We start from the raw sequence: 144,179 nt of genomic DNA on the forward strand, positions 1-144,179 counted from the left end.
TATTGTGAACTGAGCCTTCATCTGATGCAAGTCTTGGGATTTATTTGAATTCATCTACTACATTGTCTTAATGCAAACTATTATTTTGATCTTGTGCCTAATGCTTTATTCTTAGTTGATCAAGGAGTATTTCATCTGATACATGAGAAGACAAAGAAGACTGCTAGCTATGGAGTTGCTTGCTTGGATATGGATATCTTTATTTGATGCCTTGATCTTCATGATGTATGATATTGCTAATTGCTTGATTGATTATTGCTTGATTCAAAGTCCAAAGGGAAAGTGGATTTTCTATATGACATTCTTGTCTGTTGGATTGCATCCCATTGGTCAGATCTATTCAACTCTTAACTTTTAATTTTATGCTTAGGGTAGCCTCTTCATCTTCTCTCACTTCTTAAATTTTAAAATCTCTCCCCCTTTTCAAAAACTTTCTTTGCTTGTGATTTCAAACTTAGATTGTGTTTTAATAATTAGAAACTTTGGCCTTATGCCATTGAATTTTCAAACTCTTTCTTAAATCAAAATTGTAAATAAACTTAATCATATTGACTTAAAATTTCAAAAGACAAAAAGAACTAACAACTTCATTCAATTTTTTTTGGTCTTTGTGCCCTTCTCAATTAAACTTCTAATTAAAAGTAATTCACACATTTTGAAATTGTTACCATGGACTATGAGGTTTTGATCCCTCATTTTCATGTTGGTACGTAGGCACAAGTCCGAAGGTCTTGTCAAACACAAAAATATAATCAATGAATTCTTTTCTCATCCCCACACTCTATTTTTCTCAAACATCTTTTATACCAAAAACACATACACACATAAAAAAGGGCTCCCTAGGAGTACATAGGACACTTTGGATGCTAACACCTTCCCTCAGTGTAACCAACCCCCTTACTTGTAATCTCTGGCATTTTATTAGTTTTAATTTGAAAACTTCTTATCTTTGGGTTTTGTTCATAGTTTTCCCTTTTTCTCTAGAAACAATAAAAGTGCGGTGGTGACTCTAGTTTTATTGACGTTAAGCTTATCCATAGCTGGATGGTCATGAATTTACCGCTACATCCACCAACCCAACTAAGCTCCTTATCGAAACCCACTAGTTGATTCTCCAAGTATAACTCCTCCTAGGATAGATCTTCTTCCTTATAAGTTTACTAACCAGGCCCAATCAAGTAGTGACCTTAAGTCCAATACTTAATGGAAGATGCCTAAACAAGATGAGGGAGAACCGAGTTCTAAGCAAGAGATCTTTGCATGAACCTCCCAAGTCAGAGGAGTAACTAGGTAAAAACAATCATTGAAATCCTTCATGCTCTTAGAATAAGCTTCAAAGCACCAGATATACCACCTCCAGGAGAGAAAACCAGAACCGTTGCATAAATGGGTCTGTTTTGAATCTTTAAAAGATGAAAAAACAACACCACAATCAACTTACCTCTTTTATACTCACACCAATGCTAAAAGACCATTACAAATGCCCAACTCACTAGATGAAATTGTAAATGGGCGATCAAGAAATGAATCAACATGTCGACTTCAAATTCATCAAAGGTAAAACGATAGCCTATGATGAAGAGCATATAGTAATGGAAAAGGTTATCACATCCACCATATTGGTTGCATATCCTTTAATCTTCATTTGAGAAAACACACCATAATCGGTTGCGGGACCCACGTTCATCAAAGCCAAATCAGAGGTGTCTTACCCTAAATTTTAACCCTAAGATCCCACATCTCATTTGAATTTTTTCATACAAGCAAGGTCACATTTTGGCCTTTCCCTTTTTCTTCTTTGGGTTTGCTTCTTGCAAGGATCACTAAGCACCTCTTTGTTGATGTTTTACCTTTGTGTTTATTTAGTTCATTGCTTATATAACAACTAATCAAATACCAAAAACATGTCTTGTTTCTCTTAAGTCTATTATGCAAGGTATGGCTTCTCAAATCAAGGGCATCTCAAAGTTTGGTGGCTTACTTCTCAAGGAAAGTCAAAGGTTCATGTGTTTATTTCCATGCCTTCTTCAACAAGTAACTTCAAGCTTTGAGAAATTTAATCAAGATATAATCAAGGACACCTTATATTGAGTTCATATGATCACCCATGTGCTTTGAAATGCAAGAAAGGTCCAAGAATACAAGCTTGTTCCAAGAGGTTTGACCTAAAAGTCAACAATATGAAGTCAAAGTTCCAAGGATCACAACTCTTGCAATTATTAACATTTTTGAAAGCCCCTTTTTGTATATGACTCTTGTCAACATCCTCTAAAACTTCTCTTCACATGACAAGATCCAATTATGCTTGGAGGATCATCAAAAGTTTGGAGACATTATGGGTCATTTGCAGACTTAGTGAAAATTTGACCTATTTTCAAATGACTTTTTCCCAACTTTCAAAGGTCATAAATTCTTCACTTTTCAACATATGAAGCTGATTCTTTTTGCACAATGCCATTGATGATACCCTTTACAAGTTTGCTTAAAGGGACAAAGTTAAAATATGCTTGGAAGGCCATGGAATTCATTGGGACAATATAGGTCATTTTCAGCCATGAAACACTCAAATTTTTCTAAGTTACATAACCGGTTTTTCATGCCAACTTCAACATGCCATACCTTTGTGCTCAAGCATCCAAATGCAAAGTTTCTTGGCACATTTCAATCTTGGCCATGATGTTAACATATTGCAAAAAGAATGGGATCAAAAAGCCTCTTGAGTAGGATGCCCCATTGAGTTGAACATGGTGACTTGAAACTGAAGAAATCACCATTTCCTGAAATTCGATCATGACTAATCTCAATTCCAAGCCAAATTAGCAAGTGTTTTGGTCCTAAACATGTTTTAACAAGTCTCCAGAAGTTAATTGACACTTAAAACGCATCATTTGACTGAGTTTTGATGAGTTTCAAGTCACATTTTTCACACACTTGGATCAAATTCGTTTTGAACGAATTCAACATCATTTCATATGTATTTGGATCCAAACACATCCCTTATAAATAGAGGAATTTATTGGCTTTATTTGCAAGCTTTGGAGAGCCAAGAAACCCCTACTTCAACTTGAAATTTTTCCAGAAAATTCAACTATCGTGTTTTGAGTTTCAGTCTGTTTCAATCCAATTTCTTGATTCTATTAGTTCCATCGGCTTCATCTGAAACTTTTGCAACAATTCCCAAGCTCTAAGACCTTTTGAATTGCTCTAACCATATCGAGCTTCATCAACTTTTGATCACCATCTAGACAAGGTAGTTTTGAGCATCATTTGAACTCAAACAAGTTGCCACAATGTAGCCCTTTACCCTCTGATGCTTTCCCCTAACTTATCTGGTGTTGATTGATCATTTTCATCATTTAATTTTATTTTTCGTAGTTTGCTTGTTTTTGAAACTTCTTTGAAATTCCCTTTGCTCACTTCACATAAATGAATTTGGAGTATGAGGTTGAATTCGGGATGAGAAGATAATCACAATGATGGTGGTCTCGTGTCTTGAATTTACCAAATGATAAAACTCCGGTGAGAGCTCACCGAAGAAGACGACCAGAGTTTTCTCAGGTTGTCTGAGTTTGAATCATACACGTTGGCAAATTGAAATGTTTTGATTGACTGGATTTAAATTGGATGTCGTGTTTGGCTTGCACCGTGTTCAACCACTCATCCCAACCTTTGGAGTGTTGGATCTTCTACGTCAATTAATGAGGCATGATTCAACGCTTTGTGTTTTTTCTGATTTTAATTCTTTTTCTTTTATTATTTTTAATTGTTTTCTCTTTAAAAATTCATAGTAATTCCATTTTTTACCCAAAAAATCCCAAAATAATTTCTAAAATTCTCTTTCATTTTTCTCCATCTGATTTGTATTTTTCCATATTTTATTTCATTGATTTCCTATTTTTCATGAATTTTCTCTTTTCTCCTTTGTTTTAATTAGTTTAAAAATTATTTTCTGCATTTTAAAATTCTGAAAATTTTATTATATGTTTCTTATTTTATTTCTAACCTTCCATAATTTTCTTGGCCATTTATTTGGTGTTTTGAAGGACTTTGTGAATTTTCCATTTTATTTCTATTTTAAAAATCATTTAAAAATACCTTTGATGCATTCTTATTTCATTTAATTGCATTTTATATTTGTATAACCTTGAAAACTTCTGTTGGCCTTGGATCATGATGGTTTGGACTTCAAGTCTCATCAAACTCAATGGATCTTGGGTGTTGATGGGGTAAAAACCCTAATCCACCAAAATGGATGATTGATTTTGATGATGACTTGATCAATTTTTGATCCAATTTGGGTGTGACTTCTCTTGTGTCTCTCTTCTTCATCTCATTCTTTTCCCTTTGATCAATTGGATGGTTTATGTCCATCTTGTTCATGATGTATGGATTGGTGCTTGATAAACTTTCATTATTTCAAATCTACCTCCTATTTGATCATGGATCATTTAAGGTACTTTGGATTGATGCATAAGTTCATCCTAGGTATCATGAAATGTGTATTGAAGTAATGTACCATCCTCTTAGCCTTTGTGCTTGATCATCTCCCCATTTTCTTTTCTTGTGTGGCATGACTTTAGGAGAATGATTTACATATCATTTCTCTAGCATGTATTAACACAAACATTATTATTAATTGACTTTAAATAGTTGTGACTTCTATATAAGTCCAATTACGATTGCTTAACATAGCGCTAAATTTGTCCCAAAAGCAAAGGAATTTTTATAAGTGAGATTGTAAGTCCCATATTCCTCATGGTATTGTGTGAAAATGTTGCTCCTTTTTCATTTGTGAGAGCTAGTGGCATACTTGTTGATTTTATCCAAGTTGGAACCCTTCTCATAAATGATGTATAGATTCATGTTTTCATGCTTGTGAGTGGATACTTGTTGATGTTCTCCAAAAAATGACCAAAAATAATCTTTTCATCTTTACTAATATCCCTTACTAACTCTTCACTTGTATTAACTTCTATTTTAATGTCATTTACTTTATGAATTTATTTTATATCATTTACTTTATACTTTAAGTTTAACATTTCATATCATATTGTTTGTGATTATGTCATTTTGTTTTTTGTCCATTTGGACGTTTCCTTTATATCATTGTAAAAAAAACACTAATAAGAAACCTAAAAACAAACTTGTTTCTCCTAACACATGGACTTGTGGTTACTATCCTTGGAATCATTATGGAGTTATGGACTAAGAATTAGGATCTTGACCTTTGCTTTGGGACTTGTGGTTTGAGACCTTGGAATTCATCTGATACCTATGGCTTTGGATTTCTCTGTGGAGACTTGGTTTGGTTACTTTGGTTTCATCTGATACGTGGATTATCATTTTCTTATTTTGGCTTGCTTGAGGCTTAATTCAAAGGGGGAATTCTTGCTTGACTTATGTCATTAAGGTTTCTATCTCTTGGTTAGATCTTTCCTCCATAAATTTTATTTTATGCTTTAGGATAGTCTCTTCTTCTCCTCCATCTCTTTAATTTTCAAAATCTTCTCTTTTTTTTCAAAACCTCCTTATTTTCTAACTTGAACATATTTCTCAATAAACCTTGACTTTTTTCAAGTAATTTTAAAAACCTTTTTCCTAATGAGTGCTAATTCATCTTAAGCATATTTAGAGCAATTTCAAAAGACTAAAAAATGCATAACTCATTCAAAGCATTTTGTGCCCTTGTGCCCTTTTCCTTTTAAAACTTTTCTCAAGGTATTAGACATAAGTTATTTCCATACTTGAGTTATAATTCTCCTATCTCCTTAGTATTGATGATAATTCTTTTCCATCTGTGGGAGCTAGTGGCATACTTGTTGACCCTTATCCAAAATGGAGCCCTTCTCATGATGATGCAAAGTTCTCATACTTGTGGGTGACTAGTTGAGTATTCTCCTTAAAATGACAAAATGCCTTTTCCATAAAAATGAATCAAAACAAACTTCTTTTGTTATTTTTACCATGAACTACAAGGTTTTGATCCTCCATTGCACTTTGTTGGTACGTAAGTGTGAGACTTCAAAAGTCTTGGCAAACATAAAAGTAAAGAAAATATACTTCTTTTCCCATCCCTCCAATCTTTTAACAAATAACACCCTTTTTCAAACCAAAGTGTACATATTTTCAAAGAGGTTCCCATGGAGTACCATGGATGTTTAGGGTGCTAATACCTTCCCTTTGCATAACTATCCCCGGATCCTTGTTCTCTTTTATTAGTTTTATATTAAAACTTCTTTGGGTTTTGTTCGTACTTTTTTGCATTTTCCTTTGGAAACAATAAAAGCGCGGTGACGACTCTTGCTTTGCGAGTTAAGTTAATCAATAGCTTAATCTCAATTTTTTTTACCGCTACAGGAAAATGGCGACTCTGCTGGGGAGTAGTCCCTAGTGGGTTAAACCCATCTTTGTTTTTTGTATATATTGTGTGTGCTGCTATTTGTGATTTTGTTTGTTTCGTCTAGTGCTTGGTGATAGGAGGGTGGTATAGTCATGTTTGGCTTACGTGGAGTTAATCCTTAATAAGATGACTTGAGATCCCCCACTCAATGGATGCCCCTTTAGGATTACTAATGTCACACGAGTAGTCCTAGTTGGCATTACTTTTTCCGACCTGGGAGTCCGAGAAGTTAGGGACCTTAGAACCCTCAACCCATCTTGTCCTTTTAGGACGTAGTGCGGTGGCTATTCATGTGTAGACTTGAATTAGTTGTTACATGATACTACACTCCGACGAGTTTCTCTTGAGAATATTATTGGTTGACGAGTAGTCATATAAACCGATAATATCCAAAATATGTAATTATGACTCTGGTAACTTTTTAGAAACTTGTTCTACAAGTGATTATATCATTAGTACATACATTGTGGGTTGGTTGTTACCCCTAGCTCTATGATCGTGACTCCGAATCTTTGGACCTTGTTTGTGTGGTTTGTGTGACATTGCTTGTGATTGTTGCATAATGCATTCATGACATTCATAAGAATTTTACTCAATTTTTAAAGGAACTTAGAGACTCTTGTTGCAATCATGGATGTTGGAAGGAGGAACACATGGAAATACAATTTCGGATGTCCTGATCTCATGGAAGTAAGGAAGTTAGCATCTTTTATGGATGATCCTAAGGGTTTCAGAGACCGTTTTGGAAGACTTTTATCCGTGCTATCTACTGATTTTGAGGATGGTCTTCTCTATACTTTGGTTCCGCTCTACGATCTTGTTTACCGGTGCTTCACTTTCCCCGATTATCAGTTGTTGCCTACCATGGAGGAGTATGCTCATCTTTCGGGTGTACCGGTTTTTGATAGAGTTCCTTTTAGTATGGTGGAAGGAATTCTTGAATCTCGGGTTATTTCCGAAGCTATTCATCTGAAGAAGGAAAAGACATTCAAGGATTGAAAGCTAGGATGGTGCATGCTTGGCACAATATTCATAGGAAAGGGAAAGGTGAGCTTCGATTTAGGAATTGTGTAACTTTGGAGCCTTACACTAGTTGGGTGAAGAAGAGAGCAAAGGAATTCAAGATGCCATATGCTTATGAAAGACCTATGTCCTTAGTAATGGTCAAATGTCCCACTATTAAAGGCATAAAGGAGTTTCAAGAGGCTTTGGAAAGGATGAAGCAAGAGAGGGACGATTGGGAAGAAAAATTTCACACCTCACACCTTGAGAAAGCAGAATTGTAGAAGCAGCTAAAGAAAAAGGACGACTTGATAGAATTACTCGAGCGTCATGCTGTGAAGAGATCTAGAGGCCAAGAGGATTTATTTTCTCTAACAGTTCATGATCTACTCATCTTCCTACTTCCGACGTTTGGAAAGGCATTGTAGACCTGCTCGTGATAGAGAAGGATGCTATGAAAAGAAGCTACGAAAAGAGATCAAAAGACTTCGCAAGAAGTGTCACCTTAGAGTTGGATCGTCATCGGACATGATCCCATAGATATGGCTTATTTCTGTTTATAATCATCGAAATTGTATTTCTGATTGTAATCCTTTATATTATTAATAAAATGAGATTTTTAGTGCATTGAAATGTGTTATCCTTATGTTTGCAACTCATGTCTTAAAGTTCCTTGGAAAATAATAATAATAACATTCACATTTGCATATCATGCATCATGTTGCATCTTGGTCTTGCTTTGAACATGTTCGCCAGGGGTCTTATTTCTTTCTTACTCTTCATTTAGACAAGTTGTCTCACTGGTACAATACTCGAGCTAATCAGTTGAAAAAGATGGGCTGCCTAGAGCGGGAGAATTGTGAACTCTGTGAAGAGGTGACAACTTTGAGGGATGATTATGAGATGCTTACTGCTATGATGAAAGCTTTGGCGGCTGCTGAGAATCAGCCTCCACCTTCTCCTCCTTAGACTCCGCTTCAAAGGACCATGATTTCCGAGATTGTCTCTACGCCCATCTCAGTGGCTCCCATTAGTGCTCCATAACACCGCATGCTTTCTGGTTTCCCTTGGGGCATGCCTCCCAACTTTGTGCCTGAAGGGTACCAACCTGAAGTTTCGGTGGCTCAACCTGTGATGTAAGTACCACCTCCCATGGTTCATGTTGTTCCTTATGTCGAAGAACCTATTTTTCACACTGACCAAAGCGAGATTGTTGGTGTTTATGAGAGAATGGACGAGTTCCAAGATCAATTTCTGGCTATGCAGAAAAAGATTCAGGCTTTGAGGGGGAAAGACTATTTGGGAAGAATGCTCATGATTTGTGTTTGGTTCCTAATGTGAATATTCCGCACAAGTTTAAGGCTCCAGATTTTGAAAAGTATAAAGGCAACTCCTATCCTCTGAGTCATCTAGTGATGTATGCTCATAAGATGTCGACTCATACTGATAATCATCAATTGCTGATCCACTACTTTCAAGATGATTTGACTAAGGCTGCTCTGAAGTGGTATATCGGGGTCGATAGCACTCAGATCCAAACGTTCAATGACCTAGGTGAGGCATTTGTTCGCCAGTACAAATATAATATCGACATGGCATCGGACAAGGATCAACTCCGTGCTATGTCCCGCAAGGAAAAAGAGACCTTCAAGGAATACACGCAGAGGTGGCACGAGATCGCTGCACAGGTTAGTCCTCCGTTAGAGGAAAAAGAAATGACAAAGTTGTTTTTGAACACGTTGAGTCCATTCTATTACGACCGAATGGTTGCAAGTGCGCCTAGTGACTTTACTGAAATGGTGAATATGGGTTGAAGATTAGAATAATGTGTCCATGAAGGAAGGTTGAAAGAAGGTAGTTCATATGATGGTTCCAGAAAATATGGGAATGGTTTACCCAAGAAGAATGAACATGATGAAAATGCTATCTTGCAAGAGAAACATAGAAGGCTTCCTAAGAACAGTCAACGTCATCGGCATGTGGTGTCTATAACTCCAGTTATTAATTCTGCTCTAGTTTCTCAAATGACACCGAGTTATCAACCACGTTTCCAGCAACACATAAATCAATAGAATCAACAGAATCGTGCCCAGAGGCCTGTACAATTTGACCCAATTCCAATGACTTATATAGAGTTATTTCTTGCTTTAATTCAGAAGAATTTGGTGCAAACAAGAACTCCATTGGCTGTTCCGAAAGAGCTTCTGTGGTGGTATAAACCTAACCAGTATTGTGAATTCCCCCAAGGAACACCTGGCCATGATATTGAGAATTGTTTCACTTTGAAGGCTGAGGTAAGAAGGTTAATACAAAGTGGTATTTTGTTGTTTGTAGATTCCAGTCCCAATGTATAGGCTAATTCACTGCCAAACATAGCAATGCAACTGTGAATATGGTCGAAGGATGTCAAGGAAAGTACCAAGTTCTTAAAGTCAATCTAATCAAAAGATCTTTGGTTGAAATACACGCCACTGTAAGACCCCAATTTTGACCCTAAGATCCCTCATGCAATTTCATCATAAGCATTAGCATTGGGATCATACCTTGGCATGCTCCTTACCCCTCTTTCATTGGGTTTATTTTGGGAGAGATCACCAAGCACTATGTGATTGTATCATACTTGTATATTATCATTTTACTAACCAAAATACCAAAAATATGTCTTTGCATTTGCCTAACTCTTTTGTAGGTAAGGCATGATCCCATTGATTTATCAAGTTCATATCTAGGGTTTGAGACCCTCATGACAAAAAGAACAACCATGAATTGATCCAAGAATGGTTATGAGCATCATATATGAGTTCCATTAATCCCTACATGTTATATTGATCAAGTATTCTTCAAGAGTTTGAGGGTGATTTGCCTTGGAAACCCTAGTTTGACTGGGTATCTTGAGTAACTTCTCCAACAAGATATCTCACCAATTGATCAAATTTCTCAAGGGACACTTCAAAATTCATCATCTTATGCATATATGATCTACCATGAGCCAAGAAAGACAAGATAATTGAAGGTTAGCAAGTTGGTTGATGGTGGTTGGCCAGATGAATTCATCTGATCAAAATTGGGTCTTCCTAGACCCTATCTCCCACAATTTTCACCATATGAAAATGATTCCAAGAGAAAAGTTACTCTAAATGACATTAAAAACAACTTTCATGTTGATAACTAGAGCTAGTTTTGCTTGGAAAATCATTTTCTATGTTAAAACATTATAGGTCATTTTGTCTAAACCCTAATTTCAAAGTCAACTTCCCAAGGACATAACTTGCTCAATTTTTATGAGATAAAAGATTTCCAAGTTTCACAGTCAAATTCAAGATGTCTACTTCAACTTTTATGTTTGGAGTGAGAGCTAATTCAAGTTTTTTGAGCATGTGATATGAGGAAACATTGTAGGTCATTTTTGACCTATACCATTGAACAAATGATTTTTCTCAACTTCCAAAATGCATAACTCTATTATTCTAAATCAAACTGACATGAAATTGGTGACCACTTTGAAGGTATTTGAAAGAGCTACAACTTTTATGAAGACACTTTTCTCATTTGAAGTTCACATAAAACGTTAAGCAAAGTGGAATATTGAAGTATATAGCTTGACACTTAGTAAATTTTTCAACATGTTGAAATTTCTAAACTTCAACCTCAAAATTCTCCATGTTCCAAGCTCCAAATGAAAAAGTGTTGAACATCAAACTTGTTCCCCTTGATCCAAGCTTTCCAAAGAACCCAAGTTCATGCATTTTGGATGAAGATTGCTAGGTCTGCGCATGGCTTTAACAGGGCTACATCATTGGAAAGAATCAAATGAACAAGCTTCAATTCACATTGCCTTGCCATTCAAGCTTCATTCAGACTTCAACATGAATCATTTTGGACCTTAATGCATTGCATCATGGGCCTGTACATGCCCATGCACTCGTGCCATTCACATTTCCAATTTTGGACAGATTTTGAAGTGTGCAAATATCATTCCCTTTGGCTATAAATAGAAGGCTTATGAGCTCATTTGAGACACACCTTGTGCGCCAACTTTGCCCCCCAATTCAAACCCTCCCATTCTAAAGGAAAACATGAGAAATTTCAATTTGAAATTTGAGTTTGAATCTCAACTGTTGGAGATTCAAGAACTCCAGGATCCACGACCTTGCAACCTCTCCAATCACTTCCTGCTAACTTCTCAAGTGTGATCAGATCGTGTTTGAAGCAAGCAACATCAAGTTCTGCATAACATTGAAGGTAATTTTCATAAAACTTCATCTCTTCAATTCTCACTCAATTCTACTCAATTCTCTTGGATCTTTGGTTGTCTGAAGTCCTACCAATGTAGGCAAGAAGATTGAGTTGCTTAGAGGTCAAATCGAAGCAACTCAGTTGACACATCTTAAAATTCAACTCCTCATATCTTTTTATATATTTGGAGTTAGTTGAAATTGAGGGCAGATTCGTGCTCTACGACATTTTTTTCTTTTAGATCATGTCCTCCTTTTTTATTTTGGTGATGGTTGAGGGTGGACCAGTCCGGTGAGGTTCTCCGGAGAAGAAGAGCGGAGTTACAGCTCCGGCGGTGCGTTGGCATGTCTCCCAGCCATAAGATCCATCCAATTTGTTTTAATCCTGAGCGCTCATTGTGATTATCATCCCTGCAGCGCGCTGAATCGTGTGTTTGGTGGAACGCGCATTTCAGGCCACTTGATCTGTCACCTCAATTAATGAGGGAGATCAAGTGGCTCACATTTTTTTGATATTTTCTGATTTTCTTTTATTCCTTTTATTTTCATTAATTCATATTAATTTTAATATTGAGCCAAAAAATATGAGAGTTTCACCAAAAAATTTCAAATAATTTCCTCTTTCATATTTTGAATTAAAATTATTTTTTGGATCATTATTAATATTTTTCATGTTTAATTGATTTTGTATTTGTTTTTAATTGTTTAAAAATACTTTTAAGTCTTTAAAAATTCTGAAATTTTTTCTCCAAGGTCCTTTGACCTTGTTTGACCTATGATAAATTTCATGGCCATTTCTTTGGTGTTTTGATGAGGTTTTAGGAATTTGACAAACCATATTTAATTTAAATGTATTATTTTAGTCTTTTTAATTTGAATAAATGCCAATTAATTGTGTTGACCAATTGTGATGACTTATTTGAGTTTGACTCTTGTTGTTGGACCATGGTCAAGGTTGATTTGACTTTGTCAAGTTAATATCATTCGATTTAGGGGATTGATGGAATGTACATTCCATCTCCCAAAGTGAATGAATGATATTAATTTGGTAAAAGTCATCCTTTGACCAATTTGAGTTTTGATCCATTCGCCTCTCTCTTCATCTCATTCCCATTCTTTATGCATTCATCTCATTTGGCCTATGATATCTCAAAATCCTAAGGCTAGTTGATTGAAAAATCAACATAAGTATGGATGAGATTAGACCACCTCTTTTGCATATTCTTTTAGTGTGTGGTATGTTTCATGAGCATAGTCCATTATATTATGTCTCTAACATGCATTAACACCAAAATTCTATTGCCCGACCTCAAATAGTTGTGACTTCTACATAAGTCCAATTACGATTTCTTAACATAGCGCTAAATTTTTGACACAAAAGGCATAACATTCTAGTTAGTGAGATTGTAAGTCTCGCCTCTTTCATGGTATTGTGTGGAAACTTGGCCTTTTTTTCCTTCCTTTGGAAGATGTCTTGGTTCAAGGATCCATGCTTGTGATAAGTGGGTTGAGTGTTCTCCAAAGAATGACTTAAAAATGAAAAGCAAAAGCAAAACAATACTAACTTCTAACTCATTAACAACTAACATTTAATTTCAATCCATTTACTTTAATGTCATTTAATTTTAGTCTTTATTCATTTGCCATTATTCATACCATTCTAATTGTTTATGTTAATGCAATTTTCACTTTGTCCACTTGGATCATATTGTGTGATATATTCCATTTTGTGTATACTTTGTTTGTTTATGTGGTCTTTGACCATTAATGTACATAATAACAACAAAAATCTTAAAAAACTTTTGTGTGGACTGTTGACTTGATCTTGGACAAATGGACTTAGAACTTAGGCAGCATCCATATGCTAAAGGACTTGGCCAATGCCAACTTTCTATGAAACCAAGTGCTTGCAATTTAAAACTTCATCTGATACATCTTTGAAGATTCCTTTGAGTTCATCTGCAAGATAATCATTGTGAAGCTGTTATTTTGAACCTGTGACTTGTGAATTCATCTGTTACATGGGCTATCTTGAAGAAGATCATGGAGTGGCTAAAGCTTGGATGTGGCTATCTTTATTTGATGCCTTGCTCTTCAAGATTGATATGATTGTGCATTTGTATGTTGCTTGATTCTAAATGTCCAAGGGAATTTAGGTTTCTATTGACATTCTTGTCTATTGGATTGCTACCCATTGGTCAGATCTTTTCAACCCTTAACTTTTAATTTTGTGCGGAGGATTAGTCTCTTTATCTCCTCCCTATTTCTTTAATTTCAAAAATCTCTCCCTCATTTTTAAATTTTTCTTTTTTTGAACTAGTTTTGTTCTAAACGTTGACCACTTTGCAAAAAGATAGAAACTTTGGCCTTATGCCATTGAATTTTTAAACTTCCTTTTCTTAATCAAACTTGTAAATAGACTTAATTATACTTGACTTAAACCTTCAAAAAGACCAAAAAAACTAACTCATTCAAACCATTTTTGGGTCTCTGTGCCTTTCAAACTTAATTTTTGTTAAAAGCAATACATCCACTTTGAAATTTGTATCATGAACTACGAGGTTTTGATCCCTCATTTTTATGTTCGTACGTAGGCACAAGTCCGAAGGTCTTGCCAAACACAAAAATATAATTAATGAATTCTTTTTCTCATCCCCCCATTCTATTTGTTTGTAAACATCATTTTGTACCAAATACACACGCACACAAAAAGGGCTCCCTAGGAGTACCTAGGACACTTTGGGTGCTAACAACTTCCCTCTGTGTAACCAACCCCCTTACCTGTAATCTCTGACATTTTATTAGTTTTGATTTGAAAACTTCTTACTTTTTGGTTTTGTTCGTACTTTTTCCCTTTTCCCTTGGAAACAATAAAAGTGCGGTGGCGACTCTTGTTATTTGATGTCTAGCTTATCCATAGCTTGATGATCATGAATTTACCGCTACATAAATTAAGTGGCGACTCTGCTAGGGAGTAGTCTCTAGTGGGTTTAGCCTACTTTTTGTGTGTATATATTTGTATATATGTGATGTTTGTATATATGTATGTGTGATATAATCTGCTTGTTGTGCTTGGTGATCTCTGAGTGGTGAGATAAGTTCTAACCCGAACTTGAGTGAAATTAAGATAGGAGGATGGTATAGTCATGTTCGACTTGTGTGGAGTAGTCCTTAATAAGTTGGCTTGAGATCCATATGCTAAGTGGAGACCCTTTTGGATTTGGAAATGTCACACAAGTATTTATGGTTTTGCGGAGACTGTTCAAGTGTAGACTTGATCACAGTTGTTATGCGATACTACACTCATACGAGTTTCTCTTGAGAATATTATGGGTCGATGAGTCAGTCATCTTAACCTGTAATATCCGATAGATGGAATTAAGACTCTGGGAACTTTTTAGAACATGATCTACAGGTTTATATTCTTAGTTCAGTCCTTTGGGATGGTTCTTACCCAAACTTCATGCTCGTGACTTACAACAAACCCTTGATTATTGGTTGATCCAATCAAGTCTTGTTAATATCAATGGAACTTGGGTGTTGATAAGGTGTAAACCATAATCCACCAAAATAGATGATTGATCTTGACAATGACTTGATTCATCCCTTGACATTTGTTTGTTTGCCGTGTGTGTGATCCCTTATTTGTGATTGTTGCATTCATGCGCATCATAACATTCATAACACAAAAATTTCAAGGAACTGAGGTATTATTTGCAAATATTTTCAGACCATGGATTGTGGACGAAGGAACACTAAGAAGTACAGTTTCAGATGTCCCGACTTGAAAGAGTTAAGGAAGCTAGCATCTTTTGTATTAGATCCCTTGGACTTCAAACAACGCCATGGGAAGCTTCTGTCCATCTTGTCTACTGATGTAGTTGAAGGACTTTTGAGTGTATTGGTATAGATCTATGATCCTCTCTACCGTTGTTTCACTTTCCCAGATTTTCAGCTTGTGCCTACCTTGGAGGAGTATTCTCATCTTTTGGGGATATTTGTTTCTAATAGAGTACCTTTTAGTGGATTGGAGGAGATTCCCCGATCTAATCTTATTGCTGAAGCTCTTCACTTGAAGAAGTCTGAGATAAGGGCTCATTGGGTGAAGAAAGAAGAGTTATTTGGGTTGCCATCTGATTTCCTCATCAAGGAAGCTACTGCTTTTGCTCAAGCTGGTAGTGTGGATGCTTTTGAAGCTATCTTTGTGTTGCTCATCTATGGATTAGCTTTGTTCCCTAACATTGACGGTTTTGTTGATGTTAACGCCATTAGACTTTTCTTGATTGGATGTGCCAACTTTGTTGGGTGATATGTATTTCTCTTTGCATCTAAGGAATTCTAAGTATAGATGAACTATTGTCTGTTGTATTCCCCTTCTATACAAGTGGTTTATTTCGCACTTGCCTCAGACACCTGCTTTTATGGAGAACAAACAATGTCTACGGTGGTCTCAGAGACTTATGTCTCTTACTAATGATGATATAGTTTGGTATGATCCGTCTTTGAGCAATTTGGAGATTATTGATAGTTATGGTGAATTCTCTAATGTGCCTTTCATTGGTACACAAGGAGGAATTAACTACAACCCTGCTTTAGCTCGTTGTCAACTTGGGTTCCCCTTGAGAGACAAACCTAATAACACTTTGTTAGAAGGTCTTTTCTATCAAGAGGGTAAAGATCCCCAACATTTGAAGCAGAAGATTGTGCATGCTTGGCATAATGTGCATTGGAAGGGAAGATCCGAGCTTGGTCCGTGCAATTATGTAGCTTTGGAAGCTTACACTCTTTGGGTGAAGAAGAGAGCTTTGGAATTGAAGATGCCTTATCCTTATGAAATACCTATGTATATGGTTGTGGTTGAGCCATTAAATCTCCCTAACCAAGATGTAGAGGAGTTAGAAGACGCGCTCATCAAGATGAAGCAAGAGAAAGATATGTGGGAAGAGTGTTTCCATGCTTTGAGCAAGAAGCATGAAGAGTTGTAGTTGAAGTTTAAGGACAAAGATGCACTTATTGAGCTATTTGAAGACCGAGTGACAAAAAGACAGAGAGAGCCAGAGTTTTCATCCTCTAGCATGCCTCAACCTTCCGTTGCTTGGAAGAAGATTATTCACCAGCTTGTCCTCGAGAAGACTCAGATGAATGCTTCTTTTGAGACCGATATTCATCGCATTCGAAGGAAGTACGCGCCTTCAGCTAGATCTTCTGACATTGTTGTTAGGGATCCTTAGGATGACTAGTCTCCTTTTCTCTTGTATTTTCATTTGGTTTCTGAAATTGTACTCAGTACAATCCTTCCAATTATATAAATAAAAAGAGATTTTTGGTCATATAAAAATTATTGCAATTGTTGATATATATGCAAGTGATATAGTACGTTTCTTGAGAATAAAAATAAATAAATAAGAATTGCATTTCATGCATCATTTGCATAAGCAGGTTTCTCTTTCGCCAGATGTCTCGTTGGTGTTTCTTCTGTGCTTTAGCCAAGTTGACTCATCGGTATAACACCCGCGCTAATCATCTCAAAATTATGGAGCATATAGAGCAAGAGAACAGAGAACTGAAGAACGAGATCATCCGACTGACTGCCATGATGAAGTTAGTGTTGGCTGCTCAGAGCCAAGCTTCTCCAACGCCTGGAACTCCTCCTCCTTAGAGAACAGTTATTTCAGAGGTGGCTACCTCTACCATGCCCGCTGCTGCCTCTTACTTCGCGCCTACTATGCCTGCCGGATTCCCGTGGGGAATGCCGCCCAAATTTATGCCTGAAGGCTTCGCGCCTACCTTTGCTTCCATGCCGGCATCTAGCCCAGTCATGTCTGTGCCACCTCCCGTTGTGCACACCTTACCTCGTGTAGAGGATACCATTTATCACTCCGAGCCATCTGAGGGTCCGGATGTTTACGAGAAAATGGATGAAATGAAGGATTAGTTTCTTGAGTTGCGCAAGGAATTGAAGACGCTAAGGGGTAAGGACTTGTTTGGAAAGAGTGCTGTTGAGTTGTGTTTAGTGCCCAACGTCAAGATTCCGGTGAAGTTCAAAGTGCATGACTTTGAAAAGTATAAAGGGAACACATGTTCGCTCTGTCATCTAGTGATGTATGCTAGTAAGATGTCTACTCAAACTGACAATGATCAACTGTTGATTCACTACTTCCAAGACAGTCTGACCGGTGTTGCGCTCAGATGGTATATGGGGTTGAACGGTGCAAGCATTCGTACCTTCAACGACTTGGGAGAGGCTTTTTCCAAGCAATATAAGTACAACATGGATATGGCGCCAGATAGAGACAAGTTGAGGTCTATGTCTCAGAGAGATAAGGAGACATTTAAAGAGTATGCACAGAGATGAAGGGAATTGGCTTCCCAGATCACTCCTCCCTTGGAGGAAAAAGAAATGACAAAGATCTTTCTGAAAACTTTGAGTTCATTTTATTATGAACGTATGATTGCTAGTGCCCTCAGTGACTTTACCGAAATGGTAAACATGGGGATGAGGCTTGAGGAAGGAGTCCGAGAGGGACGTTTGCCGAAATAAGAAGCATCGTTAAATAAGAGGTATGGCAGCAATGTTGGGAAGAAAAAGGACAGTGAAGCCAATGCAATTTCTAGTAAGAGGCAGAGGAGGCCTCAGATCAGAAGGAATCAACCATCCCATCAACATCACCATCAAGTATCTTCACTCATTCCAGTTTTCTCTAATAATCAATCAACACCAGTTCAACAACAACAACAACAACGTCAACAACAACAACCGCAACAACGAACAAACACCTACAACAACAGCAATACCAACAACAATCATCATCAACAAAACTTCGAGAGGAAGAAGGTCTCTTTCGACCCGATTCCTATGTCATATGTAGAACTGTACCCATCTTTGGTTCTCAAGAACCTAATCCAACCAAGAAACCCGCCACAAATTTCAGAACTACTTCCATGGTGGTACAAGCCTGAGCTCCGTTGTGCTTTTCATTAAGGAGCACCCGGACATGATATAGAGAACTGCTATCCGCTCAAGTATGAGGTTCAGAAGCTAATGAAGAGTGAAATGGTGTCCTTTGAGGACCGCGCGCCGAATGTGAAAGCAAATCCATTACCCGCCCTTGGGAATTCTTCTGTGAATATGGTGGATGGTTGTCCTGGCGAGTTTAAGGTTTTTGATATGCGTTTTATCCGGAGATCCTTGGTGCAGATGCATAAGGACATTTACATGGTGAGTGATTGTGAGCATGACCACGTTGGTTGTGCTGTTTGCAACATTAATTCAAGGGGTTGTGAAGTTGTGAAAAGGGACATCCAACGACTGATGGATGAAGGCATGATTCAAATTGTTCAATCCCGTCATGTAGATGACGATGTGAATGTCATAATGCCCATTTTCAAGCAGCAAGAGAGATTGGTAATTCAATACGACAACAACAACAATAACAATGTCAGCAATAGATCAGTATCGCTGTTGGTTATACGGTTAGCGGGCCCAGTCCCGTATTCATCTGATAAAGCTGTGCCATATCAGTATAATGCTACCATGATAGAAGGTGGTCAAGAGGTCCCGTTGCCTACGACTAGCTCTGTAGTGAGCATTACTGATGTTACCAAGGTGACCCGCAGTGGTCGAGTGTTTGGGTCGGTGTTCCCAAAGGATAAAGAAAAATCAGTTGTTGGAAAGAAGATGGAAGTGCCTGTTGTAGATCCAATTGGTGCTTCAAAGGGTAAGTCTGGTAAATCCAGCAACTTAAAGGCTAACGATGATGATGAGGTACTTCGTTTGATCAAGAGGAGCGAGTTCAATGTGGTGGAGCAGCTGCTCGAAACCCCCTGAAAAATCTCAGTGTTGTCTCTGCTCATGAATTATGAAGCACACAGAGAAGCACTGCAGAGAGTTTTGGAATAAGCGTTTGTAGAACATGATGTTACAGTGGATCAATTCGATCATATCGTGGCTAACATCACTTCTTGCAATAATCTTAACTTCTGTGATGAAGAACTCCCTGAGGAGGGTAGAAATCATAATATGGCTTTGCACATTTCTATGAATTGCAAAGAAGATGCTTTGCTAAATGTGCTAGTTGACACCGGGTCGTCACTGAATGTACTGCCGAAGTCAACTCTATCCAAGCTATCATACCAAGGAGCGTCTATGAGGTATAGCGGTGTAATCGTCAAAGCTTTTGACGGTTTGCGCAAAACGATTATTGGTGAAGTGGACCTTCCGGTCAAGATAAGTCCGAGTGATTTTCAAATTACTTTTCAAGTAATGGATATCCACCCGGCCTACAGTTGCTTGTTAGGAAGGCCATGGATCCATGAGGAAGGAGTTGTTACCTTCACTTTGCATCAGAAACTCAAATTTGTGAAGAATGGGAAGCTTGTGATCGTTGGCGGGGAGAAGGCGCTGTTGGTTAGCCACCTGTCATCTTTCTCTTATGTTGAAGCTGAGGATGAGGTTGGAACTCTGTTCCAAGCCTTATCTATTGCTGTTGAAAAGAAAGTTGGGGAACCTATGTCCTCATTGAAAGATGCAAGGAAGATTATAGAAGAAGGCAATATCGATCAGTGGGGGCGCGTGGTAGAGGTCTCCGACAACAAAGGCAGAACCGGTTTGGGGTTCCAGCGAGGTTCATCAACCGCAAGGTCTGAAGATATGCAACTTAGCTTCCGTAGCGGAGGGTTCATTCATGGCAATGAACAACACTTAGCTGCTGTGCTAGAGGATGACGAAGAGGAAGACTACACCAATTTTGTGACGCATGGAAAGGCTTGCAACAATTGGACTGCTGTTGATATTCCCGTTATTTTGCATCGATCTAAGTAATTGCTTTTATATGTTTTAAAAATCCTTCTCCTATGCCTAAGGGATAAGCGAACATTGTTGGGCATTTTCAAATTGATCATTAATAAAATTAATTCTATTCATCCACATCTATGATGTTTTGTTTTTACTTTTTGCTTTATTCTGAAAATGGTAATCACAAAAAACACAAATAAACAATATAATTATCCATCTACATAATATTTGGTCACAAATCCACTTCTCTAAAATCAAAATATCAAATCATTATGAAGGTTGGTTTCTAACCCCATTGAATACAATGATCCTTCTCCTTCTCCAAATTTTGAATTCCCTGTGTTTGAGGCCGAGGAGGAAAGTGATGAGGAAGTGAGTGATGAATTATCTCGTCTTCTTGAGCAAGATGAAAAGATCATTCAGCCGTTTGAAGAGCAAATTGAGCTAGTCAACTTGGGTACCGAGGATGATGTGAAGGAAGTCAACATTGGGTCTCGACTGTGTCCAGATGTCAAGAAGGGGTTGATTGATCTTCTTCGAGAATATTCAGATGTGTTTGCTTGGTCCTATCAAGACATTCCTGGTTTGGATTCTGAGATTGTGGAGCATAGATTGCCGTTGAAGCCAGAATGCCCGCCAGTCAAGCAGAAGTTGAGAAGAACGCATCCTGATATGGTTGTGAAGATCAAAGAGGAAGTGCAGAAGCAGATTGATGTCGGTTTCCTTGTGACCGCTGAGTACCCGCAATGGGTGGACAATATTGTGCTTGTGCCGAAGAAAGATGGAAAAGTCCACATGTGTGTCGACTATAAAGATTTGAATAAAGCCAGTCCGAAAGATGATTTCCCTTTGCCACACATTGATATGTTGGTAGACAATACTGCTAAATTCAAAGTCTTTTCGTTTATGGATGGATATTCCGGATATAATCAGATCAAGATGGCACCCGAAGACATGGAGAAGACCACATTCATTACACCTTGGGGAACATTCTGTTATAGAGTGATGTCTTTCGGTCTAAACAATGCTGGTGCAACTTACCAAAGAGCAATGACTACTCTTTTTCATGATATGATGCATAAAGAGATTGAAGTATATGTCGATGACATGATTTCTAAATCAATTGATGAAGAGGAACATGTTGAGCACTTGTTGAAGCTATCCCAGCGTTTGAGGAAATATAAACTCCGCTTAAATCCCAATAAGTGTACTTTTGGTGTTCGTTCTTGTAAGTTGTTGGGCTTTATTGTCAGCGAGAAGGGTATTGAAGTTGATCCTGCCAAGGTCAAAGCAATACAAGAGATGCCTGCGCCCAAAACCGAGAAGCAAGTCAAAGGTTTTCTCGGCCGCTTAAATTATATCTCCAGATTCATTTCCCACATGACTGCCACATATGCGCCTATATTCAAGCTTCTTCAGAAAGATCAGTCTTGTGATTGGACCGAAGACTTCCAGAAAGCTTTTGACAGTATCAAGGAATATCTGCTTGAACCTCCGATTTTGGCTCCGCCTGTTGAAGGAAGACCGTTGATCATGTATTTGATTGTGCTTGATGAAAGTATGGATTATGTTCTTTGTCAGCAAGATGAGACTGGAAAGAGAGAATTTGCAATTTACTACCTCAGTAAGAAGTTCACTGATTATGAGACTCGGTATTCTATGCTTGAGAAAACTTGTTGCGTATTGGCTTGGGCTGCTAAGCGTCTGCGCCAGTATATGTTGAATCATACCACTTGGTTGATATCCAAAATGGATCTGATCAAGTATATATTTGAGAAGCCTGCTTTAACTGGGAGAATTGCCCATTGGCAGATGTTGTTATCAGAGTATGATATCGAATACCGATCTCAGAAAGCGATCAAAGGTAGTATCTTAGCTGACCATTTGGCACACCAACCGATTGAAGATTAGTAGTCAGTGCAGTATGATTTTCATGATGAAGAGATTTTGTACTTGAAAATGAAAGATTGTGATGAACCATTGCTTGAAGAAGGGCCAGAACCTGGTTCCCGTTGGGGCATGTGTAAGACCCCAATTTTGTCCCTAAGATCCCTCATGGCATTATATCATAACATTGCATTGCCTCAAGGATCATTGGACACCCTTACTTCCTTCCCTGTGGGTGGGACCTTTTTGAGAGTGGTTCTTGATCACCAAGCATTGCTTGCATTTGTATATCATTGCTTTTCTTTTAATCACTAACCAAAAATGTACAAAAATATGTCACCTAACATTTGTTTTGTAGCTTAGACAGTCAACAGGTCAAGGCATCAGGTGAATTCATGGTACAAAGAGCAGATGGTATTTTCTTGGTATGAGGACCATTTGATCATCTTATTGAGCTTATATGAGCTAGAGGTTCATTTTGGAGCAAATTCCCAAGTGGCAAAGGCCCCAAATTCATCAGGACATTTTCAGGACATCTAAGGACCAATGCAGTCAACTGAAAAGTCAACTGTGGACTTTGAGTGTGGGAATTGAGTTTCTTCATCCCATTCATGTCCAAACAATGCTTATTCATCATTTCAAGTCTCTACATTGAAGAATTTGAAGCCAGTGCAAAAGTTTCCAAAAATGGAAGGTGACTTGTAATTTCAACTTTCCAAAAATGGAAAGTTTTTGGTCCAACTTCAACTCAACTTTCCAACATTAAAGAAGCTTCAAATGAATTTTTGTTCAACATGAAAGTTGAAGATCTCTTTCTCCCATTTCCAAAAAGTCCAAGATCATGAGCATCTGATGAATGGTTAAGGAGATATGATCCAATCATTGCCAAGTGTGCTTGAAACTTCAAATGGCCATATCTTTTGATTCATAACTCCAAATTGAGTGGCTCTTCTTGCATTTTTCTTCTCATGACATGAAGTTTCCAAACCATTCATCACATTGCATGAATTTCCATCATATGATCATTTGCTATTTCAAGTCAATTTTGGAGGGAAAATGGCCAATTTAAAAATGGTGCATCATGGGAACTTTCCACCATTGCCATTGTGTTTGGAAGATGATTTTGAGTGAAAATGATCAGCCTCTTGGTACTGTTCACGTGGAAATAGCCATGCACCCTCCAATTTTAAATTTTTGGTCATAACACCTTATCTTGATTAATCACAACTAAACCATGCCTAATTTTGATTAGTATGTGATTAGGACTTCATATATATTGATAATCATAACAGAATTTCACTGGAGCTTCATCAATTCTAGATCTAGATTAAAATTCTCTCTCCCTCCAAAATTTCTCCTAATCACAATTCAAATTTCTTCAACATAGCACCTTGTTTTTATTGAAGATTCATGATCAGTGAGTTGGATAGAGTGTGAATCCAGTGTTTGTTTGAAGAATTCGAGCATAATCAAGTAGTTAAAGCTCAAGAACTCAAGAATGGAAATGGATTGTTAAGCTAGATCTACACGGTTTCAAGCTTCAATTTCTTCACCAAACTTCATCACAAGTATTCTGGAGGTGATTTGGATCATTCAAGGCCTTGGATCGTGCATTTCAAGAAGCTGCTCTTCAAGAGGTTAATTTTTCGAACTTCATAATTCTCAAATCCATGCACATGTTCATGTAGATCTACTCTTGCTGATGATTCTGGTGAAAATTTCATGAAAAATGATGCACTATAGCAGGAGATATGTGTGATTGAAGTTTTGCATTCATTAATGTTTTTGCTCGATTTGATTTACACATGATGAATTACTGTGAATGATTAGTGGATTCTTATTCCTTGCATGATAACGGTTCGTTTGGTATAAGCATCTTTGATTTCTGCAAAAAAAATTGTGTGAACGTGTATTGTTCATCATCGTCTTCGCGAGGAAGACGATGTAGCGTCCACCTAGCGACCGTTTTGTGTCCGCCTGGTTCGTGCTGACGCGGCTAGGGTTTGGTCCCACTTAGATTCCACATGTGCGCTTTGATTGGTCCTCATGCTTTGACCACGTCCACTTGTGCCTTGACTGGTTGATATGGCCTCCACGTCGTTTAATGAAACGACTGCGTTTCATGTGTGGCGCGCTTCATTTGAATATGCAACCTGGTTCGATTCCGCCTGATGTAGTTTTTCAAATTCATTCACATTTTTGCCTTTTCCCTCCATATTTCATATATATGATCCATTTTCATTTCAAATTTTTTTTGCCAACTTTGAAAATTCATAACAATTTGAAAAATGCTCCAAATAATCCCTGGTTTTTTGCTACTTGTTCATTGAGATGTCCTCTATTTTATGATGTTAAATTCTGAAGTTGTGCATGGCTGGATTTTGAATTGTGTGAGGATGATTGAATATATGTGCTTTTGTGACCATGCTTCATTCATGCTATTGTGAAATGCTTGGTATTAATCCAATTGCCATGAAATTTTGCATGATTGTTCCTAACATGTTGATGGATGTTTGAGGCTTGATTGTGCATTTTTCTCATTTGCCATTTCTGTTTTATATACATGTTTGCATGGTGTGACAATTTGTGTCACACAATTGGATGTTCAACTTGTGCAATTTCATTTCCATATCAAATGACCTCTGTTGATTCTGATTTTTTGTATGATGATCATGTTGGATGTGCTGCATGCTCATGAATTTTTCTAGAATTATTTGAATCATTTCTGTTTTGATTTGGAATTTTCATTCTCAATGTCCATTTGAATGCTTTGAAATTGTCTTTGACTTCTCTTGCACATGAAATGCCTTTGCTTGATGATTTTGTTTTGGTCCTTTTTAGAACATATTCGTATGTGTTTGAAGTTGCATTGTGTTGAATATTAGCTCCTGTTTTGAATTTTTTCTTCACCTTTGACCCTAGGCTTTGACCTAAGGGTTTGTACTTACATGTGAGCTTTGAATTTCAGGACCAAACACCTAATCTCCATGGTTGATGTTGCTTCATCATTTGAATGTTGATATTTTCTATTGATTGCTAACATTTGGTTGTTTTGTAGGCTTTGATGATAATTCACTTGAGTTTGCCTTATGGCTTATATGTTGTACGTTGGGATTGTCTGTTTGTTGTTGACTGTTGTCTGTTTGTCTGAATACTGTACTGATTTGTTTAGTTGTTTACACAGGTACCTAAGTTGCTTTAAGTTCATTTGAACTTTGCTTTGCTTTGCTTGTGGTTGGCATACCACTTAGGTATAATCCCTATTCTCCATGTAGTCTGGAAGACCTGTCATGTTATTTTGGCAGGCACCTGTCTGAAGCCCTCCTTAAGAGGCCATGTTCTTGTTTGTTTAATTTTGTGCCAAGCAGGTTAAGTCCTCTTAAGAGGCAATTGGCAGATAAAAGGGATGTGTAATCCATCCCCTGCTACTCAGTTATGTCTTTCATCTTGCTCACACCCTGTGTTGATGCACTTTGAATAAAAAACCAAGAATCTTGTAGTGTCAGTCATGTGGAGAAGAGTTCCTTCATTCTGAACTCCCACACCTTCTATTTGATTCAAGCTCTCCCAGGCCAGGGATAAGAGCTATGAGGTACACCCCTCATTCCCATTTCATCTGCTTCACCCTAACTCTCAATGTTAGGGTTAAGAGCTCAAAATACCCATAACAGTAATGGTTTGTTTGTCAAGGTCGATATGACCCCTTGACTAAAACCTAACCTTGATTGAGCCTATTGATTGTGTATAGTGTGTGATAATTGACTTGTTCGTTTGCTTACTTGTCCATCTGTGCATAATTGTTTGTGTGTGCCTCTGTAAATTGTTTTCATCTTTGAGCATTAATTGTATATCATTTCATGATCATTGTTCATACTTTGTGACATTTTGTTTTGTCCATTGAGGAGTCAATTGTAAGTCCAGCTATTGGCAGTTGTTTCCTGTGATTTGGTAGGAGTTGGAACTAAGACCATTGATTGGCATTCCATTTCCTTGGAGTCGAGTGTAAGACCATTTATTGGAAACTTGTTTCCTCTTGCTTATTGCATTTGTTATTTGTTTGTTGTGAGGAGTCAGACGTAAGACCATTGATTGGTCGTCTGTTTCCTGTGATCATTTTGTTGTGAGGAGTCAGACATAAGACCATTGATTGGCCGTCTGTTTCCTATGATCATTCCTTGGAGTCGAGTGTAAGACCATTTATTGGCAACTTGTTTCCTCCTGCTTATTGCATTTGTTTTCTTTGAGACTAGTGTAAGTCCATTGATTGGCATCTGGTATCCATCTTTGTTTTCTTTGAGGCTAGTATAAATCCATTGATTGGTATCTGGTTTCCATGTTTTCTTTGCTTTGTGAGGCTAGTATAAGTCCATTGATTGGCATCTGGTATCCACCTTGGCTTTGCTTTGTGCTTGTTGCCTTTTCCAAAGGAGTCACTTGGATCATCTACATATGATCTCAAGAGGTGAACACCTAAGAAGTTTTACTTCCTCACCCTCCCACCTTTTATTTCTTTAAACCTCCATTTGCATGTTAACCCAAAACCTGAAAACTATTGTGCAAACATTTCATCTGTTTTTTTCAAACTAGAAACCTAGGCCTTAAGCCTCTGATTTTCAAACTCCATTTTTACAATACTTCTTTTGAATTGAATTCTAATCATACTTTGACTTCATTTTGTAAATACTCATAATTGGCTAATTCCACTCATTCAATTGTTTTGTGGTTTTGTCCATTCTTGATAAGTTTTCACACATTAGCCATAGGTTTGAGTTATTCTAGTGGTTGATGTGAATCTCACCTTTTGTCCTTAGTGATTGAATTGTAAGACTTCCTTGCTTATTATAGGGCATGGTCCCTCACTAGCAAGTTGAAGCTTTTCTCACATGGTGGACTTGTGTTTGTATAGGTTGAGTTTTCTCCCGTGGATAACGAAAGACCTTAGGGCTTTTGTTTAAAATCAATCCACTCACTTTTTGGAAATCTTTTAGCCGAACTACGGCGTTTTGATCCTTATCTTTCATGGAAAGGTACGTAGGCAACGGGTTCATCCGTTCAAACACAAAAATAATAAAAATTGTATATTCTTTTCTCACCTCTTCCCTCATGTTTGCACAATAAATATTTTCATAAACAATATCTTTTTACAACAAGTTGTGAAAAGGGTTCCCTAGGAGTATCTAGGATGCTTTGGGTGCCTAACACCTTCCCTTTGCATAATTACCCCCTTACCCAGATCTCTGACCTTTTCATTAGTTTTCTATGTGTAAAACTTCTTAGGCTTTTGTTCGTTTTTTAGCCATTCCTTTGGATAAATAAAAGTGCGGTGGCGACTCTATCTTTGTATGCTTTGCTTTTGATTTAGTCAATAAATCATAAAGTGATGAATACACCGCTACAACATGGTATTTGATGGAGTTGTTAATCAGTATGGTAATGGCATTGGGGCAGTGATTATTACTCCTCAAGGCACGCATCTACCATTTACAGCTAGATTGACTTTCAAGTATACAAACAACATGGCAGAATACGAGGCTTGCATTATGGGGATTGAAGAGGCTATGAATCTCAAAATCAAGTATTTAGATGTCTTCGGAGATTCCACTTTGGTTGTGAATCAGATCAAAGGTGATTGGGAGACAAATCAACCTGGTTTGGTACCATATAGAGATTATGCGAGGAGGATTTCGACTTTCTTTACAAAGGTTGAGTTTCATCATATTCCTCGAGATGAGAACCAGATGGTAGATGCTCTTTCAACATTGGCGTCAATGATTGTAGTGAAGTATTGGAATGAGGTTCCCAATTTGTCGGTGATGCGTCTTGATAGACCAACTCATGTGTTCGTTGTTGAAGAAGTCAGAGACGAGAAGCCGTGGTATTATGACATCAAATGTTTCCTCCAAAGTCAAATTTACCCATCTGGGGCATCTTTGAAAGATAAGAATACTTTGAGAATATTAGCCGGTAATTTCTACTTGAATGGTGGTGTACTGTACAAGAGAAACTTCGATATGGTTTTACTCAGATGCGTGGATAGACACGAAGCAAACTTGTTGATGACTAAAGTGCATGAAGGTTCCTTTGATACTCATTCCAATGGACATTCAATGGCAAAGAAGATGTTGCGAGCAGGTTACTATTGGTTGACAATGGAATCTGACTGTTGCAAGTTTGTGAAGAAATGCCACAAGTGTCAAATATATGCTGATAAAATTCATGTTCCTCCGACACTATTGAATGTTATTTCTTCCCCATGGCCCTTCTCCATGTGGGGAATTGATATGATTGGGATGATTGAGCCTAAAGCTTCGAATCGACATCGTTTCATTTTAGTGGCAATTGACTACTTCACAAAGTGGGTCGAAGCGGCATCGTATGCAAATGTAACCAAGCAAGTTGTTGTAAGGTTTACCAAGAATCAAATCATATGCCGTTATGGTGTGCCAAGAAAGATCATTACTGATAATGGATCGAACTTGAATAATAATATGGTGGAAGCTCTTTGCAAATACTACAGGATTGCACACCATAATTCTTCTCCCTACAGACCCAAGATGAATGGGGTTGTTAAAGCTGCGAATAAGAACATCAAGAAGATTATTCAGAAGATGGTTGTCACATATAAGGATTGGCATGAGATGCTCCCATTTGCTTTGCATGGGTATCATACATCCGTCCGCACTTCAACAGAGGCAACCCCTTTTTCTCTTGTATATGGTATGGAAGCAGTGTTCCCCGTAGAGGTTGAGATTCCTTCATTACGTGTGCTCATGGAAGCCAAGTTGACTGACGCTGAATGGTGTCAGACCAGGTATGACCAGCTGAATTTGATTGAAGAGAAGAGATTGACTACCATGTGTCATGGTCAGTTATATCAGCAGAGAATGAAGAAAGATTTTGATAAGAAGGTCAGACCTCGGGTATTTAGAGAAGGTGACCTTGTGCTCAAGAAGATCCTGTAGTTCAAACCAGATTCTAGGGGAAAATGAACTCTTAATTATGAAGGCCCATATGTTGTTAAGAGAGCCTTTTCGGGCGGTGCTTTGATTCTTACAACTATGGACGGAGAAGAGTTCACTCGTTCGGTGAACGCAGATGCAGTCAAGAAATACTTCGCCTAAAAAAAGAACAACTCGCTAAGTGAAAACCCGAAAGGGTGATCCAGGCAAAAATTAGAGACATAAAAACAGAAAGAATTTCCCGATAAGTTGAGTACCCCACCTTGGGGCAACTTATGCAAAAATTAGGGATCATGGCAAGTAACTGCAGTCTGCTGATTGAACAGTATCAGAAAGACCTTAGTTGAGCACAAGGGTTGACGTCGATTCATCATCCCAGTGGCGGTCAAGAGCACAGTGGATATCAAGAGTTGGTAGAAGGATTAAGGATCATTTGTATTCAATATAACCCTTTTCCATGTAAATTACCATTTTCAACTTTGTAAAAATCTATGCAGTCTTATCATTTACAGACTACCATCCCATTAAATAAAGTTGAGCTTTTGTCCAATTATTTCTACTCTTATTTACTTCAGCCAATAGTTTAAATTTTATTATGATCATTTTGGAAATTTAATTTTTTTTATCAAAATCATTTTTCTTAAAACATATAAAAACAAGAAATTTTGAAAGCAATTAAAAGGAAGTATCAACAACACCTCAAAGAGCAGCAAGTCCTTAAGTGCTAAACATCAGAGGTTCCCCAAGCTATTAACCCTTCGGGTATCCCTAGTTGTTTATGTTAATCCGGTTCCCCTACAGAGTGTTTGTTCCTTAGCGAAGTTCCGATTCTTTTCCCCAGCTGAGTTGGTTAATTCAGTACCTTGCGACATGTTATTTCCCCGGCAGAGTTTCTGTGTTCCCCAATGGAGTTCGTGCTTCTTCAGCAGGGTTGATTTTCAGTAGAGTAAGATGTTATTCCCCAGTAGACTGCGTTGGTTTCCCCACTAGCCGCCACCCGACTCGCTCCCAAGCGGAGTTTCCTCCTGGTTTCTGAGCAGCTATTTGTGTTTATCCTCTGTATGGATGTCCCCCATTTGATATGGCGTCGACCTAAAATTTCCTGCAGACTTGATAATGTTTCCTCTCCTTAGCAGATCTCCTCTTCCCTCAGCTAGATTTGAGCTTTTAGGTTATTGATCTCTCTGTTCCCCCGCAATTGCCTTCCTCTTTTGTGGATTGACCGAGTATTGTACCGATGATTCAAATTCTTTGCGACACCTTTGTATCCTTTGTGATCGTTTTGTCAGCATAATCATCATATATACATATACATATACATTCATATAATTTCAGAATTGCATTTTGGCACCATCATATTTGATTGATTTGTTGATTTGAGATTCTCATTCTCTGTTATGGCGGTACTTTATCCCCATACGAACCTCGGTGTCTGCCCTCCCTCAATTGTAGAGCGTCAGCCTCTTAGGCAGAAAGACTTTAACCTTTCTCCTCTTCCCTATTGAGTTGTTTCCTCGTGGATGATTATTACTTTAGTTTCCTCTCCAGTTGTTTATCTGGATGGAACCACTCCCCTTTAGTTATATCCTCATTGGGTTGAGTCTTGATTGACTGTTTCTTTCTAGATCATGCCTAGATAGATGCTTTGAGTCTTCTAAGAGTTTGTTACCCGGTAACTGGTAATATTCTTCTTAGTTGGCAATTTGTTACTTCTAGCCCAATACCCGATAAAAGTATCCCAGTTTTCCCAGCAGTGGAATCCCCGATGGATTCATTTTTTATGATTCCCCAGGAAGTATATCCTTGATATGTTCATCCTAACCGATGACAGATATCTTTCTTCCCCCTGCCTGAGTCTATCCTTGATATGTTCATCCTAACCAATGACGAATATTCTCATCCTTGGTATTCTACCCAGTAAAAAGGTAGTTGTAATCCCTATTGTGTTCCCCAAAGAGTTAATCCTTGATATGTTCATCCTAACCGATGTCGGGTTTCCTTCTCTTTGTAGTATTCTACCCAGTAGTCGGTAGTTGTAAACCCTACTTTCTCCGGCATGGAAGCAAAAGTAGGCACAAAGCCTCCAGGCACAAAGTTGGATGGCATTCCCCACGGGAACCCGGCAGGCATAGTGGGTGCAAAATGAGCGGCAGCAACATGCATGGTAGAGGTAACCACCTCTGAAATAACTGTCCTCGCAGGAGGAGTTGTAGGCATTGGAGAAGATTGACTCTGAGCAGCAAGAACTGACTCTATCATGACAGTCAGGCGGGCGATCTCGTCCTTTAGCTCTCTGTTCTCTTGCTCTAGATGCTCCACAATTTTGAAGTGATTGGCGGGGGTGTTGTACCGGTGAGTCATCTTGGCTAAAGCACAGAAGAAACACCAATGAGACATCTAGCGAAAGAGAAACCTGCTTATGCAAATGATGCATGAAATGCAATGCTTGATTATTTTTTTTCTTCTGATTTCAAAGAACTTACTATATCATTTGCAAACATATATATTAACAATTGCAATAATTTTTTATATGACCAAAAATCATTTTTCATTTATATAAATTGAAGGATTACACTGAGTACGATTTCAGAAACCAAATGAAAAATACAAGAGAAAAGGAGACTAGTCATCCTAAGGATCCCTGACAACATCAGAAGATCTGGCTGAAGGCGCGTACTTCCTTCGAATGTGACGAATCTCGGTCTCAAAAGAAGCCTTCATCCGAGTCTTCTTGAGGACAAGCTGGTCAACAATCTTCTTCCAAGCAATGGAAGGATGAGGCATGCTAGAAGATGAAACCTCTGGCTCTCTCTGTCTCTTTGTTACTCGGTCTTCAAGTAGCTCAATAAGTGCATCTTTGTCCTTAGACTCCAACTGCAACTCTTCATGCTTCTTGCTCAAAGCACGGAAACGCTCTTCCCACATATCCTTCTCTTGCTTCATCTTGACAAGCGCGTCTTCCAACTCCTCTATATCTTAGTTAGGGAGAGTTAATGGCTCAACCACGACCATATACATAGGTCTTTCACAAGGATAAGGCATCTTCAATTCCAAAGCTCTCTTCTTCACCCAAAGAGTGTAAGCTTCCAAAGCCACACAATTGCGCGGACCAATCTCAGATCTTCCTTTCCTATGCACATTATGCCAAGCATGCACAATCTTCTGCTTCAAATGTTGGGGATCTTTACCCTCTTGATAGAAAAGACCTTCTAACAAAGTGTTATTAGGTTTGTCTCTCAAGGGGAACCCAAGTTGACGACGAGCCAAAGCAGCGTTGTAGTTAATTCCTCCTTGGGTACCAATGAGAGGCACGTTAGAGAATTCACCCTTAGAATTCCTTAGATGCAAAGAGAAATACATATCACCCAAAAAAGTAGGCACAGGATTCCCAATCAAGAAAAGTCTAATGGCGTTAACATCATCAAAACTGTCAATGTTAGGGAACAAAGCTAACCCATATATAAGTAACACAAAGATAGCTTCAAAAGCATCCATACTACCAGCTTGAGCAAAAGCAGTAGCTTCCTTGATGAGGAAATCAGATGGCAACCCAAACAATCCTCCTTTCTTCACCCAATGAGCCTTTATCTCAAACTTCTTCAAGTGAAGAGCTTCAGCAATAACATTAGATCGGGGAATCTCCTCCAATCCACTAAAAGGCACTCTACTAGAAACAGGTATCCCCAAAAGATGAGAATACTCCTCCAATGTAGGCACAAGCTGATAATCTGGGAAAGTGAAACAACGGTAGAGAGGATCATAGAACTGCACCAATACACTCAAGAGTCCTTCAACCACATCAGCAGACAAGATGAACAAAAGCTTCCCATGACGTTGTTTGAAGTCCAAGGGATCTAATACAAAAGATGCTAGCTTCCTTAACTCTTTCAAGTCGGGACATCTGAAACTGTACTTCTTAGTGTTCCTTCGTCCACAATCCATGGTCTGAAAATATTTGTAAATGATACCTTAGTTCCTTGAAATTTTCGTGTGATGAATGTTATAATGCGCATGCATGCATGAATGCAACAATCATAAATAAGGGATCAAACACAAGGCAAACAAAGGTCAAGGGATGAATCAAGTCATTGTCAAGATCAATCATCCATTTTGGTGGATTATGGTTTACACCTTATCAACACCCAAGTTCCATTGATATTGACAAGACTTGATTGGATCAACTAAGAATCAAGGGTTTGTTGTAAGTCACGAGCATGGAGTCTGGGTAAGAACCATCCCAAAGGAGTGAACTAAGGATAAAAACCTGTAGATCATGTTCTAAAAAGTTCCCAGAGTTTTAATTCCATCTATCCGATATTATAGGTTAAGATGACTGACTCATCGACCCATAATATTCTCAAGAGAAACTCGTCTGAGTGTAGTATCGCGTAACAACTGTTATCAAGTCTACACTTGAACAGTTTCCGCATTACGTCCTAAATAGGCCAAGAGGGGGTAAATGTTCTAGGGTCCTCAGCTTCTTGGACCCAAATTAGAAATAGTAATGTCTAACCACAAATACTTGTGTGACATTCCCAAATCTAAAAGAGTCTCCACTAAGCAGATGGATCCCAAGCAAACTTGTTAAGGACTACTCCACCCAAGTCGAACATGACTATACCATCCTCCAACCCTAATTGCACTCAAGTTCGGGTTAGAACTTATCTCACCACTCAAAGATCACCAAGCACAACAAGCAGATTATATCACAGATACATATATACATACATCACATATATACAAATATATACACAGAAAAAGTAGGCTAAACCCACTGGAGACTGTAAGACCCTAATTTTGGCCCTCAGATCCCTCATGGCATCATAACATTGCATTTGCATAGCCTCAAGGATCATAAGCATCTTGGTTCCCTTTGCCTTTGGGTGGGATCCCTTGTGAGTGGTTTGAGATCACCAAGCATGCTTGAATTGTATATTATTGCTTTTCTCATTTTTTATTTACTAACCAAAAGCACAAAAATATGTCACTAACATTTCTTGTTTGTAGCTTAAGCAATCACAAGATCCAAAGCTTCTAGGAGATCCTTTGTGCATTGATATGGTCAATTTAAGATGAAAGCAAGCATGGTAATGGTTCCCAAAGCTCTCATCCATCAAATATTCCTCCCAAGTATCTCAATTTATCATTTTGATCAAAGCAAGTCAAGGGGTTTGAGGTTTGTTTCCCAAGGAAACCCTAATTCATCTGGTCATCAACTGTGCCTTGCTCATGAAGCAACCTCAACCCATGGTCAAATACAATCAAGGGAAGTTCTCTAGTTCATCATCTCATGCATATTTGAACTTATTTGAGTGTCCTCAATCATCAATTCATCAAGATATGAGGTGTGGACTTGAGAAGTTAATCAGTCAATTCATCTGACTATTTTGAAATACACTGAGACCTAACTTTTTATGTGTTGGTCAAATGGAGATGACACCAAGAGAAAAAAGGTTCTTAAGGAAAATATGAACAACTTTCATGTTCATCAAAATTTGATTTGAATCTTGGAAGGTCATCATCCATTCCAAGACATTATAGGTCATTTTGACTGAAACCCTAATTTTGGGTCAACTTCCCAAGAACATAACTCATTAATTTTTCATGATTTTGAGGTGAGACCTAATGCATGGGAAATATTATTGTGTCTAATTCAAATGTTATTTTGAGAAAAATTGCAAAATCTCAAAAGAAATACATGTGATAATGCAAAACATTATATGTCACTTTGGACCAAATGCATTGAAATGTGAAAAAGTCCAACTTCAAGTGCCCATAACTTCTTCATTAAAAATCCAAATGATGAAAAATTTAAGTCCAAATTTATTGTCTTGAAAAGATATACAACTGATAAAATCTTGAAGATTTTATCATTGGGAGCTTGCATCATTGAAACAGAAGGGCTTGAACATTGGCCAAATTTGGAAACTTCACAAATGCATGTTTTGCACCCTACACTTCAAGCTCCAATTTCATCAATTTCCAAGGCCCAATTGGAGTTTTGATCAACATAGCATTTGTTCCTTATGCAACAAGCTTTCTAACCATTACTCATAAGGTTGTATTTGGAGTTTGAAAGCATCATTTTCGAAGACATGAAGAATTAAATGCATTTTGTGAAATTCATTTCAAACACATTGCATGAGCTGTTAACATTTAATCTGCACGACCATTTCTCATTTGGTGATGTATAGCAATCCATTCCAATCAGAATTGGGCCCTCCATGCGCCTGTACAGGGCCATGCATGGAGGCCCTCTTCTCCCATGCACACTTTGTTCATTGCATTTCAGATGGTTTTGGCTATAAATACAAGTGCTATGCTCTTCAATTCTTCAACCTAATGGCGCCTAAATCCCTGCTGAATTGAATCCCCACCCATACCAAAGGAACAAACTTCATTTTTCTCTAAAAATTTCAGATCTGAAATTCAATTGCATTGATTGAATTTTAAGATCTAAAGTTCCTAGACCTCTTCACCTTGATCCATTGAAGCTTCTATTTGCAAAAGGAATCAAAGAGAGTGACTCAATTCTTCACAATCCAAAGGCTTTGCTCAGCTGAATTTTGCTTCGAATCTCATCATACATTGCTCCATTTGCCTTGATCTTGTGTTGTCTGAGGTCCTCTGTTTAGAGGCATCATTATTGTGTTCTTAATTGTTGAAATCGAGCAAGTTCAGTTGAACACCACCAAAGTTCCATCTCTGATTTCTCTCTTAATAGGAATCTAGAGTGGAATTGAGTGGCATAGGAGTGATGTACATCACTTCACCTTTCGAATGGTGCCTGGATCGTGTATTTTGATGCACATTTGAATCTCTGTGATTTTTGATCTTCATCGGAGCTTGCCGGAGAAGACGGTGGCGCTGGCCACCGTCTGGTCTCCAGATCAGATCTGGACCGTCCCTTTCCATTTCCAGATTAGATCTAGGCAGTCCATTGTTATGACTTTCTTTTATTATTTGTACTTCTCATTGACTGAGGTTCATGGTTCGCGCATGCCAATGGCATTGGATCCTCCACGTCATTTAATGAGATATAATCCAACGCGTGTGGATTTTCCATATTTTCCATTTCTGATTTTTATTTCTATTTTATTTTTTAATTCCATTTTAATTTCTAAAATTCATATCTCTTTTATTATTGGTCCAAAAAATATGGGACCAATTGCATTATTTCTCTTTTAATTTCTAGTTTCTAAAAATGATTTTTAATATTTTTTATTTTACCATTTGCTATTTTTTAGTAATTTTCTCTTTTCTGGTTATTTTTAATTCATTTTAAATAGTTTTTGATATTCAAAAATACAAAAATATTTTCTCAACCTCTTTGAATGATGATAGATCTATGAAAAATATTCTCATCAATTTATTAATTGATTTGAGATTTATTTGAGATTTTAGTTCAATTAGGTTATTTTTATGCATTTTTAATTGATTTAAAATAGTTTCTGACTTTTAAAAATGCTGAAATTTTTTGTCAAACTTTGTTTGACCTTGTTGAACTTGGGATAATTCACTTGGACTTTTCAAAGTTGATTTGAAAGTGAGTTTGAAGTTTGACCTTACTTTAATATTTTAATTCAAGTTTTATTTTAAATATTAAAAATGCCAAAAATATTTTGTTTATTTCTTGACTTCTAATATTCATTTTGCTTCTATTTTCTATTGTGTGACCTTGATCTCCTCTATCTTTGGTCAACATTTGTTGATTGATGCATACCATTTCATTTAATGCACTTTATCTCTTCATTTCTTTCTTCTTATTCTCCTTCTTCTTTTTCTTTTTTTGATCAATGAGTTAAAGATTGGTGGTTAGCATTGATTAGGGAGGTTTAATCTTCCTTGATTCAAATCTAATTCATCTTGATCATGGATCAAGTGAATGGCTTTGCATTAAGGATAGATTGCTTTCTAAATCCTGCAAAGGACCTAAATCAATACAAGATCATTTCTCTTCTTCTTTTTGGCATGGCAAGTTGTTGAAGTTTGATTCACTAATCAAGACCTCTAACTTGTGTTGTTGCCTACATTATTATTGACCGGCCTCAGATAGTTGTGACTTCTACATAAGTCCAATTACGATTGCTTAACATAGCGCTAAATTTGCCTTATGGCACACTAACTACTAACACTAACCATTAACCATTGACATTTACTTCTTGCTCTTTACATTTATGCAATTTACTATTCTTGTACATATTACTCATTTGCTTTTGCTCTTTGCTCACTTGAGCACATGTTTATGCTAATGCATTTTGCCTTTTGCTCACTTGAGCACATAACTGTGTATATATTATTGTGCTTGTGTTTTGTCTTGATTGTTGTGGACCAAATGCAAAGAAATGGACAAATGGACTTAGTTTCTAGGATTTTCCCTATGCAAATTGGAGTAAAAGGACCTTAATGTTGAAAATGGATTAGAAGGACCAAATCTCTAGACTCACTCTTGTCCATTCTTGATTTACTTCATGGAACTTTTGATGTGTGTGCTTTTGTGCTAGGGAATTCTATGAGAGCTCAAATTGAAGAACCATTGCCATGTTCATCCAAAGTGAAAGATACAAGATACATTGAGGATCTCTTAAGAGGCTTGTTTGATTATGTTGATTGCTTGAGCTTACCATTATTGTGCTTACATATTCCAAAGGATGGGAGCTACTTGGATCATCAATATGATCTCAAGAGAGGAACTCCATTTGTAGTCTTGTTTCTTATCCCTTATCTCTTGTATGATTAGGACTTTAGCCATTCTTCTTCTTCCCTCCACTCTAACCCAAGCCAAAACTTTTGTGCAAACATTTAACACATGTTTTCAAACATTAGAAACCTAAGCCTTATGCTTTTGATTTTCAAAAACTTCCTTTCATAACACTTATTTTGAATTGAACTTTTAAATCCACTTTGACCATATTTTTGTAAATACTTTTCATGGGTAAATACCACTCATTCAAATACCTTTTTGTGGTTTCAATGGCCACTTCTTTAATCAAATTTTTCATAACCTTTAGCTATTAGGTTTAAGTTATCCTTGAGGTAGATGTAATACTCACCTATATCCTTAGTGATGGACAATGAGTCTTTCATGCTTATTATAGGGTTAACCCCTCACTAGCATGTTGAAGCTATCCTCACCTGGTGGATTTGTGGTTTTAGGTTGAGTTTTCTCCCTTGGATAACAAAAGACCTTAAGGCTTTTGGACCAATCAATTCACCAACTTGTTTTGAGATTTTTACCCCGAACTACGAGGTTTTGATCCTAATCTTTTTTTTAAGATGGTACGTAGGCAATGGGTTTATCCATCCAAACACAAATTGTAAATAACTTGTATATTCTCTTCTCATCTCTTCAATCATGTTTGCACAAATAAACTTTCACAAAATACCAACCTTACAACAAGTATGAAAAGGGATCCCTAGGAGTACCTAGGATGTTTTGGGTGCTTAAAACCTTCCCATTGCATAACCAACCCCCTTACCCCGATCTCTGACATTTTTACTAGTTTTTGATTCGATAAAACTTTTAGTTTTTTGTTCGCTTTCTAACCATTCCTTTGGATAAATAGAAGTACGGTGGCGACTCGACTTGTATGGTTTATCTTAGATTTAGTCAATATCTCTAATGGTAACGAATACCCCGCTACAGAGACTACTCCCCAGCAGAGCCTCCACTTAATTTCTGTAGCGGTAAATTCATGATCATCAAGTTATGGATAAGCTAGAGATCAAATAACAAGAGTCGCCACCGCGCTTTTATTGTTTCCAAGGGAAAAGGGAAAAAGTACGAACAAAACCCAAAAAGTAAGAAGTTTTCAAATCAAAACTAATAAAATGTCAGAGATTACAGGTAAGGGGGTTAGTTACAAAGAGGGAAGGTGTTAGCATCCAAAGTGTCCTAGGTACTCATAGGGAGCCCTTTTTGTGTGCATATGTATTTTATACAAAAATGATATTTACAAACAAAATAGAATGGGGGGATGAGAAAAGAATTCATTAATTATATTTTTCTGTTTGACAAGCCCTTCGGACTTGCGCCTACGTACCAACATAAAAAATGAGGGATCAAAACCTCGTAGTTCGTGATACAAATTTCAAAGTGGATGCATTGCTTTTAACAAAAATTAAGTTTGAAAGGCACAAAGGCCTAAAAATGGTTTAAATGAGTTAGTTCTTTTTGGCTTTTTGAAAGTTTAAGTCAAGTATAATTAAGTTTATTTACAAGTTTGATTTAAGAAAGAGAAGTTTGAAAATGCAATGGCATAAGGCCAAAGTTTATACCTTTTTTCAAAGTGGTCAAAGTTTAGAACAAAATAAGTTTAAACAAAGAAGATTTTGAAAAGGGAGGGAGAGATTTTGAAATTAAAGAAATGGGGAGAATATGAAGAGACTAATCCTATACACAAAATTAAAAGTTGAGAGTTGAAAAGATCTGACCAAATGGGTAGCAATCCAATAGACAAGAATGTCAATAGAAACCCAGAATTCCCTTGGACATTTAGAATCAAGCAACACACAAATGCACAATTATATTATCTTGAAGAGCAAAGGCATCAAATAAAGATAGCCACATCCAAGCTTTAGCCATTCCACGATCTTCTTCAAAAATAGCCCATGTAGCAGATGAATTCCACAAGTCACAAGTTCAAAATAACAGCTACACAATGATCATGTTGCAGGTGAACTCAGAGGGATCTTGAATGATGTGTCAGATGAAGTTTCAAATTGCAAACACTTGGTTTATCAATAAGTTGGCATTGGCCAAGTCCTTTAGCATAGGAATGTTCAAAAGTTCTAAGTCCATTTGTCCAAGATCAAGCCAATAGTCCACACAAAAGTTTTTTAGGGTTTTTGTTGTCATTGTGTACATTAATGGTCAAAGACCACACAAACAAGCAAAGTATATACAAACCAGATATATCACACCATATGGTCCAAGTGGAAAAAGTGAAAATTGCATTAACATAAACAACTAGAATGGTATGAATAATGGCAAATGAATAAAGACTAAAATTAAATGGCATTAAAGTAAATGGCTTGAAATTAAATGTTAGTTGTTAATGAGTTAGAAGTTAGTATTGTTTTGCTTTTGCTTTTCATTTTTAATTCATTCCTTAGAGAACACTCAACCCACTTATCACAAGCATGGATCCTTGAACCAAGACATCTTCCAAAGGAAGGAAAAAAGGTCAGGTTTCCACACAATACCATGAAAGAGGGGAGACTTACAATCTCACTAACTAGAATGCTATACCTTTTATGTCAAAAATTTAACGCTATGTTAAGAAATCGTAATTGGACTTATGTAGAAGTCACAATTATTTGAGGTCGGGCAATAGAATTTTGGTGTTAATGCATGTTAGAGACATAGTATAATGGACTAGGCTCATGAAACATACCACACACAAAAAGAATATGCAAAAGGTGTGGCCTAATCTCATCCATACTCATGTTAATTTTTCAATCAACTAGCTTTAGGACTTTGAGATATCATAGGCCAAATGAGATGAATGCATAAAGAATGGGAATGAGATGAAGAGAGAGGCGAATGGATCAAAACTCAAATTGATCAAAGGAGGACTTTTATGAAATTAATATCATCCATTCATTTTGGGAGATGGAATGTACAATCCATCAATCCCCTAAATCCAATGATATTAACTTGACAAAGTCAAATCAACCTTGACCAAGGCCTAACAACAAGAGTCAAACTCAAATAAGTCATCACAAATGGTCAACAAAATTATTTGGCATTTATTCAAATTAAAAATACTAAAATAAGGCATTTAAATTTAATATGGTTTGTCAAATTCCTAAAACCTCATCAAAACACCAAATAAATGGCCATGAGATTTATCATAGGTCAAACAAGGTCAAAGGACCTTGGAGAAAAAAATTCAGAATTTTTGAAGACTTAAAAGTATTTTTAAACAATTAAAAACAAATGCAAAATCAATTAAATCATGAAAAATATTAACAATGATCCAAAAAATAATTTTAATTCAGAATATGAAAGAGGAATATTTGAATTTTTTTGGTGAAACTCTCATATTTTTTTGGATCAATATTAAAATTAATATGAATTAATGAAAATAAAGCAATTAAAATGAAATTCAAATAATCAGAAAAAACGTGGACCGCTTGATCTCCCTCATTAATTGAGGTGGCAGATCAAGTGGCCAGAAGCGCGTGTTCCATGATGCGATGCAGTCAACGCGGCATAGGCTTGGTATTTAAAAGCAACACATGAGATTAAAACAATTTGAACCGGATCAATGGCTTGAACACATCCAGCGCATCGCCGATGTCCAAAGGCCGGTCATCTTCTCTGGTGACCCTGGTCGGACTGGTTCACTCATCACCATTAAGAAAATGAAAAAGGAGGACATAATCTGAAAGAAAAACTGGCGTAGAGCACGAATCTGACCTCAATTTTAACTAACTCCACATATATAGAAAGATAAGAGGAGTTGAATTTTGAGGTCTGTCAACTGAGTTGCTTCAATTTGACCTCTAAGCAACTCAATCTTCTTGCCTACATTGGTAGGAATTCAGACAACCAAAGATCTAAGAGAATTGAGTGGAACTAAGAGAGAATCGAAGAGATGAAATTTTCTGGAAAATACCTTCAATGAAGGTCTAGATTCACTTGTTCTTGCTTTGGCTCATGCTTGATCTTGTTCAGGATGCTTGCAGAAGTATATTAGAATGCATAAGAAGTCTTGGATCCCTGGAGTTTTGAATCTCAAAATAGTGAGAATTCAACTCAATTTCCAAAGGAAATTCTCAGGATTATCCTCTCAAATGGAAGGGTTAGATGTTTGGGATCAAAGCTGGCGCGAAGGGGTCCTCAACTCTGAGCATATGGAGCTCTATTTATAGCTGGATCATGTGATATTTGCACCTTCCAAATGACTTTCCAAAATTGGCAATGAGTGATGCATGTGTGCATGGGCGTGTACAGACCCATGAAATCATTCCTTTAGGTCCATAATTGAGTGTGAGCATGTCTAAAATCAACTTGGAATGCAAGGCAATTGTACACAGCTGTTTGAAGTTTGATCCTTGCCAATTGATGATGCAATGTTCATGCCATACGCAACCCTAACAATTCTTATCCAAAATGGATGAAATTGGACTTTTTGGAAAGATTAGATCAAGAGGAAAAACTTTCATGTTCAACATGTTTTCATTTGGAGCTCGAAACATGGAGAATTTTGAGGTGGAAGTTTGGAAATTTCAACATTTTGAAATTTTTTCTAAGTGTCAAGCCATATATCTCAATATTCCACCTTGCTTAACTTTTTATGTGAGCTTCAAATGAGAAAAGTGTCTTAATCAAAGTTGTATCTCTTTCAAATACCTTCAAAATGGTCACCAATTTCATGTCATTTGGATTTGAAATGATAGAGTTATTCATTTTTTAAGTTTGGGAAAATCACTTGTTCAATGGTATAGGTCAAAAGTGACCTATAATGTAACCTCATATCACATGCTCATAAAAGTTGAATTAGATCTCACTCAAAATCTAAAAGTTAAAGTAGACACCTTTAATTTGATTGTGAAAATTAGAAATCTTTCATCTCATAAAAATTGAGCAAGTTATGGCCTTGGGAAGTTGACTTTCAAATTATGGTTTAGACAAAATGACCTATAATGTTTCAACATAGAAAATGATTTTCCAAGAAAAACTAGCTTTAGGTCTCAACAAGAAAGTTGTTTGGAATGTCATTTAGCGTAACTTTGCTCTTGGAATCATTTTCATATGGTGAAAAATGTAGGAGATAGGGTCTAGGGAGACCCAGTTTTGATCAGATGAATTCATCTGGCCAACCACCATCAACCAACTTTCTAACCTTCAATTCCTTTGACTTTATTGGCTCATGGTAGCTCATATATGCATAAGATGATGAATTTTGAAGTGTACCTTGAGAAATTTGATCAATTGGTGAGATAGCTTGTTGGAGAAGTTACTCAAGATACCCCGTCAAACTAGGGTTTCCAAGGCAAATCACCCTCAAACTCTTGAAGAAAACTTGATCAAAATAACATGTAGGAATCAATGGAACTCATATATGATGCTCATAACCATTCTTGGATCAATTCATGGTTGTGCTCTTTGTCATGAGGGTCTCAAACCCTAGATATGAACTTGATAGATCAATGGAGATCATGCCCCACCTACAAAAGAGTTAGGCAAATACAAAGACATATTTTTGGTATTTTGGTTAGTAAAAAGATAATATACAAGTATGATACAATCACATAGTGCTTGGTGATCTCTCCCAAAACAAACCCAATGAAAGAGGGGTAAGGAGGATGCCAAGGTATGATCCCAATGCTAATGCATATGATGAAATTGCATGAGGGATCTTAGGGTCAAAATTGGGGTCTTACAGTTGCCCCTATTTAAGGACATTCTAACTGAGGAGGCAAAGAATCTTCATGTAGACTCAGTAGAATGGGCTTAAATAACAACATATAGAAACAAATTTTGGTCCCTAAGAGACCTCATGATGCATATGGTATGAATGTAAAAGTTAATGCTCTGTGGGGAAATATTGCCACAAAGGAAAAGAAATCAGATAGACCGAAAGTCCACAGGAGTATAACATATTCCATAAGGAAAACTCACTGGGGAGACAGAGACTCTGGGGGAAAAAGGAGTTATGTGTAGGCCAGGCTACAACTTAAAATTATTGGGGACTCGAGGAATTCCATACAAACATGGAAAAGACTCAGCCGGGGAACAACAATATCTACAGGGGATACGAGTAAGTCAGGATAAAACTGAAGTACTTGAATCATGCAAGAAAAGCGATTTCACTAAGGAAATGCGCACTCAGCTCAACTGGGGAAGAAATAAACTTCAACACACAAGGAGCAAAAATCTATTATCTACTACCTGTTACTGGGTAAGGAGATAATAAATATCTGACAGAGAGGACATCCGTCACCGGTTAGGGTGAGCATATCAAGGATGACTCACTGAGAACCCACAGGAGGGAGTATTCATTACCGGTTACTGGGTAAGAATAGCCTTGCTAGGGAAAACTGCATAAAATAGGATTTATAACTATCAGTTACTGAGCAGAAGACCAAAGGTGAGAATATCCGTCATCGGTTAGGATGAACATATCAAGGATAAACTCAACAGGGAAGAAAATCCGTCATCGGTTAAAATGAACATATCAAGGATAGACTTGCCTGGGAAATGTCAAGGAGGATACCCGTAATCGGTTAAGATGAACATATCAAGGATAAACCAACTGATCAAAAAGTAGGAATTACATCTATCGAATACCGGATAGAAAACCAATCAAAGAGAAAATCCGTCACCGGTTAAGATGAACATATCAAGGATAGACTCTGAAAGGGGAGAAAGTAGGAATTACATCTATCAGTTACTGGATAGACTACCAAGAGAGAGAATCCGTCACTGGTTAAAGTGAATATATCAAGGATTAACTCTGCAGGGGGGGGGGGCAAAAAGCAGGATTTACAACTACAGGTTACTGGGTAGAAGACCGCAAAGAGAAGGAAACCCGTCATCGGTTAGGATGAACATATCAAGGATTAACTCTCTGGGGAACAAAATAGGGATTACAACTACCTTTTTACTAGGTAGAATACCAAAGGTGAGAGTATCCTTCATCGGTTAGAATGAACATATCAAGGATAAACTCAGGGGAAAGAAAGATATCCGTCACCGGTTAGAGTGAACATATCAAGGATATGCTTTCTGAGGAATAGATCCACTAGGGATTCTACTGAGGAGAAAAAACAAGGGTACTTTTGCCGGATATTGGGCAAGAAGTAACAAACTAAGAAGAATATTGCCAGTTACTGGGTAATAAACCCTCAGGATACTCGAAGCATCTATCTAGGTAAGAGCTAGACAGAAACAGTCAATCAAGACTTAACCCAATAAGCATATAACTCAAGTGGAGTGATTCCATCCAGATAAACAATTGGAAAGGAAACTAAAATAATAATCATCCACGAGGAAACAAACACGGCGGGGAAAGAGGAGAAAGGTTAAAGTCTTTCTACCTAAGGGGCTGACGCTCTACAATTGAGGGAGGACAGACACCGAAATTTGTATGAGGATAAAGTACCGCCATACAGAGAATGAGAATCTCAAATCGACAAGTTAAACAAATATGCTGGTGCCAATATGCAATTATGAAATTATGTGAATGTATATGTATATGTATATATGACGACTATGCTGACAAAATGATCACAAAGGATACAAAAGTGTCGCAAAGAATTTTGAATCATCGGTACAATCCACGATCAATCCACAAAAGAGGGAGACAACTGCTGGAGAATAGAGAAATCAACAAACCAAAGGCTCAAACGTGGCCAAGGAAGGAGATATGCTGAGGAGAGGAGAAGTTATCGAGTCTGCAGGGAATTTTAGGTCTACGCCATATCAAATGGGGGACAACCATGCAGAAGATAAACATAAAAACAGCTGCTTAGAAACCAGGAGGAAACTCTGACTGGGATCGAGTCGGATGGCGACTGGTAGGGAAACCAATGCGATCTACTGGGGAAAAGATCTTACTCTACTAAAGATCTACCATGTCGGGGAAATACAGAAACACTGTCGGGAAAAAACACGCCGCAAGGTACTGAATCGACCAACTTAGCTAGGAAAAAGAATCGGAACTCCGCTAGGGAACAAACACTTCGCAAGGGAACCGGATCAACACAAACAACTAGTGATACCCGAAGGGTTAACTTCCTGGGGAACCTCTGATGCTTAGCATTTAAGGACTTGCTGCTCTTTTGAAGTGCTGTTGATACTTCTTTTTTTTTAATTTGCTTTGAAAATTTCTTGTTTTTATATGCTTTAAGAAAAATATTTTGATTAAAGTTTTAAATTTTCAAAATGATCATAATAAAATTTAAACTATTGGCTGAAGTAAATAAGAGTAGAAAACAATTGGATAAAAGCTCAACTTTATTTAATGGGATGATAGTCTATAAATGACAAGACTCCATAGATTTTTACAAAGTTGAAAATGGTAATTTACATGGAAAAGGGTTACATTGAATACAAATTATCCTTAGTCCTTCTACCAACTCTTGATATCCACTGTGCTCTTGACCACTGTTGGGATGATGAATCGACGTCAATCCTTATGCTCAACAAAGTCTCCAAAATTGGACGATCAATAGACTGCAGTTACTTGCCATAACCCCTAATTTTTGCATAAGTTGCCCCAAGGTGGGGTACTCAACTTATCGGGAAATCTTTTCTATTTTTTATGTCTTTAACTTTTGCCTGGACTGCCCTTTCGGGTTTTCAATCCACCGAGACGCTCTTTTTTGCCTAAGTCGCCCTTTCGGGTTTTCAACTTAGTGAGTTGTTCTTTTCTTTTTTAGGCGAAGTATTTCTTGACTGCATCAGCATTCACGGGACGAGTGAACTCTTCACCATCCACCATTTTAAGAATCAAAGCACCACCTGAAAAGGCTCTCTTAACAACATATGGGCCTTCATAATTAGGAGTCCATTTTCCCCTAGAATCGGGTTTGAACGACAAGATCTTCTTGAGCACAAGGTCCCCTTCTCTGAACACACGAGGTCTGACCTTCTTATCAAAAGCTTTCTTCATCCTCTGCTGATATAACTAACCATGACACATGGTAGTCAATCTCTTCTCTTCAATCAAATTCAACTGGTCAAACCTAGTCTGGCACCATTCAGCTTCAGTCAACTTGGCTTCCATGAGCACACACAATGAAGGAATCTCAACCTCTACGGGGAACACTGTTTCCATACCATACACAAGTGAGAAAGGGGTTTCCCCTGTTGAAGTGCGGACGAATGTACGATACCCATGCAAAGCAAATGGGAGCATCTCATGCCAATCCTTGTACGTGATAACCATCTTCTGGATAATCTTCTTAATATTCTTGTTCCCAGCTTCAACAGCTCCATTCATCTTGGGTCTGTTGGGAGAAGAATTATGATGTGCAATCTTGAAGTCTTTACAAAGAGATTCCACCATATTGTTATTCAAGTTCGATCCATTATCAGTAATGATCTTACTTGCCATACCATAACGACATATGATCTGATTCTTGATAAACCTTATAACAACTTGCTTGGTTACATTCGCATACGATGCCACTTCAACCCATTTTGTGAAGTAGCCAATTGCCACCAAAATGAAATGATGTCCATTAGAACTTTGGGCATAATCATCCCAATCATATCAATTCCCCACATGGAGAAGGGCCACGGGGAAGAGATAGCATTCAAAAGTGTCGGAGGAACATGAATCTTATCAGCATAAATTTGACACTTGTGGCATTTCTTCACAAATTTGCAACAGTCAGATTCTATTGTCAGCCAATAGTAACCTGCTCGTAACATCTTCTTCGCCATTGCATGTCCACTGGAATGAGTACCAAAGGAATCTTCATGCACTTCAGTCATCAACAGGTCTGCTTCGTGTCTATCCACGCATCTGAGCAAAACCATGTCGAAGTTTCTCTTGTACAGTATATCACCATTCAAGTAGAAATTACCGGCCAATCTTCTCAAAGTCTTCTTATCTTTCAAAGATGCCCCAGGTGGGTAAATCTGACTTTGGAGGAAATATTTGATGTCGTAATACCACGGCTTCTCGTCTTTGATCTCTTCAACAGCAAACACATGAGTTGGCCTATCAAGATGCATCACAGACAAATTAGGAACTTCATTCCAATACTTCACTACAATCATTGATGCCAACGTTGCAAGAGCATCTGCCATCCGGTTCTCATCTCGAGGAATATGATGGAACTCAACCTTTGTAAAGAAAGTTGAAATCCTCCTTGCATAATCTTTATACGGTACCAAATCGGGTTGATTCGTCTCCCATTCACCTTTGATTTGATTCACAACCAAAGTTGAATCTCCAAAGACATCAAAATACTTGATTCTGAGATTCATGGCCTCTTCAAGCCCCATAATGCAAGCTTCATATTCTGCCATGTTGTTTGTACACTTGAAACTCAATCTAGCTGTAAATGGTAGATGTGTGCCTTGAGGAGTAATGATCACTGCCCCAATGCCATTTCCATATTGATTAAGAGCTCCATTAAATACCATGCCCCAACGGGAACCAGGTTCTGGTCCTTCTTCAAGCAATGGTTCATCACAATCTTTCATTTTCAAGTACAAAATCTCTTCCTCAAAAAAATCATACTACACTGACTGGTAATCTTCAATCGGTTGGTGAGCCAAATGGTCAGCCAAGATACTACCTTTGATCGCTTTCTGAGATCGGTATTCGATATCATACTCTAATAACAACATCTGTCAATGGGAAATCCTCCCAGTTAAAGCAGGCTTCTCAAATATATACTTGATCGGATCCATTTTGGATATCAACCAAGTGGTATGATTCAACATATACTGACGCAGACACTTAGCAGCCCAAGCCAATGCGCAACAAGTCTTCTCAAGCATATAATACCGAGTCTCACAGTCGGTGAACTTCTTACTGAGGTAGTAAATTGCAAATTCTTTCTTTCCAGTCTCATCTTGCTGACCAAGGACACAACCCATACTGTCTTCGAGCATAGTAAAATACATGATCAACGGTCTTCCTTCAACAGGTGGAGACAAAATCGGAGGCTCAAGCAGATATTCTTTGATACTGTCAAAAGCTTTTTGGCAGTCTTCAGTCCAATCACAAGATTGACCTTTCCGAATAAGCTTGAATATAGGCGCACATGTGGCAGTCATGTGGGAAATATAATTCAAGCGGCCGAGAAAACCTCTGACTTGCTTCTCAGTTTTGGGCGTAGGCATCTCTTGTATTGCTTTGACCTTGGCAGGATCAACTTCAACACCCTTCTCACTGACAATAAAGCCAAACAACTTACCAGAACGAACACCAAAAGTATACTTATTGGGATTCAAGCGGAGTTTATACTTCCTCAAACGCTGGAATAGCTTCAACAAATGCTTAACATGTTCATCTTCATCAATTGATTTAGCAATCATGTCATCGACATAAACTTTAATCTCTTTATGTATCATATCATGAAAAGGAGTAGTCATTGCTCTCTGGTGAGTCGCACCAGCATTCTTTAGACCGAAAGGCATCACTCTATAACAGAATGTTCCCCAAGGTGTAATGAATATGGCCTTCTCCATATCTTCGGGTGCCATCTTGATCTGATTATATCCGGAAAATCCATCCATAAATGAAAAGACTTTGAATTAGCAGTATTGTCTACCAACATATCAATGTGTGGCAGAGGGAAATCATCTTTTGGACTGACTTTATTCAAAATTTCTATAATCGACACACATGCAGACTTTTCCATCTTTCTTCGGCACAGACACAATATTGGCCACCCATTGCGGATACTCAGGGGTCACAAGGAAACCGAGGTCAATCTGCTTCTGCACTTCTTCTTTGATCTTCACAGCCATATCAGGAAGCGTTCTTCTCAACTTCTGCTTGACTGGCGGGAACTCTGGCTTCAACGTCAATCTATGCTCCACAATCTCAGAATCCAAACCAGGCATGTCTTGATAGGACTAAGCAAACACATCTGAATACTCTCGAAGAAGATCAATCAACCCCTTCTTGACACCTGAACATAGGCGAGACCCAATCTTGACTTCCTTCACATCATCCTCGGAACCCAAGTTAACAAGCTCAATCTGCTCTTTGAACGGCTGAATGGTCTTTTCATGTTGCTTAAGAAGACGAGATAATTCATCACTCACTTCTACATCACTTTTCTCCTCGGTTTCAAACACAGGAAATTCAAAATTTGGAGAAGGAAAAGGATAATTATATTCAATGGGGTTAGGAACCAACTTGCATAGTGAATTGATATTTTGATTTTAGAGAAGTGAATTTGTGACCAAATATTATGCAGATGGATAATTATATTGTTTATTTATGTTTTTTAAGATTACCATTTTCAGAATAAAGCAAAAAGTAAAAACAAACATCATAGATGTGGATGAATAGAATTAATTTTATTAATGATCAATTTGAAAATGCCCAAACAATGTTCACTTCTCCCTTAGGCATAGGAGAAGGATTTTGAAAACATATAAAAGAAATTACTTAGATCGATGCAAAATAACAGGAACATCAACAATAGTCCAATTGTTGCAAGCCTTTCCATGCATCACAAAATTGGTGCAGTCTTCCTCTTCGTCATCTTCTAGCACAGCAGCTAAGTGTTGTTCATTGCCATGAATGAACCCTCCGCTACGGAAGCTAAGTTGCATATCTTCAGTCCTTGCTGTTGATGAACCTTTCTGAAACCCCAAACTGGTTCTACCTTTGTTGTCGGAGACCTCTACCATGCGCCCCCACTGATCAACATCGCCTTCTTCCACAATCTTCTGAGCATCTATTAATGAGGACATAGGTGCCCCAACTTTCTTTTCAGCAGCAATAGATAAGGCCTGGAACGGAGTTCCAACCTCATCCTCATCTTCCATGTAAGAGAAAGATGACAAATGGCTAACCAACAACGCCTTCTCTCCACCAACAATCACTAGCTTGCCATTTTTCACAAATTCGAGCTTCTGGTGCAATATGGAGGTAACAACTCCTGCCTCATGAACCCATGGCCTTCCCAACAACAAACTGTAGGCCGGGTGGATATCCATTACTTGGAAAGTAATTTGAAAATCACTCGGACTATTCTTAACTGGAAGGTCCACTTCACCAATAACTGTCTTGCGCGAACTGTCAAAGGCCTTGACGATTATACCACTATACCTCATAGGCGCTCCTTAATAAGATAGCTTTGACAAAGTTGACTTCGGAAGCACATTCAGCGACGAGCCGGTGTCAACAAGCACATTTGGCAAAGCATCCTCTTTGCAATTCATGGAGATATGCAAAGCCAAGTTATGATTTCTACCATCCTCAGGGAGTTCTTCATCACAGAAGCTAAGATTATTGCAAGAAATGATGTTAGCCACGATATGATCGAATTGGTCTACTGTAACATCATGTTCTACAAAAGCTTTCTCTAGAACTCTCTGCAGTGCTTCTCTGTGCGCTTCAGAATTCAGGAGCAGAGACAACACTGAGATTTTTTCAGGGGGTTTGGAGCAGCTGCTCCACCACATTGAACTCACTCCTTTTGATCAACCGAAGTACCTCATCATCATCGTTGGCCTTCACATTGCTGGATTCACCAGACTTACCCTTTGAAACGCCAACCGGATCTTCAATAGGCACTTCCACCTTCTTACTCACAACTGATTCTTCCTTATCCTTTGGGAACACCGGCCCAAACACACGACCACTGCGGGTCACCTTGGTAACATCAGCAATGCTCACCACAGAGCTAGTCGTAGGCAACAAAACCTCTTGACCACCCTCTATCATTGTAGCATTATACTGGTACGAAACAACTTTATCAGATGAATACGGGACTGAGCCCGCTAACCGTATTACCAACGACGATACTGACTTATTGTTGTCATTGTTACTGTTGTTGCTATTGTACTGGATTACCAATCTCTCTGGCTGCTTGAAAACGGGCACTATGACATTTACATCTTCATCTATATGACGAGATTGAAAAATTTGAATCATACCTTCATCCATCAATCGCTAGATGTCCCTTTTCACAATTTCACAACCCCTCGGGTTAACACTACAAACAGCACAACCATCATGGTCATGCTCACAATCACTTACCAAACAAACATCCTTATGCATCTGCACCAAGGACCTCTTGATAAAACGCACGTCAAAAACCTTGAATTCTCCAGGACAACCATCCACCATATTCACAAAAGAGTTCCCATGGGCGGGCAACAAATTTGCTTTCACATTCGGCACGCGGTCCTCGAAGGATACCATCCCACTCTTCATAAGCTTTTGAACCTCATACTTGAGTGGATAGCAATTCTCAATATCATGTCCGGGTGCTCCCTGATGAAAAGCTCAATGGAGCTCAGGTTTGTACCACCGAGGAAGTGGTTATGGAATCTGCGGCGGGTTTCTTGGTTGAATCAGGTTCTTGAGAACCAAGGATGGATACAATTCTACATAAGACATAGGAATCGGGTCGAAAGAGACCTTATTCCTCTCAAAGTTTTGTTGATGATGATTGTTTTTGGTATTGTTGTTGTTGTAGGTGTTTGCTCGTTGTTGCGGTTGTTGTTGTTGACGTTGTTGTTGTTGTTGAACTGGTGTTGATTGTTGATTAGAAAATACCGGGATAACGGAAGATACTTGATGGTGATGTTGACGGGATGTTGGAGTCCTTATGATCTGAGGCCTCCTCTTCCTCCCACTGCTTATTGAATTCGCTTAATTGTCCTTCTTCTTGCTGAAACTGCTGTCATACCTCTTACTTGTTGATGCCTCATCTTTTGACAAATGTCCCTCTCAGACTCCTTCCTCAAGCCTCATCCCCATGTTTACCATTTCGGTAAAGTCACTGGGGGCACTAGCAATCATACGTTCATAATAAAATGAACTCAGGGTCTTTAGAAAGATCTTTGTCATCTCTTTTTCCTCCAAAGGAGGATTGATATGGGCAGCCAATTCCCTCCATCTCTACGCATACTCTTTGAATGTCTCTTTATCTTTCTGAGACATAGACCTCAACTGGTCTCAATCAGGCGCCATGTCCACGTTGTACTTATACTGCTTGACAAAAGCCTCTCCCAAGTCATTAAAAGTGTGAATGCTTGCACTATCCAATCCCATATACCATCTGAGCGCAGCACCGGTATGACTGTCTTGGAAATAATGGATCAACAATTGATCATTATCGGTTTGAGTAGGCATCTTGAGAGAATACATCACTAGATGACTGAGTGGACAATTATTCCCCTTATATTTTTCAAAGTCAGGCACTTTGAACTTCACCGGGATCTTGACGTTGGGCACTAAACACAACTCAGCAGCACTCTTTCCAAACAAATCCTTACCCCTCAATGTCTTCAATTCCATACGCAGCTGATAACACGAAATTATATCATATTTTAGGACTTAATTCCATTAAATTCTATGACTATTTATTTCGGTTTACTGCATTTTATGAGATATTACGTGGTATTTTCTTCCTATTTGTCTCAGGTAGTCCATTTTGAAGAACAAGTGAAAACGGAAGAAAAGAAGGTGCAAAAAGGAGAGAAAAGGAACCAAATGCCAAAGCCCAGCCCAAAGCGCACAAGTCACCAATGCTGCGCCTGTGACGGACGTCACAGGGTGCGTGACGAGCGTCACGCAAAACAGCCTTGTGACGGACGTCACACATGGTGTGACGAGCGTCACACCATTCCACTACCTTTTTGGCGAAAGTAACGCCCTCAGAAGACTTGAAGAAGAGACGTTGAGGAGTTGGTCTCCTATATCCACGCCGTGTATTTAGCCACGTTGAAGAACTGGAGAAACGGAGCAGTTACCAGCACCAATATAAATAGCCATCTCAAAAACCTAAAGGCCTCTCGGTTTTTCCACGCTCATATTGCCGAAGCTCTGCCAATTTTCTTTTCACGCTTTTGCTTATTTTCTTTTCCAGCAACTTAACATTGTTTATTTTATTTATTTCTTTTGCAAGTTCTACATTCTTTTTCCCTTGCAATTTACCTTTCCCTTTTTAGCATTTAGATATTTTTCGCATAATAGTTTCTACACCGGAAACTATTGTGCAACTTTTTATCGGATCTAACCTTACGTTAGATTCTAGTTTTATTTCCTTGGTTTAATTTATTGTTTAATTGAAGAATCGAAGAACAAATCCTACCGGCTTGTGGTGGAGTGTTCAAGACTATTGTATTACGCATTCAGGTTCTTTAATCATTATTTAATATTTTGTTTTATTACTTATCTATATTATCTGCCTGGAATGAGTCTGTTTATGCATGATATGTATTCTTGTTTATTTAGCATGTCTGGCTAATTCGCCTAGGTATCGGTATGTAAAGTAAGCAGAATAAGGGATCAAGACTGAGTCGGTCTATCTAAAACTTAAAATTAAAATCAATCTTTTTACGGTCTCAACTTACAGGTTTGATAACAAGATTTTTTACAAAAGTAAAGGACATAAAGAAGTTAAAATCAATAGAGCGAGAGTTTGAGGTTTTAACTGGACAGTGTAAGTTAGGCATTAATTCTAGATCAGGGCGAGAGCAAGTTTTAGAGTTAATTAAATTCTGACCTTTTCCAAAAAGTATTTTTAAAGATTGAATGTGAGGACGAGAGTTAAGCATTTGGATTTGATTATATAACCTAAGTCAACAGAGCGAGAGTTTGAGATAAGGGTGTTTAAAACGGTCAGTGTTTTCTTAAAAAGAGTTTCTGCAACTTTATTGTTTTCAAAATATGGTTTTTGACTTAATTATAAGTGACAACTACATTAATATAAAATCATGGTTTATTCAACAGAGCGAGAGTTTGAGATAAAACCTTTAACCAATAAAGTTAACTGAAACGATTTATTTTAAAAAAAACCAAGAAACCGACAAAGACTTGATTCCCTAGTTTTGACGAACTACATACCGATATCCGTTTTATTAATATTTAATCTAGATCTTAGTTTAGCCTTTAGTTTTTCCCCAAACAATCAAACATTTTTAACCTTAGATTTACGTAGTAACCTTAGATAACGGTATATCGATTCATAAGTCCCTGTGGGATCGATATCTTTTAAAACTACGCGATAGAACTGTGCACTTGCAGTTTGTATCCCATTCTCGACTCACACAGTCGAGCGATCAAGTTTTTGGCGCCGTTGCCGGGGACTTTTATTCAATCGATATCGTAACTCTTCCGTTACGCTGTAGAGACTAAGGTTTTTTTTTTTCTTCTATTCTTTCTTTCGTTGATTTGTATGCCACGCACTCGCTCACAAGGTGAACCGCTCTATCTACGAATCAACGATATCGAACTATATCTCCGAGTCTTACGACGAATTCGGGAATATCGTGCTGCAAACAATCTCCCTCCTATAGACTTTCCTGATCTCAAAGATCTTCCTTCTTTAACCGAGATGGCAGAACCAGCTCGTGCTCTTAGAGATTACGCCGCTCCATCGCAAGATGAACCGCATTCAAGTATTGCTCCGCCCGCAATTGAAGCAAACAACTTCGAACTCAAACCTTCGCTGTTGCAGGCTGTGCAACAGAACCAATTCTCTGGAAATCTTACCGAAGATCCAAACCTTCATTTATCCGTATTTGTTCAATACGCTGATACTGTTAAAGCTAATGGTGTCACTTCAGAGGCAATTCGACTTCGTCTTTTTCCTTTCTCATTAAGAGATAGCGCTAGAAGATGGCTTCAATCTCTTCCTTCCAACTCAGTCACCACATGGAACGAGTTGAAGAAAGTTTTTCTTGCCCGATATTTTCCGCCAAGCAAAACAGCTATGTTAAGAGCCCAGATAAACGGATTTAAACAGAAAGACAACGAGTCTCTTTTCGAAGCATGGGAAAGATACAAAGACATGATGAGACTTTGCCCACACCATGGTTTGGAAGACTGGTTAGTAATTCACACATTTTATAATGGTCTCTTATACAATACAAGGTTAACAATAGACGCCGCTGCAGGTGGTGCACTAATGAACAAACCTTATGCTGATGCTTACCAGCTTATCGAGAGCATGGCCCAAAACCACTATCAGTGGGGAACCGAACGAACAACGGTGGAAAAACCTCAACCGAAAACTGGCATGTACGAGATAAGTAACCTTGATCACGTTAATGCAAAAGTGGATGCTTTGGTCCAGAAAATTGAAAGTTTAAACGTATCACCTCCAGCCGCCGTGGTTGCTATAACTCAGAATTGCGAGGTCTGTGGAATCCAAGGCCACACTCCTGCGGAATGTCAACTCTTGACTGGAATCCAAGCAGAGCAAGTAAACTATGCTCAAGGAAGCCCCTACTCGAATACCTATAACCCAAATTGGAAGAATCATCCAAACTTTTCATATAAGAGTAATAATGCTTTATACGCACCTGGACAGTCTCCAAATCAAGCCCCATCTATACCTCCGGGATATCAGAAACCGAATCCTAACAATAATACCCCTAGAAAATCCAACTTGGAAATCATGATGGAAAACTTTATAGCTTCCCAACAACAAACCAATAAAGATTTCTTAAACCAGAACATACATACTGGCGAACAACTTAAACAACTAGCAAGCAAAGTAGATGCCTTGGCTACCCATAACAAAATGCTAGAAACACAAATATCACAAGTAGCTCAACAACAAGCACCTACTTCTGCCCCAACTGGTACATTCCCTGGACAGCCCCAACCTAATCCGAGAAGCCAAGCTCATGCAATTATATTAAGAAGTGGAACGGAGGTGGAAGGACCGTCTGACCCAAGGATAGAAAACCAAAACCCTAAGAAATCAACTGAGGAAAGTGAACCTAAGGAAAAGGAAGAGAGTAATAAGGAAACCCTAGAAAAGAAGGAACCTTATGTACCTCCACCACCTTACAAACCACCTATACCGTACCCTCAAAGGCTTGTTAAAACCAAAGATGCGGGCCAATTTAGAAAATTTGTTGATCTCCTTAAACAATTAAACGTTACAATTCCGTTTACCGAAGCTATTACGCAGATGCCCTCATATGCTAAATTCTTAAAAGAAATTCTTTCTAATAAGAGGAAACTTGAGGATAGCGAAACCGTTACACTCCCTGCCGAATGTAGCGCTATAATCCAAAACATGCCTCCTAAACTCAAGGATCCGGGTAGTTTCTCTATACCCTGTCACATAGGAAAATTTGTCATCGACAAAGCCTTATGCGATTTAGGAGCCGGAATTAGCGTTATGCCTTTATCCATATGTAAGAAACTGGAAATGGGAGAATTAAGACCGACCAAAATGTCCGTGCAACTAGCAGATCGTTCCATCAAATATCCTGTAGGAATCCTTGAAAACGTTCCCGTACGCATAGGTCAGTTTTCCATTCCCACTGACTTCACAATTATGGACATTAGAGAAGATGATACTACACCTATTATACTAGGAAGACCATTCTTAGCAACTGCCGGTGCAATCATAGACGTAAAACGAGGACGACTCACCTTCGAAGTAGGTGAAGAGAAAATTGAATTCATTCTTTCCCAATTCTTGAAAGCACCTGCAATAGAAGATACATGTTACTTCATGGATATCATCGATGAATGCATAAAAGAAGCAGAGTTAGGAGAAGACAAATCATCAGACTATCTTTTAGAGGACAAATCTAAACAATGCTTAGCAATAACACCGGACCCTACGCAATGTCTTAACAAACCAACCCCTGATTTGAAAACACTTCCCAAAAATCTGAGATATGAATTCCTAGACTTAGAACTTGAACGACCTGTGATAGTTAATGCAGATCTAGGAAGACTCGAAACAGAAAAACTCTTACATATCTTAAGGAAATATCCAACCGCACTAGGATACCACATCACCGATCTTAAAGGAATAAGCCCTTCTATTTGTATGCACCGCATCATGTTAGAAGAAGACTGTAAAACCTCTAGGGAACACCAGAGAAGACTAAATCCGATCCTAAGTGAGGTAGTAAAGAAAGAAATAACCAAGTTATTGGAAGCAGGTATTATATATCCTATATCTGATAGCAAATGGGTCAGTCCTGTACACGTTGTACCAAAGAAAGGAGGCATAACCGTTATTGAAAACGAAAAAGGAGAAACTATAACTAAACGAATCGAATCGGGATGGAGAATGTGCATTGATTATAGGAAACTAAACAAAGCAACCCGAAAAGATCATTTCCCTTTACCATTCATTGACCAAATGTTAGAACGATTAGCTAAACATTCACATTTCTGTTACCTAGACGGTTATTCAGGCTTCTTTCAAATACCAATTCACCCTGATGACCAAGAAAAGACAACGTTCACATGCCCTTTTGGTACCTTCGCTTATAGACGAATGTCGTTTGGTCTGTGTAATGCCCCTGCAACTTTTCAAAGATGCATGATGGCAATATTCGCCGACTTTCTCGAAAACATCATGGAAGTATTTATGGATGACTTTTCTGTATACGGACAAAGTTTCGAAGAATGCCTTGAAAACCTGGAAAGAGTTCTTGAGCGATGTGTAAAAGTAAACTTAGTACTTAATTGGGAAAAGTGCCACTTTATGGTACAAGAAGGAATTGTTTTAGGACACATCATCTCGAACAGAGGAATTGAAGTAGACAAAGCCAAACTAGAGGTAATCGAAAATCTTCAACCCCCAAGAACCGTGAGGGAAGTACGAAGCTTTTTAGGACACGCCGGTTTTTACCGACGATTCATCAAAGACTTCTCTAAGATAACTAAACCCTTAACCGGACTGTTGATGAAAGATGCTGAATTCATATTCGACGATAACTGTTTAAAAGCATTTCAAACTCTTAAACAAGCATTGATCTCCGCACCCATTATGCAGACACCAGACTGGAATGAACCATTCGAAATAATGTGCGATGCCAGTGATTATGCTGTAGGTGCTGTTTTAGGACAAAGAAAGGATAAAAAGCTTCACGTTATATATTACGCTAGCAGAACCCTGGATGAAGCGCAAATGAATTACGCCACTACCGAGAAAGAACTCCTAGCAGTGGTATTTGCGCTAGATAAATTTCGTTCTTACTTGGTAGGAGCCAAAATAATAGTTTACACCGATCACGCTGCTATCAGGTACCTTTTAACAAAAAAAGATGCTAAACCTAGACTCCTAAGATGGATCTTGTTGCTACAAGAATTCGACTTAGAAATCAAGGACAAGAAAGGAACTGAAAACGTAGTAGCAGACCACCTCTCTAGACTTGAGAACCTTGAACCGGAAAGAACATCAATTAATGATGATTTCTCGTACGACAAACTTATAGCTACTTTGGAAGAGAACAACTCCGACATACAAGTAGAAACCACCTTAGCTATATCTGTCACACCATGGTACGCTGATCTAGTCAATTATTTAGCTGCCGGAATAGTTCCACCTACTTTATCTTACCAGCAGAAGAAACGATTCTTCCACGACATAAAACACTATTACTGGGATGATCCCTTACTTTTCAAAAGAGGCCCCGATGGTATTTTCCGTCGATGTATACCCGAAGAAGAGGTAGAAAATATAATCCAACACTGTCACTCCGCTCCTTATGGTGGACACACAAGTACATCCAAGACCTGCTCCAAAATCCTACAAGCTGGCTTTTATTGGCCAACTATATGGAAGGACGTACATGCGGCTATTAAGGAGTGTGACAGATGTCAGCGCACGGGAAACATATCTAGACGCGACGAGATGCCACAAAAAGGTATTTTGGAAGTAGAGATTTTTGACGTGTGGGGGATAGACTTCATGGGACCTTTCCCATCCTCTTTCGGTAACAAATACATACTCGTGGCAGTTGACTACGTATCAAAGTGGATCGAAGCTATAGCTTCTCCAACAAATGACACCCGAGTAGTAACTAGACTCTTTAAAAATATAATATTTCCGAGATTTGGCATCCCAAGAATAGTAGTCAGTGATGGTGGATCACACTTTATATCCAAGGTACTCGAAAAACTACTACTTAAGTATGGAGTGAGACATAAGATAGCGACACCTTACCACCCTCAAACCAGTGGACAAGTGGAAGTGTCTAACAGAGAAATCAAGCAAATACTAGAAAAAACGGTCGCCACTTCAAGGAAAGATTGGTCATTGAAATTACCAGAAGCTTTGTGGGCATACCGAACTGCTTATAAAACCCCCATAGGGACGACCCCATTTAAGCTCATTTATGGAAAATCCTGTCACCTCCCGGTAGAATTAGAACATAAAGCCTATTGGGCTATTAGAAATTTAAATTTGAATTATAAAGCCGCCGGTGAAAAGAGAATCCTTGACATAAACGAACTAGAGGAACTCAGAAGAGACGCCTATGAAAATTCCAGAATCTATAAAGAAAGAACAAAACAATGGCATGACAAGCGTATATCAAGGAAAGTCTTCAAGCAAGGCGACGCAGTACTTTTATTTAACTCTAGACTAAAGTTATTCCCGGGAAAACTACGATCCAGATGGTCAGGGCCTTTTCATATCACTAAAATCTTTCCCAGTGGAGCGGTAGAAATAAAAGGACAATCTACAGAACCATTCACCGTAAACGGGCAACGTCTGAAACACTATCACTATGCGGAAACCAACGAGGATTCGCAAATTCTACACTTAGACGAAACGCCCCCAGGACTTATAGACTATATTTAACAGTTTCTTTGTCGAGCTTGCGACATTTAAACAAAGCGCTTAGTGAGAGACATCCCACAAATTAATTTGTTATTTTATTATTCTATTATTATCATTTCCCTATTTCTTTCTTAATTATTCTTTTAATTTCCGTTTAATATTCATTCTTGATTTATTCAAAAATAAAAAAATAAAATAAAATAAAAAATAAATAATAATAATATCTTTTTCTTCTTTCGGCATTTGGCCAAATCCTGACTTAAACTCATGTTTTCTTTTCTCTAGTTAACACTAACCAGATGGGACATTTTGATCGTATGGGTATCAAGTTCAGAGGAATGGCTCAGAAACAAAAGTTTGAAGAACTAGCCGCTAGAGAGATGCTACCTAGTTTATATGCTGATGATTGGGCTATGACTGCCCTTGGACTGAGACAGAGTGTCCTGTATTTGCTGAATCAGATAGGATGGGAGACCTCCCCTTTCCTGAGACATTTCACCACCTACCGGAGACTCACACTAGAATTCCTTAGCTCACTAATCTATCTACCCAGCCATGGAAAAGGAATTAGCAGAGGTTTTATCCAGTTCAGAATGTTCAATATGGAGTACCAATTTAATATTAGAGACTTCACCAACCTTTTGGGTTTCCCTACCTCCTTTGATACATTCACTGTAAGCCAGGAAGAACTTTTTGAATATAGAGAGCTTGAACACTTTTGGGGTAAGCTGACTGGAAATGATGAGCCCGAAGAACATGAGTTTCTCTCTGGAAACATACATAACCCGGCTTTTCGCTATTTCCATAAGATCCTGACCCACACTTTATTTGGGAAGAAGCCAAACAGTACTTCAGTTTCACGTGATGAACTTTTCATCATATTTTGTGCTTCCCAGAACCGTCCAGTAAACGGTGCCACTTTTATGTTAGCTAATTTGGACCACCTTATCCAGGATGAGCGAGCACCCATTAGAATAGGCGGTTTGATAACTATGATAGGTAATGCCATTGGATTACGTCAGCCTATGCTTGACCTTAGCCCTTTTTGTGGCATTACTACTATGAGTATACCTTTCCTCTTCAACACTATGTTTATAGCAAACCTAGGGTCTGATGAGTTTGAACTTATTATTGATAACCAGGTTCTCTGCCTATTCACCATGCCCGATCCTAGGACTAGTGTTCATAACCAAAGGAACTGGCTCTATAACCTGAATGAAACCCCAACTCCTGCTGGATCCACTGAATCCATCCAGGATTATGAGATTTGTAACGACTATGAGAATTATGTTAACCAGATATCTCATGCTGAATCTGACCCTCAGACACCATCCGGCTATCATGATATTGACCCTCCTCCTCAGCCTGTTCCGACCGAAGAATCAGCCATACCTGGCCTCCGACATCACATGCTCGGAACTGATTATAACACCGCCATTGAAGCTTTGATGTCAGAACAAGACGCCCTCAGAGGAGAATTTACTAACATGAGAGACGAAGTTCTAGGATACATGAGCAGTATGACGAATCAGTTTCACGAATTGCTACATCATGTTAACTCTTTTGCTCCTCCGGCCAGAGATCGTACAGAGGGATAGAATTTAGTTATCTTTCTAAGTTATTCAGTTTTACGTCAGATTATTTATTAATGTTATTTGAATTCATGTTTATTTCTCTTTCATTTCATTGTTTTCCTTTCCTGTATTACATTATGATCATTTTTATTGAAGCTGTTTAGTTAATTTTATTATGCAAAAGCTATTATGCTCTACTGTTGCTACCTATGAATTATTACTATACAAAGCAGATTAAGCGTGCACAATAAATTAAATTGCAGACTAAACTGATCATAAGCAAAACAAAACATTAAAATACACTACCAAAATAATCATGTGAAGCGCCACTAAGCCTTTCCAAAAGGGAATGCGTGACGAGCGTCACACTACCCATAACGGACGGCACGCTTAGTGCCTGTTACGAGCGTCACATCCCTGTGACGAGCGTAACACTCCTCAGACTAGTGAACGTTAAGGAGCCGTTGGAGACGAACGTTACACCTTTAACTTTTTACCTTCCCCATTCATTTTTCATTTAACCACACTTAATTACTTTTCAACCACTTTTTCTTTCCACCTTCCAAATTCTTCTCCTATAAATACCCACCAAACCTTCCTTCATTCACCACAAAACAATTCTCTCCTATCAAATACACTTCTTTTTCTTTCCAAATCATCCCTTCAAAAATTCATCACAATGGCGGGAAATCAGAATTTCGGAAATATCATCTTCCGATCCGTAGATGACAATTATCAGAGGGAGCAATTCGAGCGTTTCCAACAGCGAGGCGTCGTTTCCACCAGGTACCCCGATTTACCTTGTTTACAACAATTAGGCTTACTCCAAGGTATCGAATGGATGCTCCGTCAAGCCAACTTAACCTTCCTTTGCACTCATAATCAACCCACCTACCCATCCCTAACCTTAGAATTCTTAAGTTCATACGACTACACCACCCCCGCCGGTGAAGACGAATTTCTAACCGGTACGGCAACCTTCCGTATGTTTAACACCGAGTACTCTCTAACCCAAAACCAATTGAGTACCATGCTACAATTTCCCACAGAAGGTCTGCTGCATGCCAGAATCCCTCCAACCTCAAACTGGAACACAGTTGGCGTTTTTGGCCTTTTTAAGAAAATTTCCGGTATAGATACCTACAACTGGGAAGAACTCCTTCTCTCCCATATACATAACCCCACTATCCGGTACTTTATCCGCATCTTGCAAAACACAGTTTTTGGAAGGCCAAACAACAGCAAGGTCAACTCAAAGGAACTATTTTTCCTCCAGTGCGTCTTCGAACCAGATACTCAGGTAAACGCCGCCTCCTTTCTCTTTCATCACATCCGCACCTTATGTGCTAGAGGCAGGCAACCTTTTATAATTGGTGGCTTAATCACCACCATCGCACTTGGCCTACACCTAGGAGATAAACTCCAAACTTTAGAATCCCTACCTCCCCTATCTATGGATACCAGCTACTGTCGATCCAGCCGCTTGATTAAGAACAGAGTAGGCGGAGGATATTATCTTATGGTGAACAACCAGGCAGTCCCAAGCGTTGTTCTACCAAATACTGCCCTCACTGATGTCACAAACCCCGACCGCCACCTCTATGATCTAAACGCTCCTGAAACCACCGAGCCTTTACAAACAAACCCACAAACAGATGAGTTTGAAGAAATGGAACAAGGTGATCATCCGCCTACACAACAGTCAGTCCCGCTCAACCCTTCCGGCAATACAACTGGCCCATCCTCCCAACGTCGTCGACGAAGAAGGCCTGCAACCAACGACGACATTATGGATGCTATCGATGGAATGCAGGCACAGAATGTCGAGATGCTGCAGATGATGCGTCAAATGCAACAGCAACAGGACGCTAGGAATGCCATAACCGACCAGCGGTTTACTGAGTTGTTCAGCAGGTTCGACAACTTAGACTTACGTCAGAGATCACCAGGTCCAAGAACCAGAGGCGGAAGACAACCTTAGTTGTAGTTTCCTTCTCCTTTCCTTATTGTATTTCATTTCCTTAAAACATTGGGGACAATGTTTAATTTAAGTATGGGGGGGAAAACTTGTCCTTCCTATTTCCATTTTTCAAGTATGTTACCTTCCCTTTCATTGTTATTTCCCTTTCTTATGCAAAAAAAAAAAAAAAAAAAAATTATTATAATTTTAAGTTAAGTCCCTAGTGTGAAATATTTCTATTATCTATTCCCCTCAATTTTCTTGAGCCATAACAAAACAAATTTTAACACACCCAATAAGTATAAAGGTTGCTTACTTTATAAAACTTGAGTGAAATCAAAAAAAAAAAAAAAAAAAAAAAAAAAAAATCATTACCATAACAACGCTTTGAGAACCTCAACATGTTAGATCAAGATAAGTACCTATTATACCGATTCCTCGAACTTTTAGCTTTAGAGTAACCCCGAGTAGTTTATACGAGAAGTCAGCACCATCTTAATAGCAAACTACGTGGAGAGCCGATGAATATAAGTGAATGATCCCCAAAGTAACATAAAATATATGAATATATCAGGAAATGCACTGATTAAATTAGGTGATCCTTACCAGATCATTTAATCTAAAGGTTGCAGATCATGCAAAAACACAATATGAAAAATCCATTATGAGTTGGTTCAGTAGGTATCTGGTACTGAACTCGGTAGGGCAGACTACGGTTCGATCCCCCACGATTTGCAATGGACTGAATAACGAAGTTATCCGACTTATGTACCAGAACTTCTAGCTAAAAGCGGATCAGAATCACTAACCGGTCACTCCACTATGTGCGCGAAAAGATAAAGGGCTTAATGTGATTTCGCTAGAATGAAAGCGGGTGAAATAAAAGTAAAGGAACTCGGATAGCTATAATGGCATTACTTGAACTGATTTGCATAAAGTAGGGTTATCTAAGTTGTAACGGTAGTTGTTGATGTCAAGATTAAACTCAAATTGCTTCTAAACAAAATCCATTTGCAACCTATTACGAATTGATGTGTGTTTTGAAACTTCGCCTGGCTAAATTTTTGAAAACGATTTCTATACTGAATTTTGCTTGAGGACAAGCAAAGATCTAAGTATGGGGGAGTTTGATAACACGAAATTATATCATATTTTAGGACTTAATTCCATTAAATTCTATGACTATTTATTTCGGTTTACTGCATTTTATGAGATATTACGTGGTATTTTCTTCCTATTTGTCTCAGGTAGTCCATTTTGAAGAACAAGTGAAAACGGAAGAAAAGAAGGTGCAAAAAGGAGAGAAAAGGAACCAAATGCCAAAGCCCAGCCCAAAGCGCACAAGTCACCAATGCTGCGCCTGTGACGGACGTCATAGGGTGCGTGACGAGCGTCACGCAAAACAGCCTTGTGACGGACGTCACACATGGTGTGACGAGCGTCACACCATTCCACTACCTTTTTGGCGAAAGTAACGCCCTCAGAAGACTTGAAGAAGAGACGTTGAGGAGTTGGTCTCCTATATCCACGCCGTGTATTTAGCCACGTTGAAGAACTGGAGAAACGGAGCAGTTACCAGCACCAATATAAATAGCCATCTCAAAAACCTAAAGGCCTCTCGGTTTTTCCACGCTCATATTGCCGAAGCTCTGCCAATTTTCTTTTCACGCCTTTGCTTATTTTCTTTTCCAGCAACTTAACATTGTTTATTTTATTTATTTCTTTTGCAAGTTCTACATTCTTTTTCCCTTGCAATTTACCTTTCCCTTTTTAGCATTTAGATATTTTTCGCATAATAGTTTCTACACCGGAAACTATTGTGCAACTTTTTATCGGATCTAACCTTACGTTAGATTCTAGTTTTATTTCCTTGGTTTAATTTATTGTTTAATTGAAGAATCGAAGAACAAATCCTACCGGCTTGTGGTGGAGTGTTCAAGACTATTGTATTACGCATTCAGGTTCTTTAATCATTATTTAATATTTTGTTTTATTACTTATCTATATTATCTGCCTGGAATGAGTCTGTTTATGCATGATATGTATTCTTGTTTATTTAGCATGTCTGGCTAATTCGCCTAGGTATCGGTATGTAAAGTAAGCAGAATAAGGGATCAAGACTGAGTCGGTCTATCTAAAACTTAAAATTAAAATCAATCTTTTTACGGTCTCAACTTACAGGTTTGATAACAAGATTTTTTACAAAAGTAAAGGACATAAAGAAGTTAAAATCAATAGAGCGAGAGTTTGAGGTTTTAACTGGACAGTGTAAGTTAGGCATTAATTCTAGATCAGGGCGAGAGCAAGTTTTAGAGTTAATTAAATTCTGACCTTTTCCAAAAAGTATTTTTAAAGATTGAATGTGAGGACGAGAGTTAAGCATTTGGATTTGATTATATAACCTAAGTCAACAGAGCGAGAGTTTGAGATAAGGGTGTTTAAAACGGTCAGTGTTTTCTTAAAAAGAGTTTCTGCAACTTTATTGTTTTCAAAATATGGTTTTTGACTTAATTATAAGTGACAGCTACATTAATATAAAATCATGGTTTATTCAACAGAGCGAGAGTTTGAGATAAAACCTTTAACCAATAAAGTTAACTGAAACGATTTATTTTAAAAAAAACCAAGAAACCGACAAAGACTTGATTCCCTAGTTTTGACGAACTACATACCGATATCCGTTTTATTAATATTTAATCTAGATCTTAGTTTAGCCTTTAGTTTTTCCCCAAACAATCAAACATTTTTAACCTTAGATTTACGTAGTAACCTTAGATAACGGTATATCGATTCATAAGTCCCTGTGGGATCGATATCTTTTAAAACTACGCGATAGAACTGTGCACTTGCAGTTTGTATCCCATTCTCGACTCACACAGTCGAGCGATCAGCAGCTCAAGAAACTGATCCTTCATTTCATCCATTTTCTCGTACACATCAGGGCCCTCAAACGACTCAGAATGATAAATGATGTCCTCTGCACGAGGTAAGGTGTGCAAAACGGGAGGTGGCACGGACATGACCAGGCTAGATGCCGACATGGAAGCAAAAGTAGGCGCAAAACCTTCAGGCACAAAGTTGGATGGCATTCCCCACGGGAATCCAGCAGGCATAATGGGTGCAAAATGAGCGGCAGTAGTAGGCATGGTAGAGGTAGCCACCTCTGAAATAACTGTCCTCGCAGGAGGAGTTGCATGCGTTGGAGAAGATTGACTCTGAGAAGCAAGAACTGACTCCATCATGGCAGTCAGGCGGGCGATCTCGTCCTTCAGCTCTTTGTTCTCTTGCTCTAGATGCTCCATAATTTTGAAGTGATTGGCGCGGGTGTTGTACCAGTGAGTCAACTTGGCAAAAGCACAGAAGAAACACCAATGAGACATCTAGCGAAACAGAAACCTGCTTATGCAAATGATGCATAAAATGCAATGCTTGATTTTTTTTTTCTGATTTCAAGGAACTTACTATATCATTTGCAAACATATATATTAACAATTGCAATAATTTTTTATATGACCAAAAATCATTTTTCATTTATATAATTGGAAGGATTACACTGAGTACGATTTCAGAAACCAAATGAAAAATACAAGAGAAAAGGAGACTAGTCATCCTAAGGATCCCTAACAACGTCAGAAGATCTGGCTGAAGGCACGTACTTCCTTCGAATGCGACGAATCTCGGTCTCAAAAGAAGCCTTCATCTGAGTCTTCTCGAGGACAAGCCGGTCACCAATCTTCTTCCAACCAACGGAAGGCTGAGGCATGCTAGAAGATGAAACCTCTGGCTCTCTCTGTCTCTTCGTTACTCGGTCTTCAAGTAGCTCAATAAGTGCATCTTTTTCCTTAGACTCCAACTGCAACTCTTCATGCTTCTTGCTCAAAGCACGGAAACACTCTTCCCACACATCCTTCTCTTGCTTCATCTTGACAAGCGCGTCTTCCAACTCCTCTACATCTTGGTTAGGGAGAGTTAATGGCTCAACCACGACCATAGACATAGGTCTTTCACAAGGATAAGGCATCTTCAATTCCAAAGCTCTCTTCTTCAACCAAAGAGTGTAATCTTCCAAAGATACACAATTGCACGGACCAATCTCGGATCTTCCTCTCCTATGCATATTATGCCAAGCATGCATAATCTTCTGCTTCAAATGTTGGGGATCTTTACCCTCTTAATAGAAAAGACCTTCTAACAAAGTGTTATTAGGTTTGTCTCTCAAGGGGAACCCAAGTTGACGATGAGCCAAAACAGGGTTGTAGTTAATTCCTCCTTGTGTACCAATGAGAGGCACGTTAGAGAATTCACCACAACTATCAATAATCTCCAAACTGCTTAAAGACAGATCATACCAAACTATATCATCATTAGTGAGAGACATAAGTCTCTGGGACCACCTTAGACATTGTTTGTTCTCCACAAAAGCAGGTGTTTGGGGAAAGTGCGAAATAAACCACTTGTACAGAAGAGGGATACAATAGAATATAGTTTCACCACCCTTATAATTCCTTAGATGCAAAGAGAAATACATATCACCCAACAAAGTAGGCACAAGATTCCCAATCACGAAAAGTCTAATGGCGTTAACATCAACAAAACTGTCAATGTTAAGGAACAAAGCTAACCCATATATGAGTAACACAAAGATAGATTCAAAAGCATCCACACTACCAGCTTGAGCAAAAGCAGTAGCTTCCTTGATGAGGAAATCAGATGTTAACCCAAACAATCCTCCTTTCTTCACCCAATGAGCCTCTATCTCAGACTTCTTCAAGTGAAGAGCTTCAGCAATAAGATTAGATTGGGGAATCTCCTCCAATCCAGTAAAAGACACTCTACTAGAAACAGGTATCCCTAAAAGATGAGAATACTCCTCCAATGTAGGCACAAACTGATAATATGGGAAAGTGAAACAACGGTAGAGAGGATCATAGAACTGCACCAACACACTCAAGATGCCTTCAACCACATCAGCAAACAAGATGGACAAAAGCTTCCCATGACGTTGTTTGAAGTCCAAGGGATCTAATACAAAAGATGTTAGCTTCCTTAACTCTTTCAAGTCGGGACGTATGAAACTGTACTTCTTAGTGTTCATTCGTCTACAATCCATGGTCTGAAAATATTTGCAAATGATACCTTAGTTCCTTGAAATTTTCGTGTGATGAATGTTATGATGCGCATGAATGCATGAATGCAACAATCATAAATAAGGGATCACACATAAGGCAAACAAAGGTCAAGGGATGAATCAAGTCATTGTCAAGATCAATCATCCATTTTGGTGGATTATGGTTTACACCTTATCAACACCCAAGTTCCATCGATATTGAAAAGACTTGATTGGATCAACCAATAATCAAGGGTTTGTTGTAAGTCACGAGCATGGAGTCTGGGTAAGAACCATCACAAAGGAGTGAACTAAGGATAAAAACCTATAGATCATGTTCTAAAAAGTTCCCAGAGTGTTAATTCCATCTATCGGATATTATAGGTTAAGATGACTGACTCATCGACCCATAATATTCTCAAGAGAAACTCGTCTGAGTGTAGTATCGCATAACAACTGTTATCAAGTCTACACTTGAACAGTTTCCGCGCTACGTCCTAAATAGGCCAATAGGGGGTAAATGTTCTACTGTCCTCAGCTTCTCGGACCCAAATTAGAGATAGTAATGCCTAACCATAAATACTTGTGTGACATTCCCAAATCTAAAAGAGTCTCCACCGAGCAGATGGATCCCAAACCAACTTGTTAAGGACTACTCCACCCAAGTCAAACATGACTATACCATCCTCCTACCTTAATTGTACTCAAGTTCGGGTTAGAACTTATCTCACCACTCAGAGATCACCAAGCACTACAAGCAGATTATATCACACATACATATATACAAACATCGCATATATACAAATATATACACACAAAAAGTAGGCTAAACCCACTGGAGACTACTCCCCAGCAGAGTCGCCACTTAATTTCTGTAGCGGTAATTCATGATCATCAAGTTATGGATAAGCTAGAGATCAAATAACAAGAGTCGCCACCGCGCTTTTATTGTTTCCAAGGGAAAAGGGAAAAAGTACGAACAAAACCCAAAAAGTAAGAAGTTTTCAAATAAAAACTAATAAAATGTCAGAGATTACAGGTAAGGGGGTTGGTTACACAGAGGGAAGATGTTAGCACCCAAAGTGTCCTAGGTACTCCTAGGGAGCCCTTTTTGTATGCATATGTATTTTGTACAAAAATGATGTTTACAAACAAAATAGAATGGGGGGATGAGAAAAGAATTCATTAATTATATTTTTGTGTTTGACAAGCCCTTTGGACTTGTGCCTACTTACCAACACAAAAATGAGGGATCAAAACCTCGTAGTTCATGATACAAATTTCAAAGTGGATGCATTGTTTAAAAAAAAAATTAAGTTTGAAAGGAACAAAGGCCTAAAAATGGTTTGAATGAGTTAGTTCTTTTTGGCTTTTTGAAAGTTTAAGTCAAGTATAATTAAGTTTATTTACAAGTTTGATTTAAGAAAGAGAAGTTTGAAAATGCAATGGCATGAGGCCAAAGTTATACCTTTTTGCAAAGTGGTCAAAGTTTAGAACAAAATAAGTTTAAACAAAGAAGATTTTGAAAAGGGAGGGAGAGATTTTGAAATTAAAGAAATGAGGATAAGATGAAGAGACTAATCCTATACACAAAATTAAAAGTTAAGAGTTGAAAAGATCTGACCAAATGGGTAGCAATCCAATAGACAAGAATGCCAATAGAAACCCAGAATTCCCTTGGACATTTAGAATCAAGCAACACACAAATGCACAATTATATTATCTTAAAGGGAAAAGGCATCAAATAAAGATAACCACATCCAAGCTTTAGCCATTCCATGATCTTCTTCAAAAATAGCCCATGTAGCAGATGAATTCCAGAAGTCACAAGTTCAAAATAACAGCTACACAATGATCATGTTGCAGGTGAACTCAGAGGGATCTTGAATGATGTGTCAGATGATGTTTCAAATTGCAAACACTTGGTTTATCAATAAGTTGGCATTGGCCAAGTCCTTTAGCATAGGAATGTTTCAAAAGTTCTAAGTTCATTTGTCCAAGATCAAGCCAACAGTCCACACAAAAGTTTTTTTAGGATTTTTGTTGTTATTATGTACATTAATGGTCAAAGACCACACAATCAAGCAAAGTATATACAAACCAGATATATCACACCATATGGTCCAAGTGGACAAAGTGAAAATTGCATTAACATAAACAATTAGAATGATATGAGCAATGGCAAATGAATAAAGGCTAGAATTAAATGACATTAAAGTAAATGGCTTGAAATTAAAAGTTAGTTGTTAATAAGTTAGAAGTTAGTATTGTTTTGCTTTTGCTTTTCATTTTTAGACATTCTTTGGAGAACACTCAACCCACTTATCACAAGCATGAATCCTTGAGACAAGATATCTTCCAAAGGAGGAAAAAAAGCCAAGTTTCCACACAATACCATGAAAGAAGGGAGACTTACAATCTCACTAACTAGAATGCTATACCTTTTATTTCACAAATTTAGCGTTATGTTAAGCAATCGTAATTGGACTTATGTAGAAGTCACAACTATTTGAGGCCGGGCAATAGAATTTTGGTGTTAATGCATGTTAGAGACATAGTATAATGGACTATGCTCATGAAACATACCACGCACAAAAAGAATATGCAAAAGGTGTGGCCTAATCTCATCCATACTCATGTTAATTTTTCAATCAACTAGCTTTAGGACTTTGAGATATCATAGGTCAAATGAGATGAATGCATAAAGAATGGGAATGAGATGAAGAGGGAGGGGAATGGATCAAGACTCAAATTGATCAAAGGAAGACTTTTATCAAATTAATATCATCCATTCATTTTGGGAGATGGAATGTACATTCCATCAATCCCCTAAATCCAATGATATTAACTTGACAAAGTCAAATCAACCTTGACCAAGGTGCAAAAACAAGAGTCAAACTCAAACAAGTCATCACAAATGGTCAACAAAATTATTTGGAATTTATTCGAATTTAAAATACTAAAATAAGGCATTTAAATTAAATATGGTTTGTCAAATTCCTAAAACCTCATCAAAACGCCAAATAAATGGCCATGAGATTTATCATAGGTCAAACAAGGTCAAAGGATCTTGGAGAAAAAATTTCAGAATTTTTGAAGACTTAAAAGTATTTTTAAACAATCAAAAACAAATGCAAAATCAATTAAATCATGAAAAATATTAACAATGATCCAAAAAATAATTTTAATTCAGAATATGAAAGATGAAATTATTTGAATTTTTTTGGTGAAACTCTCATATTTTTTGGATCAATATTAAAATTAATATGAATTAATGAAAATAAAGCAATTAAAATGAAATTCAAATAATCAGAAAAAGCGTGGACCACTTGATCTCCCTCATTAATTGAGGTGGCAGATCAAGTGGCCAGAAGCGCGCGTTCCATGGTGCACTGCAGTCAATGCGGCCTAGGCTTGGTATTTAAAAGCAACGCATGCGATTAAAACAATTTGAACCAGATCAATGGCTCTGAACACATCCAACGCATCGCCGACGTCCAAAGGCCGGTCATCTTCTCCAGTAACCCTGGCCGGATTGGTTCAATCATCACCATCAAGAAAATGAAAAAGGAGGACATGATCTGAAAGAAAAAAATGGCATAGAGCACGAATCTGACCTCAATTTTAACTAACTCCGCATATATAGAAAGATATGAGGAGTTGAATTTTGAGGTGTGTCAACTGAGTTGCTTCGATTTGACCTCTAAGCAACTCGATCTTCTTGCCTACATTGGTAGGACTTCAGACAACCAAATATCTAAGAGAATTGAGTGGAATTGAGAGAGAATCGAAGAGATGAAATTTTCTGGAAAATACCTTCAATGCAGGTCTGGATTCACTTGTTCTTGCTTTGGCTCGTGCTTGATCTTGTTCAGGATGCTTGCAGAAGTAGATTAGAATGCACAAAAGGTATTGGATCCCTGGAGTTTTGAATCTCAAAACAGTGAGAATTCAACTCAATTTCCAAAGGAAATTCTCAGGATTATCCTCTCAAATGGAAGGGTTAGGTGTTTCGGATCAAAGCTGGTGCGAAGGGGTCCTTAATTCTGAGCATATGGAGCTCTATTTATAGCTGGATCATGTGATATTTGCACCTTCCAAATGACTTTCCAAAATTGGCAATGAGTGATGCATGTGTGCATGGGCGTGTACAGGCTGATGAAACCATTCCTTTAGGTCCATAATTGAGTGTGAGCATGTCTGAAATCAACTTGGAATGCAAGGCAATTGTGCACAACTGTTTGAAGTTTGATCCTTGCCAATTGATGATGCAATGTTCATGCCATGCGCAGCCCTAGCAATTCTTGTCCAAAATAGATGAAATTGGACTTTTTGGAAAGATTAGATCAAGAGGAATAACTTTAATGTTCAATACATTTTCATTTGGAGCTTGGAACATGGAGAATTTTTAGGTGGAAGTTTAGAAATTTCAACATGTTGAAATTTTTTCTAAGTGTCAAGCCATATATCTCAATATTCCACCTTGCTTAACTTTTTATGTGAGCTTCAAATGAGAAAAGTGTCTTCTTCAAAGTTGTATCTCTTTCAAAGACTTTCAAAATGGTCACCAATTTCATGTCATTTGGATTTGAAATGATAGAGTTATGCATTTTTGAAGTTTGGAAAAATCACTTGTTCAATGGTATAGGTCAAGAGTGACCTATAATGTAACCTGATATCACATGCTCATAAAAGTTGAATTAGATCTCACTCAAAACATAAAGGTTGAAATAGACACCTCGAATTTGATTGTGCAACTTGGAAATCTTTCATATTATAAAAATTGAGCAAGTTATGGCCTTGGGAAGTTGACTTTCAAATTAGGGTTTAGACAAAATTACCTATAATGTTTCAACATAGAAAATGATTTTCCATGAAAAACTAGCTCTAGGTATCAACAAGAAAGTTGTTTTTAATGTCATTTAGAGTAACGTTTCTCTTGGAATCATTTTCATATGGTGAAAATTGTAGGAGATAGGGTCTAGGGAGAGCCAGTTTTGATCAAATGAATTCATCTGGCCAACCACCATCAACCAACTTGCTAACCTTCTATTCCTTTGACTTTATTGGCTCATGGCAGCTCATATATGCATAAGATGATGAATTTTGAAGTGTCCCTTGAGAAATTTGATCAATTGGTGAGATAGCTTATTGGAGAAGTTACTCAAGATACTCAGTCAAACTAGGGTTTCCAAGGCAAATCACCCTCAAACTCTTGAAGAAAACTTGATCAAAATAACATGTAGGAATCAATGGAACTCATATATGATGCTCATAACCATTCTTGGATCAATTCATGATTGTGCTCTTTGTCATGAGGGTCTCAAACCCTAGATATGAACTTGAAAGATCAATGGAGATCATGCCCCACCTACAAAAGAGTTAGGCAAATACAAAGACATATTTTTGGTATTTTGGTTAGTAAAAAGATAATATACAAGTATGATACAATCACATAGTGCTTGGTGATCTCTCCCAAAGCAAACCCAATGAAAGAGGGGTAAGGAGGATGCCAAGGTATGATCCCAATGCTAATGCATATGATGAAATTGCATGAGGGATCTTAGGGTCAAAATTAGGGACTTACAGCTGTCCCTATTTAAGGACATTCTAACTGAGGAGGCAAAGAATCTTCATGTAGACTCAGTAGAATGGGCTTAAATAACAACATATAGAAACAAATTTTGGTCCCTAAGAGACCTCATGATGCATATGGTATGAATGTAAAAGTTAATGCTCTGTGGGGAAATATTGCCACAAAGTAAAAGAAATCAGAGAGACCGAAAGTCCACAGGAGTATAACATATTCCATAAGGAAAACTCACTGGGGAGACAGAGACTCTGGGGGAAAAAGGAGTTACGCGTAGGCCAGACTACAACTTAAGGTTATTGGGGGACTCGAGGAATTCCATACAAACATGGAAAAGACTCAGTTGGGGAACAACAATATCTACAGGGGATACGAGTAAGTCAGGATAAAACTGAAGTACTTGAATCATGTCGGAAAAGTGATTTCACTAAGGAAATGCGCACTCAGCTCAACTGGGGAAGAAATAAACTTCAACACACGAGGAGCAAAAATATATTATCTACTACCTGTTACTGGGTAAGGAGATAATAAAGATCTGACAGAGAGGACATCCATCACCGGTTAGGGTGAGCATATCAAGGATGAGTCGCTGAGAACCCACAGGAGGGAGTATTCATTACCGGTTACTGGGTAAGAATAGCCTTGCTGGGGAAAACTGCAGAAAATAGGATTTACAACTACCGGTTGTCGCATCCGCGAAAAACAACCGGCGGGCCAAAACAAAAACAAACAGAGCCGCCACCGTGCGTTATTTATCCCAAAAGAGGGAAAGGAAACGCTCGAAGTAAACCTGGAAAAGACATGGTCTCGCGACCAAAGAGAATGTGATCGGGAGTCGGTTATGCGAAGGGAAGGTATTAGCACCCCTACGCATTCGTCGTACTCGACGGGATCCACGCTCTAAAGAAAGAAAAGGTTGCTAAAACAAACACCAAACACACACACACACTGAAAATAACACAGGTGGGGGAAGAGAGGAATGGGCTCGCTAGGATATCGCATCCTATGCCTACGTATCTCATCTGGAATGAGAATCAGAGCTACCGTAGTTCGGCTCGCGCACGCCAAACAAAACAAAACACAGACAGGCAAACATGGAAACTGAATGCCAATCGCTGGACTTATATCGGACTCCGAACCAACAAACCCACACTGGAAACCAAATGCCACTGACTGGACTTATATCGGACTCCAAGCACACAACAAGAGGATACGGAATGCCAATCGCTGGGCTTACATCCATCTCCTACTCACACAGGAAGAAACAAGCAACAAGTTACTAAGGAGTCGGGAACTCGAGCCTAGCAACTGTCAAGAAAACACACACAAAAAAGAAAAAAAGGGTGCCCGGAGAGATCTCGTACGACCTCCTGCCTACGTACCTCATCTGGTATGAGGATCAGGGCAACGTAGTTCCCCTGAACAGGGGAGAAAGACTAGCCTAACCAGATACAGAGGGAGACACAACTAGGGAGACTATGACTCGAGCCTAGATGTTATCATGCATATCATCCCTAAGTTAAGGTTGCTATCTAACTTGCTCAGGCAGCAAGCTAATCCTAAACAGGCAAAGCAAAGCATGCAAGCATAATCAGAACAAAGCAAACATTCACAATTAGCACACACTATATACAGACAAAGTGGGCTCACACAAGGGTTAGGCTGCAAAAGCAAACCAACTGTATCAGGTGATGTTAGCTCTTAACCCTAACATTGAGAGTTAGGGTGAAGCAGATGAAATAGGAAGTGAGGGGTGTGCCTCACAGCTCTTATCCCTGGCCTGGGAGAGCTTCAGACAAAGGAGGTGTGGGTTCAGAAAGTGGGAACCCTTCTACACTTATGACACTGACTCAACTGTACAACTGTACAAGGATCTTGGGTTAATATCCACAATGCATCAACACCAGTTGTGTGAGCAAAGGGATGACTCAACAAGAATATCAGGAGATGGATTGCACATCTCTTGTATCTGCCAATTGCCTTGACCAAGGTCTTTTCCTGCTTGGCACAAAGATAAACAAGCACAAGCATTGCCTCTTAAGGAGGGCTTCAGACAGGTGCCTGGCCAAGTAACAGGCCAGGTCTTCTAGACTACATGAAGTCAGTGAGTTCTACCTCAATTGGTTAAGCAACCAAGCAACAGCAAAAGCAAGTTCAAATGAACTATAGCAACTAATGTACCTGAAAACAATCTAACACAATTAGTATTCAACTCAGAAAGTCAAATAGACAGTTACAAGTTAACAGCACAAACAGATAACAAGCATCAATGCACATAGGTGCAAGCCACAAGGCCTAAGCATAAATCTCAATGCCTACAAAACAAACTCAAGGTTAGTCATAAACAAGCAATAAACCAATCCCAATTGAGTGCACATCATCAAGTATAAGCAACTGTGCTCTTTGACCTGAAACAAAGCTCAAACATTAGGCACTAACCACTAGGACATGGCCTAGGGTCAAAATGAGAGTAATAAACCAAAACAGAACATGAAACTTATCAAAAATCAAGATCAATCAAATAAGAATCAAATCCAAGTGGTCTCATCTTCATATCATCAACCATTATCATTTCATGAGGCAAAGAGTACAAAGCATGCAATTTAGAACCTCATAGGACCAAACAGAAAGATCCAATTCAAATCACCTCAAAAATATTTCAATAAATTCCCAAAAAAATTCATGGCTAAACAGCACTCATTAAAGGATCATCACACCAAATTTCAGGCCATTTGGACAAAAGGAAGCAAGTAAATTAAATTCATAAAGTCAAGGCATGTTCAAACAAGCTCATACAAGGCACCAAATCATGTATCCACTTCAAGCAAGCATAAAACAGAATTGGCATAAGATAAATGAACCAAATCAAAGCCATGACAAACTTCAAGATGTCTATAATACACATGCCAAATTTCAAGTCCATCCAATTAACAACAAGAATTTCACAAATCATATGAAATCATGACTCACAAAAAGTCCACAATTGGTCAAACAGGGGAGAAAATCTCAATCAAATTGGAAATGCACTCAAAAAATCCACAAAAATTCACATTCAAGCTAAACATCCAGAAGATCCAACATGCAAAATTTCAGGTCATTTTGAATTAATATGGTATGGTAACAAAAATCAAGAAGTTGGACATGAAATGGTGTGACACAAATTGTCACACCTTCAATGATCATAGCATATCTCACAATCCAGGAATGAAAAAATCACAAACTATATACCAAAATTCTCCTTAAGGTGTCTAGATTACACATGTAGAATTTCAGCTCCATCTAGTTAAGCATCGTCATTTCATGATCAAAATACCAAGCAATGTGCAAGAAAGAACACACCTAAACAAACCCTAGGCCATGTTAAAAACCACACGTGCACAATTTTAATAAAAGTCACCAAAAAAATAGAGGACAGGACAAGGATCATAGCACAAAAAATTTCAGTCGATTTGGACTAATGGTTATGAAGTTATGAATTTTCTAATGTTGAGAAAAAATATAAAAACATGAATGAAGGCATGTGAAATATATGAAGCATATGGAAATAAATGTCAAAGCCTAAATGAGAAATGCTTGGGCGAAGGATCGAAGCCGGTTGCCATTCAAACCCAGCGCGCGCTACTTTAAGTGAGTGGACACATGGCACGGCTTAATTGGACGCATGGGCCAAAAACACAAAACACATGCAAATGAGTGAAATTATGGATCTACAACGTTCTGGAAATGCGTTCTTAGAGTTCATCATGTGTTCATCCCAAGTTCATCACTCAAGAACAAATGTTCACCAAATTTGACAAACCTTATATCAATGGAAAGGACTCTCAATGTACATTCACAATCTCAAACTAATTTAACCTAATTCTTCCTAACTTAAAAGATTCGATGAAAAACATATTGGTGCATCAAACTTCCAATCGACATAACTTTATCATTTCTCAACCAAATTCAGTGGTTCAAAGTGCAGATTACTCTACTCTCAAAGATCTATCTAAATCATATATCAATTTCATGAATGGTTAAAATCGAAATCTGACCTTAATTGGATGACAGTTATGAATTCGCGCGAACCAAGCCTTGTAAGTGCAAAACAGAAGTTCTTTGACGCTTGAGTTGATGAATGGAACAAGGTTTGTTGCTCAATTGCCTTGGATCTAGCTCAAATCTTCATTTGCCATTGTTGAAGCTTGCTTTAACAGTCCTTGAATTGGCTTGGAAATGATGAGATCTTGCTTCCAACAGCTTCAATAATGCACATGGATCATGGATTGATGAAGATCTTGGCAAGGTTTGTGAAGAAAATTGCAGAAAAAGTGAGAGAGAAAGATGAAGAGTTTTGTGATTTTCAGATCTAGATCTCAATTCTGTTATGGTTAGCACTGAAACAGATCTGATTTAGCTTATATATGTGATGTTAATGATGTTGTTAATCATGATTAGTGTAATGGCAAAGGATTAAGTGGAATGCAAGTTTCATGCTAAATGGTAATTGACCAATCCACCCTCACTTGTACAAAACCAATGTAACAGTGAAATTTCTGTTTTGGAGCAAGTTTCAAATGATATTTGTGAGCTAATGCAAGTGGAATGGAGTGAAAACAATGAATATTTTGCAAAATGACCTTTTTCCCTCCAAATTCAAAATTGGTTCACTTGAAAAATGCACTTTTTGTGTGAACAAAATTCATGAAATGTAATGCTTGTTTTGGATACAGGGGATCAAAAGAAATTTGCTCAAAAAAACCTCACTCCATTTGGCCTTGTGAATCAAAAGTTATGCAACTTTGAAATTCAACTTTTTTGGACAATGATTTGATCATAACTTGCCAACCACAAATGAGAAATTCATGTTCTTGGACTTTTTGGAAAGGTGAGAGCAAGATCTTCAACTTTCATGTTGGACAAAATTTCATTTGAAGCATTTTTGGACATGTAATTTTGAGGTGAAAACCTTTCCATTTTTGGCAGTTTTGAATTACAAGTCACTTTCTATTTTTGGAAAGTTTCCATCTGACTTTATTTTCTTCATTCTTGATGTTTGAAATGTCAAATGAAACTTGTTTGGACATGAATGAAGTGTATCTAACCCTCTCCCACCTCCAAATCCATCAGTTGACTTGTGGTTGACTTTTGTTGACTGACAGATGAATTGGCTATGCACTGATGAACTTGAGCTTCAAACTCCTGATGAAATGGCTCAATGATGAAACCCTAGCTTCCACAAGCTCATTAAAACCATAAAATGATCCCCACATCCATTGAAAACCCCATCTCCTTGACAAGCCCTGATTGGCACAATGCAGCTGATTAGGGTTGACCAGAGGTCAAAACCCTAATCTCAAGGTATCTGATCAAGCATAATGAAACCTCTTGGTGATGATGAAACCATGATGATGATGTATCATTGCAACCAAGACAAAGCTCAACCCCCTTGAGGAATCAAGAAACCCTAATTTGAAGCACACATTCTCAGATGATTAGTGATCCATTCAATGAAACCCTAGCTTGCATCTCTAAACCTCTTTATCTTCTGACCAAGACTTAGGAGGATGACTTGCTTGATGTAGCCACATGATATGCAAAAATGCAATGCCTAATGACCTAAGAAATGAAATGCAATATGCTAAGCTAGTCCCAAGAGAAGAGGGCAAATTTTGAGGTATTACAGCTGCCCCTATTCAATCCACTGTGAACCTGTCGATATGAATAGCCTCGACTTTCAGATGATCAGGGTGAAGAGTGATTGAATACCAAGAATAGGCGAACAATTTGCACTCTGATGGGAAATAATTAACAATGCCTGTCAGAATCGGCAAAGAAGCAATTTTGAAGAAGAATCCGTCTGGTACGGAGAAAGTTGGCCTGAATACCGAAACAGGAATATGTCTGGATAAACGGAAACACAAAGAACCATGGCCTGAACACCACTCGTCAGTCTGCATACTGAGCATCAGAATATGATAGAGTTGATATCGGTCTAAACACCGAGAGATTAGCCTGATCGCCAATTTCAACTGGCCTGAACACCACTTTGGTCTGAACACCACTTCGGTCTGGATACCGCTTCGGCCTGGATACCGGGAAATTGGCCTGAACACCACTTCGGTCTGGATACCGGGAAATTGGCCTGCATACCACAAGCTGCATCGATCTGAACTTCGGAAGCTTCTTCGACCTGAGAATCGGAAAGTTGGCCTGACTGCCGTTTCGGTCTGAATATCCGCCTCGGTCTGAACACCGGAAGATTGGCCTGGATGCCACAAGTACTTCAACATGATTTGTTGGAAACTTCTTCGATCTGGAAATCGGAAACTGGCCTGAGCGCCACAAGTTCTTCATCCTGATTGTTGAGAACTTCTTCGATCTGGAAATTGGAAACTGGCCTGAGCGCCACAAGTTCTTCGTCCTGATTGTTGAGAACTTCTTCGATCTGGAAATCGGAAACTGGCCTGAACGCCACCACGGTCTGGATACCGCCTCGGTCTGATCACCGGAAGGCTGGTCTGAATACCACACAACTGGCCTGAGCACCCATTCGGTCTGGATACCGGACGATTCTTCCTGCCTATCAGCCTCGGCAGAGATAACAAAACAATGATACATGAGGAACTCTTCTGGGGAGCTCGAGATACTCTGCTGAGGAACTCGCCAACACGCTGATTCCACCCTGCTGGGGAATAGCACTACTGCTGGGAAAAGGCAACCCTTGCTGGGGATAACCTCCTTTGCACCCGATCCGCTTGGGGACATCGCTGGGGAAGCACCACCAATGCACTCTGTGGGGATACAACTGTCTTTGACTTGCTGGGGATATCAATCCCGACTCTGCTTGAGACACCACCACACACAGATACTTCCGCTGGGGAAACTGCAACCTTCAGACCTGGCGACTGGAGAATCATCGATCTAAAACCTGCTGGGGATAACCATCCGGACCCTGCTAGGGAGGCCACAGACCTTGAATCTGCTGGGGAACCAGTCATTCTGACTCTGCTTGGGGAGATGAGGAAAGTCTGGTACTGAACACCCTTCGACTTATCGAACCTTGGCATTCAATGTCCAATCCCAATGTCAGCTTTCCACCTTTGAGAGCTCCCAGACTCGTCTGGACCTTTTCTGCTCCATCATCTTGTATTTCAAACCGCTCCGTTCTCGACGGAAAGCGAACTCCTGGGATTTATACAAACTTTTCAATCTTCCGACTTTGAAGAGTCTTCTTGATTAATTCCAAGGATCGTCGTACGTCCTCGCCGTCTTTTCCACCACGCTTCTATCCTTTCGTCCCTGATTGGACTCCGTGGGGATTGTTTTGTCAACAGCTTCCACACCACAACCTGCAAGTGAGTGAAAATATCTAACAGTACCTGCAAAAGAGATCGTTAGATAAAACCATGCCCCAGGCGTGTCAAGACTTCAACACTTGGGTCACTCAACCTTCCGAATAAGATTTCAAGCTTCAATCTTATAAGCATGCATTGGAAGGGACCTGTACGTCTTAAAAATGCAAAATTCTTTATCACAAACAATTGGATGTTTTTACAATCAAAGCGGTAATGAAAAACAAAAACAAAATTATTTGACTGAATATGCATTTTATTGATTGAAAAGTGTGGCTCAAATTGAGCAATACAAAGGAAACAATTCTTGAAAAGAGGTAATTGCACACAAAAGGAAAAATCTATCCTAATGGCAATGTGAAACCCGTGATCTCATCGAGTTCCAACTCGGTTACACCCCATATGTCCTCAGACTCTCCGTGCTTTCTGCCTTCTGAACCAGACGTTTCTGATTGATCCCTGCCGGGTATTATCCACGATGCTTTCACCAAAGCAAACGATCATGCCGGACGCAGTTGTTCGTTTCAATCCCTCTTTTTCCTGGACCGCCCTTTCGGGTTTTCAGTCCACCGGGATACCCTTTTTTGCCCAAGTCGCCTTTTCAGGTTTTCGACTTGCCGGGTGTACAGTTTTTTCATTTTATCCCTATTTTTTGCCCGAACCTTTTCTTTCTGTTTTTTTGGTTCGCCGGGATGCCCATTTTTGCCTGGACTATTTTATTCCTTTCGTCCAGCGGGTCTTTTTATACGAAGTATTTTTTAACTGCGTCCGCATTCACAGGGGATGGAAAATCCTCGCCATCCATGGTAGTTAGCAACAAGGCTCCGCCAGAGAAAACCTTCTTGACCACGAATGGACCTTCATAATTGGGAGTCCATTTGCCCCTTCGATCGTTTTGAGGAGGAAAGATCCTTTTCAGCACCATATCACCTACGTGATATACCCGAGGTCGTACCTTTCGGTCAAAAGCACGCTTCATTCTCTGCTGGTATAACTGCCCATGACAGATGGCTGCCAGCCTCTTCTCTTCAATTAGGCTTAACTCCTCATACCGAGTCCTTACCCATTCATCCTCTTGTAACTTCACGTCCATCAGGACTCTCAAAGAGGGAATTTGAACCTCAACCGGTAGCACTGCTTCCATTCCATATACCAATGAGAACGGTGTTGCCCCAGTAGATGTACGCACCGACGTTCGATACCCATGCAATGTAAATGGCAACATCTCATGCCAGTCTTTATAGGTTACCACCATTTTCTGCACAATCTTCTTTATATTCTTATTGGCTGCCTCAACCGCCCCATTCATCTTCGGACGATAGGGAGAAGAATTGTGATGCTCAATCTTGAATTCCCGGCACAGTTCTGCCATCATCTTATTGTTCAAATTAGAACCATTATCAGTAATGATTCTCTCGGGAACCCCATATCGGCAAATGATGTCTCTCTTGAGAAATCTGGCAACGACCTGTTTCGTCACGTTCGTATAAGAGGCTGCTTCTACCCACTTGGTGAAGTAATTAATAGCCACCAATATGAACCGGTGCCCATTCGAAGCTGTAGGCTCAATCTTTCCAATCATATCAATGCCCCACATAGCGAACGGCCACGGAGACGACATTAAGCTCAACGGATTTGGAGGCATGTGCACCTTGTCAGCATAAATCTGGCATTTATGACACTTCCGCACGAAATTGAAACATTGGGCCTCCATTGTCATCCAATAATAACCTGCCCTCAGCAGCTTCTTTACCATTGCATTCCCACTGGCATGGGTACCGAACGATCCTTCATGAACCTCTTTCATTAATTGGCTTGCTTCTTTATCATCAACACATCTGAGCAAGACCCAATCAAAGTTTCTCTTGTACAGAACCCCATCCTTATTCAGATAGAACACCATGGCCAACCTCCGCAGAGTCTTCCGGTCCTTCTTCGATGCTCCCTCAGGATACTCTCGAGTCTCTAGATAGCGCTTGATATTGTAATACCACGGCTTCTCATCATCAGGCGCTGTATCAACAGCAAACACATAAGCCGGTCTATCCAGACGACCTACCTCAACACTGGGGAACTGATTCCACCATTGTACCTTAATCAAGGCGGCCAGAGTAGCCAAAGCATCTGCCAAAGGATTCTCCTCTCTAGGCACATGATGCATCTTCACTTTGGTGAAAAACGTCAACAATCTCCTCGTATAATCCCGGTATGGCACTAAATGAGATTGATGCGTATACCATTTTCCGTTAACTTGATTTACAACCAGAGCTGAATCTCCATATATGATAAGGTTTTTGATTCTTAAATCAATCGCCTCTTCAATCCCCAATATGCAAGCTTCATATTCAGCCACGTTGTTGGTTCACTCAAATGTTAGCCGGGCAGCAAAAGGAATATGGGATCCTTTCGGCGTAACCAAAACAGCACCAACACCGCTTCCATTCACGTTAACGGCCCCATCAAACATCAGAATCCATTCGGATTCAGGGTCAGGCCCCTCCTCCGGGATCGGTTTCTCACAATCTTTCGATTTGAGAAACATGATATCCTCATCAGGGAATTCAAACTTCATCGGTTGATAATCCTCAATGGGTTGCTGGGCGAGGTAATCAGACAATACACTCCCCTTGATTGCTTTCTGAGAGGTGTACTGGATATCATATTCAGTCAAAATCATTTGCCACCTCGCAACCCGTCCGGTCAATGCTGGCTTCTCAAAAATGTACTTGATTGGATCCATCTTGGAAATCAATAAAGTGGTATGAACCAGCATATACTGCCTTAGTCGGCGAGCAGCCCAGACCAAAGCACAACAAGTTTTCTCGAGCAGTGAATATCTTGTTTCACAGTCGGTAAACTTTTTGCTAAGGTAGTATATGGCATGCTCTTTTCGACCAGACTCGTCATGCTGCCCCAATACACACCCCATAGACCCCTCGAGGACTGTCAGGTACAAAATTAACGGTCTTCCCTCCACAGGAGGCATCAGAATCGGAGGCTCCTGCAAATACTCTTTTATTTTTTCAAATGCCGCTTGGCAATCATTATTCCACCGGACCGTTTGATCTTTTCGTAACAACTTGAAAATTGGTTCACACGTGGTTGTTAGATGAGATATGAACCGTGAAATGTAGTTCAATCTACCTAAGAAACCCCGAATCTCCTTCTCGGTTCTTGGTTCAGGCATTTCTCTTATTGCTTTTACTTTAGCAGGATCAACCTCGATTCCTTTCTCACTTACAATGAACCCCAGCAATTTACCGGACCGCACTCCGAACGTGCACTTATTCGGATTCAACCTCAGTCTGAACTGTCTCAGCCGGTCGAACAACTTGGCCAGATCTACCAGATGTCCCTCTTCTGTCTGGGACTTTGCTATCATGTCATCAACATAGCATTCAATTTCATGATGAATCATATCATGAAACAAAGTCACCATGGCCCTCTGATAAGTAGCACCGGCGTTCTTGAGACCGAATGGCATCACCTTGTAACAAAAAGTGCCCCACGGTGTAATGAACGATGTTTTCTCCATATCATCTGGCGACATTTTGATTTGATTATAGCCAGAAAAGCCATCCATGAAGGAAAACACCGAGAATTGAGCTGTATTATCTACCAACACATCGATGTGAGGTAGTGGGAAATCATCTTTCGGACTAGCTCTGTTCAGATCTCGGTAGTCCACACACATTCTTACCTTCCCATCTTTCTTCGGGACTGGCACGATGTTCGCGACCCATGGCGGATAATTAGTGACAGCTAGGAAACCAGCATCCCACTGCTTCTGCACTTCCTCTTTGATTTTCATCGCCATGTCAGGTCGAGTTCTGCGCAACTTCTGCTTCACTGGAGGACAATTTGCTCTCAACGGCAGCTTGTGCACAACGATATCGGTATCCAACCCTGGAATATCTTGATAAGACCAGGCAAAGATGTCGACATACTCTTTCAACAATGCCACCATTCTGCTCTTGACACTTTCCTCCAAAGCAGCCCCGATTTTCACCTCTTTCTTGACCTCATCGGTACCCAGATTCACAATCTCAACCTGCTCTTCGTGCGGCTGAATCACCTTCTCCTCTTGTTTTAACAACCTGGCTAATTCCCCTGGCAGTTCACCATCTTCTTCGTCTTCTTCTTCAGCATGATAGGTTGGATTGTCGAAGTCATACGGAGGTGTAACAGGATTGTTATCAATGAGATCCGAAGAGGAATCGCATCTGCATGAGTGTTGATTCATGCATTGCTTTAGAACCGGAGCGAGACAAATTGGAAAAAGGAAAATGAAAACATTGCCATTTTTATTTTGTTTTATTTTTAAACTGCAAAAATAAATGAAAAACAGGGAACGCCGCTTTTAATTGAAAAAAACATCCGTTTATTGATGATGATGCAAAATTTTGCAAATTTTAGACATGAGGTGGCCCTTACAATGAACCATTACGTGTCGGGCAACACGTAAGGCTTTCATGCAAATAAAATCAAAAACAAAAAAATATTACTTATCGAGCAGAGTGACCCGGATGATCTTTTCAGCCTTCCAGTTCTGGACTCCCATCCCTGGTGCGCACGACTTTATCCATCGGTCTAATTCACAGTCACTATCAGTTTCGTCACCCACCATGCAGATGTGATCCGGATCCAGCATTCCGGCACTAGTGAATGTGACTGGCGTACGACGTCCTCTGCCTTGTCCTGACGAGCCTCTGTTCGGCTGATACCCCACTCCGAAGCGGTCCTTTTTGGCGGAGATATCCATCATCCTACCCCAACCAGGAGCCTCTCCATTCTTCACCACCTCGGCGGCCTGTTTGTACGAAGATATGGACGGTTTCTCCTCCTCTTTTGCAAAAAGAGCATTCTCTACCTTAACGGTTTCAAATGCTTGACTGGGCGTCTCCCATATTTCGCCGTCCATTTCAACGTATTTGAATGAGGACAGGTGGCTGACAAAGATGTCTTCTTCTCCACAGACGGTGACAACCTGCCCCTCCCATATATACTTCAGTTTTTGGTGCAAAGTTGAGGTCACTGCCCCAGCAGCATGAATCCATGGGCGACCCAACAGGCAACTGTATGCCGGCTGAATATCCATGACGTAGAAAGTAGACTTAAACACCTCAGGGCCTATCTTCACTGGAAGCTCAACTTCTCCAAACACGGCCCGCTTCGACCCATCAAAAGCCCGCACTATCAAATCTGTAGGCGTCAGGATCAAACCCTCACAATTCAGCTTCGCCAAGGCCTTCTTTGGCAACACATTCAAAGAGGAGCCAGTATCAACTAGCACATGCGAAAGCATAGCCCCTTTGCATTCCATGGCAATGTGTAAAGCCCGGTTGTGATTTCTTCCATCTACAGTCAGATCCATGTCGGTGAAACCCAACCCATGGCTGGCATGAACGTTAGACACCACTGTCTCCAACTGATTGATAGTTATCTCTTGAGGAACATAAGCTTTCTTCAGGATCTTCATCAAATCCTCTCTATGACCCTCAGAGCTTAACAGCAACGACATAATCGATATCTTGGAAGGAGTCTGTTGCAGATGGTCCACAAGCTTGTACTCAGACTTCTTGATGATTCTAAGAAATTCTTCTGCATCATCATCAAGTTTTTCCTCCGACCCTCCAGGCGCCGGTGTCACCACGGGAGTACTATCATTCACCTGTTGTTTTCCTTTTGCCCTGGCTAAAGCCTCGGCCTTTTCTTTTTTCTCTTTTTCTCCTTCCCCACCTCTCAGAGCATCGGGAACAAACAATCTTCCACTACGAGTGAAACCACTGGGTCCGGCATTATCCACCTTTGAAACGGTGGTTTCACTTGCAGTCTGATCCTCTACCTTCTCTCCATTGCAATAAACCTCTCCACCATAATGCCATGGCACGGCATCATCTTTGTCATATGGAATTGGTCCAGGTACCGTGATAGTAACTGGAGCCGCCTCCGCCAGAGTTGACAAATCCACCGGATCAAAGTAAATTGTTATGGTGGAGACCTCATCTTTCCCCACATCAGCCCTTTCAAACTGGATACTTCCATCGTCCATCAACCTCTGGACCGTCTCCCTCAACAGTGTACATCCCTCAGGAGAACATATGCACTCAGCACAATCATCACCACAGCCCGGGTAAACCCCATTCAACAATAACTGCCGCTTGACCTCAACCAACGGAGTCTTCAACTGATCAACTCTCAATAACCCGATTCGGCCCTCCTCAGAGATAGCATTTACCCCCCCCCCTCTGACCATGCGCGGGCATGGGATTAGCATTAACGTTGGGAGATGGTGCAAAGTTGATTGCCTTTGAATCCACCAGGTCTTGAACTACGTGCTTAAAAGCTTTGCAGTCCTCTACATTGTGCCCGGGAGCACCTGAATGGAATTCACATTTTGCATTCTCATCGAAGTTGGCTGGCCTCTGATCAGGTCTCAGAGGTGCCAAAGTTCTCAACTGTACCAGCCCCAGATCTGTCAGCTTCTTCAAAAGGAATGAGTAGGTCACTGGCGGCCTGTCAAAATGCCGATCATTCATCCTCCCCTTGACCTGATAACCATCCCTCTGAGGCCTCTGCTGAAATGGTTGTCTTTGTTGTTGCGGTTGTTGTTGTTGCTGTTGTGCAGGCTGATTGTCAGCAGGAATAGTTACCGCAGCGGTGTGCTGAAAGTAACGATCCCTACTGGGTCCTCTCTGAGTGTATACTGCACTAGTATCACCCTCTTTCTTCCTCTGGCCGTTCCTGAAAGGCTTCTTCGACCCAGACGACGAAGCATTACCACCCTGTATCTTTCCGAGCTTCAGCCAGCTTTCTATCCTCTCTCCAGCCACGACTATGTCAGCAAAATTAGTCACTGGACAACCCACCATCCTCTCGGCGAATGCCCCTTGCAGGGTACCCATAAAGAGATCAGACATCTCTCTGTCCACTAATGGAGGTTGCACTCTGGAAGCCAACTCCCTCCATCTCTGAGCGTATTCTTTAAACCCTTCGTTATTCTTCTGAGACATACCCTGCAGTTGGGTACGACTAGGAGCCATGTCAGCGTTGAATTGGTACTGTTTAAAGAATGCGTCACCAAGATCCTGCCAGTTCTTTATATCGGAAGACTTTAGCTTGGTGTACCACTCCAGGGATCCTCCAGACAAACTGTCTTGGAAAAAGTACATCCACAGCTTTTGGTCCATCGTGTATGCAGAGATCTTTCGGACAAATGCTTGCAAATGAGTTTCCGGGCAGGAACTCCCATTATATCTATCAAATGCGGGCGCTTTAAACTTCTGCGGGATCACAATCCCCTCGACTAGCCCCATATTTGACATGTTGACCACCCCAGGAGTGGCATAGCTTTCCAAAGCTCCGATCTTTTCAGTCAGCAATTGAATCTCTTTATTCTGTGGTTGGGCACCGTACTGACCGAACGGTTCGTTGTGCATGGAAAACTGATCTGCCTCTCGGTCTTCCTCTCTGTCATCATCGACACCGAAGAATGGAGGGAACAGACTGTCCTTCATATTCTGACCCACCGGACCAGGTTGACCACCTGTGGCGACGCCAAACCCACCAGCCATATTAGTCACTACAGGCGCCGTCGTTCTCTTGCCACCATCTCTGGAACCACCGAGCCCCTGGTTGGAGACACCATCCAGGTTAACACCACTATTTGCCGCTGAAGCCCGCTTGAGCTTCTCAACTTTGTCAGCCAAAGCTTTCTGACCAACTGCAAAACCTTGCATGATGTTGATCAGCTCGTTCATTTTGTCCTTTAGCTCGAGCACATCTGAATTAGGGAGATCCATCAGCCTTGGAGTGTTGCGTCGAGTGAAATATTTGTGCGGGCGTGTTGAGTGCAAAGGTACAACTCTACGAGCACGAGCAATGATTCCTGAAACAATCAAGCACGTTAGAACTGATACCTGCAAAATAAAACATAAGTTATTATGATCATGCATGAATGTAGTGTTTATCCACATGAGGAACACTTTGTCTCTCGATCCTGGCTTCATCGAGACATATAATAATTCGGCAGCAATATTCTGACATTCATCATTTGATTTCATCATACAGATCAGAGATATATGATTAACAAAGATATCGCTCAACCATGTGTGTGCTGTGTGAGTGCATACGGTAAAGCAAATAAAGCTTGAGGATCGATCACTGAATGAAAACAATCATCTCATATCAAAATGCACAAAGAGCGCCATAGTCATACATCACAGCTGATACAAATCAAATACAATTCTCCAGAATCAGGAAGGAAATACAAGCAAGTGAATTCCGTCAACAGGCCTGACGGTAATCCACACAAACAAGGAAAGCTATCCTGATGAGGGTCCCACAGACGGCCCTATATCATCAACCATCTTCGCAAACTCTGCGACGAACCTGAGCTCGGTGTTCTCCTACTGTAATCTCCCCACCTCCTTCTGGTGAATCTTCATCTGCCTGAAGTAATGATCTTTCTCAGCAATGTAATGATCTCTCTCGGCAATATAATGATCTCTCTCAGCGGCGATCTTCACACTCTCTGTTTCCTTAATCTTCAGCTTTGCTTCCCACTCAGCGACGAGGACTCTGACTCTGTCTTCTCTCTGATCCCTCACGAGAATTTGCCTCCTCTTCTCATCTTCAATGACCTTTGAAGCTCTGGCTAGCTTTTCTTTAGTGATGTCGTGCTCCTTTGTCGATGACGATAGGGCTTGGCTGATCTTCCCATAGTAGGCAGTATCCATCTCAAAGCGCTTTGCTTCCAGGGCATGTCGCTTGTGTAAGAACAAAAATTGTTCTACAACAGATTCCATGATTTTGATGATAACAAAGGATGAAACCAAAATTGGCACCCTAACGAAAAGTTTCTAAGTGTGCAGGGTTCTAAGGAAAGAAGAAAGAAATCTGTTGACGCCATCAGATACAGAATCATATCAGATACAAATTATCAGAAGATCAGAAGCATCTGAACAAGAAGTACGCTCTAGAAGTGCTGACTCTGAACAACGGTATGTCAACTCCAGAAGCTCTCAGCGCTATCTGAAGAAACCATCAGAACTCAAAAGAGATCAACATCAGAAGTAAGATTCCAAGATAACAAGAATTCCAGAAACACGAAGACTCTGATTATGGAATTGCTAAATAAGGAAGAGTAACGTTAACTTCAAATAAAGTTTTGGAAATGGATTTCCTAATACAGAAAGAGACGTTAAACTCCAAATTCAAATGAAAAGGATCTGTAGCGGTGTATTCGTCGCTATATGATCTATCGATTAAATCATAAGCTAAGAGATACATTGAAAAATTTCGAGTCGCCACCGCACTTTTATTTATCCAAAGGATTGGCTAAAAAGCGAACAAAAGCCTAAGAAGTTTTACACGTAGAAAACTAATAAAAAGATCAGAGATTCTGGGTAAGGGGTAAATTACGCAATGGGAAGGTGTTAGGCACCCACTACGTCCTAGGTACTCCTAGGGAGCCCTTTTCACACTTGTTATGCAAAAATTATTATTTATTATGACAAAAATATTGTGCAAACATGATTGGGATGATGAGAAAAGAATATACATTTTTTATTATTATTGGGTTCGAACGGATGAACCCGTTGCCTACGTACCTTCCATCAAAGGTAAGGATCAGAACGCCGTAGTTCGGCTAAAAGATTTCCAAAAGTGGGTTAGGTTCAATTTTAAACACAAACCCTAGGTCTTACGTTATCCACGGGAGAAAACTCAACCTTATACAGACAACAACGTCCACCATGTGAGAACAGCTTCAACTGGCCAGAGAGGGGTTAACCCTATAATAGGCGAGGAAGACTTACAATTCAATCACTAAAGACAGAAGGTGAGATTAACATCAACCACTAAGATAAATCAAACCTATAGCTCATGTATGAAAAGATTAATGGACAAAGCCAAAACAAGTGAATGGGTGGAGTTACTGATTATGATTATAAAAATGGAGTCAAAGTATGATTAAGATCAATTCAAATAAGTATTATGAAATGGATTTTGGAAAAAGGTCAAGGACTTGAGTCCAGGTTTTTAGTTAGAAAACATGAAGACGTTTGCACAACACTTATGTCAAGTTTGAAAGGTATAGTGTGAAAAGGTTTAGGACATAATGAATGATGAATGGATGAGGATGGATAGTAAAACTTCTTAGAAGGTTCACTTCTTGAAATCATATAGCAGATGATTCAAGTGTGTCCTTTGGAATAGCAATTAATAATAACAAACAAACAAAGCAAGCAAAAGCGGATATCGGATGCCAATCACTGGTCTTATACCAATCTCCTAAAACAAAACGGGATATCAGAAGCCACTCAATGGTCTTACACCGATCTCCACAGGAAAAGAAATAAAAGCGGATACCGGATACCAATAGATGGATTTACACCAGTCTCCTAAAACAGAATAGGATATCAGATGCCACTCAATGGACTTACACCAATCTCCTCAAAAGAAAAACAAGAATGAAACAGGGAAATCAACTGCCAATCTATCTGGACTTAGGTTAACTCCACAGTATGCTCACAGGAAATCCAATGCCACATCACAGGGACTTACAATGGTTCCTCACACACAAGAACAAAAGCAACAATATGATCACAGGAATGCAAATGCCAACTTACAGGGACTTATAATTGCAACCTCTCACACAAAACAGAATGAACAAGCTATGATCACAGGAAAGCAGATGCCAACTTACAGGGACTTATAACTGCAACCTCACATACAAACCAGACAGATCAAATTATGATCACAGGATAACAGATGCCAACTTACAGGGACTTATAACTGTATCCTCACATACACACAGATAAACAGAAGATATGAGTGACCAATGAGGTCTTACACTCTATCCTTCCATATCATAGGAGCAAATGCCAAGGCAATGGACTTACAATTGTCCTCCATGGGCAAACAACAAATGATAGCATCACAAAACAAATGAGGTGATCATGCATTAATGGCAATTGATGATGATGATAAATGCATAGCATACAGGCAAACAAGTGCACATGAAGCAATCAATCAAGCAATGAATATCAAACAGCACACTCTATAGCCAAACAATGGGGGCTCACACAAGAGGGTTTGACTTTGAAAGTCCACTGTAATGGGTAAAGGTCGCTCTTAACCTGGCCATTGAGGGACTCAGGTGAAGCAGATGAATAGGAGATGAGGGGTGTGCCTCATTGCTTCTATCTCAAATCAGAGAGAGCATCAAAGAAAGTGTGGGAGTTCAGAAAGTAGGAACTCTCTCCACATTATTGACTCGATTAGATCTTGGGTATTTATCTCATTGCTTCAACCAGGTACTGGGAGCAAAGAGAGGACACACTGAATAGTGGGGGATAGATTGCTTATCCCTACCTTCCACCAATTGCCTTACTTGAAGGACTTTTCCTGCTTAGGACAAATATAAACAAACACAGGCATTGCCTCTTAAGGAGGACTTCAGACAGTTTGCCCGGTCAAATAACAGACCGGGTCTCCAGACTACATGAAGAAGAAGTAATTATACCTCAAAGCAAATGCTAAAAAGCAAAGCAAGCAATCAAGTTCAAAGAACTTAGGCAACTAAAGTACCTGAAAAAATCAAACCAATTAGTAAACAGTTCAACAATTAAAACAAAGAGAAATGAACCAAAAGTCAACCAACAGAGGGACCAATTGTGCAAGGCACAAAGACTCAAGCATATGAGTCACCTACAAAACAAATGTTAGCACAATATAAACAATTCAAATCAATCACATTAGAATGATCCTCAAGGCATTGGTGCTTAACCTGAAACAGATGAACTCAACATAAGCTCAGAAGACCACTAGGACTAGCCTAGGGTCAAAGATGAAAGAAAAAGTCAAGGCAGCAAGCAATGTTCAATCAAAGTCAAATTCAATCATGTAGGAAAGTAAACACAATTGGATTCATAACCAAATCATGCATCATGGTCATTTCATATGCAAATGAATACAAAGCATGGCAAGAGAAGCATACAAAAGTCAACAGCAAAGACTTCATTCAAAAGTCAACTTAAACAATCTCAAAAATTATGAAATAAATCACATTCAATCCTAACATCTAGCATAGCAAGCATGTAAAATTTCAATGCATTTGGATGAGAGGAAGGCAGTCAATTAAAATCATGAAGTCAACATAAGTTCAAGTAAGCATGATGAAAGTCAACAAGCATGGGTCAACTTCAAAAAATCATATCAATTTGAAAACAGAAGAGAAATGAATGAGATTAACACCAATGCAAAGCTTGAAATGTCTAGTTATCACATATGAAAATTCATGGTCATACAATATGATGTGAGAATTTCACAAAAGATTTGGCAATGTGTATCACAAAAAAGTCAACAAATGACCAAGTATGGAAGAAAATTCACAATCAAATGGAAAACAGCATGATTAATTCCAAGAAAATTCATACACAAACTAGACATGTGATAAATGATTCATGCAAAATTTCAAATGATTTGGATAAGAGGAATCATGTGAACAAAAATTGGGAAAATACATGATCATGGTATAGCACCAAATGTAACACATAACTTCAGAAAATCATAACTCTCAATCCACAAATGATAAATGCACAAACCTTATATGGAAATGAAGGTCAATGTGTCTAGTTTCACCACAAAAAAATTCAGGCTCATTGGATGCAACATGAATATTTCACAAAGAGAATGGCACAAGGTATCATTTATGCATACATGTTGGAAAAACAATTATCATTTAAAATCCAGAACATGGAAAATTAATTAAAATTCATCATAAAATACTAGACTCAATTGTGATCATGATGGAAAAAATTTCATAATTTTTGGATGAAAAAGGAATGAGAAATTAATTGTGGAAGATGAGGAAATAATTGGATGCAATATGAACAAATGGCATGAACTAGTGGTCAAACAAGGAAGTCAGCAATGGCAAAGTAGTAAATAAGTGCATCACTTATTCAAACTGCAGCGTTTTGAACGCAGAAACCAAATAAGGTGATTGGTTGGATTCCAATGTAATAGTACACGACCAATGGGGCTATATATTCCTAAGTTTCATGCAACACTAGGGTCGGCAATGGCAGCATGCATTCAAGCATCATTGAGGCAATTGAAATCTCAACATAGCATACAAACAATCATGACAATGATGCAACCATACTCATGAACATCTAAACAGCAACACACCAATGCAAAATTCAGGCAAAATTCTGGACAGGACAAACGATTTTAGAAACAACAGCATACAAACATCATCATCATGTTTCATCAATATGGTAACAGCCTGGTATTAGTGTTCAAGCGGCAACCAAAGCACATGAGCTGAATTCCTAGAAACAGTATAAGGGTTTCAAAATAGCAGTACTCATCATCCACATGCTCATCAATCAATATCAATCGAAATTCCAACAGATAAACAACCAATCAAACATCATTCAAACATGATTCACATAGATTTTTAGGACAACTTCTCAAGGAATTTCAAAACTGCAGCAAGGTTTCGTCAGCAGGGCAACAACATGTGGTTCATCAACATGTTCATTAATCAAAGAACCAATAACATACAACTAGCATGGCATTGATGCAATCACACTCATGCACACCTAACCTCAAATATTCAAACAAAACAAAATCTGGTTCAGTTCTAAGGTAAAAAACAAACAAATTGCAGTAGGGCATATACAGCAAGGCAACATCAGTGGTAGGGTTTAGCATAGCGTGCTCATCAATCATCATATCAAATAACAGCAACAACATGTTTCACATAGATCCCAGGGCAATGTTCAGAACAGCAGCCGAGCAGCTCAAATGCTCAACCTCAATCGATTATCATGGCCAATCAGATCCCAAACAAAAATCATGCAGACCAACATGGTAACACCAATGTAATGCTCATGCAGCAAGAACAACAGCAGCCAACAAGACAATATGGGAAATGGCTCTAAGGCTTCAACAGCAACATGTATGTGTTCATCATCATAGAAACAAACTTCAGGTCACCTCACATAATAACATGGCATCAAGCACATCAACCAACAACTCAAATAAACATTACTCATGGAAATTCCAGACAGGGAAGACTTAAACAATCAGCAACATGTATACATTCATCACCAATTGAAACTTGAACAGCATTTACAACAGCATAGCAGCAGGGCATTAGCAGCCTCAATTTCATGTTTATGGTTCATCAACATCAAAACAACACACAATGACAATAGCACTAGCACTTATGTAGCATCATGACACTAACACACACAACCTATTTCATGAGGATTTCTTGGCAGCCTAGAAAATAGCAAAACAGCAGCATAGCACAGTATGGCAGCACATTCATGTTTATCATCATCATGTAATCATCATCATTCAACATTTCAATGGTAACAGCATACAATATATTTTCACATGGATTTTGCTGAGCATGTGCCTAAAGTTTCAAACACTGCAGCAGGCTTAATCAAGAACAGCATTCATTATCATGTAATCATCATCAAAGCATCAACCATAAAACAAAGCAATGTAACCTCATCACTAAGTAATATCAGCTAACAACCAAACCAACACAAACATGGGAAATCTAGGCATAGTTCTAGGGTTTGAGCATAACTGCATATATTCATCATCATAAGCTCGAAAAAATCAATGTGCTCAGAAATTAAGTATGAGCATACCAATAGCATTAACAAACTTTAAGCAACAAGAATATATCATCACTTTTCACTAAACCATTGCAAACAAAACAAATCGAACCAAAATGCATTTATACACAAAAATGAAAATCAAGTTTTAAGACAGCATAGTTCACCATTTTGAGCAAACTAGCACTCATTGGAATCAGCATACAACAAGCTATCTAACACATATCAGGTCATGGTAAAAGGAGGAAGTCGAATTACTTACTTGTTTTTGAAGACAATGTGAAACAGGGTTGTGTTGAGTGATTCAGAGCAAAACAGATGACCACACAGCTACTAAATGATGGATGATGGAGCTTTTTCACCTTAAGAATACCTGGAACTCTTCACAGCTTGAAATGCCATTAGTGGTTCTTGAAGGAAAAAGAGCAACAGGCCATGCTACAGTTGAGGTTTGGTGGTTCAAAGGGGCTCCAAAGATGGTCCAGATAAAGGAACAATGAAGTTTGTTCAAGGGTTTTTAGTGTTGGTGCAGAAAAAATTCCAAAAATGCCAAAATGCAAAATGTGAAGGTGATGTGTATTTTGTCTGTGGCTGCCGCTTCTAGGGTTGGCCAATGTCAGAAAAAGACTTTATATGGTCTGTTCTAGGTTGGTTTAAGGAATGATATGCTGGATTAGCTTAATGAGCTCCATTTGCCAAAATTGCTAACTATGCATAAGTGAAGAAGGGAGGTATATGGCTGGTCGAGTTGGGCCTGTGGAATGCTGCAGAAAGACCATGCCAGTTGCTATTTGTTGTTGTACAAAAGCTGCTGTACCTTGCTTTTACTTAATGCTACCAATTGTACAATTTGCCAACATTGCTCTTTGGTCCAAAATGGTAGTAACATGGTGATATGATGATGGTTTAAGGCTTGAGACAAGTCCCAAATATGATATGAAAGCATTTCCAATTGGCAAAATGGTGAAAAAGTCCATAAATCAAAAAGTCAAAGTTTGGTCAAACTTTGAATTTAAATGAAAAGGTCCAAAAATGCCATTTTGAATGGTAAGGTTTTAGGTCATGAAATTTATATTTTTGGAAAGAGGATGAAAAATGTAGTTTGTAGGAAAAAACCCCACCAAATTTGGCCTTATGGTTTGAGAGATATGGCTTGTTGAAGTTCAAAAAATTGGTGAAAATGATTTGATCATATCTTGACAACCACACATGGGATTTTGATGTTCTTGGACTTTTTGAAAATGGGAAGACAAGATCTTCAACTTTCATGTTGGGCAAAAATTCATTTGGAGCTTGTATCATGATGTAAGTTTAAGATCAAGAAGTTTCCATTTTTGGCAGTTGAAATTACAGGTCCACTTTCTATTTCTGGAAAATTTTCTGATTGGCTTGATTTTCTTCCATGATGAGGTTTGACATGATAGATGAGGCTTATACAAGCATGAATGAACTCCTTCAAATCAATTCTATCCATTAAATCCCTGATTAAATCCACAGTTGACCAAGTTTGACTGTCTGTTGACTTTTCTAGGGTTTTGAATGACTGGAGCATTTCTGATGAATTCCAAACCCTAATTCCTTGAGGACTTGACTTCAAATAATGTCTCAAGATGTATGGACTTTTGATTATTGATCATGATGTCCAAATTCCACAAGAATGGCCATCATCCATTGCTTTGACTGACTGTTGACCATCTTTGACCTAATTTCTGATGGTTGCTTCAACTGCAAGCAAAAAGATTAGACTGACAATATTTTTGTACTTTTTGAATGATAAACATATGAAAGCAAAGATATACAAATGCAAAGTATGCTTGGTGATCAAGAAACAAACCCACAAGGCAATCTATCCACTAAGAGGAAAGCAAAGGCATGCATTGATCCTTGAGGTCATGATATGAATGATATGGGCCATGAGGGATCTTAGGGCCCAAAATTGGGGTCTTACAGATGCCCCTATTTAAGGTCATTCTAGCCGGAGAAATGAAGTTTAGAAATCTTCATCTCGACGCGGTAGAATGGACTTAAATAACAGTAATGAGACAAATTTTGGTCCCTAAGAGACCTCATGATGCAGATGTATGTATGCAAAAGACACAAATTCTGTGGGGAATATGATTCACACAGAAGAAAAGACGATCCATCGGAGTAGTACACTCACCAGGAACAGAGACTCTAACAAGACTCTATGGGGGTAATAAAAGAAAAAAGAAATGCGTGAACAAGACACGACTCCAAACTGGGGAAAAACAAAACTGACATGACGTGAATAAGACACGACTCTGATTAGGGAAAACAGAAAAACAGACAGGAGAACTCACTGGGGAGTGAAGGACTCATACTGGGGAAAAGAATTCCAAATGGAAAATAAATCCATTGGAAAGACACAAGCTGACTCCTGGAGGAGAAGCAACAGAAAAATTCCACTGAGGGAAGCAACAAAGAAATGAGATGTTACCAGGCATACGGGTAACAAACTCAGGAAAATCTGACTCCACAGGGGGACCGAAGTCATAATAGGGAGCAGAAAGGAGGGAACACCAAGGATACCGGTTACTGGGTATATAATAGGTGACCGACCAAAGCGTGAATTGGATTTCACTTCCAAAACACTCATCACCCTGAAGAGAGCGAAAGCAAACTTGTTGATAGGATGGACATTCAGTTCCACAAGGAAAATGAATCTTACTCTGAGGGGAAAACAATCAAAATATTGACCCAAGAGTGAACGAGATATAATATCCATTACCGTCAGAACGTGGATAGAATACTCAGATGAGACATATTATTCATTACCGGCAGACCGTGAATAATATACTCGAAAGGAAAATTATCCTGAACCGGTTACTGGGTTGTTTATAGGATAAAATCCGAAGACGTGAATTGGTTTTCACTTCCAAAACACTCATCATCCGAAAGGAGGGCTTGAAAAAGCAAACTGACTTACAGGATGGACATTCGAATCCAAGACGGGAAAACGAATCTTACTCAAATGGGGACACAAACCCAAAGAGTGCATGAGATATAATATCCATTACCGGCAGACCGTGGATAAGATACTCGCATGAGATATATTATCTATTACCGTCAGAACGTAGATAATAAACTCGCATGGTAAGAAACACCAGAGATACCGGTTACTGGGTATATAATAGGTGATCTACCGAAAACGTGAATTGGATTTCACTTCCAAAACACTCATCATCCAAACACAAACTGGTTAAAGGATGGCTATTCGATTCTACAAAGAATACGAATCTTGCTCAGTTGGGGAAAATCAACAAAGGATTCCAACTAAAGAGCGCATGAGATATATTATTCATTACCGGCGGACCGTGAATAATACACTCGAAAGGAAAAGACACCAGAGATACCAGTTACTGGGTATATAATAGGTGACTAACCAAAAAGAGAGACAATCGATACCAAGCATACGGGTAAACGAAGGACAACTCAAAGGGATAAATTGCAAGCATCCGGCAATTATCCAACAACAAGAATATTCGACTCCACAAAGGGAACTAACGAATCTTACTCGACTGGGGAAACACAAAAGGCTTCGACTGAAGAGCGCATGAGATATACTATTCATTACCGGCAGACCGTGAATAATATACTCGCATGGAAGACTATCCACAACCGGTTACTGGGTCAACAAAGGATAAATCAACCGAACAGAAAGGCATCGGGATACCAAATTAGGTATATAATGACAACCAATCAAAAGAGCAACAGACATTACCGACAAAAGGGTAAATGAAAGGCGAACTGCTGAGGATAAATTGCAAGCATCCGGCAATTATCGACAGAAGACTAGCTGGGGATGCACTGGTAAACAACCAATGATCCGGGGAACAAATCACTAGCATACGGTGAAAAGACCCACTGGGGATAAAATTGCTAGCATACGGCAATTATCCGCAAAATATTTGCTAAAGATATAAGTGCTGATCTGAGCAACTTATACAAGCAAAGGAAAATCATCATCAAATATATTGGATGAAGATAACCACAAAAATTAGGGTTTACATCTACCGAATACGGGGTAGAAGACCAAAAAAAACTCCGCGTGGGGATAGAACAAATCACAAATCCGCACGGGAAACCAAAACAGGGTTTATAACAAACCACAAACTGCTGAAGAGCAGGAAAATAGGATTTACAACTACCGGGTAATAGGTAGAAAACCAAAAACTCTGGCTGGAGAATAAAAGGTGTATAACCACAAATTCTGTCAAGAAAGCCAGGAAAAGATAGGACTTACAACTACCGGTTACTGGGTAGAGGCCCAAAAACAATCCGCTGGGGAACAACCCACTGGGAAGCACAAGATATTTGACAAATAGCCAATTCGGGAATAATCCGAAAAGACAGACTGAATCAAGACACGTCCTAATGAGGATGTAACTCAAATAGGAAAATCCATCCCAATATATGTTGGGAGGAAACGGAAGAAACCGTCATCCACGAGGATAATCTCAGTGGGGAACTGCAGAAGAAAAGACAGACGTTTTCTGCTTATGGGGTTGACTCTATATGGAGAGATTTATAACACCCGACATCTGCTTGGGGAGATCTGTAAAGAGATCTATATCACCATAGCAGGAGACACGACAAACAAAAGATATATGGCAAGAAATGCAACATGAATATCCGAATGTTTTATGAATATGCATGAATATGCTTGATTTATGTTTGATGAATGCTGACAAAACAGACAATTCTAACACAAACAGGTTCAGGAACAAACGTCCGGTATTATACTTCCAGGGAAAAAACCAGCTAGAGAGCCAATCTGCGGAGATCCACGTGCTGTAAAGCAAAGATCTGCAGGTACTGCTGAAGAAGCAGAGAATCAGAAATATCAGGAAACAACCCAATCAGGGTACAGAAAGTCACAACGGGCAAAGCAGCCACCAAGACGAATCTGTAAGGGAACAGGAGAAGTCCCAATGTATATCTGCAGGGGATCCCAGTGTCAACTGAGAAACAAAAAGTGCATAAGCACAAGCACGAACTGCTGTAGAAGCAACTCCACACAACTCCACTGGGGAATAACCCACTGAGGGAGAATGATATCATCCAAATAGAATCGAACTGCATAGGCAACTCTATTGGGGAAAACTGTCGGCTACTCTCTTGGGAACAAACCACTGAGGGAGGACAGATAAAACAAGTATATTCTGCAACGGACCACTTCACTTGGAGAGAATACACATAGCAAACTGATCGCAACAAGTAGATTCTGCAATACAAGCCACTCTACTGAGGATCACAAATAGTCAGGAAATAATCTGTTCACTGGAGGCTAGCGCCATCATCCGACCATACGGGGATTGAAAGAGTATTCAACAGGCGAAACTGCCACAACAAATATTCTGCAAACTAAGCTGAGGGAAAGATGATTGAAATACTGGGATACCAACCCAATCAACCACGGAGTAGGAAAATAAATCCATGCTCTGCTGGAGAGAATAACTCTGATGGAGAGATAGCAACAAATCCGCAGACGACTTCGCCGGGGAAAGGGTAAAGTACCGGGTATCAAACCACTGACTTACCGAGTCTTCAAAAGAAAACAAACGTGCTGAGGAAACAGACAAATCCTGCTGGCACACTGCATGGGGAAAAGCGGTAACAACTCCACTTGCAACCCTGGTGGGGATATCAATAACAGCTCTACTCGCGACTCCGAGGGGAGTATCAATCAGTCAGTTACTCATGACTGTGCTGAGGAGACAAATAAAGTCTGGGGGATACAACCCACTGGAGAAAATAACGGGGCACCAGGATGACAAACCATCCACCACCGAAACTTCTCAAGGAAACATCTATGCTAGGGAAAACTGCTGCTGGAGAGAACGAAGTCTTCAACAACACATCACTTGCGACTGTACTGGGGAACAACCCCAACAACAACTCTGTTTGAGGAACAGCCTCAACAAAGATCTGGAGAAAGAAGAGACCACCAAACCAGGAATACGAACCAATGTCTTACCTGTTGGGAATCATGCCACCCTCGGGAGAGCACTGAGATATTCTTGAGTATCCTTTCAATCTTGTGAATGTTCACTTTGTTTAAAACAAAAATTTTGAAAAATTGATTTGTTTAAAACAATGACATTTTATCAATTTAAAACATGCAAAACATTTGTTGAATTGAAACAAATAAGAGTGCAAATAATTGGATAAAAAGCTCAAATTGATTTGATAGAATGGTAGTCTGCAAATGGCAAGACTCCATAGATCTGTACAAATTTGAAATCAGTGATATATATTGGAAGAGGGCTACATTGAACATAATGATCCTTTCTCTACCAATTTGAATCTCGATGTATCCGAAGCTTCAGTTGACGACGAATCGAGAATCTTCTGACGAAATGACGACTGATGAACCAGAAAGTCTTGTCAGGATGCAGTTACTTGCCAAATCCCTAATTTTTGCCTAGATTGCCCCAGAGTGAGGTACTCAATCTAGCGGGATGCAAATATATATTTTTTTTCAAGTCTCTAATTTTTGCCTGGATTACCCTTGCGGGTTCTCCACCGAGACGCTCATTTTTGCCTAAGCCGCCCTTTCGGGTTTTCAACTTAGCGAGCTATTCTGTTTTTTCATTTTTTCATTTGCATATACCTTTTTTTTTTTTTTTTTTTTTTTTTTTTTTTTTTTTTTTTTTTTAGGCAAAGTATCTCTTGACTGCATCTGAATTCACAGGACGAGTGAAATCCTCCCCATCCATTGTTGTAAGCATCAAAGCTCCGCCTGAAAAGGCTCTCTTAACAACATATGGACCCTCGTAGTTTGGAGTCCACTTGCCCCTGGAATCGGGCGCGAAAGACAAAACTTTCTTGAGCACAAGGTCACCTTCTCGGAACACACGAGGCTTGACCTTCTTGTCGAATGCTTTCTTCATTCTCTGCTGATATAACTGACCATGGCACATGGCAGTTAATCGCTTCTCTTCAATCAAATTCAACTGGTCGTAACGACTCTGAATCCATTCAGCATCAGTCAACTTGGCTTCCATCAAGACTCGCATTGATGGGATCTCCACCTCTACTGGGAGAACGGCTTCCATGCCATAAACAAGAGAGAAAGGGGTTGCCCCTGTTGAAGTGCGTACAGACGTACGATATCCATGCAAAGCAAGTGGCAGCATCTCATGCCAATCTTTGTAAGTGACAGTCATCTTCTGGATAATTCTCTTGATATTCTTGTTAGCAGCTTCAACAGCCCCATTCATCTTAGGTCTGTAAGGAGAGGAATTATGGTGTGCAATCTTGAATTCAGCGCACAACTCATCCATCATCTTATTGTTCAGATTGGATCCATTATCAGTAATGATCCTCTCTGGCACACCATAACGGCAAATCAACTGGTTCTTGATAAACTTCACAACCACCTGCCTGGTTACATTCGCGTACGAAGCGGCTTCAACCCATTTGGTGAAGTAATCAATTGCTACGAGAATAAAACGATGTCCATTGGACGCTTTCGGCTCAATCATGCCGATCATGTCGATTCCCCACATAGAGAAAGGCCATGGTGATGAAATCACATTCAGGAGTGTCGGAGGAATATGAATCTTATCCGCATAAATTTGACACTTGTGACATTTCTTCACATACTTGCAACAGTCAGACTCCATTGTCAGCCAATAGTAGCCTGCTCTCAACATTTTTTTAGCCATGGCATGTCCATTGGAATGAGTACCAAATGAACCCTCATGGACCTCAGTCATCAACAGGTTTGCCTCGTGTCTATCCACGCATCTGAGCAAAACCATATCAAAATTCCTTTTATACAGCACTTCACCACTGAGGTAGAAACTGCCTGACAACCTTCTCAAAGTTTTCCTATCTTTGTTTGATGCCCCAGGCGGGTAGACCTGGTTCTGGAGGAAATTCTTGATATCAAAATACCAAGGCTTGTCATCTTTCACGTCTTCAATTGCAAATATGTGAGCGGGTCTGTCCAAGCGCATCACAGTAATGTTGGGAACATCATTCCACCATCTGACAACAATCATGGAAGCAAGCGTAGCAAGGGCATCTGCCATCCGATTATCCTCTCGAGGAATATGATAAAATTCAACTTCTGTGAAGAAAGTTGAAATTCTCCTTGCATAATCTCTGTATGGGATGAGACCTGGTTGATTTGTCTCCCATTCACCTTTGATCTGATTGACAACCAAAGCTGAATCACCATAGACATCAAGATATTTGATTCTCAAATCAATGCATTCTTCAAGTCCCATAATACAGGCTTCGTACTCCGCCATATTATTCGTGCATTTGAAGGTTAGCCTTGCTGTAAATGGAATGTGCGATCCCTGGGGATTAATGATTACTGCCCCAATTCCATTTCCATATTGATTAACAGCGCCATCAAACACCATCGTCCATCTGGAACCAGGTTCTGGACCTTCATCAAGTGTAGGCTCATCGCAATCTTTCATCTTCAAATACAGAATTTCCTCGTCAGGGAAGTCATACTGAACAGACTGATGATCTTCAATTGGCTGGTGCGCTAGATGGTCAGCCAAGATACTACCTTTGATAGCTTTCTGAGCTCGATACTCGATATCATACTCAGACAACAGCATCTGCCAACGGGCAATCCTCCCAGTTAAAGCAGGCTTCTCGAAGATATACTTAATTGGATCCATTCTGGATATCAACCAAGTTGTATGATTTATCATGTACTGGCGCAAACGCTTAGCTGCCCAAGCTAAAGCACAGCACGTCTTCTCAAGCATAGAGTACCGAGACTCACAATCAGTAAACTTCTTACTGAGGTAGTAAATAGCAAACTCCTTCTTCCCTGATTCATCTTGTTGACCGAGTACACAACCCATCGAGTCTTCAAGAACTGTTAAGTACATAATCAGAGGTCTTCCTTCTACTGGCGGAGACAAAATCGGAGGTTCGGACAGATAATCTTTGATACTGTCGAAAGCTTTCTGGCAATCCTCGGTCCAATCATGAGACTGATCTTTCCGAAGGAGCTTGAATATCGGCGCACATGTGGCAGTCATGTGGGATATAAATCTGGAAATGTAGTTCAAGCGGCCAAGAAAACCTCGGACTTGCTTCTCAGTTTTGGGTGCGGGCATCTCTTGTATTGCTTTGACCTTTGCAGGATCAACCTCAATACCTCTTTCACTTACCACAAAACCCAACAACTTTCCGGAACGGACTCCAAAAGTACATTTGTTCGGATTCAGACGAAGCTGGAACTTCCTCAAACGCTGAAAAAGCTTCAACAAATGCTCAATATGCTCAACTTCCGTTCGGGACTTAGCAATCATATCATCAACATAGACTTCTATCTCCTTGTGCATCATATCATGAAACAAGGTAGTCATAGCTCGTTGATACGTGGCTCCGGCGTTCTTCAAACCGAAGGGCATCACTCGATAACAGAATGTTCCCCAAGGTGTGATGAATGTTGTCTTCTCCATATCCTCTGGTGCCATCTTGATTTGATTATATCCGGAAAATCCGTCCATAAAGGAAAAGACTTTGAATTTAGCTGTATTGTCTACCAACATGTCAATGTGTGGTAGAGGAAAATCATCTTTTGGGCTAGCTTTATTCAAATCTCTGTAATCAACGCACATACGGACTTTTCCGTCCTTCTTAGGAACAGGCACAATATTGGCCACCCATAGAGGATATGTCGAAGTCACCAGAAACCCCGCATCAATTTGCTTCTGAACTTCCTCTTTGATCTTCACTGCCATATCTGGATGAGTTCTTCTGAGCTTCTGCTTCACAGGCACGCACTCAGGCTTCAAAGGCAGGAAATGTTGCACAATATCTGTATCTAAACCCGGCATGTCTTCATAGGACCAAGCAAAGATATCTGAATATTCTCGTAGCAAGCTGATCAAATCTTCCTTAACAGACTCTTCAAGAAGTGCCCCAATCTTCACCAGGCGCTCACAATCTTCAGATCCCAAGTTGACTGTTTCCAAGTCTTCGAGATGCGGCTGAATGATCTTCTCTTCGTGCTCAAGGAGACGGGTGATCTCATCAGGGATCTCTTCAACGTCATCTTCTTCTGCCTCAAATACAGGGAATTCAAAATTGGGAGATGGCGTTGGATCATTATGTTCAATGGGTTTTAGGATCAACCTGCATAATGATTTTGGTTAAGAAAAATTTCAACATTTAAACAAGCAAATCATTATGCAGATGAAAGAATGTTGCTTTTACAGCTTTTATTTTTGTTTTTATGGTTTTTTGTGATCACTGATTTCATAAAGAAAAGCAAAAAGTGAAAACAAAGGAAAAACAAATGTTTAACAATGCAAAAATTGAATGAAAACATCATTGTATATATGCTTTGCCAACAATGTCATCACTTCTCCTTTTGGCATGGGAGAAGGGTTTTAAACAAAATGAACAATTACTCTGATCTATGGATAACTGTAGGAACATCCACAGCGACCCAATTGTGGCAGACACCACCAGGAATAATAAAATTGTTCAAGTCTTCTGCATCTTCTTCTTCAATGATAGCAGCAGCTTCCTCTTCTGCAGGTTGATCAGCATGGATGAATCCTCCACTGGTGAACAGACCTTGCTCGTTGCATGCCCCAGAACCAAAGCCAATGCCAGCCCGGGATCGATTATCTTCAAGTTCAAGCACTTTCCCTAATCCAGCGACTGCACCACATTCAATGGCCAGTTTAGCATCTCGGTAGGAAGTGAATGAAGGGGATTTCTTCTCGATTGGTTTATCAATAGATAAAGCTTGGAACTGGGTTCCAACTTCATCCTCTGCATCAATGTACGAGAAAGAAGATAGATTACTGACCAGGAGAGCCTTTTCTCCCCCTACTACAACCAATTTCTTATTTTTCACAAACTTCAACTTTTGGTGTAGGGTGGATGTCACGGCGCCAGCCTCGTGAATCCATGGTCTGCCCAAGAGACAGCTGTATGATGGGTGAATATCCATTACTTGAAAAGTGATCTGGAAATCACTTGGTCCAATCTTGATTGGGAGGTCAACTTCCCCAATCACGGTCTTGCGCGACCCATCAAAAGCTTTAACAACAACCCCACTCTGCCTCATAGGAGGACCTTGATATGACAATCGTGAGAGTGTGGATTTTGGCAATACATTAAGGGACGATCCAGTGTCCACCAGTACATTGGACATTGCATCAGATTTGCAGTTCATGGATATGTGTAAAGCCATGTTGTGGTCTCTTCCCTCCTCAGGGAGATCAGCGTCACAAAAGCTCAGAGTGTTGCAAGCGGTAATGTTTGCAACAATGCTATCAAATTGTTCCAGGGTGACGTCGTGATCGACATATGCCAGGTCCAAGACTTTCTGCAGAGACTCCCTATGAGGCTCTGAATTCAGCAATAGAGAAAGAATAGAAATCTTGGAGGGCGTGTGTAGAAGCTGGTCTACAATATTGTACTCACTCTTTCTGATGAGCCTCAGCATCTCATCAGATTCTTCATCAACAATGCCACTCGGGCCATCTGAAGAAACAGGAGTCTTTTGTACAGATGAGGAGGGTTTGGCAACATCAAGTGCCGGATTCTGAACATTCACAGCAGTCCCCACAGGACGCTCAACAGATTCAGAAGAAACAGCCTTGGCAGGCGCAGAAAAGACACGACCACTGCGGGTCAATCCACTAACATCAGCGATAGTGGTCACGGAAGTGGAAGGCAAAGGTACTTCAACCCCATCCTGGACAGCAACAGGATTGTACCGGAAAGGTACGGCTTTATCAGATGAATACGGCACAGGGCCGGCTGGTTTGATAATCAGAGAAGGCGAAGCTTTAGGCTTGTTGCTATTGTAGCGAATAACAACAGGTTCAGGCAATTTGAACACCGGGGAGATGACACTCACTTCGGGCTCAACAACATCAACATTGCGATTCTGGAGAATCTCAATGGTACCTTCATTCAACATCATCTGAAGCTCTCTGCGGACTTGGTCACAACCCAAGCGGTTGACCGAGCAGACGCGGCACTGGTCATGGTTATGCTCCAAATAGCTGTGCTGACACAGCATCTTATGTAATCCAACCAATGACTGCCGGATGTGACTGACATACTTCACTTTGTACTTCCCAAGGTCTTCCTGGATCATATTCACGGATTTCCCATGCGAAGGCAATGGGTTCCTGGTGACGTTCGGATTGGAGTCTTCAAAACTCAGAATTCCGCTTCTCATGAGGTCTTGAACCTTATTCTTCAGCGGGAAACAGTTCTCAACGTTGTGACCCGGAGCACCGGAATGGTAGACACAATGCTGGTCTGGCTTGTACCACCATTGTGGGTTAGCAGGAATTGCAGGAGGATCCCTGGGTGAAACCAGCTTTCTCTCCAACAAGGAGGGATAAAGCTCTGTATATGTCATCGGAATAGGGTCGAAGCTGACCTTCTTCCTATCATAGTTCACATTTGCTTGATTGGTTGTACTTCCACGAGGCTGGTAAGCCTGTTGCTGTGGACGTTGCTGTTGCTGTTGATATTGCGGTTGTGGATATTGCTGCTGATGCTGATACTGTTGAGCATTATCCTTGAATACAGGCGCCACACTAGCCACCTGATGCTGATGTCTGGAATGATGTGCAGGCTTCCTCTGAACAGAGGGTCTTCTATGCTTGGGTTGAGACTGCACAGCATGGGCTTCACCTTCTTTCCTCTTAAACGCTCCATACCGTTTAGAGGAAGAACCATCATCTTTAGCTAATCGTCCTTCACGGACACCTTCTTCAAGACGCATCCCCATATTCACCATCTCGGTGAAATCAGAGGGAGCGCTGGCCACCATTCTCTCATAATAAAATGACCCAAGAGTTTTCAGAAAAATCTTGGTCATCTCTCTCTCTTCTAATGGTGGAGTGATCTGAGCTGCCAGCTCACGCCATCTCTGGGCGTACTCCTTGAACGTCTCTTTGTCCTTTTGTGACATAGACCTGAGTTGATCTCTGTCAGGCGCCATGTCAACGTTGTATTTATATTGCTTGACGAAAGCTTCGCCAAGGTCGTTGAAAGATCGGATGTTGACGCTGTCCAGGCTCATGTACCAACGGAGGGCAGCACCAGACAAACTGTCTTGGAAATAGTGGATCAAGAGTTGATCGTTGTCTGTCTGCGTGGACATCTTTCTGGCATACATGACTAAGTGTGCCAAAGGACAAGTGTTCCCTTTATACTTTTCAAAGTCTGGGACTTTGAATTTAACTGGTATTTTAACACCGGGAACTAGACAAAGTTCGGCTGCTGACTTGCCGAAGAGATCTTTGCCTCTGAGAGTTCTCAATTCCTTTCTCAGCTCGAGGAATTGATCGTTCATCGCATCCATTTTCTCGTGTACATCTGAGCCCTCAGACGCTTCAGAGTGATAAATGGTGTCGTCTACCCTCGGCATGGTATGCACGACAGGAGGAACAGGAATAGGGACCGGGCTAGATGCCGGCATTTGTGCAAAGGTGGGAGCTGGCAGATCAGGCATGAAGCCGGGAGGCATCCCCCAAGGAAAACCGGGAGGCATGGCATTAGGCTGCTGGGCACTGACAGGCACCGATGAAGTAGTTATCTCTGATATAACCGTCCGCTGAACCGGAGTTGCTGGTTGTTGAGGAGCAGGCTGATTCTGGGCAGCAAGAAGTTGCTCCATCAGAGCGCCAAGTCTGGCGACTTCATCCCTTAAACTCTGGTTCTCTTGTTCCAATTGCTCCATAATCCTTGCAGAGTTGACCCTCGTATAATACCGGTGAGTCAGCTTGTCTTCAAAATAAATGAAGAGCAGATGTTAGAACCGGAAGACCAGAAAAATGGGTACCTGTTTATGCAGGAATGATGCATGAAATGCTTTGTGCAAATGCTTTGATTTTCAAGGAACCCTCAGGGTACATTTGCAATATTTTGAATATTTAAACATTTTAATTGCTCATGGAAAATATTTCATTCAAAATATCAGGACAAAGAAGTACAGCATTCTTTTAAATATTACAAAGAGAAAAGGTAAATAACATCCTATGGATCCCTAATAGCTCGGGATGCTGGAAGACGAGAAGTGTACAACTTCTTGATCTCTCTCTCATAGGCAGCCTCCATATCAGCTTTCTCCTTTGCAAGTTGATCATACTTCCTTTTCCAGAATTTGGATGACTGAGGAAGCAGAGAAGTCCAAGCGTCGTTCGGATCGTCGATCACTCGGTGCTCGAGAAATTCAATCATATCATCCTTCTCCTTGAGCTGCTGCAGCAATTCCTCTCTCTCGCGGATCCAGGCACGCGAAAGGTCTTCTTCTCTCAACTCCTCTACACATTGGGTAGGGAGGGTTGAAGGCTCAGCCACATCCAACAGTGTAGGTCTCGGATGATCATACGGCATCAAGTAGGTAGCAGCCCTCTGTCTGACCCAAGAGGTATAGGGCTCCAAAGCAATGCAGTTCTTTGGACCCAACTCATTCCTACTCTTCACGCGAATATTGCGCCAAGCGCGGACAAATCTGGCTTTCAGGCCTTGGGGATCTTTACCCTCCTGAAAGAACACACCTTCTAACAGAATGTTATGGGGTTTATCCTTTAGGGGGAACCCAAGCTGACGACGTGCAAGCGTAGGGTTGTAGGTAATCCCACCACATGTACCAAGAAGAGGCACATTGGGGAATTCACCACAAGAATTGATGATCTGAACGGTATCATACACGCGATCATACCAGGTGATATCATCATTGGTGAGAGACATGAGTCTCTGAGACCACCGTAGACATCCCTTGTTCTCCTTGAAAGCAACTGTCTGCGGCAAGTGCGAAATAAACCACTTGTACAGCAGGGGTAAACAGCAGACAATGACTCCTCCATTCTTCATATTCCTCAGATGCAAGGAGACATATGCATCACCCAACAAGGTCGGAACCGGATTAAGAACTGAAAAGATCCTAATAGCGTTCATGTCGACGAACTTGTCAAAGTTGGGAAACAGCACCAATCCATAGATGAGCAGTACGAATAGAGCCTCAAAGGCATCCTCACTCATGGCCTTCCCATAAAAGGTAGCTTGAGCAATAAGGAACTCGGAAGGAAAACCCTGAATTCCGCCTTTGGTAGTCAGATTAGCTCTAATCAGATCTTCATCTATGTGCAACAGACTGGAAATCTCTCGAGCAGATGGAATACTCTCTAAGCCACTGAACGGCACTTGATCCAGAATAGGAATCCCAATAAGGTGAGAGTATTCTTCCAAAGTCGGCAGCAACTGGAAGTCCGGAAATAAGAAGCAATGATAGAGCGGATCATAGAACTGAGCAAGAGTGCTCATCAATCCCTCATCCACTTGAGTAGTCAGCAACGGCAGAAGCTTCCCATATCGAGCCTTGAAACCCAAGGGATCTAATACATACGATGTCAGATTCCTTAACTCTTTTACATCGGGTTGCTTGAAGCTGTACTTCTTTGTATGCCTTTTCGGTCTTTCCATGTCTGAAAATTTTGCAAATAACCCTTTAAGTTCCTTGAAAATTTTCTCTTTGATGACATGAATGCGGATGAATGCGTGAATGCATGAATGCAACAAACACACTCAAGGATCAAACAAAGCACACCAAACAAAGGTCGTGGGAAAGCTCTATGTATCCCTAATATCAATCATCCATTTTGGTGGATTTAGGTTTTCACCTTATCGACACCCAAGTTCCATTGATATTAACGGTACGTGAACCGGTTCTAACATTCTTAATATCAACCAGCCGCTTTGGTGGATTTTAGGTTTTACACCTGATCCGGGATCCATTGATATTAACAATGTTTGAACGACTCAACCACGAATCAAGGGTTTGTTGAGAGTCACGAGCATGGAGTCTCGGTTAAGAACCACCCAAAGGGAGTGTACTAGGGTTTAAACCTGCCAGACATGTTCTATCAGAGGTTCCCATAATCATCGTTCCATCTTTCGAATATTGTCGGAGGAACGAATACTCGTATTCCAAGAATATTCTCAAGAGAAACTCTTATGAGTGTAGTATCGCGTAACAATCGTATCAGAACTGACATCTGAACGACCTCCGCACTACGGTCCTAAAAATAGGCCAAGATGGGTTTGGTAAACTAAGGTCCTTGGCTTCTGCGGAACATGATTGAAAGAATAATGCCTAACCACAAATAACTTGTGTGACATTATTAGTCCAACATGACCTCCACCAAGTGAATGGACTCGCAAGTCAACCGGCTAAGGACTACTCCACACCAGTCGACAAGACTATGCCATTCTCCTATCCTAGAGTGCACTCGAGTTCGGGTATAGAACTCATCTCACGGATCACCAAAGCAAACAGCAAATGTATATCAAGCAATTCACACATTACAATCAATACAGTGATCCCAAATTGTACAAAAATATGTCAGATAAAGAATAATAACATATATCACAACAAGGGTGAAAAGTAGGCAATACAACCAGGGATTCTGGTGAGAGTGTCCCCAGCAGAGTCGCCACTTTTCTGTAGCGGTGTATTCGTCGCTATATGATCTATCGATTAAATCATAAGCTAAGAGATACATTGAAAAATTTCGAGTCGCCACCGCACTTTTATTTATCCAAAGGATTGGCTAAAAAGCGAACAAAAGCCTAAGAAGTTTTACACGTAGAAAACTAATAAAAAGATCAGAGATTCTGGGTAAGGGGTAAATTACGCAATGGGAAGGTGTTAGGCACCCACTACGTCCTAGGTACTCCTAGGGAGCCCTTTTCACACTTGTTATGCAAAAATTATTATTTATTATGACAAAAATATTGTGCAAACATGATTGGGATGATGAGAAAAGAATATACATTTTTTATTATTATTGGGTTCGAACGGATGAACCCGTTGCCTACGTACCTTCCATCAAAGGTAAGGATCAGAACGCCGTAGTTCGGCTAAAAGATTTCCAAAAGTGGGTTAGGTTCAATTTTAAACACAAACCCTAGGTCTTACGTTATCCACGGGAGAAAACTCAACCTTATACAGACAACAACGTCCACCATGTGAGAACAGCTTCAACTGGCCAGAGAGGGGTTAACCCTATAATAGGCGAGGAAGACTTACAATTCAATCACTAAAGACAGAAGGTGAGATTAACATCAACCACTAAGATAAATCAAACCTATAGCTCATGTATGAAAAGATTAATGGACAAAGCCAAAACAAGTGAATGGGTGGAGTTACTGATTATGATTATAAAAATGGAGTCAAAGTATGATTAAGATCAATTCAAATAAGTATTATGAAATGGATTTTGGAAAAAGGTCAAGGACTTGAGTCCAGGTTTTTAGTTAGAAAACATGAAGACGTTTGCACAACACTTATGTCAAGTTTGAAAGGTATAGTGTGAAAAGGTTTAGGACATAATGAATGATGAATGGATGAGGATGGATAGTAAAACTTCTTAGAAGGTTCACTTCTTGAAATCATATAGCAGATGATTCAAGTGTGTCCTTTGGAATAGCAATTAATAATAACAAACAAACAAAGCAAGCAAAAGCGGATATCGGATGCCAATCACTGGTCTTATACCAATCTCCTAAAACAAAACGGGATATCAGAAGCCACTCAATGGTCTTACACCGATCTCCACAGGAAAAGAAATAAAAGCGGATACCGGATACCAATAGATGGATTTACACCAGTCTCCTAAAACAGAACAGGATATCAGATGCCACTCAATGGACTTACACCAATCTCCTCAAAAGAAAAACAAGAATGAAACAGGGAAATCAACTGCCAATCTATCTGGACTTAGGTTAACTCCACAGTATGCTCACAGGAAATCCAATGCCACATCACAGGGACTTACAATGGTTCCTCACACACAAGAACAAAAGCAACAATATGATCACAGGAATGCAAATGCCAACTTACAGGGACTTATAATTGCAACCTCTCACACAAAACAGAATGAACAAGCTATGATCACAGGAAAGCAGATGCCAACTTACAGGGACTTATAACTGCAACCTCACATACAAACCAGACAGATCAAATTATGATCACAGGATAACAGATGCCAACTTACAGGGACTTATAACTGTATCCTCACATACACACAGATAAACAGAAGATATGAGTGACCAATGAGGTCTTACACTCTATCCTTCCATATCATAGGAGCAAATGCCAAGGCAATGGACTTACAATTGTCCTCCATGGGCAAACAACAAATGATAGCATCACAAAACAAATGAGGTGATCATGCATTAATGGCAATTGATGATGATGATAAATGCATAGCATACAGGCAAACAAGTGCACATGAAGCAATCAATCAAGCAATGAATATCAAACAGCACACTCTATAGCCAAACAATGGGGGCTCACACAAGAGGGTTTGACTTTGAAAGTCCACTGTAATGGGTAAAGGTCGCTCTTAACCTGGCCATTGAGGGACTCAGGTGAAGCAGATGAATAGGAGATGAGGGGTGTGCCTCATTGCTTCTATCTCAAATCAGAGAGAGCATCAAAGAAAGTGTGGGAGTTCAAAAAGTAGGAACTCTCTCCACATTATTGACTCGATTAGATCTTGGGTATTTATCTCATTGCTTCAACCAGGTACTGGGAGCAAAGAGAGGACACACTGAATAGTGGGGGATAGATTGCTTATCCCTACCTTCCACCAATTGCCTTACTTGAAGGACTTTTCCTGCTTAGGACAAATATAAACAAACACAGGCATTGCCTCTTAAGGAGGACTTCAGACAGTTTGCCCGGTCAAATAACAGACCGGGTCTCCAGACTACATGAAGAAGAAGTAATTATACCTCAAAGCAAATGCTAAAAAGCAAAGCAAGCAATCAAGTTCAAAGAACTTAGGCAACTAAAGTACCTGAAAAAATCAAACCAATTAGTAAACAGTTCAACAATTAAAACAAAGAGAAATGAACCAAAAGTCAACCAACAGAGGGACCAATTGTGCAAGGCACAAAGACTCAAGCATATGAGTCACCTACAAAACAAATGTTAGCACAATATAAACAATTCAAATCAAGCACATTAGAATGATCCTCAAGGCATTGGTGCTTAACCTGAAACAGATGAACTCAACATAAGCTCAGAAGACCACTAGGACTAGCCTAGGGTCAAAGATGAAAGAAAAAGTCAAGGCAGCAAGCAATGTTCAATCAAAGTCAAATTCAATCATGTAGGAAAGTAAACACAATTGGATTCATAACCAAATCATGCATCATGGTCATTTCATATGCAAATGAATACAAAGCATGGCAAGAGAAGCATACAAAAGTCAACAGCAAAGACTTCATTCAAAAGTCAACTTAAACAATCTCAAAAATTATGAAATAAATCACATTCAATCCTAACATCTAGCATAGCAAGCATGTAAAATTTCAATGCATTTGGATGAGAGGAAGGCAGTCAATTAAAATCATGAAGTCAACATAAGTTCAAGTAAGCATGATGAAAGTCAACAAGCATGGGTCAACTTCAAAAAATCATATCAATTTGAAAACAGAAGAGAAATGAATGAGATTAACACCAATGCAAAGCTTGAAATGTCTAGTTATCACATATGAAAATTCATGGTCATACAATATGATGTGAGAATTTCACAAAAGATTTGGCAATGTGTATCACAAAAAAGTCAACAAATGACCAAGTATGGAAGAAAATTCACAATCAAATGGAAAACAGCATGATTAATTCCAAGAAAATTCATACACAAACTAGACATGTGATAAATGATTCATGCAAAATTTCAAATGATTTGGATAAGAGGAATCATGTGAACAAAAATTGGGAAAATACATGATCATGGTATAGCACCAAATGTAACACATAACTTCAGAAAATCATAACTCTCAATCCACAAATGATAAATGCACAAACCTTATATGGAAATGAAGGTCAATGTGTCTAGTTTCACCACAAAAAAATTCAGGCTCATTGGATGCAACATGAATATTTCACAAAGAGAATGGCACAAGGTATCATTTATGCATACATGTTGGAAAAACAATTATCATTTAAAATCCAGAACATGGAAAATTAATTAAAATTCATCATAAAATACTAGACTCAATTGTGATCATGATGGAAAAAATTTCATAATTTTTGGATGAAAAAGGAATGAGAAATTAATTGTGGAAGATGAGGAAATAATTGGATGCAATATGAACAAATGGCATGAACTAGTGGTCAAACAAGGAAGTCAGCAATGGCAAAGTAGTAAATAAGTGCATCACTTATTCAAACTGCAGCGTTTTGAACGCAGAAACCAAATAAGGTGATTGGTTGGATTCCAATGTAATAGTACACGACCAATGGGGCTATATATTCCTAAGTTTCATGCAACACTAGGGTCGGCAATGGCAGCATGCATTCAAGCATCATTGAGGCAATTGAAATCTCAACATAGCATACAAACAATCATGACAATGATGCAACCATACTCATGAACATCTAAACAGCAACACACCAATGCAAAATTCAGGCAAAATTCTGGACAGGACAAACGATTTTAGAAACAACAGCATACAAACATCATCATCATGTTTCATCAATATGGTAACAGCCTGGTATTAGTGTTCAAGCGGCAACCAAAGCACATGAGCTGAATTCCTAGAAACAGTATAAGGGTTTCAAAATAGCAGTACTCATCATCCACATGCTCATCAATCAATATCAATCGAAATTCCAACAGATAAACAACCAATCAAACATCATTCAAACATGATTCACATAGATTTTTAGGACAACTTCTCAAGGAATTTCAAAACTGCAGCAAGGTTTCGTCAGCAGGGCAACAACATGTGGTTCATCAACATGTTCATTAATCAAAGAACCAATAACATACAACTAGCATGGCATTGATGCAATCACACTCATGCACACCTAACCTCAAATATTCAAACAAAACAAAATCTGGTTCAGTTCTAAGGTAAAAAACAAACAAATTGCAGTAGGGCATATACAGCAAGGCAACATCAGTGGTAGGGTTTAGCATAGCGTGCTCATCAATCATCATATCAAATAACAGCAACAACATGTTTCACATAGATCCCAGGGCAATGTTCAGAACAGCAGCCGAGCAGCTCAAATGCTCAACCTCAATCGATTATCATGGCCAATCAGATCCCAAACAAAAATCATGCAGACCAACATGGTAACACCAATGTAATGCTCATGCAGCAAGAACAACAGCAGCCAACAAGACAATATGGGAAATGGCTCTAAGGCTTCAACAGCAACATGTATGTGTTCATCATCATAGAAACAAACTTCAGGTCACCTCACATAATAACATGGCATCAAGCACATCAACCAACAACTCAAATAAACATTACTCATGGAAATTCCAGACAGGGAAGACTTAAACAATCAGCAACATGTATACATTCATCACCAATTGAAACTTGAACAGCATTTACAACAGCATAGCAGCAGGGCATTAGCAGCCTCAATTTCATGTTTATGGTTCATCAACATCAAAACAACACACAATGACAATAGCACTAGCACTTATGTAGCATCATGACACTAACACACACAACCTATTTCATGAGGATTTCTTGGCAGCCTAGAAAATAGCAAAACAGCAGCATAGCACAGTATGGCAGCACATTCATGTTTATCATCATCATGTAATCATCATCATTCAACATTTCAATGGTAACAGCATACAATATATATTTCACATGGATTTTGCTGAGCATGTGCCTAAAGTTTCAAACACTGCAGCAGGCTTAATCAAGAACAGCATTCATTATCATGTAATCATCATCAAAGCATCAACCATAAAACAAAGCAATGTAACCTCATCACTAAGTAATATCAGCTAACAACCAAACCAACACAAACATGGGAAATCTAGGCATAGTTCTAGGGTTTGAGCATAACTGCATATATTCATCATCATAAGCTCGAAAAAATCAATGTGCTCAGAAATTAAGTATGAGCATACCAATAGCATTAACAAACTTTAAGCAACAAGAATATATCATCACTTTTCACTAAACCATTGCAAACAAAACAAATCGAACCAAAATGCATTTATACACAAAAATGAAAATCAAGTTTTAAGACAGCATAGTTCACCATTTTGAGCAAACTAGCACTCATTGGAATCAGCATACAACAAGCTATCTAACACATATCAGGTCATGGTAAAAGGAGGAAGTCGAATTACTTACTTGTTTTTGAAGACAATGTGAAACAGGGTTGTGTTGAGTGATTCAGAGCAAAACAGATGACCACACAGCTACTAAATGATGGATGATGGAGCTTTTTCACCTTAAGAATACCTGGAACTCTTCACAGCTTGAAATGCCATTAGTGGTTCTTGAAGGAAAAAGAGCAACAGGCCATGCTACAGTTGAGGTTTGGTGGTTCAAAGGGGCTCCAAAGATGGTCCAGATAAAGGAACAATGAAGTTTGTTCAAGGGTTTTTAGTGTTGGTGCAGAAAAAATTCCAAAAATGCCAAAATGCAAAATGTGAAGGTGATGTGTATTTTGTCTGTGGCTGCCGCTTCTAGGGTTGGCCAATGTCAGAAAAAGACTTTATATGGTCTGTTCTAGGTTGGTTTAAGGAATGATATGCTGGATTAGCTTAATGAGCTCCATTTGCCAAAATTGCTAACTATGCATAAGTGAAGAAGGGAGGTATATGGCTGGTCGAGTTGGGCCTGTGGAATGCTGCAGAAAGACCATGCCAGTTGCTATTTGTTGTTGTACAAAAGCTGCTGTACCTTGCTTTTACTTAATGCTACCAATTGTACAATTTGCCAACATTGCTCTTTGGTCCAAAATGGTAGTAACATGGTGATATGATGATGGTTTAAGGCTTGAGACAAGTCCCAAATATGATATGAAAGCATTTCCAATTGGCAAAATGGTGAAAAAGTCCATAAATCAAAAAGTCAAAGTTTGGTCAAACTTTGAATTTAAATGAAAAGGTCCAAAAATGCCATTTTGAATGGTAAGGTTTTAGGTCATGAAATTTATATTTTTGGAAAGAGGATGAAAAATGTAGTTTGTAGGAAAAAACCCCACCAAATTTGGCCTTATGGTTTGAGAGATATGGCTTGTTGAAGTTCAAAAAATTGGTGAAAATGATTTGATCATATCTTGACAACCACACATGGGATTTTGATGTTCTTGGACTTTTTGAAAATGGGAAGACAAGATCTTCAACTTTCATGTTGGGCAAAAATTCATTTGGAGCTTGTATCATGATGTAAGTTTAAGATCAAGAAGTTTCCATTTTTGGCAGTTGAAATTACAGGTCCACTTTCTATTTCTGGAAAATTTTCTGATTGGCTTGATTTTCTTCCATGATGAGGTTTGACATGATAGATGAGGCTTATACAAGCATGAATGAACTCCTTCAAATCAATTCTATCCATTAAATCCCTGATTAAATCCACAGTTGACCAAGTTTGACTGTCTGTTGACTTTTCTAGGGTTTTGAATGACTGGAGCATTTCTGATGAATTCCAAACCCTAATTCCTTGAGGACTTGACTTCAAATAATGTCTCAAGATGTATGGACTTTTGATTATTGATCATGATGTCCAAATTCCACAAGAATGGCCATCATCCATTGCTTTGACTGACTGTTGACCATCTTTGACCTAATTTCTGATGGTTGCTTCAACTGCAAGCAAAAAGATTAGACTGACAATATTTTTGTACTTTTTGAATGATAAACATATGAAAGCAAAGATATACAAATGCAAAGTATGCTTGGTGATCAAGAAACAAACCCACAAGGCAATCTATCCACTAAGAGGAAAGCAAAGGCATGCATTGATCCTTGAGGTCATGATATGAATGATATGGGCCATGAGGGATCTTAGGGCCCAAAATTGGGGTCTTACAGGAACTATATTTGGAAAGTAGTCATTCAAGGAGAGAAAGTCATTTTGGCAAGAAGCTATATAAGTTATGGCATTAATTCAAAGCATTGACCATCAGTTTCAACGACTACTTCACTCTTATATATAAAGGACTGCAAATCAACATTGTAAATATAATATACAAGTACAACAACACAACAAGAATATACTAAAACATCAACACACAAAAACGTTTTATTCTCTCAATCTTCACAAAGCTTTTGCTTAAAACGTGAAACACATTGATCTTACTGTTGTAATATTTGCTTATCCTAGAAGCACTCTAGATTACATAAGTTTTTATCTTTGTTGTATTTCCTCAAGTGACTCTGTGCAGTCTGTATACTTGAGAGGACTAAGAGATCTTTCTCTTAGACGTTGTTTGTAATCAATCTTTCAAGATTAGTGGATTAAGTCCTTGTTGAAGGCGAAATCACCTTGGCCGGGTGGACTGGAGTAGCTTTGTGTTATAAGCGAACCAGTATAAAATCCTTGTGTGATTTTCATTTTGAAAAAGCGCTTATTTTCCAAACAATTCAAACCCCCCCTTTCTTGTTTTTCTCACCTTCAATTGGTATCAGAGCTCCGGCTCTGTTATTGATTTTCTAATCAAACACTTAACAGTGTAGAGAGATCCAGAACGAGAAAAACTATGGCCCACACAAATGAAAAGGATAGTTACAATGTTAAGCCTCCTGTCTTTGATGGAGAGAAATTCGATTACTGGAAAGATAGAATTGAAAGTTTCTTTCTAGGCTATGATGCTGATCTCTAGGACATTGTCACAGATGGATACAAACCTCCTGTCACAGAGGATGGAGCTGAAGTTCCCAGAAGTAAGATGTCAGATGATCAGAAGCGAGTTTTCAAGAATCATCACAAGGCCAGAACCATACTCCTCAATGCTATATCTTACAACGAGTATGAAAAGATCACCAACAGAGAAACAGCCAAAGACATACTTGACTCTCTGAGGATGACTCATGAAGGAAACTCTCAAGTCAAAAAGACAAAGGCTCTGGCGCTTATCCAGAAATATGAAGCTTTCAAAATGGAAGATGATGAAGCCATAGAGGCAATGTTCTCTAGATTCCAAACTCTGATTGCAGGTCTCAATGTTCTAGACAAAGGATACACAACTGCAGACCACGTCAAAAAGATAGTCAGAAGTCTGCCAAAGAAATGGAGACCCATGGTTACTGCTCTGAAGCTGTCAAAGGATCTGAACAATATCAGTCTTGAAGAACTTGTCAGTTCCCTCAGAAGCCATGAGATAGAACTAGAGGAAGATGAGCCTCAGAAAAGGAACAAGCCCGTAGCATTAAAGTCCAGATATGAAAGACGCAAACCTGACAGAACCAAAGCTCTCCAGGCAGAAACTGAAGATACTGATGACTCTGAACCAGAAGATTCTGATGATGAAGAAGAATTGTCCCTCCTGACCAGAAGAGTTAAACAACTCTGGAAAAAGAGGAACAACAACTTCAGAAGACCAAGACCCAGAGGGGATCGATCAGAATCAACCTCAAAAGGTAAAACTAACAAAGATATTACTTGTTATGAATGTAAAGAAACAGGTCACTATAGGAATGAATGCCCCAAGCTAAAGAAAGACAATTCTAGAAAAGAAAGCTTCAAGAAAAATACCTTCAGGACAAAGAAAGGATTAATGGCTACCTGGGATGATAGTGAATCTGGGTCATCAGAATCTGACTCTGATGAACAGGCCAACGTGGCACTTATGGCTACCACATCCAGGAGCAGCTCAGATGAAGAATCTGAAGAGGTATTTTCTGAACTCTCTCGATCTGATCTAGAATCATGCTTGTCAGAAACTCTTAGCTCATATAAGAAATTAAAACAAAAGCTTAAAAATATAAAAGGTTGTCTTAAAGCAAAATTCGAAGAATGTGGCAAGCTTGAGATGACAATTCTAGAGCGGGAAGATACAATCAGATCTTTAACATTAGAAAGAGATGGAGCAAAAAGAAAAAGCTTAGAATTAGAAGAAGCGTTATCTCAAGCACCACAAACTTCAAATAAATTAATTTATGAATACGAAGAAGCCTTTCAAGAATTTCTGAAAAATGGAATAGGTAGGAGTATTATGGCATCCATGATTTATGGAGTCAGTCAGAACAATAAAAAGGGAATTGGGTATGATCCTAAGGAAGATAAAACTTCTACTAGTGACCAACTTAAATCTCCACTTTCATATCACTATACACACACACAAGAACAAAAATTTGAAAATGCTAGAAAACCCAAAGTTATAAGAAACTCTGGGAAAACTAATCAGAAAGGACCCAAGAGATTCTGGGTACCGAAAGATAAGATTGTGTATGTTGCAGATATCCTATGCAGCAAAGTTCAGACACCAGTCATGGTACCTGGACTCTGGATGCTCGCGACACATGACGGGAAGAAAGTCTATGTTCCAAAGTCTGGAACTTAAAGATGCTAGATTTGTAGGCTTCGGAGGAGATCAGAAAGGAAGGATCAGAGGCTCCGGAACTATTGGTAATGGTACTCTTCCCTCTATATCTGATGTCCTTTACGTAGAAGGATTAATGCATAACTTGTTATCCATAAGTCAATTAAGTGATAACGGTTATGATGTAATCTTTAATCAAAAAACATGTAAAGCCATTAATCAGAACGATGGCTCTGTCCTTTTCACAGGCAAGAGGAAAAACAACATTTATAAAATTAATCTTTCTGATTTAAAAGAACAAAATGTTAAATGTCTGATGTCTGTTCACAAAGAGAAATGGGTATGGCATAGACGCTTGGGCCACATTAGCATGAGGAAACTTTCTCAGCTAAATAAACTCGAGTTAGTCAGAGGCCTACCTAAACTGAAGTTTTCTTCAGATGCTCTGTGTGAGGCATGTCAGAAAGGAAAATTTTCAAAAACGTCTTTCAAAAAGAAAAATGTTGTTTCTACCTCTAAGCCTCTGGAACTTCTCCAAATTGACTTATTTGGTCCTGTGAAAACAGCATCAGTCAATGGAAAGAAGTATGGACTAGTCATTGTTGATGATTACAGCCGCTGGACATGGGTGAAATTCCTAAAGCACAAGAGTGAGTCTCACTCTGTATTCACTAGTTTCTGCTCCAAAGTGCAAAAAGAATTTGACTCTAAAATTATTAGAGTCAGGAGTGATCATGGTGGGGAATTTGAAAACAAAGATTTTGAGGAATTATTTGACTCTAATGGAATATCCCATGATTTCTCCTGCCCTAGAACTCCACAACAAAATGGAGTTGTAGAGAGGAAGAATAGGACACTCCAAGAGATGGCCAGAACCATGATCAATGAAACTAATGTGGCAAAGCACTTTTGGGCAGAAGCTGTAAATACAGTGTGTTACATTCAGAATAGAATCTCTATAAGACCTATTCTGGAAAAGACTCCCTATGAACTGTGTAAAGGAAGAAAACCAAACATTTCATATTTTCATCCTTTTGGATGTTCTTGCTTTATCTTAAACACTAAAGAACATCTGAACAAGTTTGATTCCAAAGCACAGAAAGGTATTATGTTAGGATACTCAGAACGCTCTAAAGGCTACAGAGTATACAACACAGAAACCAAAATTGTGGAAGAATCAATTCATGTCAGATTTGATGATAAGCTTGACCCTGAAAAGTCAAAGCTAGTTGAAAATTTTGCAGATTTAGAAATCACTCTTGCAGGATCTGATAAAGTTCCAGAAGCAACTGTCACTCAGAACTCTGAAGAAATTAAATCCCCAGAAATCCCAAAGAAAGTTAAAAGTCGTATCAACGTATCTGAAGATTTGATTTTGGGAAACAAGGACGAACCTGTCAGAACCAGATCTACCTTCAGGACCTCTGTAGATACTCCTCTGGGACTAGTGTCTCTGATTGAGCCTACGTCCTGTGATGAAGCACTTCAAGATAACGACTGGATTTCTGCCATGCAAGAAGAACTAGATCAATTTTCAAAGAATGATGTCTGGGATCTTGTTCCTAAGCCCAGAGGCACTCACGTTATTGGAACCAGATGGGTATTCAGAAACAAGCTGAATGAGAAAGGAGAAGTTGTCAGAAACAAAGCTCGACTGGTAGCTCAAGGTTATAGTCAACAAGAAGGTATTGACTATAATGAGACCTTTGCTCCAGTCGCAAGGTTAGAATCTATTCGTCTTCTTGTATCTTTTGCTATTAATCATTCTATTAAACTATATCAAATGGATGTCAAGAGCGCATTTCTTAATGGTTATATTTCAGAAGAAGTGTATGTCAACCAACCTCCAGGTTTTGAAAATCCAAATTTTCCAGAACATGTTTTTAAACTTAAAAAATCTTTATATGGACTTAAACAAGCTCCCAGAGCTTGGTATGAACGTTTAAGCAATTTTCTTCTGGAACACAATTTTATCAGAGGGAAAGTTGACTCCACACTCTTTTGTAAGAACCTTAACAATGATCTCATGATATGCCAGATATACGTTGATGATATTATTTTTGGTTCAGTTAACGCCTCTGTTTGTCAAGAATTCTCTGAGTTAATGCAGGCAGAATTTGAAATGAGCTTAATGCAAGAATTAAAGTTCTTTCTGGGAATTCAAATTAACCAAACTTCAGAAGTTACATACGTTCATCAAAGCAAATATATTAAAGATGTTCTGAAGAAATTTGATATGGCTGATTGCAACTCTGCAAAAACTCCCATGCATCCAACATGCATTCTTGAAAAGGAAGAAGTAAGCGCAAAGGTTTGTCAGAAGCTCTATCGAGGTATGATAGGCTCTCTTCTCTATCTGACTGCTACTCGTCCTGATATTCTTTTCAGTGTATGTCTCTGTGCCAGATTCCAATCAGATCCTAGAGAATCTCATTTAATAGCAGTTAAGAGAATTCTCAAGTATCTGAAAGGAACTCCTAACCTGGGCCTGATGTATGAGAAAACATCAGAGTATAGACTTTCCGGTTACTGTGATGCAGATTATGCAGGAGATAGACTAGAACGAAAAAGCACATCTGGAAATTGCCAGCTTCTGGGAAACAATCTGATATCCTGGGCTAGCAAGAGACAGTCAACTATTGCTCTATCCACTGCAGAAGCAGAATATATCTCAGCATCACTGTGCACAACTCAGATGCTCTGGATGAAGAATCAGTTAGAAGATCTGCAAATCTTCGAGAGTAACATTCTTATCTTCTGTGATAATACTGTTGCCATTTGTCTAAGTAAGAATCCCATTCTACATTCCAGAGCTAAACACATTGAAATAAAACATCATTTTATCAGAGACTATGTTCAGAAAGGGATAGTAACATTGAAGTTCATTGATACAGATCATCAATGGGCAGATATCTTTACTAAGCCTCTAGCTGAAGATAGATTTCTTTTTATCTTAGAAAATCTGAACATTCAAAATTGCCCCGAATGAAGTGTGGCTCTGAAGATGTAAAATGAGACTCTGACATATACAAATGTGCTTCTGCTTCTGACTCTGATACTTCTACCAAGTTAAGAAGATATCTGAGTTAGAAATCTCCAAGAACCAATCCTTTGGTATTCCTGAAGATCAGATACATCAAAACACGTGGAGCACTTAGCGTCTAACTTTAGAACTTCTAGACAGCTGTCCAGAAGAAATTCAAAGGTCAGACGATTGAGATCTCCTCGAGCAGTGTGCATACTGTTGGGATTAAACCCTCATTAATGAGCCTTAATCATGTCTCCCCCAAGCGTGCTAACTTGATTCTTGTGCTAACGCTGAATTGTGTGTCGTTTTGCATGTGTTTTCATTTAAGGTATTTAAACACTCCTCTCACATTTCACACACTTATCACTCTCACTCACTCTCAAACCCTCTCTGAAGCATTTCTTCAAACTCTTCATCTTCATCTCCTTCTTCATCAACTATGGATGCTCAACAACAAAAAGTTTTCAACTTTTCTCAGCAAATGGAATCCAACACCACTGCCCAAAGTTCAAGCATTCCAACTCCAACTGTTACAGGAGTCTCCATTACTCCAGTGTACAAGGAACCCCATGTTCTTGATCGTGAACCCCATATAAACCTAGCAACTCACTTTGAGGGACTGGAAGTGTTGTGTGAAACTCTAGTGGACTTCAACAACATGAAGAGAAATGGAGTAGATCTTGAAGGTGAGAAAAACAAGAAAGGGGGGGTTTGAATTGTTTGAAAAAATTAAGCGCTTTTCCAAAATGAAAAACACACAATGATTTTATACTGGTTCGCTTATAACACAAAGCTACTCCAGTCCACCCGGCCAAGGTGATTTCGCCTTCAATAAGGACTTAATCCACTAATCTTGAAAGATTACAAACAACCCCTAAGAGAGAAGAAAATCTCTTAGTCCTCTCAAGTCTACAGACTACAAAGAGTCACTTGAGGAAATCAAACAAATAAAAGATACAAGATATGTAATCTAGAGTGCTTCTAAGAAAGCAAGTATTACAAACTTAAGAACAGATTTTTCACTTAATAAGCAAAAGCTTAGTGAAATTCTTTGAGAGCAAAGATGATTTTCTTGAGCGTGAAATAATTCAGTATAGTTTTGGCTAGTTGATTTCTTACTTACTGAAAGTTGATTTCTTCTCTATTTATATAGGAGTTGAAGTAGTGTTGAAATAGAGTTGAATCTGGTGGATAATGAGATGTAATTACGCCATTCCATAAATAGCTTCTGCAGGAGACTTTTTCTTTTAGAAGTGACTACTTACCACAAGTAGTATCTTCTCTCTTGGAAGAGGAGATTAACGTCTCTTTCTAATTGAGGAAATCCATTTGCAGAACTTTAACTTGGCTTAAACGTTACTTCATCATGATTAACAAATCTGATTAGAGTCTTCATGTATCTGGAGAATCTTGGGATCTGGCTTCTGATGTTATTTCTTGAGAGTTCAGATAGCGCTGATAAATTTCAGAGTTTACAGAAGGCATTTGTTCAGAGTCAGAGCTTCTAGACTTTACTTCATGTTCAGATGCTTCTGATACTTTGCAGTTTTGTCCAGAGTCAGAGCTTCTTGAAACGAGATTCCACTTTAGATGCTTCTGATACTTGATAATTTGTATCTGATCTTGTTGTGCATCTGATGACATCATCAGATTTATTTCTTCTATCTTTAGAACCCTGCACACTTAGAAACTTTTCGTTAGGGTGCCATTTTTGGTTTCATCCTTTGTTATCATCAAAATCAAGGAATCTGTTGTAGAACAATTTTTGTTCTTACAATCTCCCCCTTTTTGATGATGACAAAACAACTTAAAATAGCAGATGAAACATGAATAAAATAAGATCAGATAGACAGAAGCTCCCCCTGAGTTAGTGCTAGGGAGTTCAGAAGTTCTTACCAGAGCTTTTCAAGTAATGAGATTTCTGAAACTTTCTGCAAATTCTTAAATTTAATGTTAGAGCTATTTTTATCAGAGCTATTTTTATCAGAGCTATTTCTACAAATGTTGCAGAGTGCTTAAGGTTTTAGACAAATTTTCATCAGAGCTATTTAATGATTTCTCCCCCTTTTTGTCAGAATCAAAAAGGTAGATATAATAAAAAAAATAACAAGATAATAAAGAGAAACACATTTCATTTATCAGAAGCACAAAGGCATTCAAAACATCAGATCTAAGAGAATATCAGAGCTAAAGAAGACAGAAGCAAAAACACTAGGCAAGCAAACAAAATAAATCCTAAGTGCCTAAGGGTTTGGAGGTTGAGGAAGTCTCTGAAGCAACATGGCAAACATATTCTGGATGTTTTCATTCAAAGCATCTTGCTTGTCCATCCTGGCACGGAGCTCATTCTGATCTTGCTTGATTTCTTTCTGATCTTGCTTGATCTCTTTCAGAGCATGAAGAATCATAGGGATCGCAGAGGAAGACTCCCCCTGAGTCAGAGCCTGCTGAGCTTCAGCTTCAGCAGCAGCTTGGGCTTCTGCATCCGCCTGAGCCTTGGCTTCAGCTTCCTTAATCCTTAGAAGTTCTGCTTCCTTTGCCAGTCTTTCTTCTTCTAATCTTCTTGCTTCTTCTTCAGCTTCCCTAGCCAATCTTTCCTCCTCTAATCTTCTGGCCTCAGCTTCTCTGGCCAATCTCTCTTGGAGCCGTTCCTTAGCATCTCTGATGTAGCCATTTCTGACTTGTTCAGAGATACTCTTCAGCCTATAAGACTCAGAGGTCATCCAACTAATGACTCTGTTCCAGTGTGTCCTAACAGATTTAGGATCATCACTAACTTCAGAGTTTTTAGCCAGAGACTTGACCTTCTGGACTGAAGCTTCTGCAACCTGTATAATGGCCTCCTCAAGGGTAGGTATGGTAAGATCAGGTTCAGGTTCAGGTGAATGAGGTGGAGAGTTTTGAGGGCTGAGATTTAGAGAGAGAGGTTCAGTTTCTGATTCTGGTTGAGGTTCAGATTCTGCTTGAAGTTCAGAATCTGCTTCTGGTTGAAGACTGGGGGATGAAGCATAGAGTGGGTTTAGGTCTAATGGGTCAGAGTCTGGTCCAGGTACAGCGGGAATAATTGGTGGAGTGATATTAGAGGTGAAGGGATCAGATGGTTGAGTTTCAGAGGGTATGGTGGTTGTTTGTGGTGGAAAGGAAGTTTGATTTTCAAAGGAGATGGTGGTTGTTTGTTGTGGAAGAGAAGTTCGGAGGGGTGAGGTTACTTCAGATTGTGTTTGAGTTTGTGGGGCGAATTTTCTAGCATAAATTTCAGCTATTGTTGGGGATTTAGGGTCAGAAGGTTCTGATGATGATGATGAAACACTATTGTATGGGGGTGATTCTGGTGCTGAGGATGATGAAGAGGAAGGGCTGTGGTGATATAGTTGTTTAGGTTCAGAGGGTGGTATGAAATTACGTGCAATTTTTAAAACAGGTGGAGGTTGTGAGGTTCTGATGGTTGAAGGAGGAATGTCAGAGGTTGTAAAGATGGGAGGTGTTGGGAGAGGAGTAGAAGAAGCCATTATAGGTACAGAAGTAGCGGGAGGAAAAGACTTACCAGAAGAGGAAATTTGCAGAGGAGCTGGAGATTTGTTTCCAGAGGTTTCTCCAAGTCTGGCTTTCTTTGCCTTTCTTGCTTCATCAGCTATCTTCCTCTCAGAAAGACCTCTCTTGTATCTGACAAGATCTTCTTCTGAATCCAGACAGTCTTCAATTCTGAAGTCAGAAACATCAATACCTTCATCCAGCAGACGCTGAAGGTAGATAGCAATGGCATCTCTGGGTTCATTCTTGAAGAACCTGTCAAGGCCATGAGGCATCTTCCTCTGATCCTTCAAAGATTCCCAAGATGTAATCAGAGTTGGCTTGACTCTAATCTCTTTGATGATTCCCATGCTCTTGAGGTTTCTGGCATTTAAAGCCTTCCCTACATCGATTGCCAGATCATCCATACATCTGGTCTTCTCCAGATCATCTACCAAGCCATGCTCAATGAAGATGTCAGAAAGCAATCTCCCCAGAGGAATATAAGATCTTGGCTTCAAACTGTTTCTGGTGTCTTTGACAGAATCCCTCAGATATTTGAAAAGAAGAACAGGGAGATTGATCTTGATACCCTTCTGAATGCAATATAAAATGCATTTCTGATCAGCATTTATATAATCAGAGGAGTTGGAGGCTGGGCGATGGTGAATGGTTCCCAGAATTATTTTCAACCATACTCGGAGGTTCTGATGCAATTCCTTGTTCTTAGAAGGGTTTCCCTCAGCGTTTGGCTTGAAGATAGTTGGGTTGATAACCTCAGTGATGCGTTTTGACCTAGGAGGAATGTTGTAAATCCTCTTTCCTCCAGTAGTCTCCATGTTCAGCAGGGAGGCAATTGAAGCTTCAGTGATTACAATCTTCACTCCCAGAACAAAAGAAACAATGAACTGGTCATCTGCATCTGCATGTCTCCAGAATTCTTTGACAAGAAGAGGGTAAATGGGACCATAAAGCCTGTTGAAGTAGTTTTCCCAACCTTGCTTGCGAAGATCTTCAGTAAGATCAACACCGTTTCTTTTCAAGTTTTCAAAATCTACCAGCGATTCACACAGTACATCCAAACTTTCAAAGGGGGTTGCAAGATGAATGTGGCATTCACGGTCCAAAATGTGAGGTTCTTGATAAACGGGGGTTATAGAAACACCGGTGACGGTTGGAGTTGGAACAGAAGATGTTTGAGCGGTGGAACTTGACTCCATTTGCTGTGAGTAGTTGAACAGTTGTTGTTGTTGAGCATCCATTGAGATGAAGAAGATGAAGATTTGAAAGAGTTGCAGAGAAAACTTCGAGAGAGGGTTTAGGGTTTTAGAGTGAGTGAGAGTGATAAGTGTGAAATGTGAGAGAAAAGTGTTTATATACTCTAAGTAAACACATGCAAAACGACACCTCAGAAAGCGTTAGACACAAAACTCAAAATGGCACGCTTGGGGGGAAAAATGATTACAGCTCATAAATGAATGTCTAATCCCACAGTTTGCACACTGCTCGAGGAAAACTCAAACGTCTGCCTTTTGAATTTCTTGACAGCTGTCTAGAAGTTCTAAGGTTTGACGCTCAGAGCTCCACGTGTTTAATGTATCTGATCTTCAGGAATACCAAGAGATTGGTTCTGAAGATTTCTAACTCAGATATCTTCTTAACAATGTAGAAGTATCAGGGTCAGAGGCAGAATCATATTTGTTTTTTTGTTTTTTTTTTTTTGTTTTTTTTTTTTTTTTTTTTTTTTCAGAATCTTATTTTATATTTTTCAGAGCCATACTTCATTCAGGACAATTTTTAATGTTCAGATTTTCTAAGATGAAAAGAAATCTATCTTCAGCTAGAGGCTTAGTAAAGATATCTGCCCATTGATGTTCTGTATCAATGAACTTCAGCGTTACTATCCCTTTCTGAACATAGTCTCTAATAAAATGATGTTTAATTTCTATGTGTTTGGCTCTGGAATGTAAAATAGGATTCTTACTCAAACAAATAGCAGCAGTATTATCACAAAGGATAGGAATGTTACTCTCAAATATCTGAAGATCTTCTAGCTGATGCTTCATCCAGAGCATCTGAGTTGTGCACAGTGATGCTGAGATATACTCTGCTTCTGCAGTTGATAGAGCGATAGTTGACTGTCTTTTGCTAGCCCAGGAGATCAAATTGTTTCCCAGAAGCTGGCAATTTCTATATGTGCTTTTTCGTTCTATTCTATCTCCTGCATAGTCTGCATCACAGTAACCAGAAAGTCTATACTCTGATGTTTTCTCATACATCAGGCCCAGGTTAGGAGTTCCTTTCAGATATTTAAGAATTCTCTTAACAGCTGTTAAATGAGATTCTCTAGGATCTGATTGGAATCTGGCACACAGACAGACGCTAAAGAGAATATCAGGACGAGTAGCAGTCAGATAGAGAAGAGAGCCTATCATACCTCGATAGAGCTTCTGACAAACCTTGTTGCTTACCTCTTCCTTTTCCAGAATGCAAGTTGGGTGCATAGGAGTTTTTGCAGAGTTGCATTCAGACATATCAAACTTCTTCAGAACGTCTTTAATGTACTTGCTTTGATGAATGTATGTGACTTCTGGAGTTTGATTAATTTGAATTCCTAGAAAGAACTTTAGTTCTTGCATTAAACTCATTTCAAATTCTGCCTGCATTAACTTAGAAAATTCTTGACAAACAGAGATATTAGCAGAACCAAAAATAATGTCATCAACATAAATCTGGCATATCACGAGATCATTTTTATGGTTTTTACAGAAGAGTGTAGAATCAACTTTCCCTCTGATAAAATTTTGTTCCAGAAGAAAATTGCTTAGACGTTCATACCAAGCTCTGGGGGCTTGTTTTAGTCCATATAAAGATTTTTTAAGTTTGAAAACATGTTCTGGAAAGTTTGAATTTTCAAAACCTGGAGGTTGATTTACATACACTTCTTCTGAAATATAACCATTTAGAAATGCACTCTTGACATCCATTTGGTATAATTTGATAGAGTGATTAATAGCAAAAGATACAAGAAGACGAATAGATTCTAACCTCGCGACTGGAGCAAAGGTTTCATTATAATCAATACCTTCTTGTTGACTATAACCTTGAGCTACCAGTCGTGCTTTGTTTCTGACAACTTCTCCTTTCTCGTTCAGTTTGTTTCTGAAAACCCATCTGGTTCCAATGACATGAGTGCCTCTGGGTTTAGGAACGAGATCCCAGACATCATTCTTGGAGAATTGATCTAACTCTTCTTGCATAGCTGCCACCCAATCGTTATCTTGAAGAGCTTCATCACAGGACGTAGGCTCAATCAGAGACACTAGTCCCAGAGGAATATCTTCAGAAGTTCTGAAGGTAGATCTGGTTCTAACAGGTTCATCTTTGTTTCCCAAAATCAAATCTTCAGATATGTTAATACGACTTTTAACTTTCCTTGGAATTTCTGGAGATTTAATTTCTTCAGAATCTGGAGTGACAGTTGCTTCTGGAGTTTTCTCAGATTCTACCAGAGGGATCTCTAAATCTGCAAACTTTTCAACTAGCTTTGACTTTTCAGGGTCAAGCTTATCATCAAATCTAACATGAATTGATTCCTCCACAATTTTGGTTTCTGTGTTGTATACTCTGTAGCCTTTAGAGCGTTCTGAGTATCCTAACATAATACCTTTCTGTGCTTTGGAATCAAACTTGTTCAGATGTTCTTTAGTATTTAATATAAAACAAATGCATCCAAAAGGATGAAAATATGAAATGTTGGGTTTTCTTCCCTTACACAGTTCATAGGGAGTCTTTTCCAGAATAGGTCTAATAGAGATTCTATTCTGAATATAACACGCTGTATTTACAGCTTCTGCCCAAAAGTGCTTTGCTACATTTGTTTCATTGATCATGGTTCTGGCCATTTCTTGGAGTGTCCTATTCTTCCTCTCTACAACTCCATATTGTTGTGGAGTTCTAGGGCAGGAGAAATCATGGGATATTCCATTAGAATCAAATAATTCTTCAAAATCTTTATTTTCAAATTCTCCACCATGATCACTTCTGACTCTAACAATTTTAGAGTCAAATTCTTTTTGCACTTTAGAACAGAAACTGGTGAATACAGAGTGAGACTCACTCTTGTGCTTTAGGAATTTTACCCATGTCCAGCGGCTGTAATCATCAACGATTACTAGTCCATACTTCTTTCCATTGACTGATGCTGTTTTCACAGGACCAAATAAGTCAATGTGAAGAAGCTCCAGAGGCTTAGAGGTAGAAACAACATTTTTCCTTTTAAAAGATGTTTTTGAAAACTTTCCTTTCTGGCAAGCTTCACACAGAGCATCTGAAGAAAACTTCAGTTTAGGCAGGCCTCTGACTAACTCAAGTTTAGTTAGCTGAGAAAGTTTTCTCATGCTAATGTGGCCTAAGCGTCTATGCCATACCCATTGCTCTTCATGAACTGACATTAAACATTTAACATTTTGATCTTTTAAATCAGAAAGATTTATTTTATAAATGTTGTTTTTCCTCTTGCCTGTGAAAAGGACAGAGTCATCGTTCTGACTAATGGCTTTACACGTTTTTTGATTAAAGATTACATCATAACCGTTATCACTTAATTGACTTATGGATAACAAGTTATGCATTAATCCTTCTACATAAAGAACATCAGATATAGAGGGAAGAGTACCATTACCAATAGTTCCGGAGCCTCTGATCCTTCCTTTCTGATCTCCTCCGAAGCCTACAAATCCAGCGTCTTTAAGTTCCAGGCTTTGGAACATAGACTTTCTTCCCGTCATATGTCGCGAGCATCCAGAGTCCAGGTACCATGACTGGTGTCTGAACTTTGCTGCATAGGATATCTGCAACATAGATAATCTTATCTTTCGGTACCCAGAATCTCTTGGGTCCTTTTAGATTAGTTTTCCCAGAGTTTCTCATAACTTTGGGTCTTCTAGCATTTTTAAACTTGTTTTCTTGTGTATGTGTGTAATGATATGAAAACGGAGATTTAAGCTGGTTACTGGTAGAGGTTTTATTTTCCTCAGAATCATACCCAATTCCCCTTTTATTATTCTGACTTACTCCATAAATCATGGATGCCATAATACTCCTATCTATCCCATTTTTCAGAAATTGTTGAAAGGCTTCTTCATATTTATAAATAATTTCATTTGAAGTTTGTGGTGCTTGAGACAACGTTTCTTCTAATTCTAAGCTTTTTGTTTTAGCTCCATCTCTTTCTATCGTTAGAGATCTGATAGTATCATCTCGTGCTAGAATTGTTGTCTCAAGTCTACTACATACTTCAGATTTTGCTTTAAGAAGGCCTTTAATGTCTTTAACTTTTTGTTTTAATTTCTGAAGAGAGGTAAGAGTTTCTGATAAACATGATTCTAAGTCAGATCTAGAAAGTTCAGAAAATACCTCTTCAGATTCTTCATCTGAGCTGCTGGATGTGGTAGCCATAAGAGCTACGTTGGCCTGTTCATCAGAGTCAGATTCTGATGATTCGGATTCACTATCGTCCCAGGTGGCCATTAATCCCTTCTTTGTTCTGAAAGTATTTTTCTTGAAGCTTTCTTTCTTAGAGTTATCTCTCTTCAGCTTGGGGCATTCATTTCTGTAATGACCTGTTTCTTTACATTCAAAACAGGTAATATCTTTGTTAGGTTTACCTTTTGAAGTTGACTCTGATCGATCCCCTCTCGGTCTTGATCTTCTGAAGTTGTTGTTGTTCCTCCTTTTCCAGAGTTGCTTAACTCTTCTGGTTAGTAGGAACAGTTCTTCTTCATCATCAGAGTCTTCAGATTCAGAGTCATCAGTGTCTGCAGTTTCTGCTTGAAGGGCTTTGGTTCTGTCTGACTTCCGTCTTTCAGGTCTGGACTTCAGCGCCACTGACTTGTTCCTTTTCTGAGGCTCATCCTCCTCTAGTTCTATCTCATGGCTTCTGAGAGAACTAACAAGTTCTTCAAGGCTGATATTGTTCAGATCCTTTGATAACTTCAGAGCAGTAACCATTGGTCTCCATTTCTTTGGCAGACTTCTGACAATCTTCTTAACATGATCTGCAGTCGTGTATCCTTTGTCTAGCACTTTAAGACCTGCAATAAGAGTTTGGAATCTGGAAAACATAGCTTCTATAGCTTCGTCATCTTCCATCTTGAAGGCTTCATATTTCTGGATCAGCGCCAGAGCCTTCGTCTCCTTGACTTTGGAGTTTCCTTCATGGGTCATCTTCAGAGAGTCAAGTATATCTTTAGCCGTCTCTCTGTTGGTGATCTTTTCGTATTCGTTGTATGATATAGCATTTAGAAGTATTGTTCTGGCCTTGTGGTGATTTTTGAAATCACGTTTCTGATCTTCTGACATTTTGCTTCTGGGAACTTCAGCTCCATTTGAGACTGGAGGTTTGTATCCATCTGTGACAATGTCCCAGAGGTCAGCATCATAACCCAGAAAGAAACTTTCGATTCTGTCTTTCCAGTAATCAAATTTTTCTCCATCAAAAACAGGAGGTTTAGCATTGTAAGAATCTCTTTCATTTGAGTGAGCCATTTGTTTTTCTCGCACTGGATCTCTCTACACGGTTAAGTGTTTGATTTGAAAATCAATAACAGAGTCGGAGCTCTGATACCAATTGAAGGTGAGAAAAACAAGAAAGGGGGGGGGGGGGTTTGAATTGTTTGAAAAAATTAAGCGCTTTTCCAAAATGAAAAACACACAATGATTTTATACTGGTTCGCTTATAACACAAAGCTACTCCAGTCCACCCGGCCAAGGTGATTTCGCCTTCAACAAGGACTTAATCCACTAATCTTGAAAGATTACAAACAACCCCTAAGAGAGAAGAAAATCTCTTAGTCCTCTCAAGTCTACAGACTACAAAGAGTCACTTGAGGAAATCAAACAAATAAAAGATACAAGATATGTAATCTAGAGTGCTTCTAAGAAAGCAAGTATTACAAACTTAAGAACAGATTTTTCACTTAATAAGCAAAAGCTTAGTGAAATTCTTTGAGAGCAAAGATGATTTTCTTGAGCGTGAAATAATTCAGTATAGTTTTGGCTAGTTGATTTCTTACTTACTGAAAGTTGATTTCTTCTCTATTTATATAGGAGTTGAAGTAGTGTTGAGATAGAGTTGAATCTGGTGGATAATGAGATGTAATTACGCCATTCCATAAATAGCTTCTGCAGGAGACTTTTTCTTTTAGAAGTGACTACTTACCACAAGTAGTATCTTCTCTCTTGGAAGAGGAGATTAACGTCTCTTTCTAATTGAGGAAATCCATTTGCAGAACTTTAACTTGGCTTAAACGTTACTTCATCATGATTAACAAATCTGATTAGAGTCTTCATGTATCTGGAGAATCTTGGGATCTGGCTTCTGATGTTATTTCTTGAGAGTTCAGATAGCGTTGATAAATTTCAGAGTTTACAGAAGGCATTTGTTCAGAGTCAGAGCTTCTAGACTTTACTTCATGTTCAGATGCTTCTGATACTTTGCAGTTTTGTCCAGAGTCAGAGCTTCTTGAAACGAGATTCCACTTTAGATGCTTCTGATACTTGATAATTTGTATCTGATCTTGTTGTGCATCTGATGACATCATCAGATTTATTTCTTCTATCTTTAGAACCCTGCACACTTAGAAACTTTTCGTTAGGGTGCCATTTTTGGTTTCATCCTTTGTTATCATCAAAATCAAGGAATCTGTTGTAGAACAATTTTTGTTCTTACAGATCTTACTGAAGAACTTCGTCTACAAGGGTGGGAAAATTACTTCCAAAGGCTTTATGGCCCTGTTTACCCAAATCTCATCAAAGAATTCTGGAGATTTGCAGATGCTGATGACCATTTCATCGTCTCCTATGTATTGGGGGTAAAGATAGTGATTACTGAAAAGTCAATTGCTTCTTTACTGAACATGGAGAAAGATGGGGGAAAAAGGATTTACAACATCAACCCTAGGTCAAGGCGCATTGCTGAAGAAATCAATCCAACCATCTTCAAACTCAACACTGAAGGAAATCCTTCAAAGAACAAAGAACTTCATCAGAACCTCAGAGTATGGCTCAAGATCATTCTGGGAACCATTCATCATCGTCCAGCATCAAACTCCTCTGACTACATCAATGCAGATCAGAAGTGCATTCTGTATTGCATTCACAAGGGTGTGAATATCTGCCTTCCTGCACTTCTCTTCAGATATCTCAGAGACTCTGTAAGGGAGACCAGAAACAACATGAAGCCCAGATCCTACATCCCTCTGGGAAGGCTTATATCTGATGTTTTCATCGAGAATGGGCTGGTAGATCATCTGGAAAAGAACAAGCTTATGGATGATCTGGCTATAGATACTGGGAGGCCTCTGAACGCCAGAAATCTGAAGAGTATGGGAATCCTGAAGAAGATTCAAGTCAGACCCACGCTGGACACCTCCTGGGATGCCTTGAAAGATCAGAGGAAGCTGCCACATGGTCTTGCAAGGTTCTTCAAAAATGAACCCGTAGATGCAATCCTCCACTATCTGCAGCGTCTGAAGGAAGAAGGAGTCGACATATCTGATTTCAGATTGGACGACTGTCTAGATTCAGAAGAAGATTTTGTTAGGTTCAAAAGAGGTCCCCCTAAGAATAAATCTTCAAAGGCAAAGAGAGCAAGGATAGGAGAAACCTCTGAAGTAAGATCTCTAGCGCCTCTGCAAGAAACTACTGGTACGTCTGCTCCCTCTATTCCCTCTGAACAACTTATGGCTTCTTCTAATCCTCTCCCAACACCACCTATATACACAACCTCTGAAACCCACCTTCTACAACCAGAACCTCCCAACCTTTACCAAAATTCAATATTATCAATACCTCTTTACCACGTTCTGAAGCTGAAGAAATGAACCAAACCACTTCCTCTTCATCATCTTCAGACCCAGAATCACCTCCTTATCTTATCCTCTCCTCTGACCCAGAACACTCTGACCCTAGCTCACCAACCTTAGCCCAACTTCAGGCTCTAAACCAAAACTCTCAACAACCACAACAACCTCCACTTGAATCTGAAGTAACTTCACCTCCCCCAGAACAAACAACCAACATCCCTTCTGAAGACCAACCTTCTGAAACTCAACCCTCTGACCTCCACACCTCTGATATCACCCCTCCAAACACCTCAGCTGAACCTGAAGCTGAACCTGAACCTCTAACATTAAATCTCAGCCCTCCAACCTCTTCACCTCAAACCTCTGAACCTAACCTTTCTGTACCTACCCTTGAGGAAGCCATAATGCTGGTCGCAGGGGCTTCAGTACAAAAGGTCAAGTCTCTGACCATTAACTCTGAAGTCAGTGATGATCCTGACTCTGTAAGGACACACTGGAACAGAGTCATTGGCTGGATGACCTCTGAAGCTTTTAAACTGAAGAACATCTCTGAACAAGTCAGAAATGGCTACATCAGAGATGCTGAGGCAAGACTCCAGGAAAGACTTGCAAGAGAAGCTGAAGCCAGAAGGCTGGAGGAAGAGAGACTAGCAAGAGAAGCTGAAGAAGAAGCCAGAAGGCTTGAGGAAGAAAGGGCAAAGGAAGCTGAAGCTAAAGCTCTGGCCGATGTTGCTGCTGCTGCCGAAGCTGAGGCACAGGCTGCTGCTGAAGCTGAAGCAAAGGCCGCTGCTGAAGCACAACAGGCTCTGACTCAGGGGGAGTCCTCATCTGTTATCCCTATGGTTCTCCAGACGTTGGAAGAACTTAAGCAAGATCAGAAGGAACTCCGTGCCAGAATGGATAAACAAGACTCTGTTAACAACAACATTCAGGACATGCTGGCTCAATTGCTTCAGAGAATGCCTCCGCCTCCCAACCCTTAGGCACTTAGGATTTTTTGTTTGCCTGTTGTTTTTGCCTTCCTCGTTTCTGATGATTACTTGTTCTTTTTGCCTCTGTTGCTTTTTATCTGAATACAATGTTTTTCTCTTGAATTATTTTTTTTGCTATGTCTTTTTGATTCTGACAAAAAGGGGGAGAAGTCATTAATAGCTCTGATGAAAATACTGTCTAAATACCTTAAGCACTCTGCAACATATTTTTCTTAAAAATAAATATATCTAACTCTAGACTTAAGAAATTGCAGAAGGTATCAAGAAACCTCATTGCTTGGAAGCTCTGGTAAGAACTTCTGAACTCCCTAGCCTATCTCAGGGGGAGCTCTTGTCTATCTGATCTGATATTGTTTATGTTTCATCTGCTAATTAAGTTTGTTTTGTCATCATCAAAAAGGGGGAGATTGTAAGAACAAAAATTGTTCTACAACAGATTCCATGATTTTGATGATAACAAAGGATGAAACCAAAATTGGCACCCTAACGAAAAGTTTCTAAGTGTGCAGGGTTCTAAGGAAAGAAGAAAGAAATCTGTTGACGCCATCAGATACAGAATCATATCAGATACAAATTATCAGAAGATCAGAAGCATCTGAACAAGAAGTACGCTCTAGAAGTGCTGACTCTGAACAACGGTATGTCAACTCCAGAAGCTCTCAGCGTTATCTGAAGAAACCATCAGAACTCAAAAGAGATCAACATCAGAAGTAAGATTCCAAGATAACAAGAATTCCAGAAACACGAAGACTCTGATTATGGAATTGCTAAATAAGGAAGAGTAACGTTAACTTCAAATAAAGTTTTGGAAATGGATTTCCTAATACAGAAAGAGACGTTAAACTCCAAATTCAAATGAAAAGGAACTATATTTGGAAAGTAGTCATTCAAGGAGAGAAAGTCATTTTGGCAAGAAGCTATATAAGTTATGGCATTAATTCAAAGCACTGACCATCAGTTTCAACGACTACTTCACTCTTATATATAAAGGACTGTAAATCAACATTGTAAATATAATATACAAGTACAACAACACAACAAGAATATACTAAAACATCAACACACAAAAACGTTTTATTCTCTCAATCTTCACAAAGCTTTTGCTTAAAACGTGAAACACATTGATCTTACTGTTGTAATATTTGCTTATCCTAGAAGCACTCTAGATTACATAAGTTTTTATCTTTGTTGTATTTCCTCAAGTGACTCTGTGCAGTCTGTATACTTGAGAGGACTAAGAGATCTTTCTCTTAGACGTTGTTTGTAATCAATCTTTCAAGATTAGTGGATTAAGTCCTTGTTGAAGGCGAAATCACTTTGGCCGGGTGGACTGGAGTAGCTTTGTGTTATAAGCGAACCAGTATAAAATCCTTGTGTGATTTTCATTTTGAAAAAGCGCTTATTTTCCAAACAATTCAAACCCCCCCTTTCTTGTTTTTCTCACCTTCAGCTTGTCTTGATCTTCCATCTTCACTCTGATCTCCTGATTAGCCATCTGAATTCGAGCAACACTCACCTCCAATTCAGTTTTCTCCGCTTGCAACTGATCTCTGGCTCTCTTCATCTCGAGGAATTCTTCCATACTGACGGAAGAACGCGGACCCTCAATCAAAGGACACCAAGGATCACCTCCAGGAAATGGTAGATGTGTGATCTCTATTCTCTTCCGAAGCCAATCATCAAATAGAGGAAAATACCGACTATTGACTTTGCCATAAGGAACTTTGCCCTTCCGCTGAATGTCACGCCACTCATCCAACACTTGTCTCAACTTGGCCTGATTGCCATCAATCAGGAAATAGAAGGACTCCTGAATCTCTCGTCCGAGAGGAGGACCCTCTACAACAAACCCCATCTGTCTCCTAAGAAGCACTGGGTTGTAATTGATGCAACCCTGAACTCCTATGAGAGGCACATTGGGAAGACTCCCACAGCTATATATGAAATCCCGTCTGGCCATACCGTTATGAGTCCAAGCTATATCAGTGGCCCGCAAACCCATCAATCTGACCGACCACTTGACCGTAGGATCAAGAAAAGCAAAAGCACCTCGGGAAGGCAAATACCCCATAAACCATCTGAATAGCATCTGAGCACAACATCGAATCAATCCACCACGCCTCTTCTCGTTCCTGTTATGGACCGAGTAGTAGACATCTCCAATCAGAGTAGGAATAGGGTTCCCCTGTATGAACAGTCTGATGGCATTATGGTCCACGAAGCTCTTCTGATTAGGAAACAGAATGGTCCCATAAATACCCACAGCAATCAAGGCACAGACCGTCTTCCAATTACCCGCAGCAGCATGTTCCTTGGCCTTAGCTTCCAAGAAACTCAAATGAAAACCGGGCAATTTTCCTTTCTCCTTCAAACCCTCCTTGATCATCTCCGAACTCAAATAAAGAGCACGGGAAATCCCAAGGATGTCAGGCTCTCCTCTAACGGCACAGAAAGGAATCTGATCTCGGATCTGAATACCCAAGATGCTAGCATAACCCTCCATCAAAGGTCCCAACAAATAGTCCGGGAACACGAAACATCTCAGACCCGGGTCATAGAACTGGAGAAGAGTGTGAATGGCGCTTCTGTCGCTGTCAGTGAGTCTGAAAACCATCTTCAGAATACCACCGTATGTCTCTCTGAACATCCCCACATGGTCGGGCGTAATCAATGCTATCATATCTCTCAGCACACCGATCTCTGGGTCAAAGAAGCTATAGACAACATCGTCCTTCAAACCGGTCCTCATATATGCACACAGAAGTCTCTCAACCAGGGTCTCAATCGAAAATGTCCCTGCATATGGATAAACATGTGTTAGATGCAGGTAAATGCAAAATGTGATAATGCTGATGAATGAATGCAATGCATAGTGCCATCCTCCAAGTCATCTGATCATCTGTTGTACTGAAGCCTGATCTCTGAACTGATCACAACCATCTGAAGGAATATGTAACCACAAATCCCACTCAAGGGTTCCGAAATAAACGGAACTGAATGATACATCACCATCATCATCAAACAATCTCTGAGCAGATAACCATGATCCTCTGAATCGGCCCGGGGAATCCTGAAATAAACGGATCCCCACTGATAAATAACACGGACAACACTTCGGCGTCTCGGCAAGAAACGCCCATAAATCCGACTTATAAATATGACTCTGATCAACGGAACCAATAGTCACCATCAAAGTCACCATCTGAACATGCATCTGTAAGAATCACCCTCCCCTCACAGGTAAATTCTAATCAGGTCATCCTAAGGCGGATAATGGTCTCGACAATCGGGCAAAGATACTCAACGGATTTGCCCTTTCGGGTGTGCCGTTGTAGCTCCCTTAAGATCGTCTAAACCAAAGATCCGGGAAATGATCGGTCACCAGAGTCAATAGTTCAGATGAAGTCACTCAACCAAAGTGGATACTCCACAAAGGAAAAGTTCCCTCAAAAGAACCTCGTCCGGCTTGTGGTACATCACATTGCCAAGCACATGTTGACCTAACATGAAAGAGGCAACATGAGACCACACTAATCCTAGGTGTATACTCGGGCCTGGGTTTTAGCCCCACTCAGAACACCCACCCCAAAACAGAGGAACCACCTGTACAGAGGACAACAACATGATAGTATGATGCATGCAAATATTTATGCAAATATATACACAATCAGAATAATAAATGCAATAAATAAAGCAACACAAATGACCTAAACTATCCTAGAACGCTAGGAGAGACTCACTTAGGGAAGATGGACCAGCAATAGGTCAACGTCCAGTCCCCAGCAGAGTCGCCAATTGTCGCATCCGCGAAAAAGAACCGGCGGGCCAAAACAAAAACAAACAGAGCCGCCACCGTGCGTTATTTATCCCAAAAGAGGGAAAGGAAACGCTCAAAGTAAACCTAGAAAAGACATGGTCTCGCGACCAAAGAGAATGGGATCGGGAGTCGGTTATGCGAAGGGAAGGTATTAGCACCCCTACGCATCCGTCGTACTCGACGGGATCCACGCTCTAAAGAAAGAAAAGGTTGCTAAAACAAACACCAAACACACACACACACTGAAAACAACACAGGTGGGGGAAGAGAGGAACGGGCTCGCTAGGATACCGCATCCTATGCCTACGTATCTCATCTGGAATGAAAATCAGAGCTACCGTAGTTCGGCTCGCGCACGCCAAACAAAACAAAACACAGACAGGCAAACATGGAAACCGAATGCCAATCGCTGGACTTATATCGGACTCCGAACCAACAAACCCACACTGGAAACCAAATGCCACTGACTGGACTTATATCGGACTCCAAGCACACAACAAGAGGATACGGAATGCCAATCGCTGGGCTTACATCCATCTCCTACTCACACAGGCAGAAACAAGCAACAAGTTACTAAGGAGTCGGGAACTCGAGCCTAGCAACTGTCAAGAAAACACACACAAAAAAGAAAAAAAGGGTGCCCGGAGAGATCTCGTACGACCTCCTGCCTACGTACCTCATCTGGTATGAGGATCAGGGCAACGTAGTTCCCCTGAACAGGGGAGAAAGACTAGCCTAACCAGATACAGAGGGAGACACAACTAGGGAGACTATGACTCGAGCCTAGATGTTATCATGCATATCATCCCTAAGTTAAGGTTGCTATCTAACTTGCTCAGGCAGCAAGCTAATCCTAAACAGGCAAAGCAAAGCATGCAAGCATAATCAGAACAAAGCAAACATTCACAATTAGCACACACTATATACAGACAAAGTGGGCTCACACAAGGGTTAG

At 39.4% G+C, this 144,179-nt stretch overlaps 1 pseudogene; it reads right to left on the reverse strand.

Moving 5' to 3' along the window:
* Positions 1-55,663: 55,663 nt before the first annotated feature.
* On the reverse strand, positions 55,664-55,763 carry LOC127133820 (uncharacterized; annotated as a pseudogene).
* Positions 55,764-144,179: the final 88,416 nt, after the last annotated feature.

Source organism: Lathyrus oleraceus, chromosome 3 (assembly GCF_024323335.1).
Source record: "Lathyrus oleraceus cultivar Zhongwan6 chromosome 3, CAAS_Psat_ZW6_1.0, whole genome shotgun sequence".
Taxonomy (NCBI): domain Eukaryota; kingdom Viridiplantae; phylum Streptophyta; class Magnoliopsida; order Fabales; family Fabaceae; genus Lathyrus; species Lathyrus oleraceus.